A 143,132-nucleotide genomic window follows, 5' to 3' on the forward strand; every position below is an offset into this window, starting at 1 on the left:
CCTCTCTTGGCTCAGGGAAGCCCCATGGGTGCAATGCCATGTGCCCTGCAGAAGCAGGCTTGCTGTTTGGGTGCAGAAGGTCTGACTTCCTCCTGACTCATGTCCTTACATCACTCCCGGCTGAGTGCTTCTGCCTCTCTGCTCCACTCTGCTTTCTGTCTTCCGTGGAGCCCGGTTCCCAGTTCCCAGGGGAAGGGAGGTGTGGGGAACAGAGTGGGAGTTGGTGGGAGGCTGCTGAGAGCTCTGAGGCCTCCCACCTTGGGGGTGGCTGTCGGAGGGAGGACCAGAGCAGAGCGGCAGGAGGAGAGGTCCGGGTGTCACCTTCAGTTAGCAGAGGTCGCAGAGCTGGGAGGAAGGGACTGAGGAGCACGGCAGGCTGGGCTCTACCACCCCACCGGAATTTCTGCCTTCTCCTCTCCAGCCTGGCAGCCTCTCACCTGCATATCCCTGGACCTGAAGGACCTGCTTTTCAGGCGTGGGGAGGTGATGGCTGGATGTGGGTGGGCACTGAGTCTGGGGGGCTCCAGGGTCTGGCTCTATGGGCTCCCCTTCATACCTCATTGTGGGGGGCATATCAGTGCCAACGCTTATTATACTGTCTTCCCTGTCCTTATAACCATCCTTGGAGGGAGTTGCTGCTTAGAGAAGAGGAAACTGGGGCTCAGAGAGGGGAGGTGCTCAGTCAGGAGAGAACTGTGGGCTTGAAACCACTTCAGCGTGGCTCCAGAGCCTGTGCTCTTTGCATCCCTTGGTCACAGCAACCAGGGACCTCCTGTTGCAGACCCAGAGTTGAGAGTCAAAATGGAGAGACTCCAGGCCAGGAGCAACTAATATTATTATAATTATTGCTACTGTCATTATTATTAACACTCTAGTGGCATTTAACAATGTCAGGTACTTTACATGTATGAATTTTTGTCCAAAACAACCCTGCATTACCACCCCCACTTCACAGATGAAGGAAGTAAAGCCCAGCAAGGCCATGAACCTTGCTCAAGGTCACACAGCTACTTAAGGATTGTGTGTTCAGTCATGTTGGACTCTTCGTGACCCCATGGGCTGCAGCCCATCAGGCTCCTCTGTCCGCGGAATTCTCCAGGCAAGAATACTGGAGCAGTTTGCCATTTCCTCCTCCAGAGGATCTTCCCGACTCAGGGAGCAAACCTGTGTTTCCTGTGTCTCCTTCATTGACAGGCAGATTCTTGACCACTGAGCCACCTGGGAAGCCCCATACTTAAGGGCTAGTGCTGGGATTTGGAGCCCAAGTGGTCTGACTCTGGGGACCCTGTTGTCATCACCACGCCATACTACCTCCAGTTGAAGCAGAGGGAGGAGTCCTCAGTGGACGCCTGGAGCTTGAACACAGGACTCCCATATGAATGGGTGTCCATAGTAGTAGAGCTGTAAAGGTTAGAAGGAAAGTTCCAGGCGACTCTGTCCCTCAAGTTGAGAGGACAGAGGGAGCAGAGAGGGCCAGGGCATCCCAGAGGGCTTCCTGGAGGAGCGGAGCAGGCTGGGCTGGGAAGGATCTCGGGCTGGGGCTGCTAACACAGGGGACACATTGGCTCTGAGCTTCTGAGCTGACTCGCCTGCCCCACACTCCTTGTGGGGGCCTAGGGTTGGTGAGGATGCCATCTCTGCTTCCCACGCTGAGATGCCTTTTGATGCTTCTCCCTCCCGAGTGCAATCCCCCTGCCAAGGCTCGCTGAGATGGTTCCTCACCCGTGACTGCTGCAGTTAATGTAGCAGCACCTGTTCCAGCCCTGATATAATAACCTCCTCAATAGAAGAAGCATTAACTCCCTCACTGAATTGTTTGATGGCTCAGGATCTCAGGGCCGCTTATCCCAGATACCTGTGGGGTGCTCTGGGATGCAGAAGGCCCACACTCCCGCCTCACTTTGGACAGCTTGACCTTGCAGGACCTTGAGGGCTCACAGGCCTGAAACTCTTCACTACCCCTGCCCCATGCCCAGCTCCAAGTGCCCAGCCCCAGGGCCCTGCACACAGTGGCTTCTGCAGAAGGCAGTGGGGTGTGTGTGCCCCATTGTAAAGGTTCAGAGCCACACACACACAAAAAGAAAAGGTTCAGAGCCAGGGGAGCTGGGAGGATGAGGGTTAAAGGAGAGACCAGCCAGGGGTGCACTGCACAGCTGCCCTGCCAAAGCCCCCCTCCCACCAGAACCTCAGAAGAGGGTCAGGAGACAGGAGTCTATGCACTCAGCTACCTGCTGGGCCGCCCTGACCTGGCAAGGGACAGGAAGTCAGAAAAGGTGTTTCCCTCCACTTCTATCCCCACCCACAGCCTTTAGTGCCTTGGTCACCCGGGTAGGCAGGGCAGCAAAGGAGCAAGGCCTGGCATTCCCTAGGCCTGGGATGACATGAGTGTCTCTACCTGGGAGGGAGTGCTTCATGCTCTGTCCACCCTTTGCTCAGATTTATGGACAGTGGAGTCCGAGATGGGGAACAATAGGCAGGACCCCCTCCCTCTGACTCAGCCTGCTCCTCCTCTCCCCAGGAAAACCACATCTGAGGGGGAAAAGAACTGGAGTTCCAAGGCAGTCACATCTATGCCCTCAGAGCCCACAAAAGCCCCCATCTGGGGGGACACAGTCAAAGTGGAGATCCAAGCAGAGGATGTGGGCATGAAGGTGAGACGGGGCAGGTGGGGCTGGCGTGCTGGGGTGGAGTGTGAGGCAGAACCAGGCTCCCTCTCAACACAGCTGGAAACCACCTGAACATCTCCTTGGGCTCAGTTAAAAGCACTTTAGAGGAAAAAAAATCATAATGCTGTCATGCCTCATCTCCCCAGCCTGCTCGAAAAATGAGTTGTTCCACATAAATGAATTTTCCAGACAATGAAAGCTTATCTTTTTTACGACCGTTGTTATTATTTTCATGGTTGTTATTACCACCGTCTCCCACTGAAATGGCACATAACTGCTTCCTGGCACGTCCCCGCGCATTGCTCATTGGCTCACCCCTCCCCAGAGGAGGAGTGCTGCTCCTGTTGCTGAGATGAGAACATTGAGGTTGAGGGAACTTATGTCACAGACTCAAGCTCAAGTGGTCGGTAAGGGGGGAACCTCGGCCCAGGACTCCATGCTCTCAGCGTAGCTCCTGAGGTCCCCTGCTTCCCTGGAATGGCTGTGTTGTCCTGCCTCATCCTCCCCAGGCACTGCCCGTTGTCAGACAGTAGTATGTCTGTGCTCCTGAGGTTGGGAGTTGTGTTCATAGAAGCTACCTAATAGTTCTCACTCCTTCACCCCTGGAAGCCTTTCTAGGCCCTGTGTTTTGGCAGATTCTGACACTGCAGGCAATCTAAGGTACACACATATGGGCTTCCCGGGTGGCGCTAGTAGTAAAGAACCCACCTGCTAATGCAGGAGACAGAAGAGACATGGGTTCAATCCCTGGGTCGGGAAGATCCCCTGGAGAAGGGCATGGCAACCCACTCCAGTATTCTTGCCTGGAGAATCCCATGGAGAGAGGAGCCTGGGGGGCTATAGTCCATATGGTCCCAAAGAATCAGACATGAATGAAGCAACTTAGTATGCACACGCGCATGTATACACATATGTATGCACACTTGTGTTTTCCATACTGGGGACCCATCTGATTTCCATTCTGGGCACACAAGAGTATGGACTGGCTGATGCCAGGACAACTGTGGGTGCCGGCCTCAGGCTCTGTTAGCGCAGACTTTCAGGTGCCTGCCGTATCTGGTCAGTCTCAGGTTCCCATCTTGCAGGTGACCTACCTCAGATGACAGGCCTCACTCCTCCCCTTGAAAACCTTGCCAGGGACTTAGACAGAGCTCCTTGTCTACCTCACAAAGATGGGCCCCCAGCTGCTAAAGATGGGGGAAAGGGAGAGAGGGAAGGGATGAAGAGGAGCATCAGTAACAGGAGAAAGAAGCCCCAGGATTTTTTTTTCTGCCTATAGAGGGATACATGGAGCTGCTGAGAAAATGTGGAAAAGGAGGAGAAATTGACCAAGGATCTCACGCACGTACACTCGTATGCCTGTGCATGAACACCTACATGCTGGTTCACATGCATGTGTGAATACGTGCTTGTGCCTATTGACATACACATCTGTGTGTCTTGTATGTGTGTGTGCATTCACACGTCTGGCTGCAACAGTGTGTTATGTGTGCAGCTAGATTTATCTAGGAGCTGGTGTATGCCTGTTGGTACATAATGTATATAGTTTGTGTGTGTGTGTGTGTGTGTGTGTGTGTGTGTGTACATCTGTGTGGCTGACAGGCTGACAGGTTTGGATGAGTAGACCTGGGCTGTGATCCTGCCCTGGGCTCTCCACATCTGGGGCGATTACAGGAAAGGGCATGGTGAGTCAGTGACCTTGGGGCCCATCTGTGTAGCAGAGGGGGAAGCAGGGCTCCATGCAGGAGGGACAAGAGGGTGGGAGACCTTGTGGGCAGGCAGGGAGTATTCGCAGGAGCCTCTTTGCAGCCTGAAGGAGCTGGATGCTTGTTGGAACCCGGTTGGAACCGGTTGCTGTGGTGATATCTGCAGTGGGAGGTGGGGGAGATGGGGGCCAGGCCAAGAGGTGGGAGAAGGGTGGGAGGTAGCTCAAGGATGTGTTAATGAAAAGCAAAGGGGAGTTGCAGACCCCGTGTCAGGGCCAGAGCAGGCTGGCGGCAGAAATGGCTTGTCGGCCACACAAAGGGAGCGGTAGGAGGCCGGAGGGGCACAACGCCCAGAAAAGAAGCTGATGAGGCGTGTTTGTAGCAAGGAGACAGGAACAGGGAGGATGGCTGTCCATTTCCCCCAATTACAGCTCATCTGCTGGCTGCCCACACAGAGCTCCAGAGATTGGGGAGGGGGGTGGTGAGAAATGCAGGCACTCACCCCTTGTTTGGCCTCAGCAAATTCCAACTGGATTTGAGAACTCAGGGCCCACGGGTAATGGCCATGAGGGGCTGCAGGCTTCACAGCTACTCTTGTAACTTTGACTGGGAGCATTGGAATCCCCCAGCTGAGTGTTTTGAGTCTGCTCAGGGCTGGGTGAGCATATGGAGCACTACAGATGGTTAATGAGCAAGAAAAGGGTGACTGCTACAAGGAACATTTATTTGCTAAGAATTTTATAGGTTGAAAAACATATACCCCCTCCCTACAGCAGTTATTAGGAGAGGGACAGAGCTTTTCTTCTTTAAAGCATTAACATTTTGCAGAGCAGGAACATGAAGCTCAGACAGGTTAAGTAACTGGTTACAGGTCACAAAGCAAGTTAGTATGTTGGTACTAGAAACTAGGTCTACTGACTTCATCCCTTCCCTTACTCTACTTTCTTCCTTTTTTTTAATAAATCACTTAAAAAGTGAAAATATTCCTTGGTCGATCATGTCTGACTCTGCAACTCCCTGGTCAGTAGCCCACCAGGATCTTCTGTCCGTGGAATTCTCCAGGCAAGAATACTGGAGTGGGTGGCCATTCCTTTCTCTAGGGGATCTTCCTGACCCAGGAATTGAACCTTGTTCTCCTGGATTGCAGGTGGATTCTTTACTGTCTGGGCCACCAATGAAGCCCTATATTTCTGTTTTATTGCATTGTTATTTTTCGGCTGTGCAACATATGGAATCTTAGTTCTCCAACCAGAGATGGAACCTGCACCCCCTGCAGTGGAAGTGCAGAATCTTAACCACTATGCCACCAGAGAAGTCCCCTACTCTCCTTTCTTCGAGGCAGCTTCAGGTCCTTTCAGTGCCTATTTCCCCCCTTTCCTTTGAGCATGAATCCCAGATGGCTGGCTCTTGAGGGACTTTGGCAAGTGTCTTTCTTTTTCTGTGCATCCACGGTAGCTGTGGGGAGGAGGAAATAAGGAAGAGTAATCAGCAAAGCTCTCAGCTCCTCCTCCACCCCCTCATCCAAATGACCAGCTCAGCTCAAGTGACCCAGCAGCGCTGTGCTCCCAGTGAGCCTGCAGGGCCGGCAGCTGTCCCTGGTGCTGAAACGTCCTTGTCTCAAGAAGAGAGGCAGAGGGCAAGGGGCTATCCAGAAATCTCCCTCATCCATCCACCCCGATTCTCCCTTTCCCATTCTCCTCTAGATCTCTCTTTTATCTCCCTCCCTCCCTCCATCTACTTCTTTATTTCCTCCTTCCCCCCTTCTCTTCTTCCTCAAATCATAGTTCTCCAGACTGGGAAGATGACTCCAGGGTCACTAAATCTAGCCTTTCACATCAGCTATTTACCAGCTGTGTGATGTTGATCAAGTTATATCGCCTCTCTAAACTCCAGTGTCTGCACTTAAAAAACTGAAGTGGTGATTCCTCCTTGAGGGTCTGTGGTGGAAATTTGTTGGAATAGTGAATCAGGAGTGCCCATCCCCCTGCCTGGCAATCTGTAGGTGTTCACTAAGTAGGATCACCATGATTATTTCCAGGTCAGTGGTGTTCTCCTCAGAGTTCATCCCAAAGTTCATGCATTTGATGAAAATACCTAGTCTCTTTGGAAGGAGCTTCCTAAATAGTGCATCATTCTTAGTGTTTAGACCAGTTTTCCTTTATTTGGAATAGACTTTTATTGATATTTGCATTAAAAGAGTTCTTGATTAGAACATCTTTTTCTTACTGAGCCTCATTTTCCCCCCCTCTACAAAATATGGGAGATAAGCCCTCCCCCCTCCTGCCTAAGGAACTAGTGAGAATGTCCATGACCACAGGAAGGGGTCTTATTCCTGCAAAGGGGTACTACCCCTATTTACATGTATGCCTCTGTGTCTGTCCATGTGTCTCTTGCTAAGGGGACTGGGCTCAGTTCTGTGTGTTCATCTCTGGGCTGGGAATTTCTGGAGCAGGAGAGAATTGCATCTTTTGTTCCCAACAGCACCTAGCACAGATCCTTACCCTGTGAAGGGACTCAGCAGATGCACTCAGAAGTTGTGTGCATCAATGTGTTCCACACATGTGCATGCATGTTGATTCTTGAGTCCCTGCTCACCTCTCACTGTCTCACCTCACTCTGAGGGACAGTGATGCTTTGAGCCCTGCCATGAGCCTGTGTTCATTTTTTCTCTCTCTCCAGAAGTTATTCTCAAGGTGGTGGGCAATAAAGAGAAAGAGGAGCTGTTGTCCTTCCAAATCCCCATCAAGTACTTGCGTGTCTTCCACCCCTACCACTTTGAGTTGGTGAAAGTGAGGCAGAGCCCTGGGCTCTGGGCTCATATGGGCCTGGGACAAGTAGAGAGCAGGTGGGCTCCACATAGATGACCCCAGATATTCCTTCAGAGCAACTCTGGGCATCCCAGGCCCACCCAGAAGTATGACAAATCTGGGGCCATGTGGGACTCAAGAAACATAGCTCCCAGCAGATAGACAGGAAGGATTTCCGTAAGAACTTGGAATTCTTCAAGTTCATCTCCATAAAACAGCCCAATGAGCACAGAATATCTACCACATTAAATGAATACACCATTAAAAACAGGGAAGGTACCTAAAAATCAAAGAAATACAGTATTTACAGAGCACCTACTATATTCCAGGTCCTGAGCTAGACACCACACACACCATCTCCAATTCTCAAGGTGAATCATGTTTTGCATACATAGAACTGAGACCCAGAGGGGAGAATCCTCTCGTCTTTGGTGACAGAGTAAGTGAGGAGCAGAGTCAAGGGTGAGCCTAGGACACCCTGTCTCCTAGTTCATTCTGTGCTGTCTCCACGCTGCCTTGGCAGGAGGAAGGCTCAGGAGAATTGGGGTGTGTGGGAGATAGTGTTCCTTGGAATGCACCCCTCTAGTGGACAACAGGGCAAGAGCCTAGAGGGGTGCATTCCAAGGCAATAACCCCTCAGTCCAAGACCCAAACCTCCCTGCCCAGTGTCCCCTGCCCAACCCTTCTCCCCATTGCTCACTGATAGAAAGGAGAATTCATTCTTTCATTATTCAAGTACTTTATTAAGCACCTACTGTGTGCCAAGCACTGGCAAGAGATGGACAGAAGCATCACTTTTCCCTCTCAGTATGCATCACAGACCCGTATGATTGTTTAAAGAACAAAGTGAAGTTAGCCTGGGTTCCTAACTCAAGTTTGCTGCTTACCAACAGTATATCTATAACCCCCTAGGTCTCCATTCCTCCTCAGCAAAACTTAGATACTGTCACTCCTAGTGTGAACATTAGGAAGCTCAAGTGCCATGATGGGCATAAAGCACATAGCAAGGGACCTGGCACATAGTAGGTGCTCAGTTCAGATTAGTTCTCCTCCTCCCTCCCTCCCTCAGGCCCTGGCACTGGCTTCTTTCTAAGCAACTCCTCAACCACGGCTCCAGGAGTCAATACCTTCCCTGGGTTCTAAGAAGAACCGCATGCCCAGGGCCTCAGGATGAGGAAGCAAAGACCCAGAGAGATTAGTGACTCACCTGGGAGACTCAGCACTTCAGCCATAATTCTGGGAACATCACCCAGACCTTCTGGCTCTCTGTCCACTTACAACCCTTGTTATCACATCTTTACAAAGAGAGCAGGCAGGCAGTGGTCCTTGCTAGGGCGATGAAATATTCAAATAGAACAGGGAAGATTTATTATATTGATCTCCTTGGAAGGGCTCACAGGGACCATGAGCTTTAATTATCAGCTGGGAGCCCCAGTGGAGCAATGCCAAGTGATTGCGGAGGGCTGGATTTATGGCCAGGGTCGGCCCCTTAGTCACGCTTCTTCTTGTGTGTCTTCTTCCACCACCCTGTCCCTGACCCACTGAGTCTGGGAAACTCGATGAAGCCACTGCCAAGACCCAACTGTATGGAACAGATATTCAGAAGGGCAGCTTCATCCCCTGCTACATCGACCACAACCACACAGCTCTGGAGGTGTTGGCACCAGGACCCTCAGGCATAGGGTGGGGCCAAACTTTAAGCAGGCCCTGGGCTCTCTGCCCTTGGCCACTCTGGCTGGCCTGATGGTGTGAGGCAGGGGTGTCTGGGGAAGAAATTGAGAAAGAAAACAGCAACTGGGTCTTTCAAAAATAGCTGAAGTAATTTGTATAGAACCTGCCCTGGGATGGCAGGAATGATGGGAATAAAGAAGATAATGGTGATCCTTGATCTTTTCCAACACTTTCCAGGCATGCGACCCTGCCCTAACCTTGCTCTGCTCCTCACACACCATGTAGGCATGCTGTAGGGAGGACAGAAGTTTCCCAAGGCCTACGTCTCCCTGACCGTCATGTGGTGGGGCAGAGTGCCCCTACCTTGGCCCACATTCTCTGGTGTTCTCTCTCTTTTTCTGTCCCTTCAAGAGTAGTGATCCCTGAACTAGGGCTTACATATCCTAAGGGAAATTTTTAGGGACCTCCTTACCCTTCCTTGTTTCTGAAGAGGTTTGGCTGGTCTTCCACTTAGGTCATCATTCATTCATTCATTCATTCAACGACTATTTTTGGAGCCTCTTCCATTAGCCAGGTCAGGGTCAGGCCCAGCTTGGGCCTAGCTTCCATACATGCTCCCCTCCCCCCATTACTGTCTATCTTCAGAACTTTCAGTATCCCCAGGAGGACTAGCAATGCTCCAAGAAGATATGGTCTCGGGACCTAGCCCTTCTCCCTTGCCCTCAGCCTTCAAACAGCCCAGGATAACAGATTCAACTCCAGTCATGGCCAGAGTATGATCAGGGTGCGAGACAGGTGGCCTAAGCTCTGGGCTTCCCCGGCCCCAACAGGGCTGGTCTGATCTACCCCATAGCACTGTAAGCCCGGTAAGGCAAGATGTGTTCTTCAGCCCCATTTCACAGCTGGGAACACTGAGACCCAAGGGGAGTCTGGTACGGGAGCCCAGAGCTCCTGACCTATATCTCTGCTTCCCCTCGAATGCTAAGGGTGTCAGACCTGCAGACACCCTCTGCTCCCATCTACCGCTCTCCCCCTTTGATCCTGTCTTTCCTGAAGACAGAAAGCAGCTCACACACACACACACACACAATGAAGAGTGAAAACAGTTTGGCCTTGCTGTCCCCAGATCACACCCCACAGTGAGGGGGCTACACCTGTAATACCCAGGCTGAACCTTGGCCTGCCGGGTGCCCCCCACTGTGGATCTGCCCCACCCCCATCCCAGGCCTCTGACTTGTCCTGTAGCGTCTGGGCCCCTTTGCCCTCCAGCACCCTGCCCACTCCCCTGCCCCAGCACAGATGTCCTTCTTGTCTGCTCCTGATGGCAGAGCAGAGAGCACAGTGGGAGAAATTGCTTCAGGTTGGCATGAGCAGGTAGGTGCTCGTTCACACTCAACCATTCAGAACAGAACAGTTGGAAATTAACACCTCCCCCACCACACACACACACTGCTCAGACCCCCGTCTCAGCCCTTACACCCGTTGGAGTCCCCATGAGTAAAAGTCTAACAGGTCCCGGTGAAGTCCCTCAGACCCTGACCCCACTTCCATCCAGAATTTAAATTCCCACCATCAGAGATTCAGTCCTTTGATTTTAGTAACGGGATTCTGTCTCTTGTGAGAGCTGAATGGTCCTCATCACTGTTTTAAGCCCTTGTCAGCTCATACCTCTGTGGAGTGAGCAGGCAACCGCTGAGAGGAGTCTTCTCAGCTGGGAGGCTTAGGAGAGAGTGCTGGAGAGACAAAGGGAGGAGAAAAAAGAGAGAGAGATCCAGAACAAGCCCCTACTCCCAGGCACTCTCTTCCCACTGAAAGCAATGCTAGAAGGGCCAGAGAGAGTGTGGTCCAGCCTGGCAGGACCATCTCCTTCCTCCTCCTCCTGGCATCCTCCTTGGCCGCATCCCTGGCCCATCCTCCTCCTCCCCAGGCCCCTATTTGGGTTTGGTGGGTTCCCAGTCCTCAGGAGGGGACTCAGTGAGGCTGCCGTGAGTCCTGGGGAAAGGAAGCTGGGCACTGCAGCCCGTATCCTGAGCAGGGCTTTCTCAAAGCTAAGATCAGTGATCTGAAGGATCAGGGTCTATCATCTGTCTGGGGGTCTGGACCTGAACAACGCGGGCTGCCTCACTCTTTTCCTCTCTCACATCAATCCAGAGCCCACGTGGGAGTCTTCGGCCACCAGGTTGGGCACAGAGCCAGCAGTGCTGGACACCCATCGCACTCTTGTACTGAGGAGGGTCTCTTTTCCTCCCCAGGGACAGGTGACCCAGGACCCGGCCTCCCTGGGGCTTCCCACCGCCCCACTCTCTTTCCCCGTCCGGAATGAACTTTGACGTTCCTCGGGTCGGCCAGAATGGGTGCCCTCAGCTTCGGCGCTTTCCCTCATTCATCCTGTCTCTGGCTCATATCTCTAGTAGCTCACCCACTCATGTATTTGTTCACTCACTCAGTTCACTGAATCCTGGCCTGTACCCCAAGCCAGGCCTGTCTGTGCTGTGGAGAAGCTGCCCTCAGGGTGTTTTTGGTTTGGTGGAGACAGGAGTCACACATGTGAAAAGGTTAAATACACAAGATAATGTATAATAGCCACAAACCAGGAGGGACTGGCAGAGCTATAAAAACCAGAGAGGAGATAAATATTATATGATTCCACTTACATGCAGTTCCTAGAGTAGACAAATCATAGAGACAGACAGTAGAATGGTGGTTTCCAGGAACTGGGAGAGGAGAGAATGGGGAGTTATTATTATTTAATGGGTACAGAGTTTCTGTTTTGGATGATGAGAAAGTTCTGGAAATCAGTGGTGGTGATGGTTATGCCACATTGTGAATGTACTTAATGCCACTGAACTATACACTTAAAATGGTTAAAACAATAAATTTTATATTATGCCTGTTTTACTACAATAAATAAAAATTTCTAACCAAAGGTGAGAGGGGTGTGAAGGCTGGACAGGTGCCCAGACATTGGACTGTTGAGTTTTTAATAGAGAAGGGTTGGTGCAGAATGGTTGAGAACAAGAGCACAGGTATGATACACATCTGGGTTGGAGAGGAGTGTGGTGGGTGTGAGTACATCGGGGAGGGGTGGGCACATTCTGGCTGGGTCCAGGGCAACGGCCTCACTGATCTCTTCTCATAGTCTTCCCTTTGCCCCACACCATGGTCCCAATGTTCCTGGGGTCTTGAAGAAGATAGGAGTGCTTGGGAAGTCCTTCTTGTTGTCTGCCAACCAGAGTTCATGTCTGGCATGGCGAATATAGAATGAGGCACCCGCTTGGAGCTCCAGTCTCCATTTAAAGGCAAAGACACTGGAAGAAGGCTTAGACACGAACAAGAGTGATGGTGGTAAGGAGGGGTGGGACAGAGGGGGACTCTGGGGACAGAGGCTTCAAACCCAAACCAATCCTCGGCCTGATTTCCCCGGAGTCATCTCACTCATGGCCCTGCATTTGCCCAGAAAATTATGAACCAATCAGCAGGCAATCCCGAGGGACAGGAAGCGCTGACTGCTTTAATGAGTGAGCCCCCTCCCCACCCTGGGGGGCTCTGGCTGCCTTGGCTGCCTAACTAGTCTGGGTGGGGGCATTGTTCCCAGCGCCTCTTGCATGTGTGGGGGTGGGGGCCAGAGGCCCAGCGATGGTGGGACCCTTGCTGAAGGTCACGTGGCCATGGCAGTCAGGCCAGATTGGGAGCTCACTGGCAGCTGGCACAGCGGTGCCCAGGTCCCAGCAGTGAGAGGACGTGGGCAGGCTTCTGTGGCACAGTGGGGGAGATGAGGGGGATGAGCAGAGCCCAGCCTGGAAGGGGCACCACCAGCAGCTCACACAGATCCCTGTCCCGTCCTCTCTCGGAGTGCCAGTCCCCTCATCTTAGTTCAGGGGTGGGGGTTGGACTAGGTCACTTCTGGGACCTGCCCCTCGGACATCTTGGGGTGTAGTGATGTCCCACCAGTCACGCACCGTGACGCAGCACTATGGGTGCGGACGCAAGGGTCTAGAATACTGGGGTGTGACCCCTTTTCTGTGACTTGCTGGCTGTGTGAACTTTGGCAAGCTTCTTATTTTTTTTTTAATCTGTTGGGCTGTACGGAGTCTTGGTTGTAGCACATAGAGCCTTCTGTGTTCGTTGTGACAAGCAGGATTTTTTTTTTTTTTTTAGTTGCAGCATGCAGGTTCTAGTTACCTGACCAAGAGTTGAACCTGGGCCCCCTGCATTGGGAATGTGGAGTCTTAGCTGCTGGACCACCAGGGAAGTCCACTTGGCAAGCTTCTTGATTTCTCCAATTCCTAATTTCTACCTTACTGCACTGTTAGGAAAACTTACTGGACTAACCAGTGCAAAATGTCCTGGGTGGCAGTGAAATGGATTCAGACCCTTTCAGATCTGCTCTTCCTAGTGCAGTGCCCGCTCTGAAGCCAGCCTCGCCAATGCTCTTGTTACATTTGGCTACAAGTGGCATGAACACTAATTCCCACCGACTTAAACTCTTATGGCACCTTGGAAGAGATCCCCACGAAGATGCAGCCAGAATTGGTTGATGCGTGGGTTCAGCAGCATCCTCAGGGACTCAGGATCTTTTCAAGAGCCCTGGATTGCCATCTTCAGCCGGTTAACAGCTCATGGATATAGAACGTTCTCGCAACCCATCCAGAGGAAGAAGTGCCAAGACCAGGAGGACGAGAGAGTCTCTCCTCCCCACAAGTGTTTTTTTTTTTTTTAATTTATTGAAGTATAGTTGATTCTCTGCTAAAAAGCAAAGACTCAGTTTTACACATATAGACATACTTTTTATATATATTCTTTTCCATTATGGTTTATTACAGGATATTGAATATAAACCCCCATGCCGTACAGTGGGACCTTATTGTTACCCATTGTCCTACATATAATAGCTTACACTTGCTAATCCCAAACTCCCCTTTCCTCCCTCCTCCAACCCCCTCCCCCTTGGCAGCCACAAGTCTGCTCTCTGTGTCTGTGAGTCTCTTTCTATTTCGTAAAAAGGTTCATTTGTGTCATATTTTAGATTCTACATACAAGTGATGTCATGCGGCATCTGTCTTTCTCTTTCTGACTTACTGCACTTAGTAGGCCAATCTCTAGTTGCATCCACAGTGTTGTAACTGGCATTATTTCGTTCCTTTTTATGGCTGAGTCGTGTTCCATTGTGTATATGTACCACGTTTTCTTTATCCATTCATCTGTTGATGGACATTTCGGTTGCTTCCTTGACTTGGCTATTGTGAATAGTGCCGCTGTGAACACAGAAGTGCCCGTATATCTTTGAATCACAGTTTTGTCTGGGTGTATACCCAGGAGTGGGATTGTTGGATGATACGACAGCTCTTTTTTTTCTTTTTTTTTTAGCTTCCTGAGGAACCTCCATACTGTTTTCCATAGTGGCTGCACCAATTTACATTCCTGCCAACACCCACAAGTGGTTTTTGTGAGGACTTGGCAACCTCCTCCAGCTGCCCTTCAGAAGACTCCCCCCTCTCATCTTTTTGGCCAGAATTGGATCACATGCACTTCTCTCAGCCAATTCTGGAAGAAAGACATGGCATATCACCCTGCCAGCAGCAAGTGCAGACAGGTGTAGAGAAGGGGCACCTGGACCCAAGCCGGTTCTCGGCTAGGAGGAAAGAAGGGGAGTGGCTGAGGGGTAGGCAGCCCTCCGTGTCTGCTCCACCCCTCTCAGAGCCTGGTGATGACAGTGAAACCTGAACTCTGATAAGTTGACCTGGCACAGCCTGTGGGACCCAACATAGGGTGGAACTTAGGAGTCACTCCTACCCTGGCCTCCTACAGAACTGATAGAGCTCCTGGCTGATGGAATGCAAGCAGTGGAGTCTCGCATCACTCGCATCTCTTCCCTGAGTTCCCACAGCCAGTCTGCACTCGAGCTCTCATGAGGCCCCTTTCCTTTGCTGGCATCTCCTCTTAGCTGGACCATTGCGGCAGCCTCCAGCAGGGCCCCTCCCATCCATCCTGCCACCAGTGGCCACAGTGGCTCCCTGCCCAGGGTTAGGCCTTCCCCCTGGACTCCTTGTCCCTACCATGGACAGGGCAAAGCCCTCACTGTCAGCCAGATACACAAGGCCTTGTCCCCCCAAGCCTGCTGGGTCTCTGTCCCTGTTCACCCAGGCATTCTCTAGCTACACTGGATGACCGGCTGTTCATACCCATGCTGACCTCTGTCACCTCCCAGTCTTAGCTTCTCTGTACTCTCAGCCTGGAGTGGTCTTCCACCTTCTTATACCCACTGCACAATTCCTAAGGCCCTCCCCACTCCAGGTTGGAAGTCATAGCTTTTCTCTTAGACATGTGGCTTCCATGACCCACAACTTGCTTAGGCCTTTGCATGGATCATAAGTGTGTGTGTGTGTGTGTGTGTGTGTGTGTGTGTGTGTGAGTGTGTGTGTGAGCACCCTATCCCCGTGGCAGGCGATGAGCTCCTGGGGGGAGCACAGTCAGGCTCTAGTTCTCCCACAGGCCCTACTGCACCTCAGTATCTATGAGTATGGAGAAGCTTCCAATTAGTATTTGCTGAGTTCAACTGACCTGAGCTTTCACCTTCACAGCAAAACATCTGCTGTCTCCTTCAGCCTTCACAGCAGCCTGTCAGAGTGTGGCACCCAAGATGTTTTCTCACTGGAGCATGAAAACCAGGTCCTAGAGAGGGGAAGGGACTTGCTGAAGGTCACACACAAAGTTGAGGCAGACCTGGGCCCAGAGCCTAGGTGTCCCAGCCACCCAGCATTAGCTGCCCCCACGGCTGCTCTTGCCCTGGTGGCCACCTCTGCGTCTGGGCAGAGTAGGCAGCAGCATGTGTGGGTGTGGATGTGGGTGTGGTGGGCCCTGGGGAAATGCCAGGAGAGACCATAGGCCCATGTAATGAAGGCTCTGTCCCCAGGGAAGGCAGGTCTGCCTCAGTGGCTGGGAGTTAATGGCTTTGCTGAAGATCACAGCTGAAGGTTAATCACATTCCTTATTCCACAGCCTGCCAGAGCCTTTGCCATTAGCATCTGTGGCGAATGGCTTCCCCACTTATGGTGCCCCCACTCCATGCCACCAGCATATTCACCAGGTCCCTGGCATCAGCTTCGGGAGGTAGTTTAACCTTGATTCCTTGCCCCCACCCCATACACACAGGAGAGAGGCTGACCCTTCCTCCCCAGTTCTAGGTCTGAAAGGATCTTTCCTGGGGGAATCATCTGGGAAACCATTCAAGGAGGGAGCTGTCCTTCCTGGCCAGGCAGACACTGTTTCTTGCTGTGTAGACTCCATTTAGACACATTAATAGCCCCTAGAGAGGACAGCCAGCATCCATTAAACACCCCTCTTCCTGGGTGGGGCAGAGGGGTCTGTCACAGGTCCTCCTTGAGTGCCTTGGTATTTGGCAGATGGTCCAGGCTGTGTGGATGCCCCGCCGGGATTCGGGAGAATGGTCGCTCTGGGACGGGCATGGTTTGGGGATAAATCCTGAAAGGCCATTCCCGGGCACCACAGAACCCAGAGCAGCTTCTCTGACCTGACCTGGTGGCCAAGGCACTGTCCCTGAGCTGCCACCAGCGCCTGCTCTCAGGAACACACCCATCACCCCTGTATTCAGGCCCCAAAATGACTGCAGCTCATCTCCCCAGAGGCAGAGGCAGACACAGCTGAGCCTCCAGCCGGGTCTGGGAGGATGGGAGAGACACTTTAGTGTGACAGGCATCAAGGCCCTGCCATGGCGGGGGAGGGGACCCACACTGTATTTCGCAATCCTGCTGTCAATAACTCCTGGAGCCGGCAGTGCATTTGTGCTGACCTTTCCGAGTGATGACTGATTCCCGCAGAGGAGCCAGAGGTGGGAGAGCCGCCACTGTTGCTAAAAGCCCCGGGCTGGGGGCAGAGGCATGGCAGCTACTTGGAGAGTCTGTGCCAATGACCCCCAGGCACCACACAGGGCTGCCTGCTAGATGTTACAGGATGACGCATCCTCCCCCTGCCCCCAACACACATAACCCAATCCCATCACTCACTCATCACCTTCTGGCCTTTGCAGATGCTTGACCTTCTCTCCTTGGAGTCCGTCCTCATTCTAGGGGGTCCACACATGTCAGGCTTGATGCCACCTCCACACTTTGGCTCAGGAGGTTTTCCCACTCAGAATAACATCCTCCCTCCCTTCAGCCCTCTAGACCTTTCTCTCAGAGGCTTCCTCTAGTCCTGCTTCCTTCAAGCAGGCTTTTCTGATCATCTGTGGGAGCGTCTCAAATAATCCCTTGTTTGGGGGCTACCATTAATGCTGTCTCATTTTGTTGTTTAAATACTAGCCATATGTGTGCCCCGGATGCTGGCTTAGTCCCCCAGATGCCCTGTTGAAGACCTGCTGTGGCTACTGCGATGGGCTGGGACACCCATGCAGGGCAGAGAGGGGCTGGTGACAAGGACAGAGGTCACATCTAATTCGGCATCTAGAACACCACCAGCCATGGGTGGGAACACTGGTATAACTGTTGAGGAATAGTTTCCCCATGATGAATCAAGTGTCTTAAAATATGCATGTCCTTTAATTCAACAGTTCTATTTTGGGTACTTGTTCTAAGGAAATAATTTAAGATACAGAGCTATGTATCAAAGATTATTCGATGCAGTTTATTGGACAAATCAGAAGGGAGAAACCAGGATGCTTGGACATAACAGAATGTCCTGCAGCTACTACAAATGGGTAATTAATGTTACTTAGGACTCTGGATATGCTCAGGTCTTAATGGTAAATGTAAAAAAAAAGGCAAGATGTTAGGATGACAATTACATGGCAATTATATACAAAATAGGCATAGGGGGAAAAAAAAATCTATCAATAGAAAGAGGGAATTCCCTGGCAATCCAGTAGTTAGGACCACAGGGGGCATGAGTTTGATCCCTGGTTGGGGAACCAAGATCCTGCAAGATTCACAGTGCATCCAAAAAAAAAAAAAAAAAAAACCCTAGAAAGAAACATGCAATATTATGAACAGTTGTCTCTAATGTAGGAATTCAGGTTTTATTTCATCTTTCTGCTTTTCTGTATTTTTCCAAAACTGTGTGTTGCTTTCATAATCGGGACAAACTCTGTGATGGATACAGACAAGCACACAACATGATGCCTGAACATTCCTTGATTTGGGAGAAGCTGTGACCCCACCACCTACTCCCACCTTCTCCTTGCAGCTGTCCAAGCCTGGGGGACCCCCAGAGCTGCCCCTGTGGCATCAGTCCTTCCTCTTTCAAAACCAGGATGGGGCCAGCAGCTTCTCAGAGGACACAACCCTGGTCTGGAGTGCAGTTTCTCGTCTTCAAGTGAGTGACTGCCATCGCCACCTCAGGGAAGCCGCACACCGGGACACATGTCTGAAAGGGTGTTCAGACCATCCTGCCCCTGCCTCCCGTGGGGATGAGTGAAGGGGTCCCAAGAGAGCCTCCGGTGTATGCAGACAGATTGGGGAGCACACTGGGGCCTGGGGCAGGACACACGGGCCCTATTCCCATAGTAGATCCATGTGTTTATTGCACCACCACCTGCCTCCACTTGAGTCTATCAGTGACGGGAGAGGAGAGGAACCCTTAGAGCTCACAGCCTTGGAGGCAGGGAGACCGGATTCAGAGACCAGCTGATCCACAGTCAGTTCCACACCACCAGAGCAAAGACCCCAAAGCGCAGAGCCAAAGGAGAGCTATATAAACTCCCAGAGACATGGAATATGCTTAGCATTGGCCCTGAACTCAGGAAGCCCTGAAGGGCAGAGGAGATTTGTGCAGGGAAAGTTCAGGAGGCAGGAAACTGGAGGGTGGTGAGGGATGGGAGAATTAGATGTCAGGTGCCAAAGGAGGCTTCCCTGGTGGCTCAGTGGTAAAGAATCTGCCTGCAGTACAGGAGACACAGGCGACTCGGGTTGGATCCCTGGGTCAGGAAGATGCCCTGGAGAAGGAAATGGCAACCCACTCCAGTATTCTTGCCTGGAGAATCCCATGGAAGCAAGCTGGGCAGGCTACAGTCCATAGGATCACAAAGAGTCGGACACGACTGAAGTGACTTAGCACACAGCACTGACCAAAAGAGGGGCCCCAGTGGGGTCTCAGATGCTGAGATCCAAGAAGCCTGGGCTGGGGGCTTTGGTGGGAGCCCAGTTGATCTTCCCCTACAGTGAAAGGCAGTGAACCATGGACCCTTAACATACTTCTGGGCATCTCCGTGTTGCCCCTAAAGAGCCGTTTGTACCCCAAGATGCTGGTAGGGAAAGGCCTGAATGGACTGAGCATAGAGAAGCTCCCCATCACTGTGAGTGGCCCCCTGGACAGTCCATGGCTGGTCCCCCTGGCCCCACCCCTCCCCAACCTGCTCCACCTCGCCCCACCAACAGAGCAAATCTGCCTTCTCCAGCAACTTCCGGCAGGGCCTCCACCAGGGCATCTGACTACTGTCAGATGTGAGGAGTACCTCCAACACCAAAACTCAGCCTTGCCCCTGGGCAACTTGGGAGAAGCACAGGAGGCCCTGGGGGATAGCAGACTTTTAACCAGCCAGACCTGGGTTCAAATCTTGACTTGCCCTAGTCCTCACAGCAGAACCTGGGACAATTTACTTAACCTCTCTGAATCTATAGAGCACGCATCTCTGAAATGGAAACAACATGCTGGATATGATTTCTCTGTATACCATGAAAGTCTAGAGCCAGACTGTCTGGTTCTAGTATTTACCAGCTTACATGACCATGGAAAAATTACTTGGTCTCAGAGCCTTAGTTTCCCTGTCTATAAAATGGGTTCATAATAATAGTACTTTTCTCATGTGGTTGCTATGAGTTTTGTTTTGTTTTTGAGGAAACACCTGTATAACACATAGAATAGAATAAATACTCAATAACAATGAGTTATCATCATCACTGCCTATTTCTATGCCATGTTTTTCCCTAAAAGACTATGGTCAAGGGACTTCCCTTGTTAGTCCAGTGGTTAAGACTCTGAGCTTCCAGTGCAGGGGGCCTGGGTTCAATCCCCGGTCAGAAAATCCCATATGTGGCATGGCCAAAAAATTAAACTCATAAAAAACAAAAAGGCACAATTTGGCAACCAAAAGTAATTTTAAAAAGACATCTTGGCCACCCTGACATAACAGATAGTTAGTGTTAGGTGCTCAGTCATGTCTGACTCTGCAACCCCATGGACTGTAGTCAACCAGGCTCCCTGTCCGTGGAATCCTCCAGGCAAGAATACTGGAGTGGGTAGTCACGAACAGACCTCAACAAGTTAGAGCTTCCCCACTTTGCCAGGAGGCAAGCCTGAAGGAGCCAGTCAGCTCTCCTGCAGGCTTGGGCTCAGTGGGGGTATGGAAGTAGTTAGAGTGAGCAGAGGTGGGAGCTCAGAGGTGGGAGACCAGCTCCCGCCTCCCTTCCACCGCCTGGGCACAGCCTCCCCAGGCACCGTCCTAGGGAACCTGGGACAGTGGGCAACGGTGGCAGCAGCTGCTTGCCCTGGCCGGTGAGGCCGACGGTTCCCTTCACCTCCCCCAGGACACCAAGCTGAAAACCAGAAATAGTGAGGCCCCCACGGTGGATCTCTCCTTCCAGCTGCTTTCCTCCAACATAAGACCATGGTCAGGGAAAGCTCAGGGCCTGGCAGCCCATGTGCCAGCTCCTGTAGCCTCTCAGTGGGTTGCCGCCTCCTTCTCAATTGCTGACCTTGTTCTGGAGCTTTTGGAAGGAGGGGGCTGCTATTCCTGAGGGTGAGTTAAGGCTTGAAAAAAACAGATTAGGAAGAAAGAGTTGAGAACAGAGGGCCACTCAGACCTGGGTGTCAGCCTCTAACTCCTCCCATGCCAAGCCTGGCTCCCTGGGATCGAGATGCTACAAGAGTGAATGAACTAGGATATTTGCTTCTGTCGCTGTGTTAAAAACTACCACAAACTTAGTGGCTTAAAGCAACACTCATGTATGAGCTCACACTTCTGTAGGTAGGCAGTCCAGTACAGCAAGGCTGAAATCAGGATACAGGATACAGGCAGAGTTCTGTTCCCATCTGGAGGATCTGAGGAAGAGAACACTTCCAGGCTCACTGAGGTTGTCATCAGAATCCAGTTCCCTGCAGCTGCAGGACTAAGGTACCTGTTCCCTCCCGGCTGGGCTGTCAGCCGGGGGCCTCTCAGTTCCTGAAGGCCACCCACATTCCTTCTCACAATGCCTCCTCCGTCTTTACGCCAGCCAGTCGGCACGTCAAAACCCCCTCCCACAGCAAAGCGCTCTGACTTTCTCCTCTGTCATCAGCCAGGGAAAATGCTCTGCTTGTAAAGGGGCTCCTGTGATTCAATCAGGCTCCTGCTGATGTCCCATATTGAGGTCCATGGTGCCACATGACATAATATTAGGTGTGATAGCTCACCGTATTCACAGGTTTCAGGGCTTAGGGTGTGGAATCTTGGAGGCTCATTTTTGGAACCCTGACCACTGCAGCTGAGTCGGCCTGAGTAGAAAACCCCCAGGGGCTGAACCCTGTCTGATGGACAGGTTCTCTTCCTCCAGTAGCTGTACCTGAGCTCTGAGTCCAGCTTGGACCTGGGTCACTTGGCTCCAGGGCACCTGATGGGCTGGACTCTTCCCACTTTTCCCTCTGAGGTGCTGAGAGAGGCAGGAGGTTGCCATGTGGGCAGTTTAGGACCATGAACCCCAGAAATGCTTGCAGGGGGCTGATCAGCCCACTCCTGCTGGCTTTCTGGGCCAGGAGAAATAGCCACCTGTGACTTTATCTGTGAAGAACCCAGGGACTTCCTTGTGGGAGCGTCTGAGGGGGTATCTGGGAAGGTACCAGCCCCAAAGTGTCTCCCGCAAGCCCTCTGGTGAGTGCTGGAAACCTCCCATAGCACTCCCCACTGCGGAATGTTCCGCATCGCCCTCTGAGACTCCTCCGGTTCTTGGTCACAGAGGGTGCGTTAGATACCACCTGACGTCCACCCCATCACCACCACCACCATCACCACCAAACCAGGGATAGATGGAGAAGTTACCGAGAGGGGAGGACACAGAAGCAACAAAAGACCCCAAGGAAGGGGAAGCAGAGTCCTTGGAGAAAAATGTCCCAGATGGAGCTCAACCCTCCAGGGCTCTTCTCAGGGTCTGGAGTCAGCTCCAGGCCACCGCCAGCCCCTTCCTCACCGGCCCCCGCCCCGCCCCACCTGCTACCCATTTACTGGAGCACAAGTGTCCTGAGGACCGAAAGGAGCATCACGTGCTGCTGGTCAGGGCACTGGGGGACCCAGGCAGGCAACAGGCAGGTGGGCAGGATGTCTCCTTCATCGCCCAGGGGCTGGGCACAAAGGTCTCAGTGATGAATTATTCACTGGAGCTGTGCTAAGTGCAGAATTAATCCCTTTCCTTCCAGCTGGCGGCCTCACTAAATTATCCCTCCAAGTCATGCGGGAAAATGCTGCCGAATTCATTTAGCTGCTGAGTGTTTTGATCTGGGCCTTGTGATTTTAGCTTCCCCTTCTCCCAGCCCCCTCCCCCTGGAGGCGGGTTGAAAAAAAACCTTTCAGTAATGGATTTCCGAGAAGAAAGGAAAAGAAAGGGGATCAAGATTGGGTGTGGACCAGAAAAACAGCACTGAAGGAAATTCAGATTCTGCAGCCAAGTGTTCATACACACACAGTTCTACACACGCTCTCACACGATCGCATTTGAAAACCCACACACAGACTACCACATTTGCAGAAACACGCACACACAAACTTACACACCTCTCTGCAAGGGTATACACATTTAATGCATACAGATACATGCCCCCCACACACACATGCAAACTGACACACACAGATGTTTTCACACCAGCACTGAACTGGCACACACAGAAGTGCAATCTTTTTGTGGTTAAACTGTTTCTTGGCGAAACTATCTGAGAATTGGCCAATAACTGATTCGCTTTGATTCTAGAATCTTGAAGTCCAATGTGGGGGCCTGAATATGAAGAGCTAACATGGATGGTTTTGGCATAAGTTTCCTGCAGGCTTGGTAACCTGATCATTCATTCTTTTATCCCACATATATTTGATGAGGACTAGAATTTCAGAGGCCTTTGTGGACTGCAATGAGGAGAGGAGGAGCCAGCAGACATGGAGCCCGCCTGCCTTGAATTCACCCTCCTCAGGCGTGGACATGGCTCTTTGCTAGTGTCTGAGCCCTTTGGTGTCCTCCTCCCTAAGGGTGGTGGAGAATGTTGATGAAGAGATCAGAGGGTATAGCAGCTGCACCTAAAGGATGCGTCCCTGGCTCCGCTCTTCACCATTGTCTTTGCTGTAACACCACTACCGCTTTCCATCCAACTGCAAGTCTTTGCTGAGCACCTGCTGTGTAACCGATATTGTCCTGGGTTTATGAGTCTTACACTGAAAAGATGAGAAAAGGCCCTGTCTTCACAAAGCTTGTATTCTTAGAGAGCAGGGAGTGTGGACCAGACAAATGAGCAAATCAATTCATGAGCAGATATCAGCTCAGGATATGAGGCCTGATGAACCCAAATGAGGTGACATGATAGGAAGGGTTTGGATAGGCTCTTTGGATCTGATGGGTTCTCCAAGTAGGGCTACCAGCCTAGCTGCTATATCAAAGAAGACTGGGTTCCTTCCATCTTATTGGTCCACGTAAGGTGCTGTCCACCAATGTGTGGTGGGAGTCACGCAGTCTTCATCTCTGCATTCCAGCCTCTTTCCTGAGAACCTACATGTCCTGAAGGTTTGGGCACAGGCCATCCTGGTTACTTGACCTTCTGGTAAACAGTTTCCTCATAGTCACAGCTTTCATATCATCCATTTTAAGAGCTCCAGGAACAAGGACATTGTGGAACTTCCAACCAGGCAGAGACCACAGAAGTATCTCTCAGCAGCTCACCTGGACAGGAATCTCTGTGATGCTGTCCACCATGGTGGTCATCCCAGTCTCTTCTCTTTCTCTGCCAACTCTGGGAGCTCACTACCTCCAGAAGCAGCCAGTCCCATGGTTCAGTGGCTACAGCTGATAGAAGTGTTCACTCCACACTGAGCCCACCCTGCCTCCAGGGGCTCTCCCTCTGCCGAAGGCTGTTGACTCTGCCCTCTGGAGCCAGAGCGCAACCCCAGCAAGCCTCCTTCCGAGTCCTCCAGCACACTGGTGGGCAGACTAGCCAACAAAGCCTGCCATCGCAGTCAATGGCAAGAGGGAGCAGTTTCCTGGTCTGGGGTACTGTGCTTGAAGCTGGTTCTGCTGGTGACAAGTTAAACTTTTTCCCTCTGATGAAACTTCTCAATGGACATCTGATGCTTAGAGTGATTTGCCTTAAGCTGGAGTGTGTGTGTGTGTGTGTGTGTGTGTGTGTGTGTGTGTGTGTATGAGTACATACATGTATAACTACACATAGATACAAAAAACTAGGAAAACATGGACGCCTGCATATACATGGAAAACTTCTTTTCATGGCCTATTCAGTGGAAGTTCACCTTGGAGGTCTATTCGACTCTGAGAATCCAGGAACCAATGGCCATTCCACATATACATACATGAGTAAACCCATAGCCTCCTCCATTCCCTCTCTGATCTTGGCTTCTTCTCTTTGAAGAGTGCGATCTGGTCCCCCAGGAGTCTGGGCTTCTCTGGGTTAAGCAGTCTGCCTCTTTTAACGAACTGGTTTCTAGATCCCATAGCATCCTGGGTGCCCTCCAGCTTGCAGACAGCCTCTTTGAAGTGAGATCACTGACTGGGTTTCCTAGGCTAACTATGTGGATGGGAGCCTGGCCTGCACACAGTAGGTGCTCACTGTGTTAGCTCCTGACTCCTAGCCTGGAACTACGTCTCCCCACGAGGTGGGACAAGCCCTTGCTGTCATCTGGGTATTCTCTTGGGGCTGAGATTTGAGACCTTGACTCTTGTCCAAACAGGGTGCCAGGTTACCAGGCAAGTTAGGGACTCTGGGTGGGTAGCCACCCCTCATTAGCCCACAGCCCTGAGAGTCTCTGGAGGATTCAAAACCCACTGCTTCTTTGGGTTTGTCACAGATGGGGTGCATTGAAGGAGAGGAGGAGCTGGCCCCTGCTCTCCCCACTGAGGGTGGCTCCCACAGTCCCATCTGATCTGACCTTCCCCCTCCTTGTTCTCCTCAAGGTGGGGGGCAGGGCTTTGATGCCATGCAAAACGCTGCCCTGGTACTTTTATTCAACCCACTTACAAAGCTCTCTCTGGAGACCAGCCCAGAGCGTGGACAAGTGGCTGTTTTGCAAATGTGGAGCAGAGGGCGGGCGACAGGCGGACTTCTGATGAATTTTTATGGATTTTTGGAAACCACACATGACAACCCTGGGGCTGGTTCTCAGAGAAGCCCCAACACAAGCTCATCTCCATTTCCTCACCAAGCCCAGCGGCCCGGAAGACCCAGTGTCCAGGGTAGCACAGCAGCCTCCTCAGCCGCTTCTATCCTCTGGGAGCTTCAGTTCCACCCCAACGACTTCAGCTCTGAAAATGTTACTGAAAGGACAATGGCAAACCCAGAGAAAAAAAATACCCTTTCCCCTCTTCCAACCTCACAACATCCCTAACTGTCTTCCCTGCCCTCTCCCTGGCCCCGAGCTCACCCTGAGCCCCCTCCCTCCCTGTCCTCCCATTCTCCCAGGCCACATAGCAGGAGACAGAGGAATCGTCCATCTGTCTCCTGTTCCCAGGTACCCTTTTCCCACTTGCTCAGACTCGAGGCCCAATTCAGAGATCTTCCCATACAACCAAACGGAGCTGGGGACAGATACACGAGAGGGGAGAGCCTGTGCTTTTCCAGGACCCGCCTGGCCCTTGGCTCACAGGTGCTCAGCGTTGGGGCAGGGCTCACCATCCCACCGCAAGAGGCTCCTGCTTGCTTTTCACAATGTCTGAACCCCTCCCAGCAGTGCTCCATGCTCCCTCACAGTATCTTGGTTATGATGCACCCTTCCCACCCTGGTCCCAGCCTCAGAGAGGACGTTTGACACTCCCTCCAACACACAAGGTTTGACAGACTCTACTTGCTCACTTCTCATGACAGGGAGCTCATTGCCTCTCAGGAAGCCCTCTGCAGTCTCCATCAGCTCCCTTATAGACCTCTTTCTCCCTATCTCTCTCCAGTTGCCTCTCCCAGTCCTGCCTTTTCCCTTCTGAGACTGGCTCCGGAGAAGTCAGCTCCCATGCCCATGTCAGCCCTGTTGTTGTTTGCAAACTTGTGTCATCTCCAGCCGGACCAACTCTCCTTCCTCTGACTGTCCATTGTCACAGAGTGTTTTGCTTCTCATCCTCCTGGTCACCTCATCTTGCCAACACTCCTCTTAAAGTGTCCCCTGCAAACTGTGGAATTGGATCCGTATTGGTGGGTAGAATAAGACCAGCACCCTTTTTCTGCAAATACTTTTTCACCTTTGGTGCAACCAAAGCCTATCATTTGCTTTATTTGATTACTAACCAAGGCCATGGGGGTCCATTTAGAGCCAAGAAGTCCAGTTTGGTATGTGAGCCATTTTCAGGCAGCACATCTTCACCTTGACCCTCTGCTGCTCCATTTCAAACTTACGCAGGGCTTCTTTTCCCTGCGGTATTTCACCTTCTTTGTCTCGACATATTGTCTGGACTTGAGATCATCCTAGACTCTGATTTCATCATGGGTCACACATTCACAGCCCCACCTCCACCCCACCCCAAGCTCCGGGTCATCCGTCGACATGGTTAGGACACTTTGCTGCAATGTGCAGTAACAAAAGGTACATCCTTAGAACTGGGTTTGAGTTCTGAACCTTCCACTCAATCTTAGCCACCTTGAGCTTTACTTTTCTCATCTATAGAAAGGGGCTGCGATCCCTACCGGCCAGGAATGTAGTGAGCATTGAATGAGGGAGCGTGTGTAAGTGCCCAGCACAGGGTCTTGCAGACACTCAGTAAAGCGAGTACTTCCTATTGTTCACCCAAGTCGCTGACAAACACGCTGAACTCATCAGAGATGAGGACAGGGCTCCTGGGGGAAGGGAACCACAGAGCCCTGCTAATCCATCACTCGGCGCCCGCCCCTCATGACAGCTGCTCCACCAGATTCCCATCCATAAGGACATCAGGAGGCCTTGTCGAGTGCTGAAGATAAACGTCACCAGCACCACATTTGGTCTCACAGCAATTTTTCAGGGAATGAAGAAACGCAGAACAGACAGACAACCACGTCTCCGGAGGCCAGAGCCCTGAGCTGGGGGCTGGAGAGAAGATAGAGAGAATGAAGACCCGTGAGCTCCCAGGTGAGGGAAGCCAGGGCTGAACCCACAGCCACACTGCAGGCTCATCCTGAATGCCTCCCTGATCACTCTGTGCTGCCTTGAGTGTGAGCCTACAACTCCCAGCCACAGATGGAATGGATTGAGTCAGGATACAGACTTGGGAACTGGCCATTTGGGCCTTCCCCTGGCCTGCTCTGCTCTTCCCATGAGCCCAATGCATAGCTGATGGATTGAAGAAGGGGAGGTGGGGAAGTAAGACTGGGCAGAAACTTTCAGACCAAACTTCTTAGAAAGTGGAGGCTGCTCTTGGGTTTTTCCCTATCTCAAAGTTGGACTACGACAGCCTAGACCTCCTTTCAGCCAAATCATGTGCACCCTGGGTCCAGCCAAGGTCATTCAAACATGAATTCATCAACCATTTATTAGATCCCTAACCCGCAACAAGCAGTAAAGTGCTCCAAAAGATCATCAGCATCCATCTTGCTAAGGGTTCTAGTTAAGGTAGATGCATGGAGCACAGGGGAAGAGTCATAGAGAAGCATGGTTTACACTCTGCCTCAAAGAGGGGAACCACAAGTGCAAAGCCCCAGAAGCATGTCTGGAGTGCATGGGACATGAGGAAACTGTTGTGGGCAGCAAGACTGTAGAGTTAGATGAGGCCTAGATTGCGGAGTGTCTGGATGCCAGGATATAAGGTTTAGACTTTGTCATAGAGTAGTAGGAAGCCAGACTTCCCCGGTGGCACAGACAGGAGAGTATCTGCCTGCAATGCCGGAGACCCAGGTTTGATACCTGGTTCAGGAAGATCCCCTGGAAAAAGGAATGACAACCCGTTCCAATATTCTTGACTGGAGAATTGCATGGACAGAGGAGCTTGGCTGGCTACAGTCCACAGAGTCGGACATGACTGAGCGACTAACACACATACACACACAATGGGAAGCTGAGGAAGATGTTTGATCAGCAGTAAGATGTGATTTCATTAATACATTGGAAGGATCTATCTAGATACGAATAGAGGGAACCCAAGGGGAAAGATTCAGTGTAGAAAGACAAGGTTTCAGGCTAACAAGAGAAAGCCCACAGCTTATCCACTGAACCATAGGCAGGGCTCTATTTAACACTAAAATCCCTGCCAGAATTTTTTTTAAACCTTTATCACTGGCTCCCCTCCTCTGACCCCACAACTTGCTTTTAGATTAACCCTCTGATACCATTTTCTGGAAAATGAATCATGGCCCCAATGAGGATTAACACTTGGGCCCTTCTTGGCTGGTGGACAGACTCAGAACTTCAAACCCCACTGCAGCTGCCAGACCACATGGTCTGTCGTAAATGAGGCTTTCGATATTCAGGGGATGTGGCAAGCCCTCTTGGAGCAACCCATTGCCTGAGCCTCGCCTTCAGCTGAAGAGATAAGAACCTACAACTGCAGCCACAGGAAATGACAAAGCAGCGACTGATGGGGGATCCACAGCACAGGGCTCATTACAGCGCTTGCCAGCGGGCGAGACACCCTTATCAGGGAGAAAATTGCATCAGGCCTCCTGAATTACTAGCGATTGGAAGCAGATTTCTTGGGACGCACTTTGTTAGATACCTAATGAGCAGGATACAGGCGGGCAGAGCCCAAAGCCAGTAGGGCGGGGGACAAATGTCTTTGTTAAACAGAATTTGTCAGTTTCCGCTTCAGGCTCCCTGGGGAGGGTTCAGGGCCAGCTAATTGAATTAAGAGCCTGTGCGCTCCAGCAAGAAGGTTCTGGGCGGGGCGAGAGGCAGGCAGGCCTCCAGCCGGGCACTTTCAGAACCGAGGACAGCAGCTGCAACCTGGCTAGTCTGTAATTGCCAGGGCAGGTTGGAACTGTTGCATTTTGCATGACCAGGGATCTAGGGGATGAACTGAGTAGGAGGGAGGCAAAAGATGCTAGGAGTAGAGGAGTGGTGGGGGAAGTGACCCAAGAAGCCTTGAGCCTGTTAATGCTATTGGCCTGGCCTGTCTCAACAGACCCTCCTCTCCAGGCAACAGTGAGGGCTGAGAAGGATAAAGAAGGGGTGTGTTCTCCCCACCATGCCTCATGTGGTGTGGGGCAGCTGCAGCAAGACAAGGAGCAGTGGGCTGGGCGCTGAGTCTGAGCCAGTGCACGGCTGTGCATCACTTTGAGCTTTCAAAGTAAGTCTCCCAATTGCAGCCCTAATGAAGCAGGACATGCGGTAGCCATGGAGCCACAGAGCGAGGGGCCACTTGTCAGCTCCAAGCTTCCTCTGCAACCAGGGCCGAGCTCACCAATAGAAAAGCAAATAAGCAGGCTTGTGGTGTGAATCGGCAGCCTCCTCCCCCGCCTGGAAAAAGGGGGGAGAGCAAGGCAAGGCCGGACCCGAATATGGAAGAGCTAGTCCCCAAAGCCCCACTCTCTTTCCATCCCCATTTTAGCACTGCTCCACCCTGACTCACTGCTACCTGCAGCCTGGCTTCTCCCTGTAGTCTCAGACAAGTTCCATCCCATGAGGAGCAAGGAGAGGAGGGCATGACCCCCTCCCCAAAATGTGGGCAGGTAGTGTTGGCCCTAAAGACAGGGAATGACTGGGGAGAATTTAAGCACCATGGGAGGTTCTGTGGTGGTCCTGGGGCCCCTTACATCAACATGACTAGAACAACTGCCTCTGACCTTCCCTTTGGAGCCTGCGTTATGTGGAAGTGAAAAAGATTTTTCTAGAAAAGTCTCCCACCCGCCTTGCCTCAACCCCCAGGATGGGAGGAATCTTGGCAAAGCTGATGGGGGCAAGGACTGGAAATGTGGGCAGTGGACCTGCAGCAATGGGGGCTGAGGAGGTACTGGCATAAAGCAGCTGTGGAAACAGGTAGAGGCCAGGGCCTGCCACGGAGAGGACAGAGCAGGAACCAAGTCTGGCAGACGCTATAGAAGGAGCTGCTGGGAGTCCACAGGGGCTATGATGGGCAAGATAGGCTGAAGTCCATAAATACCCTGCCTTTCCTTTCCTCCTCCTTGGAACAACCCCTCTGCCCACCAGCAACTGATGGGGTGGTCTGGACTGAAGGGTCTGTTGCATGTTTATTTTATCTTTGTGATGAAATTAAATGAATTATACATAATACATTTCAGAATCCACATAAAAGTAGTACCTGGTGAGTGTCCAGCCTTGATCAGAGGTACAGTAAGTGTTGGCTCTGGGTCACCAGATTGACCCACCTGGTCCTGGGACCACACAGGGTGGATATCAGGCTGACAGGCTGTGGGGGAAGGGGCTCTCTCAGCAATGTGTCCCTGCTTTCAGAACTGGCGGAGGCATCTCTGGAGACCTCACCCTTGATTTCATTACTTCTACTTCCTCCCCTAACTGGATTAGATGGCAGTCTATGAAATCCAGGGCATCCAGATTGGCTTTCTGCCTGGAAATGAGGAGAAATGTCGTTATAGATCCTGAATCAGCATCTCACCCCAGTCCCAGGGGCCACTCAGTCAATGGGGAGTTGCTCTTTGCCCTGGCTAGCTATTCTTCCCTTCCCTCTCTCCTGCATCCACCCACCCATCCATCCAACCAGTATACATTCTGCTGCTTTTCTGCTACAGCCAGTCTGCTGTTCAGCTGTTCTGAACAGGAGACAGACATGGTGCTTTCTCCTATCTAAAACACACAGGCAACCAGAAAATCCCAAAGCATCTGACTCAGATGCTATACAGAGGGCATGTTCAGTGGGGAGTCTCTGAATGAGTGAAAGTTACTGAGAGGAGCCCATGAGAGAGACAGCCAGGCCTCAAATCCAGGGACAAAACAGCCCCAGAAATCTTGGTTATGAAGTGCAGTCAGCGCCAAAGTCAGCCCCGAGGTCACCCAGTGCTTCACTCTTCCCATCCCCAGAGTCTTCATACAGCACCTTTTTCCTGGTACCCATTTGATGGTGGAGGGAGCGGGGGTGAGGCCCAGACTGAACCAGAATACCTCTGTACTTGTATGAATGTCCCTTAATCTACTGATGCAAGCCTGAAAATGCTTCTTGTTAATGAAGCTATACACACCAAATTTATTTTTTAATATTTATTTATTTGCGTATTTATTTGGCTGCATCGTGTCTTAGTTGGGGGTACCAGATCTTCATTGTAGTGCACAGGCTTCTCTCTAGTTGTGACTCATGGATTCCATAGTGTAGGGACTCAGTAGTCGTGATGCTTGGGCTTAGTCACCCCTCAGTATGTGGGATCTTAGTTCCCAGAACAGGGATCAAACTCTTGTCCCTTGTATTGGAAGGTGGTCCTTCACCACTAGACCACCAGGGAAATCCCCACCAAATTTATTTTTAAAGGTAATGGGCTTCTCTGGTCGCTCAGTAGTAAAAGAATCTGCCTGCCAGTGCAGGAGATGCTGTTCTATCCCTGGATTGAGAAGATCCCCTGGAGAAAGACATGGCAACACACTCCAGTATTCTTTCCTGGAAAATCCCATGGACAGAAGAGCCTGGCGGGCTACATAGTTCATGGGGTCGCAGAGTCAGAACCAACTTAGCGACTGAGCATGCATGTATGCGTGCACAATTAATGGGAAGGGTCATTGTCCTAACTCATCTGGTCAATATGTGTGGATTTTCATATAGAGCATCCACTTAAAGAGAGGACCACCTGCATTCATTCTGTTTTGTTCAGGGTCAGACATTCGGGCATGTCTAACCCTGAGCACATTTATCCTGGTTGGCACTGTGCCCGTTGCTCAATTTGCTTCTAGCACAACACTCTAGACAGTGGAATAATTTGCCCACTGTGTGGCCAAGACAGGATTCCAACAGCTGAAGTAGGGTGGAAGCGGGTCACTGTTGAGGTCCCTACAAACTTCAGACTGACTACATGATTCTTTGAACAGTGGGCACATTTTGAAGGCTAACATGGATTTCCAACAGAGCTTTCAAGTAATCTCTCCCCAAAGAGAGTATGAGACATACCCCTAAGCCCAAGCAACTTAAAGTTTTGCCAGAAAAACAAAAGTGGCAAATAAACCTAGAATTGGAGGAAAGTGTGAGAGCAGAAAGCTTCCCAGGTGGCGCCAGTGGCAAAGAACCCACCTGCCAATGCAGGAGATGTAAGAGATGCAGGTTCCACCACCCCTGGGTTGGGAAGATCCCCTTGAGGAGGGCACGGCAACCCACTACAGTATTCTTACCCAGAGAATCCCATGAACTGAGGGGCTTGGTGGGCTATAGTCCATAGCATCGCAAAGAGTTGGACACAACTGAAGCAACTTAACATGCTTGTGAGAGCAGAAAAAGCCAGCTGCTGGACTGGGAGAATCCAGAAAAGCTTCAAGCAAGTGTGGGTGGAGGCCATCAAGGGTTGTTGCTGGTCGCTGCTGTTGTTCAGTCGCTAAGTCATGTCCAACTCTTATCAACCTCATGGACTGCAGCACACCAGGCTTCCCTGTCCTTCACTGTCTCCCTGAGTTTGCTCCAGACTCATGTCCATTGAGTCAGTCATTCCATCCAACCATCTCATCCTCTGTTACTCCCTTCTCCTCCTGCCCTCAATCTTTCCTAGCATCAGGGTCTTTTCCAATGAATCAGCTCTTTGCTTCAGGTGGCCAAAGTATTGGAGCTTCAGTTTCAGCACTTCCAATGAATATTCAGGTTTGATTTCCTTTAGGATTGACTACTTTGATCTCCTTGCTGTCCAAGGGACTCTCAAGGCTTCCTGGAGGGGTTGGTATTTGAGTGGGGTTAAATTCTGGATAAGCAGAGATGGGAGTAGTAGTCATGCCAAGGGAGGAAGAAGAGAAACAGGAAAAACAACATGGATGGAGAAAGAGGCCCATCAGAGTAGAGAAGATGAGAGGATGAGATGAGGAGATGGAAAGGAAAGCAAGTCAACACAGCAAAGGGTGTCAAAGGAGCAGAGAGATTTTCAAATCTGTTGTTATTGCACCAAGAGTTGGAGCCATAGATGGCACAATTTATTTATTCTTTCAACAAATATTTCTTAGACTTCCCTGGTGGTCCAGTGGCTAAGATTCTGTGCTCCCAATACAGGGGGCTGGGTGTGATCCCTGGTCAGAGAACTAGATCCCACATGCCACAGCTAAAGATCCCAGACTCTGCAGCAAAGATTGAAGATCCCTTGTGCTACGATTGAAGATCCCTTGTGCTCAAACTACCACACAATTGCACTCATCTCACACGCTAGTAAGGTAATGCTCAAAATTCTCCAAACCAGGCTTCAGCAATACATGAACCGAGAACTTCCAGATGCTCAAGCTGGTTTTAGAAAAGGCAGAGGAACCAGAGATCAAATTACCAATATCCGCTGGATCATCAAAAAGCAAGAGAGTTCCAGAAAAACATCTATTTCTGCTTTATTGACTATGCCAAAGCTTTCAACTGTGTGGATTACAATAAACTGTGGAAAATTCTTAAAGAGATGGGAATGCCAGACCACCTGACCTGCCTCTTGAGAAACCTGTATGCAGGCCAGGAAGCAACAGTTAGAACTGGACATGGAACAACAGACTGATTCCAAATAGGAAAAAGAGTACGTCAAGGCTGTATATTGTCACCCTGCTTATTTAACTTATATGCAGAGTACATCATTAGAAACATTGGGCTGGAAGAAGCACAAGCTGGAATCAAGATTGCCAGGAGAAATATCAATAACCTCAGATATGCAGATGACACCACCTTTACGGCAGAAAGTGAAGAGGAACTAAAAAGCCTCTTGATGAAAGTGAAAGAGGAGAGTGATAAAGTTGGCTTAAAGCTTAACATTCAGAAAACTAAGATCATGGAATCTGATCCCATCACCTCATGGGAAATAGATGGAGAGACAGTGGAAACAGTGTTAGAGTTTACTTTTCTGGACTCCAAAATCACTGCAGATGGTGACTGCAGCCATGAAATTAAAAGATGCTTACTTCTTGGTACATACCTCAACATGATAAAAGCTATATATGACAAACCCACAGCAAGCATTACCCTCAATGGGGAAAAAATGAAAGCATTTCCCCTAAAATCAGGAATAAGACAAGGGTGCCCACTCTAACCACTCCTATTCAACATAGTTTTGGAAGTGTTGGCCACAGCAGTCAGGGCAGAAAAGGAAGTAAAAGGAATCCAGATAGGAAAAGAAGAAGTGAAACTCTCGCTGTTTGCAGATGACATGATCCTCTACATAGAAAACCCTAAAGACTCTACCAGAAAATTACTAGAGCTAATCAACGAATATAGTAAAGTTGCAGGATATAAAATTAACACACAGAAATCTCTTGCATTCCTATACACTAACAATGAGAAAACAGAAAGAGAAATTAAGGAAACAATACCATTCACCATTGCAACAAAAAGAATAAAATACTTAGGAGTATATCTACCTAAAGAAACAAAAGACCTATACATAGAAAACTATAAATCGCTGATGAAAGAAGTCAAAGAGGACACAAACAGATGGAGAAATATACCGTGTTCATGGATTGGAAGAATCAATACTGTCAAAATGGCTATACTACCCAAAGCAATCTATAGATTCAATGCAATCCCTATCAAGCTACCAAAGATATTTTTCACAGAACTAGAACAAATAATTTCACAATTTGTATGGAAATACAAAAAACCTCGAATAGCCAAAGTAATCTTGAGAAAGAAGAATGGAACTGCAGGAATCAACCTGCCTGACTTCAGACTATACTACAAAGCCACAGTCATCAAGACAGTATGGTACTGGCACAAAGACAGAAATATAGATCAATGGAACAGAATAGAAAGCCCAGAGATAAATCCACGAACCTATGGTCACCTTATCTTCGACAAAGGAGGCAAGGATATACAATGGAAAAAAGACAACCTCATTAACAAGTGGTGCTGGGAAAACTGGTCAACCACTTGTAAAAGAATGAAACTAGAACACTTTCTAACACCATACACAAAAATAAACTCAAAATGGATTAAAGATCTAAATGTAAGACCAGAAACTATAAAACTCCTAGAGGAGAACATAGGCAAAACACTCTCTGACATAAATCACAGCAGGATCCTCTATGACCCACATCCCAGAATATTGGAAATAAAAGCAAAAATAAACAAATGGGACCTAATGAAACTTAAAAGCTTTTGCACAGCAAAGGAAACTATAAGCAAGGTGAAAAGACAGCCCTCAGATTGGGAGAAAATAATAGCAAATAAAGCAACAGACAAAGGATTAATCTCAAAAATACACAAGCAACTCCTCCAGCTCAACTCCAGAAAAATAAATGACCCAATCAAAAAATGGGCCAAAGAACTCAACAGACATTTCTCCAAGGAAGACATACAGATGGCTAAAAAACACATGAAAAGATGCTCAATATCACTTATTATCAGGGAAATGCAAATCAAAACCACAATGAGGTACCATTACACGCCAGTCAGGATGGCTGCTATCCAAAAGTCTACAAGCAATAAATGCTGGAGAGGGTGTGGAGAAAAGAGAACCCTCTTACACTGTTGGTGGGAATGCAAACTAGTACAGCTGCTATGGAAAACAGTGTGGAGATTTCTTAAAAAACTGGAAATAGAACTGCCATATGACCCAGCAATCCCACTTCTGGGCATACACACCAAGGAAACCAGATCTGAAAGAGACACATGCACCCCAATGTTCATCGCAGCACTGTTTATCATAGCCAGGACATGGAAGCAACCTAGATGCCCATCAGCAGATGAATGGATGAGGAAGCTGTGGTACATATACACCATGGAATATTACTCAGCCATTAAAAAGAATTCATTTGAATCAGTTCTAATGAGATGGATGAAACTGGAGCCCATTATACAGAGTGAAGTAAGCCAGAAAGATAAAGACCATTACAGTATGCTAACACATATATATGGAATTTAGAAAGATGGTAACGATAACCCTATATGCAAAACAGAAAAAGAGACACAGATGTATAGAACAGACTTGTGGACTCTGTGGGAGAAGGCGAGGGTGGGATGTTTCAAGAGAACAGCATCGAAACATGTATATTATCTAGGGTGAAACAGATCACGAGCCCAGGTTGGATGCATGAGACAAGTGCTTGGACCTGGTGCACTGGGAAGACCCAGAGGGATCGGGTGGAGAGGGAGGTGGGAGGAGGGATCGGGATGGGGAATACATGTATATCCATGGCTGATTCATTTCAATGTATTACAAAAGCCACTACAATATTGTAAAGTAATTAGCCTCCAACTAATAAAGAAAAAATAAAAAGAAAAAATAAAATAAAAGATGCTTACTCCTTGGAAGGAAAGTTATGACCAACCTAGATAGCATATTAAAAAGCAGAGACATTACTTTCCCAACAAAGGTCCATCTAGTCAAGGCTATGGTTTTTCCAGTGGTCATGTATGGATGTGAGAGTTGGACTGTGAAGAAAGCTGAGCACCGAAAAATTGATGCTTTTGACCTATGGTGTTGGAGAAGACTCTTGAGAGTCCCATGGACTGCAAGGAGATCCAATTAGCCCATCCTAAAGGAGATAAGTTCTGGGTGTTCATTGGAAGGACTGATGCTGAAGCTGAAACTCCAATACTTTGGCCAGCTCATGCAAAGAGTTGACTCGTTGGAAAAGACCCTGATGCTGGGAAGGATTGAGGGCAGGAGGAGAAGGGGACAACAGAGAATGAGATGACTGGATGGCATCACCGACTCGATGGGCATGAGTTTGAGTAAACTCTGGGAGTTTGTGATGGACAGGGAGGCCTGGCATGCTGCGATTCATGGGGTCTCAAAGAGTCAGACACGACTGAGCGACTGAACTGAACTGAAGTGAACTGTGCTACAATTAAGACCCAGCATACCAAATAAATAAAATAAATACTAAAAAACCACAAATACTTCTTGATCACCTACAATGAGGCAGACATTAGGGATAAATGGGGTCCCTATTCACTAGTAACTTGCGTTCTAGTGTGGGGAGTGGAGGAGGGAGGCAGACAGTCAACAAGTAAACACATTTTTTGAAAATGAATTTTCTGGTAAATACTGTGAAGACAGTAAAATGGGATAGTGTGAATAGAATGTTTTGGAGGAAGGGTTACTTTAGGTGGGATGGGCCTCTATCTCCAAGGCAGGAGCCTCTCTGAGAAGATCCCGTCTGGGCTGAGACCTGAATGATGAGAAGTGGATAGCCATGTAAAGACCTAAGGGACTCTCCAGGTAGAAAGAACAGCAGATGCAAAGGGCCTGAAGCAGGAAAGAGCTTGACTTGTTGGAGGAAAGGCTAGGACAGTGTGGTTAGGGGGAAGTGAGCAGGAGGCAGGTGGTAGGAGGTAGAGAGGGGCCAGGCATGCAGGCCTCCTGAGCCATGAAAAGGAGTGGCTTGGGGGTGTGGAATGGCATGTTTATGGTAGAAAAGTCACAGAGCCATGTCTCTGCACCTTCTCTCCACATAGGCAAGAAAACATCTTGACACCAAACAACAGCAAAGGCCTGCCCATCCTGGACCCCAAGATCTCAGATGAGAAGCTGGGTGCCATCCGAGGGTTCTGGTTCAAGGCCATGGTGAGCTCCAGGACTGTGCCCATCATATTCACTTGGCAGGAAACAGAGGCTGAGTCTCAGGTGCCCAAGGTGTCCTGAGAAATGGTGAATGTCTCCCCATCCCACCAGGGCTAGAAGGACCAGTGTGGGGATAGGGCCTGGGGAAGGGGCTTGCCTGCCGCCTGTGGGCTGTTCACTCCTCAGGTGGCCAGTAGCTTCCCTTTAAGCTCCTTCTGTATGTGAGTCACCCTAAATGGGTAAATTCTTCATGTTACCTAGTCTCTTTTCCTTCTGAATGGAGCTCCCATTTGCACTTCCCAGGCAGAGTGGTAAAGAATCTGCCTACAATGCAGGAGACCTGGGTTTGATCCCTGGGTCAGGGAGATTTCCCTGGAGGAGGAAATGACAACCCACTCCAGTATCCTTGCCTGGAAAATTCCATGAACAGAGGAGACTGACGGGCTACAGTCCATGGGGTTGCAAAGAGTCAGACACGACTGAGCACACACACCAGGGATTTCTTTCCAAACAAACTCCTGCAACACTTGTAAGACCGGGTTCCTTTCTCTGACTCAAGTTGCCATCAACTCAGAATTTCCTTGGGAGCTCGCCCTCTGAGTAATGGGAAGCCCCCAAGAGATCAGTTTGAATTTTTGAAAAAGGAAATCGGGGCTCAGGGAAAAGGAGACTTGGTCTTGGGTCACAGAGTCTCTGCCCTTAATCCCGGGAGTTGGTCTGGCTTCCTGTTGACCAGACACTGGGAGAGGGATGGTGGAGGTGACTGAAAGAAATGATGCCTTCCTTGGATAAGGGCTCAAGGCCCAGTCCCAGGCCCTTGAGGCAGAAAGCTCCAGACTGGCCGCCGGAAAGACAGCACAGTCCAGGGCCCCCACTAAAGTCCTGCCCCAGCCACCACGGGTGAATTCATACGTGGCTTTTTCCCTTCTCTGCCAGCGGATCCCAAGGGGAACACTGCTCCGGAAGACACTGAGAAAAGCCCCAAGCCAAGGCCAGCGGCCCCTAGGGGAGCCCTGAGCCTCTTCTTCCCAGGACTTATCCCTCTCCACCAACAGCCTCCTCATCTTCCCCTGGCACTTCTGCACCTTCCTGGAACACGTCCCACCAGACCAATAGGAAGAGAGCCATCCACTGGGTGTGCCAGGATGCCCCCACGTGGAGTGCCCCTGCCCACCCCAAACAGTGCCCTCCCTGAAGACCCAGAGCACTCAGGTCATCTTCTACATTCACTCTTATCACCTCTGCCCCTTGGGAAAGCTACTCGCAGGCCTGACCTGCCTGCCCACCCATCAGTTGGGTTGAAACTAAAGATTCAGGCCTGACTTTGGAGACTTTGGGTAGTGTGAATAATCCAATGCCTGCTGCCCCCACAGCCCGGCCTCGTGACACCCCTCTTGTACCTCTGAGCAGAGGATGTGCAGGGGAGAAAGGAGGAGGGGAAACAAACAGGGAAGAAAGGAAAAGGGAAGGTGCCGTGGGAGGGGAAAGGCAAATCGGGAGGAAGGAGAAAGGCAAAGGCGTTCCCTCCTTGGTCACAACCCTGCAGAGACCTCACCCCTCCAGGGCACTCTCCTCCCCTCACCTCTTCAGCTCTGGGGGTCTCCCCTGGGATGCTGAGCCAGCCAAGCCTCGGTCATCACCCAGTGAGGCCCCACTTACTGCTGGATGTGGACCTCACACATCCCCAGGAAGCAGAACGAGCCTCTCATCTCAGCCACTGGATGCTGGGCCAGTGGGACCAAGGAGGGAGCCGTATGGGCCCCACTCCAGGTACCGTGCATGGCAGCCCTCTCTGGTTTGGAGTCTGGTGAATATTTCTGCTTGGCAGAGGACCTGAGGTCTGAGTTGAAGTCAGTGGCTCTGGATTATTTGAGAAATTAGATAGAGATGGGGGCTTCCCAGGTGACACTAGTGGTAAAGAACTAGTGATGCAGGAGACATAAGAGACATATTCAATCCCCAGATGGGGAAAATCCCCTGGAGAAAGAAATGGCAACCCAATCCCATATTCTTGCCTGGGAAATCCCATGGACAGAGGAGCCTGGTGGTCTACGGTTCATAGGCTTGCAAAGAGTCGGAGATGATTGAAACACCTTAGCGCATGTGCACAAAGATAGAGATGACTTAGTATGGTCTTTGTGTTTGGTAGGGGAGGGTATGACATATTAATAGAAAGGATTGGAATGGGCTGAGCTGGACTTTTCATTCTGCATATAAAATGCAATGGTGATAATGGTGATGATAGGGGTAAAAAAGAGAAAAAAATCAGAGCTGAGGGGAAAGGGCCTTTACATGTAAGATGGATCCAATAGGTGAGAAATTTGAATATTATATATATATAATGGAAGGATATATATATACTTATATATATATTATATATATATATATTAAAGGATATATATATATATATATATTAAAGGATATATATATATATCCTTTAATACTTAAAGGATAATAACTTGTGTAGTGGGCCAGCTAGTCTTGATCTCTAAAGGATTAGGCTGTGGAGATGAGACCAGACTACACTTGAGAAGTCACAGTTAGCCACCAGGGGGAACCGTTTTTGAGCAAGGGGTTGAATAAATATCATGAGTGACAGAGGGTAGGAGGAGAAATAAGTGGCCTGAGGCACTAGGGCAGGATGTGAGGAGGCTCTGAGTATGAACAAGGGGGCTCAGGTCTGCCCTGTACCCTGTCAGAGGTGCTGTGAGCTGGGTCTATATGGAGAACTAATTCAAGCGTGCCCTCTCTGGGTATCACCACGGCACCCTCGTTGATGGATTGAGTCCTCGACCCTCCTCCTTGCCGGGTACTTGGCAAGGTCTCAAGCTCTGGCTGCTCTCCCCAGCTTCCTGTTGCATTAGGTACCCTCAAGCCAGCACCTTCCAGGACATGAACTAAGAGCCCTTTGGCTTCCTCATCTCTGAGCTCCAGGGCCCAGGGCAGGCCTGGTCCTACACAGATGTAGGTAAACACTTTGGGGGCTGGGTGAGAGAATTCCTAGCTGGACAAGGGCATCAGAAAGAACCTGAGAGAGAGTATCCAGGACAATCTCCTAGTTTTGCAAGATGTCAGTGAGGAAGCCCAGCCGTGGGATGGCCCTTGCCCGAGACTTCCTGACTCCACTACCCCAGGGTGTCTTGCACACAGCCGAGTGAACACCAGATGGCTGCAAAGGCCAACACACCCAGCCCTGGGCCCTGTGGCCACCCTGGCACACTCACAGAGTATTCCGGCCACAGGCCTGCCCGTCTCCCTTTCCCATTCATCCTGTCCCGAGCCCAGCTTCCAGCCTATTCTCTGCTGACTTTTGGCTCCATTCCCTTTACCCTCCAGCCCAGTCTCGGTCCTCCACTGCATCATTGTTCTGTTTCTCTCTGTCTCTTATCAGCACAGATTTACATGCCGATTATTACCACCTATGCCTTGGTTGAGTCCGAGACTCAGCCCCCAGCCAGTTCCAAGCCTTTAGCCAGAGCCTCGAAGGACCAGCGCAGGAGCCAGACAAGCATTCGTGGAGCCAGTAGGGCCCAGGAACAAGCCCCAGACCGTGGGTGGGTAGCAACCGCGCGCAGCTCCGTGACAGGGAGCATGTAGCAATGGGTCGCTGTTCCATAGCAACCAAACAAAATTACATAGCAATCAGGGAGCTCATGTGACCGAGAGACACAATGACAAGCTATAGGACACGGCCAGGGGGCTGTGGAGTGTCGTTGCATAGCAATAGACCCAAGCCTTGCAGTGATATCTCACAGCCCGGCGTCAGAAGAAGACATAGTCATGGAACACGGCAGTGGGCAAAGACCACAGTGTGTACACTGCGGACGGAGCCCCGGAATGTGGAATGATACCTGACTGCACTAGAACACCTCTGGGTAGCAGTGGCCCTGTCCCAAGGCGTGTGACTCCTGGATGTGCCGTCAGAGAGTGGCCAGCAGCAGTCTCGGAGGCTGGGGGGCAGCAGTGGGCCCCTGTGACCTAGCAGTGAGCACACAACTGACTGTGTCCCTTGGCTCTCAGCTGCTGTATCCAGACCGTGAGCCTCTCAGCACCACCTGATTCCAGGAGTCGTTAATCTGTGTCTGATCTTGAGCACACTCCCCAGAGCCCAGAAACGATTCGGCCACTGATTTCCTCTACAGCCTAATAGGAAATTGAACATTTTCTGGAGGAAGGATCACCCTGGGAACAGAGAAGGGAGTGGAGGAGACTAGGGTCTGTGCCCCCTCTTCCGGGAGGATTTCACCGATGCTCCCTGCTGCCCTGGGCCTGCCTGTCCCAACCCCACAACCCTCTTCCCTTACTGGCAGCCCTTACCCTAGTATGCCTTTGGATCTGCCTTCAGGGCGGTCAATACTTCCTCCCTTCATTCAAGACATCTGATTTTGACACAGGCTTTTCAAGTTCCATTCTGTCCAAGGGGTGCAAAGTTCCAGTCCTGAGTGGACTCACCCGGGTCAGGGCCTTGTGGGTGTGACCTTGGGCCCAGAGTTAGTCCTGAACAGAGCTAAGGAAAGCTTTCACTTCCCTTCTGAGCAGCCCATGGAGCCTTCTTTGGAAGAGGTGGGCTTTTGAGTGAGGGTGAAGAATGAGATATTAAGAGTCATCCCAGGGGACTTCCCTGCTGGTCCAGTGGCTAAGGCTCTGAGTTCCCAATACAGGGGGACTAGGTTCAATCCCTGGTCAGGGAACTAGATCTCACATGCTGCAACTAAGACCCAGCACAGCCCAATAAATAAATAACATTTTTTAAAAGCCATCCCAAACATGCTAACTCTTCAAACTCCAAACAACTTGTAAGCATTCCCTGCTCGCTCCCTAGACACCCTGAGCCCACCTCCTGCTGAGCCAGGCAGTAGATGAGGGGCCCCGGGCAGCCTCCAGACAGAGCAGCTCCATTCACTGGGGCCTGGAAAACCCTTGCCACTGACCAGATTTCTGTTCCCCAGCAGCTCCATCAGCGATTCCTCCAACCAGCCAGGAAAAAAGAAGTCGCCCCAGCACCAGATGCCCAGCCATGTGCCCAACTGTGCGGGAGTCTGGAAGGTGGTAGGGGGTGTGGGGTGGGAAGAGGCCCAGGCACCCAGCTCTGGAAGTTCCCAGCAGGTAGGAGGGGCAGAGTAGGTACACAGTAGCCAGTAAATATTTGCCCTTTTCTCTCTCGCTCCTCCAGCGCCACCCCCCCAGCCATGCCCCCTCTGTTTCCTTCCCTCCCTCCTTTCCTGCACTGCTCAGAGGAGATTTGTGGCAGACCAGAGGGCCCTCATACCAGCAGATGAATAATTGACGAGGGTTGTTTAAAGATTCAGTGGAGTTTTTCCAACCTCACCACACTGGAATAACTCATTTCTTTCATTCTCTGTTTGAAAGTCTAGCCCCCTCCCTTCATCTTTCCCCTTATTGGTCCCCACATACCTGCCCTGCTCTGAGCATTACACTTTTGTTTCTCTTCCTCTCTTGAGTCTGCTGAACCCCCAATGATCCCTTGATGTCCGCCCACCCCCTGTTTACTTTGTGTCCCCTTCGCCAGCTGTCCCCACCCCCATTTAACCTAGTAGGTTGACTTCAGCTCCTCTGGACGTCATTTCCCCAAGACAAAGGGCCCCATTTCAAGGATGAGGTAAGGAAGGAAGGCGGCAGGCGCTGTGGCTCCTCCCAGGTCACACAGCTGTGGAGGTGGGGGCTCGGGCGACCCGGGCGCAGACCTCCCAGCCCAGGGACAGCTTCCTTCCCAGCCAGGCAGAGAGGGGTTGGCTCTGCTGTGCCTTCCCAAGGTGACTTGGAGCCCTTTGTGTCCCTGGGCCTTGATTTCTCCATCTATAATTGAAGAGAACCACTTACCTGCCTTGCCTGCCTCTCAGGGTCAAATGGAACTGGTGAGGGGCCTTCAGGAAGGGCTGGCATGTGGCAGAGACACCTGTGAGCCTGGGCCTGCAAGTCTGCCTGGCATGGTCTTCATGGCCTCCAACCGCCCCTGTTTTCCCAAGATTGAGGGATCCCAGGACATAGGACTTGCAGTGCTAAACCTGAGCCCCAGGCAAATCAGGATGAGGTCATGGTGTGGGCGCTCCCCTGCCCCTGCCCCAGCCCTGCTCCTTTCACGGTAGTAGCCCCCTCAGCCCCCCTCAGCCCTCCACAGTCATAGGACATATACCCTCCCCCTGTCAGCCCAGCGCCACACTGTGCCCCACACTCACAGCACTCTCACCGCCTCCTTGAAGTGACCTTGAACTTCCTTCCCTCCTCTGGGCCCCAGTCGCTTCTTCTGTCTGCAGAGGAGGTTGGAGCAGATGTTCCCAAGCCCCCTGGGCCACTGGGCTGTGACTGGAACCTTGGTCCTGCCCCCCAGACTCTGGCCTGGGAAGAGGTATGCAGACTGATGAGGTGAGTTTCAGCACCAACCTCGGCTCCCCAAGCACCACGTAGTTAGCAGGTGATGGGTCTTGGGTAGGAGGCAGCTGCCAACAGTGGTCCCCAAGCATGGACGCCACGCACATCAGTGGCAGCCAGGAGCAGGAACATCAGCTCAGGTTGTGAACATCACAAGGCCAAGAGCCTGGGGTCAGCCCCCAAAAAACCAGGAGCCCACCCTGGGAGGAAGATCACCCGGGTCCTGAGAGTCTGAGCCCCACCCAGATCTTTGGTCCACAAGAGGGAGGAAAGATACAAGAGAGACAGATGGAGACAGAGTGAAAGCACAGCCCTCTGGTGCCCGCCTCAGCCTCCAGTCAGATGGCCCTGACTCGGTGCCCGCTATGGGCCACCAGCTGTGTTCCAGGAACAGCACTGTCACCCCATCCCTCCTGCTCCAACACCCCAGTCTCCGTAGTCCCCGACTCCGCAGCCCAGTGCCCGTGGTCTGACTTTCCAGGTCAGGCTTCTGTCCCTGTCACTCCACAAGCACCCCTGTTCTGGCCACCTGGCTTAAGGCTCATTTAAGGATACGTGTTCATCGCACACAGGCACCAGATCCACTCCCATCCCGAGCCCAGCTCCTGCAGATAGAAGGTCTTCTCGGGACTCCAGCCCGCCTCAGCTCCTCCCCTGCACTCCTGCAGCCCGAGTGGTAAGCCCTGCATGCTGGCACTCGGGGGCTGTCTAAAAATAAATCTTGTGAGGATGCAGCAGTCACAGCTCCCGGGCTTGGCTGAAAGCCGTCACCAGCTCCACTCGGCTTCTACTCTGTCCTTCTCTTCCTCCTCCAGTCCCTACAGAGCGAGAGAGGAAAAGGTGCTTACCAAGCATTTGAGAGAAACATGGATCTCATCCTACCCGCCTCTGTTATCTCCCTCTGCAGACCCCTCCTCCCCCCTCCTCTCAGCCATGCAGCTCTAGCCAGTCTGAGCTTGTCTCCACCTCTCAAGAGCTGTGTGACCTTGGATAAATCACTCCACCTCTCTGGGCCTGTCTCCTTGTTGTTAAAGTGCAAGAAATCCACCCCCTCCCCACCCACACACAACCTCTTGAGGCTGTAGGGAGGATTAACCAGAGAGTGGATGACAGTACAGTGCATTAGAAACTGTAAGAGCCTGTCCGTTTTGCAGGAAGCTTATATAGTCACTGTGTTGGTGGGGCTTTTGGAGACAGAGAATGAAAGGGGGGAAGCATGCATCTCACAGGCCTCCCCACCCTGACCCCTTCTGCAGAAGGGCTGTTCCCAGCCTCCTGACCCACTTCTCCCTCCTTCCCCCCATCCCCGTCATCTCCCCGGTGGGCCATTCTCCTCCTCCATCCATCACCTGGGACTAAAGAGATTAATAAACGAGACTCATAACTCAGCTGCTGGGATGCGGCAGATATTTACAGCTTCGTTTCAATTTGCAGAAAGATTAAGTGTTTGTCGATTTATTGTCTTGCTGTGTGTGTGTGTCTGTGTGTGTCTGTGTGTGTGTGTGTGTGTAGCTGAACGAGGCCCCCTGCAAGCTGGCTCCACCTCCCCCACTCCACATACTCTCTCACTTGTGGGCTCACTCCCTCCCACACCATCCCACACCCCTTCCAGGTCCCTGGAGCTGGTGGGGAGCCTAGGGTCAACCAGCAACCAGTCCAGGGAAAGCCACTGGCCACTGGAGTGGGTTTGTTTTTCTAACCAACTTGACCAGAGTGGCAAGTGGCTTAGCCACAGGAAAGGTCCCCAGGGCCCTTGGAACCAGGGTATTAGACAGGACGGGAGAGGGATACCATCCTTAGATGATTTATAAGGGTCCTTTCTGGGCTCCCCCCAGCCTCATCTCTCCCCAGAAAGCAAGGGGTCCACAGGGCCAGGTAAATGTACTCTGGAGCCCAAGCCCCACAGTCTAGACCAGTCTTTTGGTATCCGAGACCCCAGAATTCCCTGCCTGAGTAGACCTGAGCCTGCTTCTGAGGGCTGTGCAGGGCTCTTGCCAAAGTCTATCCTCCCAAGATCCAACACATTTGGGGCTGCACCCATAAGCCAAGGAGAGAGCTGTGCATCGGGGAGTGTGGGCACCTGCTGGTAGCCTCTGTTTGTGCCCTTATCCTGGGCCTCACAGATGTCAGGGGCAGATCTAGAGATGGGGAGGCATGATTCCATGGAGAAGGCCCCCTGCCTAACTGGGGTTAGTCTGCAGAGGCCAAGGGAAGTGGGCCAGCCTGGGGAGGGGAGTGAGAAAGCAGTGCTTCCCCCAGGGACTGCAAAGGAGAAACAGCTCTCCCCTGAGTCTGACAGGGGCTTGAGGAGCTAAGACAAGGGCATGTGGGCACAGGGAACAAAAATGTCAAACACTCCTCCACCCCCACATGCCCTGAGACAGTCCCCCTTCCCAGCAGACTTTGCAGTCAGGCATATGAACTCACTTGTTCATTCATTCACTCACTCATTCATTCAACCAGGTTTTTGAGCATCTACTCTCTTCCAAGCCCTGTTATCTCCCCCTGCAGACCTATCTACTCATCTGCGCAGCTATAACAGGTTTGAGTCCTGTCTCCACCACTCAGGAGCTGTGGGACCTTGGAAAAGTCATTCTACCTCTCTAGGCCACCTCATCTGTTAAAAGGAGGGAATCCTCTTCCCCTACCCAGCTTTTGAGGCTTTTGAGAGGATTTATAAGAGAGTGGATGGTGGTACATGGGAAACTGTAAAGGGCTGTCCACTTTGCAAGAACCTTATTAATAGTCACTGCATTCATGGGGTCCTTTCGGACGGAGAGAGAAAGAGGGAGGTAGCACAACTCACCCAGACCCTCCCTTTTGATCCCTTTCCAAAAGCTTGTCCCCAGGCTCAGTGACAGTAACATTACGATAACCCCCTACAAAGGTCCCTGTCCTCAGGAAGCCCAATTCAACAGAACAGTCGTTGTTCAATCACTCAGTCATGTCCGACCCTTTGCGACCCCATGGACTGCCCCATGCAAGGCTTCCCTGTCCTTCACCATTTCCCTGAGTTTGCTCAAACTCATGTCCATTGAGTTGGTGATGCCATCCAACCATCTCATCTTCTGTCGTCCTCTTCTCCCCACAACATCAGTGTCTTTTCTAATGAGTTGGTCTTTTCTGATGAGACAGAAGAGACACATCAGAATTCACGGGAGGAGAGTGTGTCCACGGCTGGGGAACAGTCTGCTCAGGGGATTGATTGTAGGAGCACAAAGGGGATATACGTAACCCTAACCCCACTGCCAGGCAGGGCACATTTCATAAAGAATGCCAAGTAGGGTCCACAGACAGCACTGCTGCCAGGGGTTGTTGGTATGAAAACCGTGGTAGATCATTGATTTGCCAGTAGAAGAGAGGTGTAGGTGAGTGAACTTGTTCCTGCAAGAGCAGTCTGTTGAGTGATTACGTGTGTGTGTGTGTGTGTGTGTGTGTGTGTGTGTGTCCATATCCCCCAAGAGGGACCCTGGCCTAGTATCTCACCAAGAGATACTGTGGAGCCTTTGGGATAGTCTCTTCCCTCTCTGGACTTCAATTTCTTTATCTATGAAATGGAAATTGGCCAAATCAGGGCTTAACCCCAAGCACTCAAAGACTGGGCTCAGAGGGGGAGAGGATGAGGGGGCCACCAGGAAGAAGGGAAATTAACAACTGAGAGAGCACTGGATGGGAAAGGCATCTGAAGGCCTGGGGCCCAGTTTCTGTTCTACTACTGACTTGGGGAGACAACCTGGCTGACTCCTTCCTTCTCTGGGCCTCCGCCTCCCTCCTCTGTGGAGTGAGAAGCCTGGTCTTCATGATGTTCTCCTTCATCCCAGCAAACAAGGCATGTGGAGGGCAGGATGGCCTTCGGGCTCGCTCCTTAGTGAGACGGCTCTTGCTGCCCTGTATCACTGTCCATCTCAGTTCCTTGATTAAATAGTGGGTGGGTGGGGCAGGAGTGGAGCTCTCTCTGTAAATAAAGCCAAGATGATGAGGCCATAAATTGCTGAGGGCTCCAGTCATCGATTGCGGAGGGTAGGAGGGGACTACAGAACCAGGGGAGACTGGGAGAGATTTGCTAAGCTGGAAAATGGGACCCATCCTTTTCCACAAACAACCAGCTTAGCCCTCCTTTTAATACTACTAATTATTCCATCAGTCTTTTACTGAGTCCTTACTCTGCTCCCAGATCTTTGTCATAATCTTATTTCATCCTTGAACCAATCTGATCAAGGATGTACAATGATCATCCCCATTTTCCGGTTGGAAAAACTGCTGGAAGCTCAATAACTGTCTCAGGGCCACAGGGTGAGACTGAAGGAGAGCATTCATTAGTCCAGCACAGGTCTGGGGTCTCAGCCCAGGGTCTGCTCCTGCAGCTGCCGTGGCCAAGCCTGGTGACTCAGAAGTCGAGGGCCTGACTCATCGTCTTCCCAGCCTGTCTGGGTGGGAGGACTGCCTTGGTCTCAATTTAACTCCAAAACAGAGCTCTGTGGCTGCAGGTCCCCTCCGAAAGCCCACCCCAAACTCTGGAGAATACATGTGGAGATCGATACATCACATTACCTACACCCCAAATAATAAGTTATAAATCAAGCCAGACCCCACTAACTCTTATATACATTCTATTCTTCTATCTTGACAAATATATAATATATATATTTATATATATATCTTATATATGTTAAAAACATATGTCTTACATATGAATATCTTAGAAATAACCTCAGGATTCTGATTCCACACTGGACCCTGGCGACATGGGGAGCACAGCTCCCGGCTCCCACCCCTAGCGCCCCCACATCACACAGGAGGCACCCCCTTTCCTTCTCATCCGGCTCGGTTTCAGCCCCACACCCTACTGACCCAGTGGCCGTGGGAGACCTTTCACCTGTGTAAGGGTGCACCGTCCCCTCTAGGAGGACAAGCACTAGAAGCAGGAGGGGACTCCAGGGTCCCCTGTTCCAGGGTGTGGTCTAGAGCGGTACTCAGACCCCTCCTGTGCACAGCCCCTCGGCCCCACCAACTCCTCCCACCCCAAGGGGAGGGTGCGGCCCTAAGAGAGCTGGGGTAGGACTCCATATAAGACACAGGGCCCAGAGCAGGGCCCCTTTTTGTCCAGGGCCAAGGGCAGAGCTGTTCCTCCTCCAGCTTAGTGACTCTATTAGGGTGGGCTTCTGAGCTCAGATTAAATGCTTTTCAGTACAATCCAATTTCCTCCCGACGTGGACTAGAAAAGCCCAGTTCATGCACGTGCGTGCGCACACACACACAGACACACACACACTACACTTGGTGTTAAATATCCAATCAGGTCCAAAGATAATAGAGAAGGGCCAGTTCGCTCCCAGTTTAATCAGATAAAATGCCCATTCATCGCTCCTCCAGCCGCAGCCCTCCCCTCCTCGGCGCTGCAGCCGGGACCAGGCTGACGGGGTGGGAGGGGCGCAAGGGGAGGGCTGCGAGGCCGGTGGGAACTGTGGGAGAGGAGAAGGGGTTGAGTAGGAGGGCTGTGCCTTTAAATCTTCAAGGAGGGGGGCAGCGTTGCCCACAGGGGACTAATTATCCTTCAGCCGGCTCTTACTCAAACAGACAAAAGGGGGCTCGAAGCCCTGGTGGCGCTAAGCTTTTGCGGCAGAATGTTTTTTTTTTCACCCTCAGATATGCAAATCCACCTTGCTGCGGTGGACACTGGGGATGGCCAGATAGCGGCTCAGGGATTTTGAAGGGCCAGCCAAGGCATGGGCCTGGCGGCTGGACTGCCTCAGAGGACTGGCGGCATCTCACGGTCCCTGAGTCCTGCTCGCAGCTGGGGGAGAGTCTCCTGACGGCCAAGATGAGGGCCCCTCCTCTGACCTTCTCCTTTCAGGGGTGGGGGCTCCTGTGGTATGCCGGAGGGGCTCCCTCGGGAAGCGAGCTCGGGGTCCAGGAGCCGACAGTCCAGATGGGACTCTCCTGTACACTTGACCCCCTCTGCCCTGGCACAGAGCCATCAGATGTGTTGCTCCCGGCTCTAAACCCTTCCACAGTTCCCTTACCTGCTGCATGAGCCCCTCGGCCTGATGACCCCTGTGACCTCTGAAGCCTGTGCCCCAGCCCAGAATATTCTACCCACACCCAACCCTACTCATGCTTGCTCACAGCTCAAGGCCTTTGCTCCTCTACTCTGCACACATTCTTGGGAGCCTGGATATATGCTCCATAAATGGGTCCACGGATGCGTAAAATGTCCCTCCTAAGCAACCACGTGACCTGGGGAGAAGACAGGTCTGGATCAGAGATAGGAAGTTTGCTTCCCACTCAGTACCCAGCCAGCACCTATAGGAACCTCAGTCTTTTCACCTGTGAAATGGAAATAATGATAATGCTTATGCTAATGCTACAGACTGGCTTTAAAAATTTCATGGTGCCTGGAAAGGGTTCTGTGAGCTGTGAAGGGGCTTAATATTCACAGCAGGAGGTGAGGAGGACAGTATGGGAGAGTTTGGGGAATGGGAGGAGGGGAGACCAGATTTCCTCTCTCAGCCCCTCCAAGATGCTCATATCAGACAACATAGCCACTCCCTTGGGGAATCCAGTCCCCCACTGTGTATGGATCTCTGCCTTACCCAACCCAGACCTTCCCAAATCCTCTGGAGCGTGTGATCTTACTGCTGTCTCATGAGGAGGGACTTGGGACCTGACATTAAAAGTGGGAGGGGAGCTGGCCCTGAGGCAGGACTTGTGCTTGGAGCAAGTCTGACTAGTCAGGATTTGAACCTGGGCCTTAGCTGGCCGGGGGCATGGGCACCCCGAGAGACTGGGTAGAGAGGGAGCCCTCAGCAGCAGCAGCACCACCTCCCTCCACCACCCCATGAAGCCCATCCCCTCATTGCTGCCTATCTGTGAGGACCAGGGCCCGGTGTGGGGTGGGTGGGCTTCCCAGGATGGGGAGGGGTCGAGTCATGAGGGCAAAGTGCCTAAAAGAGGCTGGGTCACCAGTCAGGTGAGAAGGAGCTTTGAAGGGACCCACTTGCCTTGTGGCTCAAGCTTCCGAAGGCAAAGCATAACATAGTTATCCAGAAGCACCGCCCAGGAGCCTGAAAACAGAAATACTCTGTGAAGCTAAGGGATGAGTCTGGAGCCTGGCAGAAATGGAGCCCAGTCTCTAGCACTGCCGGGCTGGAATGCAGACAGGAGGGGACAACCAGCCAGAAAGGGTCCAGCCACTGAGGGTGTGGGGCAGATGACATAAAGATTTCTTAAAAAGAAACTCAATGGGGCTAGAGAGGCAGAGACAAGGTCGGTAAGCTCCCAGGGGTGGGGAAATATACCTGCCCATCCCCAGGTACCCTGGGGCATTGCCTAGGCATGCCAGCCACCCCCAGAAAGCCCTGGGAGTCTTGGCCTTGGGTACATCAGGTCCAGGCCTTTGGAGTAGAGGACCCTGGCTTTCCAGAGGCTAAGGTGAGCCCCGGAAAGAAGGAAGAGAGACCCCACCTCCAACTCCTCTGTCACCCCAGCCCCTCCCCATTCACTGTCCCTCTCTCAGCTCCAGATTGTCTCAGCCCCCTTGAATCAGGCAGGAGGTCCAGACGTCTAGCCTGGGGCTCCTTCCTCCGCACCAGAGACCTAGCAGTTAGCCCAAAGACCTCTCGCTATTGCAGTCTGCTCCAGGGCATCTTTGCTTCTGGCCTAAGGAGGGGATACTGAATGAGAAGTGGTGGACACACACACCTTTACAGAAATGATGAACTGTGGAGGGGAAGGGTGCTGAAAATGAGTCTAGAATTCAGGCGTGGAGCACGCTAATCAAAACAAATGATGTTCTACAAATACTCTCAACTCCTCTAGCCGAAGATGACCGAGAAGGTGGGTAGGGACCTTAGGAAGTTGTGCTGGCAAAGGACAGGAAGGACTCAGGCTCCTGATGGGTGATTCAGGGCAGACTTCAAGGACAGAGGGCTTTTCTCTAGTCAGATGCTCTCAGGAGGGGGGATAGTTCTATAAGCGAGGATTTTAGTGATTCTCATCCAGAAGGTGGGAAAACAACGAGAACTACAACTGTTCCTGGTAAAGAAGCAGCAGGCACTTGTATTAGCCAGGAAAGGCTGCTGTCTTGTCACCCTTGTGGTTTGGGCAATGGTCACATTTCAGCTGTGTTCAGACACGATTACGGAGTGTCTTGCTGGTCAGAGAGTGGCCTTGTATGATGCTGTGAAATTACGTTCAATAGGAGAACACCAAGGTCCAGCTGGGTGTGCCAGGCCAGCTCCTGGCATGCAAGGGACCACTGCCTTCTTTCTTGGTGACTTCAAGCAGAGTGACCAAGAGGAGAGGGAAGGGCTGTGTTGCACATGCAAACAGTGCCAGGCACAGTGCTTGACTGTTACAGACACTGCCCGCTTAGTCTTCACCCCAGTCCTGTTCCCATTGTACAGATGAGGAAACTGAGGCTCAGAGTGGCCAAGTGCCTGGTAGAGCCAGGAGTAACTGGCAAAACTGGAAGGCGAACCCTGATCTCCCTGGCCTCAAAGTCCCTTCCACCCCGCTGCCTTTGGTCTGGAGGCCGAACCTCTGCCCACTCTTAGGGGCCTGGGACCCTAAGTCATATCCCCTTAGGCATCCCAGCTGAGCATCTCTTGTTGCAGCGGCTCAACCCGCTGTCACAGGCCAGCCGGAATGTCAGCAGCCGCCACGGCTCAGGTTGGTCCCCTGTGCCTAGAGGTGTGAGGGGTAATGAGGCCCCGTAATTAAGGTTTCTGGAGACACAGCCAGGAGATTTATAGACAGGCTTTGTCAATAACCGCGCTAGCGACTGCAGACCCAGGGAGACATCGATAAGTGCTCGTTACAGCTTCTCACCCATCCTCCCCCCACCCCCATCCCTCCCAGGCCTGTCAGCCTGCCTGTTCACGGCACCTATGTACACAGGCTTCGCTCAATTAATTTGCACTTGTTGGCACCATCTGTTCTTTTCATGTGTCCTTATCGGGAGTGTGTGGGTCCTGCCTCCCTGCCAGACGTGCTCCCGAGCAGGGCCACGGCTCCCCCCTCAAACTGGGGCTCCACAGGCTAGGGCACTGTCTCCTCCCTCAGTCTAGGACCACCCCCCTGAAGGTGGGGCCAAGTCTTCCTCTTCCTTCACCTCCCTCCCCACCTCTAGCCCCTCACCCCAGTGAGGGTGAGCCGATGAGCCGGGCCTGGCATGAGGTCCTTGCAGACCCCCTCTGAGCCCTCCCCCACCAGGCAAGGCCTTGGTCCTCCCATCCCAATCAAACCATCCCCCAGAAGGCTGGCTGCCCCCGAGGGAGCTGAGAGGCACAGACTGAGGTTTCCAGGTTCCTGCTCTAAGAAGAAGGACATTACAGAGCCACAGGGTGGGAGGGAGCTGAGAAATCCTGGCTAAGTCTGCTTCCTGTGAGGTGAGATCGGGCTGGCCTGGTGGCTCCAAGATGTCAAGATAGGTGGCCCACCCAGAGAAAGGGCAGTATTTTAAGTTTACCTGCCGGAGGCTGGCTCCCCATCATCCCCAGTTTCTCAGTGGCCAACGTCCCAGCCCTACCCCATCAGGGCCACTCTTTCCTCCAGAAGGTTTCCGTCCTTCCAACTCTGATAGACTGTGATTTCCAACACCACCCCACCCCTACCCCGCATGGATCCTGAGGCAGCCTGGCTTTCCCAACCCTGACAAGCTATGAATGCCAAGCTGGCTCTGCCACTGAGGTCTGTGGGAGGCAGGGCAACTCCCTGCCCTCTCTGGGCTCTGGTGCCCTCTGCAGCTCGCCGGGCATGGTTACAAGGCAACCAGGTCTTATCCTGGGAAAAGTGTGAAACTGTTAGTCGCTCAGTCGCGTCCGACTCTTTGCAACCCTATGGACGGTAGCCCTGTCCATGAGATTCTCTAGGCAAGAATACTGGAGTGGGTAGACATTCCCTCCTCCAGGGGATCTTCCTGACCCAGGGATCAAACTGGGGTCTCCTGCATTGCAGATTCTTTACTACCTGAGTCACCAGGGAAGCACCCGTGGTCTTGGGAAATTCATCCTCAGGCTTGATGCCAGCATCTAGCTCCGGCCCAGCCCACCTCTCTTGACTATGATAGGCTTAGACACCAGCCTGGCATTAAAGTCCCCATGACTGGGCCCTGCAGCCACACCAGCCTCATCTCTCGCCACCCCTCCTCAGCACGCATCCAGACTGTCTGCCCTTCACCCAGGGTGCCAGGCGCCTCTCGCCTTCCCGCCTTTGCTCCTGTGGCTCCCTCTGCAGGAACCCACCCCTTCCTCACTCCTTTCTCACCTGACACACTCCTACTCACCCTTCAAAACCCCTTCCAGCTCCGGGATACCCTCCATTTACTCCTCTGCCCGCATGCATCCTAGGGTGAGGAAGGGCTGGCTGAGGGGCTCCCCCACTTATGTGCCGACCATCCTGTGTATCACATCACACTCTGCTTGCTGCCACACCCACTACAGGCTCCCCGGGGACAGTGCAAGCCCCCAGCCTTGGTCACATCTGTGTCCCTGGTGCGCAGTCTGGGCCTGGTCGAATGGGGCTGCTGGGAGGTATGTGTTGAAAAGATGAACCCTGGTGTCCTTATCCCAGGTTGGAGAAGAGAAGTACTCAACCTTCCCCCCCAGCTGGGGGGCTATGCCTCACCTTCTCCCTGGGCTGCCTGCTGATAGAACCCTGGAGGTCTCAGAGGGGGCTGTGGATTCATTAGGGCCCAGTGCAGAGCACCACGAGGGAGGCACCAAAGGAGTGGGCACTACCCAGCTCCCTACCCACCTCCCCCGGCCCGACCCAGCTCCAGGCCCAGCACAAGAACCCCGTGTAGATGCTGGTGTTAGAGTCATAGTGAGTCCCCTGCCACAGCTCCAAGCTTGTCCTGCCTGGGCTCCTGGAGCGGGGATTTGCCTGGGTGGCAGAAGGGGAAGGACGTGTGATTCATGGCTTCCATGTGTATTTCAGACCCACTGGTGGCATTTCTGCCAGGAGAGGCTTTTAGAAATGGAGACCCACACCCCCTTGGCATATGCCGGGCCTCCAAATGCTGGTGTCTGAGGCTCCACACAGCCCATGTGCAGGGACACAGAGCGCGGGGTGCCCACAAGCCCCCTCCCAGGCTGAAGCAGAGGCCCATAGCCTGGCAGGGCCCGAAGAAATATGGTAGCATGCCAGAAGCAACGGGACAAACCACCTCAGTCCCAGTCTCCTCCTCTCCCATGTGTTGATGTGCTTTATTGCAGGGAAGGGCCGCATTCAGGACAGCCTCAGAATGTTGGAGCCAGACTTGGAGCCTGGAGGATGGGGGGAGTAGGGCAGGGTGGGTATTGTAAGACCTCCAGGCCCTGCTCTGAGTTCCCCTGAGCTGGGAGCGGGGAGCCCTAGGCCCTGCAATGACAAGATCCCAGCCCTAGTCAGTGAAGAAGTGGGGAGCATAAGCCCTGCCTCGGGGGACCCGAAGGCCAATTAAGGACAGGAGAGCCATCCCCAGAGTCTGGGCAGGTGGTTAAGAGAGTGGACTCTGGAGCCACCTCCTGCACTGGGACAGGTTCCTTGACCGCTTCCTGCTACACTGCCCCTTCGGTAGGATAGATGTAGTGGCAGCTGCCTCACTAGGTTCCTACAGGGATGAAATCAAATTCATCTCTACAACATACTTAGAACAGAGCCTGCCTATGGTGAGTGCTTCGGGTCTGGTTCAAGCTCTAGAAACTCAGCAAAGGAAGCTGCCATCCCTTCTCGCCAAGGAGAGTGGAAAGGCTTTGTCAGGAGGGAGACTCTTTAAGGACGGATCTGCAGAGATAGGGTGAAGGCGCCTCCATCTTGCCTGTGGAGGAACTGCAAAGGCTCAGAGGAGAACAGAACAGAGCCTCTGTTCTTCCCCCAGCCTTGATTCTGAGACCACAGAAGCGCTCGTGGAAAGGGAGCTGGGCTTTGAGGCTGGAGGGGGCAGGACCAGGATCACATTGGACTTTGACCACGGAGTTGGATGAATAACCCCTGCCTCAGTGCCACCAGGCTTCTCTCTTCTCCCCTCAGCTGCCTCCCCACCCCAGCCTGGTGCCTACCCTGCTTTCCTGGAACCCACAGAGGAAGGACATCCCGCAATCCCACAAAGAACCCTAGAATTCACCTAGCAACTCTCTGCCATGCCTCACGATGCTTTAAGGAGTAGGGGCTCCTCAGCACCCATTCTACGGATGAAGTGACTGAGACGAGGTTTCAAGGGAGCAGGCTCAAGTCTTTGAGTCCAGCTTCTTCCCACCTCCCAGCATCCCACATTTATGGGGTCCAGTGATGGACCCCCGAGGGCTTCACTCCCGCCTCCCACCAGAGCAGACTGGAAAACAGCCATGTCTGGGACCTGGCTGAGCTCAGCAATGCCTCTGCATGGTGCATTATTGATGGGGCTTCTAATTGTGCGTTTCCCAAAGTCTACAGGCCTTTGATGAAAAATTCATGGCACGCCCGAGGATGGGAGCAGATTCAATCGATAGGCAGTGCAGCAGGCGTGGGAGCCCAGGGCCCCTCTCAGTGAGGGGGCGGGTGGCTGAAGGCCAGGCTGGGAGGGGGTGTTACTCTGGCTTTGCCTGTATCCCAGGCTTCTGCCCCGGGATCTTGGGATGGAGGTCGGTGGAGATGGGAGACACAGCAGAAGGCAGCAGCCTGTTTCCCCTGCGGGGAGGCTGAGGGTCAGGATTAGGAAGGTCTAGGCCCGTATCTGGGATGCCATCTGAGAGGCTGGCACTGCCCAGAGAGGGTGGCCAAATCCCTCACAAGCCTCATTTCCTTAGCGAAGGGTTAGAACCCCCAGGGGTTCCACAGAGGAGATGATAACATTTCCAGAGCTGCTCACATGCCGGGCACACTGCTTAGAGATCTAGCCAGCCCCCTGCCCCAGCCTCAGTATCCCTGCCCTCCAGCGGCTCTGGGAGGTGGGTGTGGTCACACGCTCCATCTGACAGAGGAAGAAACTGAGGCCCAGGGTAGGACTCGAACACAGTGCTGGGCAAACACAAAACCCACTGCCTTCCCACGACTCCCAGCCAGCTCAAGTATGAGCCCCAGAGCTGTGAGGGCTTATCCTGTTCCACACCCCTACTCCTGTGATATCATATCCCTATGATAGAGAGGAAGAAACCCCATGAAGAACAAGTGAATTCTACAGGGTCTCAGAGTAAACTTAATGAGAAATGAGGCCTGCCAAGGAAAAGAGTAAGAGCCCACTCCCAATACTGACAGGGGCCCCCACCCACGCAGAACCCTGGGCTAGCACCCGGCAGTTGGGGGCTGGAGCTTTGGAACCAGGCCAAGCTGTCTGTCTTGGACTGTCTTCTTGAACCACCACTGAAACCCCAGAAACCCCCATCATTCCTCCATTCATTCATTAAACAGGTGAACAAATATATATGGAGTCCCAGCTTCACGTAGGCATCTTGCTAGGGGCAGATGGAGGGGTGGGGCTATCAGAGAAGGCTTTGGGACCAAGCTTGCCTGGGATAGACAGGCTGGACCCAGCTCAGCTGGGACAAAGCCAGACAGACAACTCCAAGCCCTAGGAGGGTGTCTCTGCAGCCCCAGGCCAAGGGCAGCTGTAGCAGATGGCTTTGCCTTGGAGACCAAGGCCGTTTCTAGGTGGTGGGCTGCCTTGTTTGGGTTTGTTTTCCCTTTGCTTCCCAGGGAGTTCCTTTTAAAGACATCCACCCATGTTGTCTCCACTGAACTAACAGGAAAGGAATTTGTCCAGACTATCAGGGCAGCAGAGATGGGAAGGACCAGGGGGCAGGCTTGGGGCCCTAGGCCTTGCTGTGCCGCTGCAGGAGAAAAGTGAGCCCAGCCTGGACCACTGCAGAAGGTGGACTGCTGAGGGTTCAAGGGCCAGAGAGAAGGGAGACTGAGGGATCGAAATAGGAGGAGGATAAGGGAAGAGGAGAGGGGAGCCTGAGGGTATGGGGTAACCAAAAGACAGAGACAGTGGGGATGGAGGGGCGAGACTAATGGGAGACTGAGGTCTACATAGAGGGCAGGTCAGGGGAGGGTGCTGAGACTGGGATTGGGGAGACGGAAGCTCATAGCCCTGCAGGGTCTTGCCTGTTTCCTGGTCTCCTGGCCCCACAGCCTTTCCAGATCCTGCCATCTCCTTGCAGCTCCCTGGCTAAGGAATGAGCCTTGCCTGATTCCAGCCACCCCACCCAGATGCCCTCACCCTGGAACAAACAGGGGGTGGTCCCCTGAGCCTGCCTGCTTCCAGCTCAGGGCAGGGCTCAGTCACCAGGCAGGCACTTGTTGTAGCAACGGTCCCCTGGGGCCCATCCTGGGGAACAGAACTGCTAGCAGGAAAGATGGGGGAGCCAGAGTCTCCAGCCCCTCCAGCCCCCCAGGCTGCCCCAGGCCTCCTGGACAGCCACTCTGTAAGTCTGCCCCCATACCGCTGGTTCTGGGAGGATGGGTTGGCTCACCTAGCAGCCAGGTGTGTTGGGGTGTGTTGCCTGGCAACCAATAAAGGTATTCCCAGAGCAAGGCAGAGGGAGGACTAGAAGATCAGGCCCAAAGCCACTGGCCATTAGATGCCCGTGGTCACTGGAACCTCTGTGGGGCTCCCAGGCCCAGCCCAGGCTACCCGAGCCCACACCTGCAGCAAGCCAGGCTCCCCTGTCCTTCACTACCTCCTGCAATTTGCCCAAATTAAAGCCCATTGACTCAGTGATGCCATCCAACCTTCTTGTCCTCTGCTTACCCCTTCTCCTTTTGCCTTCCATCTTACCCAGCATCAGAGGCAGATGGAGTCATCCAAAAGGAGGGGAATCAGCCTTAGGCCAAGGGGCCTGCCTTGCCTGGGATAGCGACACCTTTCTCCTTCAGGCCCCAGGAGCCAAAGCCTTTATTCTTTCTTTGTGGCAAGAACCCAGAGCAGGCCCATGAGGGAGCATATCTCCAGCCTGCAGATCAGGAGACCTGGAGTAGGTCAGGACCTTGCTTAGAGTCACACAGCTGATTTGAGCAGAGGCTAGATTAAAACCCAAAATTCTGGACTCCAACCAGGGCTCTCCTCACACCCCACATGGAGCACTCAGGGACAGCAAAGCTCTAACCAGGGAGGAGGCTTGCAGCAGGAGGTGAGCACAGGGGAAGGGGTCCTTTATGGGAGAGTAAGCAGAGCCTGTAAAGCCAGGGCAGGGATCTGTCTGCTCACCAATGCCATGAGTGCCGGGTCCTCGACTTCCCTGGGCTGAGGTCAAAGGCCAACCCCAAGCTGAGTCTAGGAGAGGCAGGTCTCTGATCTCCAGACCTGAGGAGGTGTGATGGAGGTGGCCCAGGAGGCCTTCCTGGAGGAAGAGGGTCCAGAGTGGAGCCTTGAAGGTCCACAGGGATGCCTGGAAAGGGAAATGGGAATGGGAGAGAGCATCCTCCAGGAAGCCCCTCCCCCAAGCCAGCCCCACCCCTCCATTGTCCAGGCCGTGCTCAATTAGCCAGCCTGGCTTGGCAGGGGCCACTTAGGCAGAGCCTGGGGTCAGTAGCCAAGGCCTTGCCACCTCCCCTCCAAGCTCCAGTGTGCTGAACACAAAAGCTTTCCAGGCCCCAGCTCTGCTGCAGCTGGAAGGAAAAGAAAGAACAGAAGAAAAGGAAATTTTGCTCCTTTTGTTTCATTGCTGTAATCTTGGGCTGAACAAAGAGGCAACTGCCTCCCCCTCAGGGAACCTGTTTTAAACTGCAATTTGCACAGATTTGCTTGTGTTTGAGAGGCTGACATCTGAGGTGTGGAGGTGTTGGGTGGAAGCACCAACTGGAAAAAAATATCGCACAACCTGAGATCTGTGAGTTCAGTTTTATTTGGGGTCTTAGGACGATAGCTCAGGAGACAGCCTCTCTCGTAGCTCTGATGGAACTCCTTCAGAGAGGTAGTGGGAGGTCAGCAAGCACATATGTGACGGTGGAGAAAGGGGTCCATGCCGTCAAGCACACTTCTCGGCAGAAGGCTGCTCTTAGCTACGAGGAACAGATATCTCAGTTAATGGTTTTAGTGCTTTTCTAAGTAGGGGAAGATGCAAGATTCTGGATTCATACAATTTTCTCCTGAAAATATACCTAACTATCTGAAGGCTTATTCTGGCATTCCTGATCTTTGCCCTGACTTTCTTTCAGGGTGTACTGTACACGGAACTGGATGAGGGAAAACATTCATAAATTCAACCAAGGTTTGGGAGGTGTTGCATGACCAATTTTTAGTAGAAATGCTCGTTGCTGAGTCGGGCAGGGATTCCATTGCTAGGTCCCTCAATGGACTATTACTGGACTAGACCCTGTTGAACGCAGCCAAAAGTCTCCGGACATGTCTAACTAATCTGTTATGGTCCACGAGAAGATTCCCTCTTGCTGTTTCTTCTCATATCTGCAATTACACTATTATAATCATTGATGCTATGTAGAACTATTTATCTGGTCGGTCATTTCAAGTCACCCAGTCATCATTTTTATCAGTAGCTGTCACACATTGGACAATACAAGAAATAATAATCTTGTAAAATAAGCAGAATATAATAATATGCGAGTGAGTCTTAGCTGCTCAGTTGTGTCTCTTTGAGACCTCATGGACTGTAGCCTACCAGGCTCCTCTGTCCATGGAATTCTTCAGGCAAGAATACTTGAGTAGGTTGCCATTTCCTCCTCCAATATAACTAGTAGGCTTTATAAGGTCATAAGTAAGAATTTAAGCCAAGAACTTCCATTAGATGCTGCCCAGTACATCTCTGGTCAGCTGACCCAATCTGTTTAGTATCCATCGCTATTTTTAAGGGCAATGATGTATTGGCCCTGTTTGTAAGGCACCCAGCCCCAATTTCCTAGTGTTATTAGGCTGATTATCCTTAGTATGACTTAACTGTCCCTGACATAAGGGGAGAGGGGTACCTTCCATTTAAGCCATAATAGCCTGATATAATCTGTATAAACCCATCCCATAACTGAGGGGGGTCCCTCCTAATAATCGAGAAGTTGTATTCTTTGATTGAAATTTAGGTCATTTCTCTAATTGAGCCTGAGTAAATTTAAAGATCTTGCTTAGAGTCAGTATGATTGATTAGCCAAGTGGGTTCCATCTAGTAAGATCAATAGTGACTCAGACAGAACTACAACTTCTTTCTTCTAGAATAAATTTCCTAAGGGCTATCCAATTAGAGCCTCAGAGAGGAGAAATCCACCAAGAAGTACTGGTCATATGTAATTGACCATAAACCCAACAATTGGATTAATTTTGAAGTTCTGCATAGGCTTATGCTTATGGTAGAAAAAACTTTTGATTCATGTGCAAAAGTTCAAGACCACAAAAACACTATAAATAATCACACAGGTCAGGTCCAGCATCTTGGAATTGCTGTTGACTGCTGTGGTCAGACACAACCTCTGTCCTCTCCCATGCCTCCCTGAGATAGCTCCCCTGAACTGAGCTCTTGCTCAGACTTCTGATCTCAGGATCTACAGAAATTTGTACAAACTGAGTGTTTCCATTTTAAAGAAATGTGGTTAATTCTCCTTAAAGCTACAGATTAGCCAAGAGTGACCTCTCAGACATCCTGAGGGGACCTATAGGAGCTCTGCCCATCAAATGAGGACAGATCTGGCAGGGTCCTTGGCCACCAGTCTGGGGTGTGTGTGTGTCGGCAGGGGGAGGGGGTTGGTCTTTCTGACCCTACATCCCCAACTCAGAATGGCAACCAGAGGTTGTGGAGAGGAGGAGAGGTCCTTCCATAAGTCAGGATCTTTCGCAAGCTAAGGGCTTCCTTGGTAGCTCAAACTGTAAAGAGTCTGCCTACAGTGCAGGAGACCCAGGTTCGATCCCTGGGTTGGGAAGATCCCCTGGAGAAGGGAATGGCAACTCACTCCAGTATTCTTGCCTGGGAAATCCCATGAACAGACTGTGGGGTCACAAAGAGTTGGACACAACCAAACAACTAACACTTTCAAGGAGCTAAGTGGAGACTGGTGGGATAAGGAGTGCCAAGCTAGAGTGGGGGTGGAGGTCAAGGATGGCTTCTAGATAGAAGCAGTAAGATTTCAGAGATAGGGAGGAGCCCAGGAAGACTGGCCCGTGAGCTTAGTGGCCAGGTGATATAGTTGTGCTGTGACAGACGGCCGTGAAATTGAGTTGCAAGTTTGTTATGCAGGCATGTGGAGCCATTGGAGAGCTCCAGAGGCCAGAGAGAAGGTTCCAGTTACCTGGTGCTGCATAATAAGCATCCCAAATTTAAAGCAGTAATGTCTTCTTTTATCATTCTCAGTTTTGTGGGTCAGGAGCTAGGCCGCGGCACAACAGGGAGGCCTGGTTTCAATCCATGATATGTGTGTTCCCAGCCGCCATGACTTCCCAGCCCAGGGAGGCTGGGGCCAGGCAGGCATCTCTCTCCCACACACTTAGTTTGGGCTTCCTCACAGCGTGGCCACCTCAGGGTAGTGGTCATTCTTCTCTGGGGGAACAGCAAGGCCTCCAGGAGGAAGGGTGGAAGCTATGAAGATTCTGATGACCTGGCCTGAGAAGTCCCAGAACCTTGCAATGTGGCATTCTGCAAAGTCTGTGAGGCTCATCCAGTTACACGGGGAAGGAGATTAGATTCGATAAGAGGAGGAGCACAGCCTTTTTAGCCCTCTTTCATTGATCAGAGAGGTAGGCTGTGTACTGAGGCAGCACAAAGAAAGACCAAATGTAAGAGAAGTGGAGAACCATGAGGCCTGCCTGCAGGAGGCTCCAGAGATCAGACCAGTCAGCCAGGAGCAGTGGAAGAGGCTGCCCCATTCTTGTGCCCTTCTGGGCAGATGGAATCCCTGAGGGGAGGTGGATATACCTACATTCTTAGCTGGTTTCTCAGGGGCCACAGGCTTCCCAAGTGGCCTACTGGTAAAAATCTGCCTGCCAATACAAGAGCTGCAAGAGACGTGGGTTTGATCCCTGGGTTGGGGAGGTCCACTGGAGGAGGAAATGGCAACCCACTCCAGTATTCTGACCTGGAGAATCCCATGGGCAGAGGAACCTGGCAAGCTACAGTCCATGGGGTCATGAAGAGTCAGACATGACTGAACACACACACACACACACACACAAAAGCAGAGGGATTATGAGGGAGTAGAAATGGGCCCTCCTTGCTTGTGTAGGAATCCAGGAACACCAAGGCCTGGCCAGACCAGGGTAAGGGGGTGTGTGGGCAGGAATCTTTCTGTCTCTGACTCAAAAAAGCAGCTTCTAAGGGCTCCAAAAACACCTTGCTTGAAATGAATGTTCACACACCCACCTCCAGGCAGACACATTGCCTAGGAGATAGCCCCAGTCTTTGGAGAATGGAGAAGGTCAAGGGCAGGGTGGCAACTTATCCTGTCCCCTTGGAGACAGCAGCTCAGTAACCCCACCCCAGGCTTGGCTTCCTGGGCTCCATAGCAGCCTCCCTCAACAATGCCCAGAGCGCCCCAGGTAGAACTGCCGCTCCTTCTCTGCGAGTGGGGCAACCGTGAACACATCAGTCAGCTCCTCCTGCTCTGGACCTCAGCTTCCTGCTCAGCAAATTGGGTCTGCAAATGCCTCCCTCACAGACTCATTGCTCAGGTCAGAGAAAAAGTATTTACGGGGCCTGGCCAGTGACAGATGTTCAACAAAGGGGAATTGCTGTCATGAGGCTCCGTGACCCTTACAGGTCAGCCTGGGCTTTGTGTATCTTCCTGGGTGGATAGAGGACTTGTAAAGATTTAGGCTTTGGGGTGTGTGCGTGAGGGGGTGGCGCACACTTTTTAACTGCATCCAAGTCCCTCTCAACTCTTGCTTTGGCACGATGGTCAGCTGTGTATGTGTCACTTCCGTCAGGGCCAGTTCAGTGCTTGGAAATGGCTCTTGTCCCAAGTCCCATCTCTCCCTACTTAACCCCATCATTTTCCCTGGGGCTGGCTCAGGACAGAAGTCCCAGCGGAGGATCAGGATTTGCCGTGTGACTTCAGGTAAATTACTGTACCTCTCTGGCCTTCATGGTTAGTTCTCAGCAGAATCTCCTAGATAAGAGTTCTGGGGCAGGAGGTGTGAGATGGTAGGCTGGACTACCTGGAGGAGGAACACGTGTGCCTGGGGCTGGACAGCAGGACAGCACCCCTAGACATGTTCCCCAAGAGCATGGGGCCCACTCAGGCCATCCTTGTTCCCACTGCAGGCTGAAGCCAAAGCATCTGTGGAAGGCGAGTGCCCTCTGCTGGCTTCAAAGGCAAACCACACTGCAGGTAGCCTGCCAGTCAGCCAGTCAGGGATCCCTGAGGCCTGGAGACCCAGATGTTGGGTGGTTCCCCAGGGAAGGGCAAAGTTGGAAGGGTGCATGCCCAGCCCTGCAAACCCACCCCCCTGGCTGGGCCTCCCCACCCACCCTCTGCACCCACTCCACCCCCTGCAGAGCCCTGTCACCCATGCCACCTTTGATCCAGACACCCCAGGATTTTTCCTTCCCCTTGGAGCGTGAAGCCCCCGCCAATGCCCTCAATCCTTCTGCTCTGATCCATGACCCCAAACACCTCTCCCTGCATGTCTCCTCATCCTCCAGAAAACCCCCTCTCCATCTCCAGGTCTCTCTCCCACCCTGTATCCCCAGCTACCTCTGTCCTTTCTCATCCTCTGTCCTCCTCCTGCACACCCTCCTCCCGGCACTCAGAGCGCTGGCCAAGGTCACCAGGGGCCATTTCCTTGAGGTCACGCCTAGAGGCTCCCTCTGCAGATTGGGAAGCTAGTGAACCTCACCTTTCATCAAAAGCCTTTTAAATTGTGAAATACAACCCCTATGGAGACAATTGTGCTGAACAGAAAAATTAAACACAACCAAATTATCTTAAAGTAAACATCCATGAAACCACCACTCAAGTCTAGAAATGAAACATCACGAGCACCCCAAGCCCCTGGTGCTGCTCATCTCCTAGACGTGACCCCTGGACCCACTCATGTCTTATATTCTGCTGCTGCTGCTTCTTTTTAAATATTTATTTGGCTGCGCTGGGTCTTAGTTGTGGCATGTGGCATCCTTAGCTAAGGATACAGGGTGGAAAAGAAACCTAGGGATGGAGAGGGGATTTTCTGGAGGATGAGAATTTTTAGTTGGCCGCACATGGGATCTAGTTCCCTAACCAGGGATCAAACCCAAGCCTCTGCACTGGGAGCTCAGTCAGCCACGGACCATCAGAGAAGTCCCATTTGCTTTATTTCTTTATACTATCAACACCTCCGTACACCTCCCTAATCACTATGGCCTAATAGTCCCTGTTTTTAACTTTCTATAAAGAGCATCATGCAATGTATGTTTTATTTTGGGTATGGTTCATTTGCTCAGCTTAATGTGTGACAGTCATCTGTATGGTTGCTGGGTGCTGTGGGTCCTTTTTTACATTGCTATATAGTATTCTACTGTATGGGTTCCTCCACCCCACCCCAGCCTCCTCTCTCACCTATGTCCGTTAATTCCTCACTGTCACAGCAGTCCTTTATATGTTTAAGAAGGTGATTTCTACTTTGTATCCAGCTTTGCAGCTTATCTACCAGGAAAGCTGGTCTGTGTTACTGCATCTGCCATTATCCAAAGCAGAAGGCTATCTCCCCTCCTTTTTTAAGCTCTGTGGCCTTGGCCAAGCCAGCCGGCACCCACCCCTTTTCCTCCCACCCAGCTGGCAATTTCCCTGAACTTGAAGGCTCCTGTCCCACCACCACCCTTTTCCTTTGTCCTTGAACCCCTCTCCCCCCCGGACACTTCCTCTGACTCTGGAAAATCTCCTTTCAAGGTTTCCATCACACTTTGGAGGCTGTCTTCCCACCCCTTTATCTCCAGCTGAGATTCTTTAGAAGCTTACCACCATCAGCTGCTTCTGACCACCTTCACCTGAAGGCCACACAGGTACCTCCCCCCCAGCCTCAGCCTCCGTACTCCATGCACACACCTCCTCCCCTGAAGACCCACTGCCTCCCCCTAATACAGGTCCCAACGAGTTCACCTGGCTCACTGTTCTCAGCCTTCATTCTCCTGATTTGTCTTCTGGGCTCAGCATCCTGAGAGGTCTTATCACAGGCACCCCCTGCCCCACAGCTTAGGCCCTTCCATGGCCTTCAGAACGGAGTCCTAGGCCCTGAGACTGGCCTTCAAGGCTGTCTTCTGTCTGCCCGGCTACCTCTCCAACTGAACCCCTATTTCTCCTCCCTGCACCCTGCTCTCATCTGCTTTGCTCCTAATCTCACTCTCTCTAACCTCCTTGTCTTTGCCACAGCATCTCCTCTGCCCAGGGGCTCCCCAGGTGGCTCAGTGGTAAAGAATCCACCAGCCAATGCAAAAGATGCAGGAGGCTCTGCATCTCCAGGGTCGGGAAGATCCCCTGGAAGAGGAAAGGGCAACCACTCCAGTATTCTTGCCTGGAGAATCCCATGGACAGAGAAGCCTGGCAGGCTACAGTCCATGGGGTTCCAAAGAGTCAGGCATGACTGATCCACAGAGCAGTGTACACTCCTTTGCCCAGAGAGCCCTCTCTCCACCTCCAGAGAGCTCATTCCCAAGAGTCAACTCAGATGATCCCTTCCTCCAGGAAGCCTTCCTGCCCCACCCTGCCCCGAGGCTGGGTTAAGAGCCTCCTCTGAGGTTCCCTCTGTCACAGGCAAGTCCTGCCAACCTCCTCAGTGTAGAGGGGAGCCCACCACAGCCTGGAACAGTCTGGGCTCCTCTGGGCTCTGAGGCCCCAGCATAGCTCACACATGGCACTCAGCAAGTGCTGGTTGACTGGGTGTTTACTGAGCTGCTCCCAGTCAAGGCTTTATAACTGAGTCTCTGTGACCTTGGGCACACTGCCGCCTTCTAGCCTCCGTTTCCCCATCTGAAAAAAGGCATACCTGGGCTTCCCTGATAGCTCAGTTGGTAAGGAATCTGCCTGTAATGTAGGAGACCCCAGTTTGATTCCTGGGTCAGGAAGACTCGCTGGAGAAGGGATAGGCTACCTACTCCAGTATTCTTGGGCTTCCCTTGTGGCTCAGCTGGTAAAGAATCCGCCTACAACGCAGGAGACCTGGGTTTGATCCCTGGGTTGGGAAGATCCCCTGCAGAAGGGAAAGGCTACCCACTCCAGTATCCTGGCCTGGAGAATTCCATGGACTATACAGTCCATGGGATCACAAAGATTCAGACACAACTGAGCGACTTTCACTTTCACTTTGGCCAACATAGTTGGTTGTGGCCACAAGGATATTTGAACATCCCCAAGTGGCGGAAGTGCCTCTGATTCCACCATAAGAAACTTCTTTGTGGGACAAAGGGGCAAGTATTGCCCTCTTCAGGCTTTTGTGAAAGATCACCACTGCCCCTCCTCCTTAATTAAAGAGAGTGAGGTGGACGCTGGGCCTCGGCTTCTATAAGAGGGGAGCAGTCAGATAATCATACCTTCTGGACTTGGTGCTCAGGGCTATCACACAGATACTTTTTTAAAATCTATGTCCAATAATTCCTCATTGTCTCACCTGCTCTTTATATGTGTAAGGTTATTCTACTTTGTATCCAGTTTGTAGGTTACCAAAAGTGGTACAAAGATGGGAGGTAGAGAGAGTTCCCTAGTGGCCTAGTGGTTAGGATCCCAGGCTTTCACTGCGGCGGCCCAGGTTCAATCCATGGTCAGGGAATTCAGATCCCACAAGCCAAGGTGTGGCCAAAAAACAAAGATGGGATGTGGCATCTCCAGGCAGCCTATACACCAGAGCCAGGCAGGCCCTCATCTCACTTCCTGCCTCCACAGCCGCCGCTTGAGATGAGACTATTTTCCCATTCCACAGATGAGGACACTGAGGCTCAGAGCATAGTTACCACCCTTCCAGAGCCAGAGAGGAGGGTCATGCAGCAAAGGCCACCAACACCCTGTAGCAGGGGAGTTATGAACCCAGGGCCACCTGGTGCTTCTCACCTCCGCTGCTCAGAGAGCCGGGGTCCCAGTGGGTGAGGGGGGTACAGTGGGCACTCGGGGTCACGCACAGGTAGAGTCCTTCTCCCTAGAGGGTGTGCAGACCCAGAGAGACTGGAGTGAGGCTGACGTCCTGCCCACAACCCGCACAGCAGAGCAGCCTGGGAGCTGGAGGGAGAGGGCGCAAGCGGAGGGGCCGCGCACCACAGGAATCTGGGTCGTGGTGTCCTGGGTTTTCTCAAGGCTGCACTGTGACGCAGAATGTGGCCCTGAGCCGGGAGCCCAGCCCAGTCTGTGGGGAGAGGTCAGGGCTGCCGTCTAGAAGCATGGCTCAGCTGGGGTGAGTGGAGTTGGAGAGGAAGGGAGGTTGCCTCCCCTCTGGGTCCCCTGGGACAGAGGGAGCCGGCAAGAGTAGAGCCTGAGGGTGGGTGATCCAGGGCCAGGTCCCTCTCCACCCCTCCAGAAGAGATTTAGCTGGGGGGTGGTGGCGGGGCCTGTGGAAGCTCAGTAGGGCTAACCTCCCAGGGATGGAGCCCCCAAGAACCCATCGGCCATGTGGCTGATGTAAGGACCCCCCCACCACGTCAGCAGGAGCCACACTGTCCTTCTCCATTTCTTTTTTTCCCTTCCTCTGGACCTCATCTTTCTTTCTTTGTCAAGGAGGAGGGGTGTTAAGAATAGAGCCTTGTTCACCCCCAGGACTCCTGAGTGAGCAGTAATAGGGCATTAGAAAGGGCGAGCCCTGAATAAGAAGAGGAGCTGATTAGACCGTGGGGTAGGCCAAGGCCACAGCCCCTTCCCCAGGACTCCCTCCACGCACACATGCGCAGGTGCACACACATGCACACTCAGGAGCACACACACTACCAGTCCTCATGCAACTACAAATTACTGCTGTTGTTGTTGTTCGTTTACTCATTCATGTCCAACTCCTTTCGACCCCGTGGACTGCAGCATGCCAGGCTTCCCTGTCCTTCACCATCTCCCGGACTTGCTCAAACCCATGTCCATCGAGTCGGTGATGCCATCCAACCATCTCATCCTCTGTCGTCCCCTTCTCCTGCCGTCAATCTTTCCCAGCATCAGGGTCTTTTCCAATGTGTCAGCTCTTCACATTAGGTGGCCAAAGTATTAGAGCTTCAGCTTCAGCATCAGTCCTTCCAATGAATATGCAGGATTGATTTTCTTTAGGACTGACTGGTTTGCTCTCTCTGCAGTCCTTTAGACTACAAATTACTGAGTGGACGATAAAAGATCAAAGATTGGGTAGTGGAAATGGGGAAGAGGTTCTCTGCAGATATTAATAGTTCAGCCTGAGTAGAGATGTGAAGCGGGAGATAAGAGTGCTGGAGGGGAAGGGCGGGGTTGATGGGCATAAGAGGGTGGCTTGTAAGAGGCCTTGAATGCCAAGCCTTAGACTTTGCCTTTAAGTTGAAGCAGGGCAGGAAGAAAGCTGCTGCAAACCTCAGGAGCTCATTCTGAAGCACAGCCGTGATGTTCTCAGCCCTCCCCACCCACACACACATAGACTAAGGTGCCCGGACCCCAGCATCCAGAAGGGTTCTTCCCTGCCCAGGGCCTCTCTCCCTCCACCCCTACCTTGGGCAGGACCCACTGAAGGAAAAGCTGGTGAAGCAGCAATGGGTTCAGGCCAGCAGTTTTCTCACTGTGCTAGGCAGGTTGCATGCCCACCTGTCCCAACACAGGGAGACCCGGGCACTTCCAGCTCCCTGAGAAGCAGGCTGGGGATGCCCTTCTTCCATCTCCACCCCAGGCAGCCTTGGCATCAGGGACAGAGGGTACCCTGGGACCTTGGGACATCATATGGACACTGGTGCCTGTTCTGGCCACCTCCCCCATCAGTGCCCCTCAATTTCTGTAGACAGATTCAGCTACTGTCAGGGCAGGATCTCAATCTTCTTCCCTCTGGGAGAAGCCCCAACCTTCCTCAATCCAGTAGGTGCAAAGAGCACAGGTTTTAGCAGGGTCTGGGTACAAAGGCTTGCTTCACATCTGCAGGCAATGGGAGACCTGAACTAATCTGAGTCTCATAGGATGTTCTGAGGCATCCTTTAGGCCCTCAACAAGGGTCAGTGTGTGGCCTGCTTGCTCTCAGAGGGCCCTGCCAGGGAGGTAGAACAGATCTGGCCATTTCTCCCAGACAGGACTGGGTAAGCCTCACAGGGTGGAGAGGCTGCAATCAGGGCCCAGAATCAGTGCCCACAGGGAGCATCCAAAGCTCAGGGCTAGAAAGGAACCCACTATTGCTGAGAACCAGGATGATCTCCAAAGGGGTGGCAATGTGGAGGCTTCCTGTACTTAAGCAAAGTTGAACCAGGATTTCATTTCTTTTTTAATTAATTCAGCTCAGTTCAGTTGCTCAATCGTGTCCGACTCTTTGCAACCCCATGAACCACAGCATGCCAGGCCTCCCTGTCCATCACCAACTCCTGGAGTCCACCCAAACCCATGTCCATTGAGTCAGTGATGCCATCCATCCATCTCATCCTCTGTCATCCCCTTCCCCTCCTGCTCTCAATCTTTCCCAGCATCAGAGTCTTTTCCAATGAGTCAGTTCTTCACATCAGGTGGCCAAAGTATTGGAGTTTCAGCTTCAAAATCAGTCCTACCAATGAACACCCAGGACTGATCTCCTTTAGGATGGACTAGTTGGATCTCCTTGCAGTCCAAGGGACTCTCAAGAGTCTTCTCCAATATCACAGTTCAAAAGCATCAATTCTTTGGCACTCGGCTTTCTTTATTGTCCAACTCTCACATCCATACATGACCACTGGAAAAACCATAGCCTTGACTAGACGGACCTTTGTTGATAAAGTAATGTCTCTGCTTTTTAATATACTGTCTAGGTTGGTCATAACTTTCCTTCCAAGGAGTAAGCGTCTTTTAATGTCATGGCTGCAATCACCAAGTGCAGTGATTTTGGAACCCAGAAAAATAAAGTCAGCCACTGTTGCCACTTTTTCCCCATCCATTTGCCATGAAGTGATGGGACCAGATGCCATGATCTTAGTTTTCTGAATGTTGAGCTTTAAGCCAACTTTTTCACTCTCCTCTTTCACTTTCATCAAGAGGCTCTTTAGTTCTTCATTTTCTGCCATAAGGGTGGTGTCATCTGCATATCTGAGGTTATTGATAATTCTCCCAGCAATCTTGATTCCAGCTTGTGCTTCCTCCAGCCCAGTAAAAGTTTTAAACTTTTTAATGTAAAGTACAACACCCATTCAAACAAACACGCAAAACATAAATGTATTCAAGGGATGAATCATTGCAAGCTGAACACACACATGTAACCCCCTACAGGTCCTACAGGTCAAGAAGAGCACTGCCAGCACTCCAGAAGCTCCCTCATGCCCTCGTCATCTCTCTACCTTCCCAAGAGGGGATCTAATACCCGGATTTCTAACCTGTTAAAGTTTACTTGCTTTTAGAGAAAATCTATATGGAACTGTAGAGTAGGTACTTTGTGTCTGACTTCTTTTGCTCACAATTAGTTTGAGAGATTCCTCCATGTGGTTTTCCGTGACCATCACTGATACCTTTGTATTGCTGTGTAGCATCTTATCATATGACTCTCCCACCATTCTACTGTGATGGGTACTTGTGTTATTTCCGGTTTAAGATTATCACAAATAATACTGCTAGTTATGTTCTTACACCAGCTTCTTGATGCATTTGCATGTGCATTTTGGGGGGGTGGGTACATACTCAGCAGTATAATTGCCAGATCATAGGCTATGCAGGTGTTCAACATGAATAGGATCCAGTTTCCGAACATATCTGTGAAAAGATGGTAGCACTTCACGTTCCCCCAGCAGGGACTAAGAATTCTACTTGTTCTACATAATCACCAACATGTGATATGGTCAGGATTGTTTTGTTTTTGTTTTAGTCAATGTGGCAGTGTATAGCAGAATCTTTTTGGTTTTAAAGGACTAATGAGAGTGGCCACCAATTCAGATGCTTATTGGCTTATTTTGTTGAGGGTCAGTTCAAATCTCTTGTCCATTATTCTATTACATAGTCTGACTTCCTCTTATGGATTTGTGAGAGTTGTTTTTTATAATTTTATTTATTTATGTTTTATGTATTCATTGGCTATGCTGGGACCTCGTGGCTGTGCAGTTTTCTCTAGTTGCTTTGAGCAGGGATGACTCTCTAGTTGTGGTTCGTGGGTTTCTCACTGTGATGGTTTCTCTTGTTGTGGAGCGTAGGCTCCAGGGAGCGTGGGTTTCAGTAGTTGTGGTTCCCAGGATCTATGGCACAGGCTCAATAGTTGAGGCCCTTGGGCTTAGTTGCTCTGCAGCATGTGGGATCTTCCTGGACCAGGGATCAAACCTGTGTCTCCTGCATTGGCAGGTGGATTCTTTACCACCGAACCACAGAGAAGCCTGGGAATCGTTTTTATATCTGAATATCAGTTCATCTTTGGTTGTGTTTGTTGCAAGTATCTTCTCCCACTTTTCTTGCCCATTTCACCCTGTTAATGATGTCTTTACACGAATAAAATTTCTTAATTTAAATGTACCAGTTTATCAGTCTTTTCTATCCTGATTTGTGCTTTGGGGGCATATTTTGGTTTGGGCATTTTTTGTTTTGGGTTTGGTTTTGTTTTTTGCCATTCTGCGTGACTTGTAGGATCTTAGTTTCCCAACCAGGGATTGAACCTGAGTCCATAGTGGTGAAGGCTTGCATCTCAACCACTGGACCACCAAGGAAGTCTCCCCTTTTTTTGAGATTTCCTGTTTTGAAAAACCTTTCCCTACCCCAAGTTCATAAAGATATTCTTAGCCTTGTCTCCTGGAGGCTTTATTGATTTACCTTTTACACTTAGATCTACAGTCCATCTGGATTTATTTTTAATTATGGTATGTAATAGGAGTCAAGTTTCCCTTTTCTCCAGATAGATGTCAAATTGATACAGCACCTTTTATTAAAATTACTATCCTTTCCCTACCACCCTGTAACACCATCATATGTTGAGTCCGTATATGTGTGGATCTGTATTAGGGCTCTCTCATGTTTCGGCCTGCTTATCAAACTTTGCAGTTATATTACCCTGTCTTAATTACTGTAGCTTTATCATAAATCTTGACAGCTGATAGAGCAAGTCTTCCCCACCTGTTCCTCTTCAAAAGTATTTTGGCTATACTTGTTCTTTTTATTTCTCATAGAACCAGTTCATCTATTTCTCCACATATACAAGAGGGTTATGATCTTAATTGAAAATACATTGAATCTATGAATCAGTTTAAGGAAGAACTAACTCTTTAAACATTTCATCTTTCAATCTGTGAGCATGGTATAGCCCTCAATGTATTTTGGTTTAAATTATTTTTAATTAGATGAATAACATGAATAAATTCTTAGAAAAATGCAGAGATTAAGCAAGTTTTCCTTTTCCTTCCCAAACTGATCAGTTCCTACTGTTACTATACATCTGTATGTATGCACTCATGCACACAAGTGCACACATGCATTCACACATACACATACCAGTTGTGGATGTAATCATATTAATTTGCCACGTTGGTTTTTTGTTTTGTTTTGTTTTGTTTTTTTACTTAAAAATACAGTATGGACATCTCTGCCTTAGAACAATTGAATCTAGGTCATTCCTTGTAAGTACTGCCTATATCCAGAGACTGAGCATTTCCCAGAATAAAATCACGAATTGCAGTGTGTGGGGCATCCTTGAACTTGTTTTCTTGGATGAGTTGGGTTTTCTCTAAAAGATAATTCTAAATCAAGGAAACCCACTTGGATACTGCTGTAATTGTTCAGAGAAGACATGAGAAGAGCCTGAACTAGGCTAGGGAGGGAAAGGAGAGATGAATTTCCTTTTTCAAAAATATCATGTGGTTCCTCTTGACAGTCTACTGAGCCTCCCAAACCCCTGTCCATCAGGGGCCTGCTATACATTGAAGATGTAGAACACAGCAGAGGAGGGAGCAAGGGAACCCAGGCTGAGGGTAGCAAGGATGAAGAGGAAGGGGTCTGACCTGTTAACTAAAGCTGGCACTAGAACAGAGATGGGGTGGGGTGGGAACTGCTGCCTCTAAGGCCTGCATGCCTGAGGCAGGGCCCCTGAACTCAGAGCTTGCAGCAACTCCACGCTCCTCCTGCCAGAGGAATCTGAGGCTCAGTAAGGGGCTCGTCCCCTTGCTGAAGGGGCTCGTCCAAGCTCACTCAGTGAGTCAGTAGCCAAGCTGGGCTTCTGCCTGGGGCCTGACCACAAAGCCCTGTGGGGGTGCAGTCTCTGGGCTGAGTGTCCTAATTAATGTAGCTGTCTGAGGGCACCAGATGGGCAGATCTACAGGAGCCAAGACCTGAAACTTGACTGGGGCAAGTGCTGGGGAGATGGGCCCAGCACTGGCACCACTCAGAGGCAGTCTAGCCAGAAGGCTAGACAGTAGCAGGTGACAAGTGGTATCTGATGAGCCCCTGCTGTCTGGAAACCCCACTCCGGGAAGCCAGCAGCCCACCATGCAACAGGTTGGAGGCAGTGACTGGGAGCCAGGCCACATCCCCACTCAGCATGGGGCCCAGGTGGGAGTTGGGGACCAAGCTCTGCTTCCTGAGGACTTGGGAGCCCCTTCCTGGCTGGAGCCCCCACCCCCTGCCTGCAAGGCCTGCACAGTCTCAGGAAAGCCACAGGCCACCAGGGCTTAGCAAGCTCCCCATGGCCTTGCTTCCCTCCTCCTGCTCCACCCTCAACCTAGCTCCTACCTCCTCCCCCTCCGCGGATCTTTCTGGCTTCACATTTTGAGTCTCTCTTTTCTATTTTGTTGTACTGTTTATATTTAAGAAACTATCTTCACAAAAGTGTTTGTAAATAACAGTAGGGAATTTCTGATTATAAAGCAAATAGTGTAAATATAACCTATGAATTCTCCTATGTACACATAAGGGCAAACATCCATTTTTTTCCCCAAGTTGAGATCATAATTCTTTGTAGTAACCTGTTTTCATCACTTCTGAAAATATTGTGAAGTTTCCCTATATGGGGACATCATGACAGGATTGCACAGAGCTTAAGAACAAGGATTCAAGGGCCAGCAGGCATGGATTTCAGGCCCTGACCCTGCCACTCATTAGTTTTGTGACTGAGCAGGCTACTTGCCTCTCTGGCCCTTGTCTTCATCGTCAGTAAAATGAGGATGATAATAGAACCCATCCTCACAGGCTAAATGAAGGAGGTGGGCCTGACCTAGAACATGGTAAATGCTCAGTGAACACCAGATATTAGTATTGCTGTTACTCCTAACCTAATGACAGAGCCTGGCATCCTGGCCCCACCTCATACCCTGGATCCTATACCTGGATCCTAGCGCTGACCCTGAGTCCTTATCTGGGTCCCCCAGGCTTACCTTGGGTCCCTTCAAGACCCCTGGGCTGGTTGGGAGGCTGGTGCCCAGGGGCAGCTCCCAAGGGGCATTCAGGGAGATTTCAGAGTAGATTCTTCCCTAGGTTCTCAGTGACACGAGGAAGAAGAGGGATTAGAGAAGGAAGAAAGGAGAAGGGAAAAGGTGAAAATGGCCCTGATTTGGCCAGGCCCTGGAGAGCTGGCCCAGAGCTTTTCAAATCTCCATCACGCAGGGGCTTCCTCACTGGTGTCTGACGCCTGGGTCCCCGCTAGAAGGCATCTCAGGAACAGACATAAGCCCCCAGAAGAGCACATTTACACAGCTCTTCTCACTGACCAGGAGGGGTGAAGACCCTGTCATGACCACCCCTCCAAAGAGTTGCTAAGACTTGAGGGCACAGCTTGCGATTCTTTCTGTTCTTTGGCCTCGGGAGTGACCCGCTGATTTCCAAGTGTGAATGTCGATGTTGGGTGGCGGCCACAGTGGGGCTGGGGGTTCAGCTCTGAGCTCTGGAGTCCACAGGAGATGAACAACTACCGGCGGGCCATGCAGAAGATGGCAGAAGACATCCTGTCACTGCGGAAACAGACCAGCATCCTGGAGGCAGAGAATCGCCTGCTGAGGAGCCAGCTGGCCCAGAAGGAGGTAGAAGAGGAGTCAGCCAGCCCCGGCAAGGCCCAGAACCTGGGTGAGGGTGTGCAGGCCACCGAGGGAACAGGGTGGTGGGGGCCTCGCCCAGGGGCGCTGCGTGCTGCGGGACACAGGCTAATCAATAGGATCCTGGGGTCTCTCCGGGGTGGGAAATTGAGAGTCCAGTCCTGTCTCAAGCCCCAGGACTGAGAGACACCTGCCCTCCCCACCTGCCCCCCCACCAAGTATTCCAATTTGAATTGGGAGGGGCCTCCACCCTGAGCCAGCTCCTCCACCACCACCAGCATCCGTGAAGCAGAAACTGCTGCTGAGCGAGCTGGACATAAAGGAGCTGAGGGACAAGCATTTGCAGAACGAACTGATTCAAGTAAGCCAGGGCTAGGAGGGCAGAGGGGAAGGGCGCTCGGGAGGGAGTGTCTGAAAGTAGAAGGAAGAGGGACATAGGGCCCAGGGGCCAGGGCAGAGGAGGACTGAGCAGAGAGGGCTGGGGTGGACCCTCGGGGCCAAGGGCACCCCTGTTCCCCCTCCTCTCCCCTCTCCCCCCCGCCCCCCCCGCACCATCAGAAGAATGATCGAGAAAAGGAGCTGCTCCTCCTACACCAGGCTCAGCAGCCACAGGCTGCACTGCTGAAGCGCTACCAGGACAAGCTGCAGAAGATAAAGGCGCTGGAGGAGACCGTGAGGCACCAGGAGAAGGCAGGTGGCAGAAGGGCCAGGCTGCCCAGACCCAGCCACTGAGGGGAAGGTGTGGTGCCCCTGGGCAAGCCCAGCCCCTGTGCTCCGCCCTCCAGGTGATCGAGAAGATGGAGCAAGTGCTGGAGGACAAGCTGCGAAAGAGGAGCAAGCCTCTGCAGGACAAGCCGCAGGGAAAGCCCAGCATGCGTGAGTCTGCTCCCCGGCTGTCGTTCCGCCCCTGGAGGCCCTGCCTTCTTGGAGCCTCACAGTTTCAGAAGCACCTTCAACCTGCCCAGAGGGTGCTAGTTCCCCATTCATTCAGACACTCAGCACTTCCAGAGGCCCCCTGAACTCCCTTCTCCTGCCAGGGAGCCCCTCAGAACACAAGGGAGGGGACACAGCGTGTGAACCATGCTAGAAAGAGGCTCTGACCTTCCAGAAGCAGCTCTGAGACTCAAGTGAACAGAGATGGGCTGCCTGCAAAGAGGGGCTTTCCCAGGCAGCAGTTCCCAACTTCTTAACTCCAGGACCCTTCAAATTATATACTCATCTCCCTATATCTTCAAAGAGTCTGTTTCTACAAAATAAACATAAAAAAAAATTTTGGTTAAGTCTATGATTTGCTTTCTCCATCGATGTTAAACCAAAGCCATCTAGAACTGCCCATCCAAGGCAGCTCTGATAAGCAGAAAAGAACCAGGTCGCATAGGATCATGTCAGCCCAAGCAGAGGATTTCTGTGCCACCTCACCGGGGACCCCTGTAAGCCCAGCCCTGTGACAGCCTTCACTGCATGGGGTGTCAGTGAGGGGGCATTTTTGAAGGCCTGTAAGAAACAATGAAAGTTGGGCCCACCTTTCAGGAACCCTGAGGTTAGCATGAGAGATGAGAAGGCAATCTTGGGAGAGGAAAGAGCCAGGCCCTGGCCCAGGGAGTAAGGATGACAGAAGCAGAAAAAGGAGGAAAGATAGAGATGAGGAACTGAAACAGACCCAGGACAAAGGGCAGGGCAGTGATTAGGGAGATCACCCAGGTCAGATTCTAAAGAGCCTAGAACAATGGCCTCAGGAGGCATGTGGACCTGATCTCACTGGCAGTAGGGAGCCATAGCAGGCTGGGGAGCAGAGGATGAGCAGAAAGAAGGAAAACACTGAGGCAGATTGGGTCAGGCACATGGAGGCAGGAAAGCCTATCTCATGCACGTCTATGGCCACATTCACAGCCTTCCCCATGCTCTCGGCCTCTGGCCTTCCCCTGGATCCTACGGGCGAGAATCTGCCTGTTGACGTCTACTCAGTGCTGCTCACGGAAAACTTGAGACTGCAGGCAGAGCTGGATAAGAACTGCCACCAGTCAGCCCCCGTCATTCTGCAGCCAGAGGCCCTGCCGGTAAGAGCCACCAGCACAACTGTGGTCCTGGGCCTGCCCACCCAGGTCACCGGGTGCCCAGAAACCACCCACCGCACAATCCGAGGCGAAGCCCCAGGCCAGGAGCTAGGTTTCCCAGGGTCTCCAGTGTGCCTGGAATCTCTGGAGAGTCTCTAGCTCTCGGGCCTTGGCTCTTCCCCTGGGGAACACACACGAGTCTGAAAGCTGCACCTTTACCCTCATCTAGTATCCTGGGAGAGCAAGCAAGCCCCTAGCTGACCCCTGACCCCATATGCCACCTGGCTGGCCTGCAGTGGGGCCCCACACAGGGCTCTCAGAACTCCATCCAGGAGCATTTCCTGGGATTGGGACAGCCTTAGAGAGCCCTTTCCCTGAGCCCAGGTGGTCCCTGGGGAGTTGGGAGCAAGAGGAGACCTGGCAGAGAGACTGCAAGAGACAGAAGCCCCGGGCCACTCCAGGGGCACCCTGACCACATAGGTGGGTGTCCCTGGCCCCTCTCTCCTTCTGAGGCTGTTACAGGTGTCCCTGCTTTATGCAAACCCAGAGACCGAACATTTGGAATTACAAAAGCCAGGTGGGCTGGGCACAGCAGAGTTTTTCTCTTCATCCCAGGATTCGCAGGAGGTGAGTTCTGTTTGAAAGCACCCTCGATGCGTGGACATCCAGGTAAAGTGCGGAAGATGGGGAACCCTCACTTTACAAGCAGATCCTTTACTTTACAGAAAGACCACCCCCCTCGCCAGCTCAAGGTTCCCTTCTGTGCACTAACCTAGTGCTCCCTAGTATTAATACTTTTTTTTAAAGATATATTCATTTACTTATGGCTGTGCTGGGTCTTCGTTGCTGTGTGTGGGGTTTCTCCAACTGCAGTGAGCAGGGGCTACTCTTCATTGTGGTGCATGGGCTTCTCATCGCAGTGGTTTCTCTAGCTGCAGAGCACGGGCTCTAGGCACGTGGGCTCAGTAGTTGCGGCTCCCAAGCTCTAGAGCAGAGGCTCAGGAGTTGTGGCACATGGGCCTAGTTGCTTCCGCAGCATGTGGGGGCTTTCCAGATCAGGGGTCAAAGTCGTGTACCTTGCACTGGCAGGGGGTTCTTCACCCCTGAGCCACCAGAGAAGCCCTCCCTCATATATTTTTAAAATTTTAATTGATGTACAAAAATTTCATACACTCAAAACTATGTGGAGAGAACAGCTGTGAAAATGGCACATGCCAAGTGTGAAACCCTGGGCAGGGGCTTTGGCCCTGAGTCTGAGGTTCTGCAAAGAGTCAGACATGACTGAGCGACTAAATGCCAGCTGAGGCTCTGCACTGGGAGCTGAACTTGGAGCTTGGACCTGGCTGATTTCTCCCTCAGTGTCACCTGGCCTCCCGAGCTCCAGCCCCCTACGGGGACCATGTACGAATTTCTGCTTTGCCCACAGGATCTCCTTGCCAATAATTCAGACAAGTTTAACCTCCTGGCCAAGCTGGAACTAGCTCAGAGCCGGATCCTGTCCCTGGAAAGCCAGGTAGGTGAGGTGAAGGCATCACACAGGCCAGGGAGTCTCCACTCAGTTCAGAGACCTGGCTCCACCTCTATATTTCAGGAGGGTTGGAGGCTCCGTGTGTGAGGAGCACCAAGGCTCCAAGTTTGAGGAGGGTTTGGGTCCATTTGTGACCAGAATCGGGGCTCTGTGTTTGAAAAGGATCAGGGCTGTATGTGTGAGGAGGGTCAGGATTTAATTCATGACTAGGATTGGGGCTCCCCAATTTAGAGTATCAGGACTTCCTATTTAATACATTTGGGCTCAATGTGTATGTGTAGGGTCAGGACTCAGTCTGCATCCAGGGTCAGGGGCCCATTTGTGACCAGGATTGGGGGGTCAGTTTTGGGACTAGTGCCTGGTGTGTGACTAGCGTCGGGGCTCCCTGTGTGACCAGGGTTGGGGTCCAGTGTGTGAGGGGGATTGGGTCTCTGAGGGTGACCAGGGTGGGAATTTCCTCTGTGAGGAGGGTCGTGGTTCACTGTGTGACTGGGTCAGTGCTCTGTATGAGAGGAGGAGGGTCAAGGCTTTGTGTGTGATCAGAGTGGGGGCTCTGTGTGTGTTGAGGGTTGGTGATGGTGGTTTTATTTTTAATATTTATTTATTATTCGGCTGCATCGGGCCTTAGTTGCAGCACACAGGGTCCTCGTAGTGTCATGCGGGATCTTTCCTTGCAGTGCACAGACTCTAGCTGTGGAGAGCGCAGGCTCAGTAGTTGTGGCACACGAGCCTTGTTGCCCCGAGGCATGTGGGAGCTTAGCTTGCCTGTGTCCCCTGCGTTGCAAAGCAGATTCTCAACTGCTGGATGACAGGGAAGTCTCAGTAATCAGTTTTGGTCTAGGGTTTGGACTTCCTGTATGAGGAATGTCAGAGCTCAGTGTGTGAAGAAAGTCAGGGTTCACTTTGTGACCAGGGTCAAGGCTGCATGTTACAGTAGGTTGGGCTCAGGTCAATCTCCATGCATGACCAGGGTGGGAATTCCCTGTATGACCAGGGTCAGAGCTCTGTGTGTGTCCGGCACTGGTGATGGGTGTTTGCTATGGTCGGGACTCCCTGTATGAGGAGGTTAGGACTCCAAGTGTGAAGAGGGTGAAGGCTTGCTTTGTGACCAGGATCAGGGATTTGTGTTTCAGGATGGTTAGGGCTCTGTGAGAAGAATTGGGGCTCCACTGGTGACCAGGGTCAGGCCTGCATGTTAGAAGAGGGTTGGGGCTCAGGGTGTGAGGAGGGTTGAGACTCCCTGTGTAGTCTCGAGAGTGGGGGCTCTGTGTGTTTGGAGGGTCAGGTCTCTGTATATGACCAGTGTCGGGGCTCCATATGTGACCAGGATCTGGGCTCAGTGTTTGTCCAGGGATGGAGCTCCCTGTTTGACCATGTCTTGGCTCAGTGAGGAAGGTCAGGGTTCAGTCTGCATCCAGGGTCAGAGCTCCATTTGTGACCTGGGTTGGGGCTCCTTGTATGAAGGGTCAGGTCTCCATGTGTTTGGAGGGTTGGGGCTCAGTGTGTGAGTTATGGCTCCATGTGTGACCAAGGTCAGGACTCAATGTTTGTCCAGGGTCAGGGCTCCCTGTGTGACCACATCTGGGCTCAGTGAGGAGGATCAGGGTTCGGTCTGCATCCAGTGTCAGGCCTCCATTTGAACCAGGGTCTGAGTTTGGTGTGTGACTGGGTCCATGCTTCACGTGTGATCAGGGTGGTGGCTCAGTTTGTGAGGAGGGTCTGGGATCTGTGTGTCAGGAAAGTTGGGGCTCCATTTGTGATCAGGGGGGCTTCCTTAATGGTGAGACCTGGGTTTGATCCCTGGGTCAGGAAGATCCCCTGGAGAAGGGAACAGCTACCCACTCCAGTATTCTTGCCTGGAGAATTCCATGGACAGAGGAGCCTGGTGGGCTACAGTCCATGGAGCCGCAAAGAGTTGGACACAACTGAGCGACTTTCACTTTCATTTTGTGATCAGGATCAGGGCTCCCTGTGTGACAGAGGTTTGGGGCTCAGTGCATGAGGAGTTTGGGGGCTCAACTCGTGACAAGTGTTGAGGTGATACAGGGCTTCCCATACATATAAGGAGGGCTGGAGCCCCGTGGTGGAGGGTTGGTTGGACTCATTGTAATAGTGTCTGGGCTCAGTATGCAGTGGAACTAACAGAAGATCCATCAGTCATAGTCAAGCGGTCACTGAGTCCCTCTTCACCCACTCTTGTCACCCTGAGGTCTCTTGGGAGGGTAGCTAGCCCACATGAACTCGGGTTTTGCTTTTACCCCAAAGAGCAGGCTCAGGTAGGCTGTCCTAGCTCTCAGGGAGGGGGCCTGCTGCCTAGTGGTTCTCTATCTGTGCCTCTTCATAACTACAGTTAGAGGACTCAGCTCGGCGCTGGGGACGAGAGAAGCAGGACTTGGCCACACGGCTGCAGGAACAAGAATATGGCTTGCGGCACCCTTCCAACATGGCCACCACAGACGTGCCCGTGAGTGATCCCCATGAGGGAGCTCCTTGGGGCTCGGGTGGTGGATCTGGCAGCCACCCCACCTCCAGAGTCACTGGACCTTGAGAAAAACTGTCCAGGGGGTCTTGCTTCCTGGCTGGTAGTCAGAGGACCCAGGCTCAGCTTCTGCTCAGTTACCAGCCAAAGCTCTTGCCCCATTGCAATGCCTCCTGGTCTAAGGGGAATAGTGAATCCTGCCAAGACATGCCCTCCCCTTCAGGTGGTGATGAGCATCACCAACGAGATGACTGTGGTTGACAGGTTGCCCACGAGGGCATTTCTCAAATGCCCTGGCACTGGCTATACCTTAGGACTGGATTTGCTCATGGGCAGAGTAGCTGTGGCTCCCACCCCACCCCACAGTGCCTAAGATTCTCCCATGAACATGTCCTTCTTGGGCAAGTGCAGTGCCGCACACTGCCAGAGATGGGATCGTGCTGCCAGAGAGAAAACTTGCCAGCTTCCCGAGAACAAATAGGCCCCTCAAACTCAGCCCTGGACCACCCAGCCCCACAAAGCAAACCCCCTGATTGCTCCTGCTCTTGAATCATCAGTATTCTGCTTCTTTCCTGGCTCCTGGACAGACCCGAAAAGGATGGGGGCACTGGGTATGGGAGGAATACCAGGCTACCTTAGTAGACTTACCCACTGAGCCCTGGAGACTCTGGGAGAAATTAGGTATGACCTACTGTGGTTAAATGGGTTTGCAAACCTTTGAGAAGTCATGACCCACTGGATTTCAGATTGTCTGAGGCATGACTTTCCAGGAAAGATGCATTTTATTGGATCACCCCTCTGGGGGCAGAGGCATACTCATTTCATCTCACTTTGCCACCATAGAACCCCTCCAAGGACCAAACGCAACCCTCCAAGTTGGACCCCTTGATGCCCAGCTCAGAGACTAAGCTCAACAAGCTCTCGAAATCTCAACAGACTGACTCCTAGCAGGCCTGAGTCCTAGAGCAGACCTCCCCTTCTGCGTGCTGGAGTCTCAGCCCCACCCCCTTAAAATGACTTTATTAAATGCTGTATGTCAGTGAGCATTCACCCCTTTCCCAGAGCAGGGCAGCCTGGGGTACCTAAGCTTCCTCCTTCCAGACCCCACTCTGGGTCTGGGCCCTCTGCTGTAGCCCTATAGCCTCCTGCCTGTTCCAGGAGCTACCCTCTTTAGAGAGTCAAATGCCATAGTGGACCCAGGACAGGAGTGGGCAGGGAGAGTGAAGAGGCCTTTCAAAGCAGGAACCAGGAAGACAAGCCCCATTCAGACCTCCAAAAGAATTGAGACCACCAGAGGTCAGCTGGTAAGAGAGGCTGGGATTTTCTACCTGCCCCTCAACATGTATCATATCTGAAATCCTTTGTTTCAAGTTTGGTTTCTCTGTTTCTTGGGAAGGAAAAGACTTGAAGCCTGCCTGTGACAATCAGTTACATGTTAGTATGAAATACTCCATTCACAAGGGATAGGCTGAGCTGGGAGTGTTGTGTCTAAACACATCCGGGGACAGAAAAGCAGATGGGGCTAGAAGGAGGAGCCCTCCACTGAAAGTTAGGAGGCCTGGCTTCGAGCTACAAGCATGCTGTGTGATCTTGAGTGACTCAAGCAACCTCTCTGGGCTAACATCTGTGACCGTAAGGCCCTCCAACTCTAACATTTCCAAGCAAAAACGACTCAAGTCTGGAGAAAGGAAAGGAAGCAGGAAGGAGAGAGAAAGACAATAAGGAAGCAGACTGTGATGAGGAAAAGCAGAAAGGCTCCAAGAGTGAACTCAGAACCTGCAGATCCTGGTAGAAGAGGCCAAGCCATTCAGGCTGCTATCTGAGCAGCACTAGCCTCCCATGTCTGCCTAACTTGGACTTGAGTAGCCAAGGGCCAGGGAGACTCAGGTACCTGGTCAAGTCAGGAGTCACAGAACTCAGAGGGGGTCAAGGGGGTTAAAATTGAGACCATTGTCAGGCAGTCCAAGTAATGCACCAGAGACTCTGCCCCAGTCTCCCTGCCTAATGCCCAGAGCTTGGACCTGTGGGCCTGTCCCACTGGTGCAGGAAGTTGAGGCCTGGGGAAGCCCAGAGAAGGGTGGGCAGGTGGGGTAGAGGAAGCATGCCGGCCTCTTCTTCCCAGAGTCAGTCACCTCACACCAGCCCCTCACCCACAGCCTCTTCACCACATCATCCCCAGACATCATGCTCGAGACTCTCACTGGCCCTTGGCAGGAAGTCCTTGTGGCCCCACAGGGAATTCCCACCCAAGGCTCAGCCAAGCAGAGCACTGCAGGAGGCTCACCCCTGATAGGTGGGCCTGCCCGGGGAGCCAGGATTGGCCCACACCTCTCAGGCGGCCCTGTTCTCTCAGCAGAACTCAGCCAAGTTTTTGTCCCTCTGCCAGCTGCTCCAGTGGTGCAGTGGCAATAGCCATCCATCTGCTCTGCCTCATAAGCAACAGGACAACAGAGCGGTGGAGCCTGTTGCCTCCTGAGCTGCTGTTGGTGGGTGGGTCCCAGCAGAAATGGCTGCAAGGGTAGCAGTTCTCCATTCATGCTCAGATCTATCTGCTGACCTGGGTCAGAGAGCATTGCTCCAGGAGTGATGACTACCTTAGGGGGTCAGATGGAAAATGAAAGCACTTTGCAGCATTCACCTGTTTATTGCCTTCATGGGGTGGGTGAAGAGGGGGAAGAGGTAGGGTGAGACAGGGGTGCCTCAGCTGAGCTGAAGCAGCTGGCCCCTGAGCGCCAGCTCCATCTGGTCAGAGCTGGCCAGAAATGTGCAAGGGGTGTGGACTGAGCCAGCGATGGAGGTGCGGGTAGCTCCATGGCCCCACACCCTCTGGCCGTCCTCCCACACCCCGGCTAGCTGGATTGGTGGAAAGGGCAGTGCCCGCCCTCTCCGGTCACACCTGGGGCGGGTCCTGGTTGAAGGGCCGGAAGACAAGGAAGATGGGCTTGTCCGGCATCAGGATGAGGTTGAAAATGGTGTTCACATCACCGATATGCTGCATTTCAACCTTAAAGTTCTCCAGGATCTGAGAAAGAGGGGTAGTGGGCTTAGGGGAGAGACGGGGCTGGTCTGTCTCCCCCAGCTCAGGCTCATTCACCTAGGAGCAGTTGTGTGTGATGTGAGATGCTCCAAGGGGGTCTACTTCCAGCTCCTACTGAACCCTGTGCAGAGCCTGAAAATACCACTAGCACTCTGTCCCCCTGGTTCAGGCTTTCACTTTGGTTTCTACAAAACCTTTTCCACCCCCACCCCCTCCCATCATAAGTTCTGTGGGAACTTATGGCCAGGGAGCCCCCATGGATGGTGAGTGGATTTGCCCCAAAAGGAGACCTCAGGGGGTTGTGGGGGAGGGGAGACCAAGTCCCGGGAGACAGATGTCCCCAGGGCAGACTCACGTGGATGAGGAAGAGGGTCATCTCCAGCTCGGCGATCCGCCGGCCCACGCACTGCCGCACTCCCCAGCCGAAGCCCAGGTTCCGGAAGTGGATGAGGTCCTTGTCTTTACCCAGCCACCTGGTTGGGTCAAACTTGTCCGGATTGGAGAAGAAGGCAGGGTCTCGGCCCATGGCATAGATGGCCACTTGCACCAGTGTCTGAGGACAAGGTGAGCCGAGGTCTGAGTAGGCCTTACCTCTTCACAGCCCGGAAGAATACCAGCACAGCATAATACCCACTGTGATCTTGAATAAGGCCCCACCTCTCCATGAGCCTCACCCATCCAATGGGCACACCAAAACACTAGGCTGGGGATGGCCCAAGGGATTGTCCTGCTGCTTTCCTCAGTCCCAGAGGACCCTCAGAAACCAAGGCAGCCCGTGGAATCTCCCTCCTAACCTAGGAGTCCAGCAACATCCCAAACACCACCGTCTCCTCTGCCCTTCATTCACCCTTGGACCACTGCTGCCAAGGACCCCACCAGCCAGCCCCAGGAAGAAAGGCAGGACAGAAGCCCCCTCGCCACTACCTTATGCAATTGCAGTCTGCCCCTGGCCTCCCCTGTCTGATTAACAGAACCGGCAGCCTTCTTGCCACACCTACCTTGGCAGGAATCAGGTAATCTTGAAGAACCAAGTCATTTTCAGGGTATCTCTGCAGGGTCACGGAGATAGGGTGGAGTCTGCCAGTGAAAAGCATTCAGAGGCTGATGCCCCAAGGCCTGGACAAAGGCCTGGCCCCCAGCATGGCAGCTCGGCTCCAGCTGCAGCACCCTGGTGGGGGTGCTCTGGAGGCAGGACCCCTCCTCCCCATTCCCAGCTGTCTTCCCCAGACTCCTCACTTCCTGCTACCCATCTTCTCCACCGGCCCATCCTTGTAAACCTGTGCTCAGGCAGCACCCTGTCCCTGCCCAGGGATTTGAGGGGGTGGGGTGGGTGGGGCAGGCATAGGTGGGAGTGGGCTTGCCTCAGCGTCTCCTTGATGCTAGCTTTGAGGAGTGGGACCATTTGCAGCATCTTGCTTATGTCTCCCTCTGCCTGGCGTCGGGCATTCAGAACCTCCTCCCGCAGCATCTCCTGCACATTCAGGCTGCGTGCCATCTCGTACAAGTGCCATTGTAACGTCATGGATGTCTGGTGGAGAGTGTGGGGATGCAGAAAACCCAGAGGGCTGGTTACTCATGGTGCATCTAGAAACATGCTAAATTTTCATTGCCGAACACTTCCCCTCACGCTCGTCCAGGGATCCAGAAACCACTATCCACATAAAGCAAAACACAATTCAGAAGGCAAATGTCAGGACTTCCCTGGTGGTCCACTGGCTAAGACTCTGCATTCTCAATGCAGGGGTGGTCCAGGTTCAACCCCTGGTCAGGGAACTAGATCCTGCATGCTGCAACAAAGACCTGGTGCAGCCAAATAAGTAAATTTTTAAATTATTATTATTATTTTTTAAGGCAAATGTCCAAGAAGCTTTTCTTGTGGTCCAAGAAGGAATGTTTGGGGCACTACTTATCCCTGCCCTCCCCACTCACATCACCAGAGCCGTCCCATCTTCCCAGCCAGTAGACGGTCATCCACGTAACTAATGCCTTCTTCCAAAGGACTCCAGAGGCCTTAAGAGGCCAAATCCTACTTCTGTAATGGTTGTACTCCTGATGACTGCCATTCCTCTTGAAATGCCTGTTAAATGAGCAGCCCTCTCCCCAGTAGAACTTCCACCTAAATGCAGCATCTGCCTATAGTAGTATAGCATAAAGTGAGGCTCAAAAATGCTGAAACCAGAACAACCAGACCTGTTTTATATCAGAGTTGCAATTAGCATGTGGTCTATACTGAGACTGACCAGCTAATCTCAGGGCTAATGTAGTGAGTGTTAACTTTGACTGGAGGTATGAGTGATCCTCCTCAGGCCCCACAGTTTAGATTCCTCAGTAATGGAACTGGAATATGTCCTAGGGCTAGACACATGGTGTTGGCATATTAACTTGCCAAGGATCATATTTTGGTCCAAGAGTTTTGGACATGCTTCTTCTTCCTCCCAGTGGAAGCAATTGTGAAAAAAAAAAAAATGCCAACCAGTCACTTTCCAGCTTGAAATTCTTGCCTGGATCCCTGGAGTCCCCAGATCAAGTCCAGAGGCTGTGACCAGACCCATGGACCCCCTCCAACACCTGCTGGTTGCTCCCAGCCCACTGCCACCTCTCTCCAACATGGTCCAGCCACCCTGAGCTACATGCAGCTCCTGAAGCCCAGAAATCTTCCTCATGCTGTTCCCTTTTCCTACAGTTCCCTTCCCCAGCCTAGGGAGCCTACTCCTCCCTCAAGGCTCAGATCAAATGCATGTAATTGTCTCACTCCTTCCAAGGCCTGACACAGCATGGGTACTCAGGAGATACTTGTTTAATAGGTAAGAGGGCTGGATGACGAGGCATCAGGTACTGACAGCACTGAGAAAAGAGGAGAGACCAACATGGCTTTTGCAGGATGAGAGAGACTACTGGCTGTATTCAGCTAAGTTAGGGCTTCCCTGGTGGCTCAGATGGTAAAAGAATCTGCCTGCAATGTTCGATCCCTGGAGAAGGGAATGGCTACCCACTCCAGTATTATTGCCTGGAGAATTCCGTGGACAGAGGAGCCTGGTGAGCTATAGTCCATGGGGTGGAAAAGAGTCAGACAGGACTGAGCGACTAACACTTTCACTTTTCACTTTCACCCGAATTACTGGTTGTGTGACCTTAATGAAGTTCCTTAACCTCTCTATGCCCCAGTTTCCTCATCTCAACAAAGGGGAGCAGTAACATACTGCAAAGTGTTGTTTGTGAATACTAAATGAGTTAAAAGAGTTCATGTGAAAAGCTTAGGATCCTGCTTGCTGTATAGTGCTTGCTTAATAAATGTTACCCAAGAATAACAGCTGCTCTAGTGCAGGTGAGCTTTTAAAGGGGAATCCCTTTTACATGACTGACAATGAACTGTTTAATATATGCTCAAAGTCTCCATCTGCAGCCCAGGAATGGAAACTCCTGCATTAGAGATTAGAGCACAATGTAAATAGAATACCTAGGAAATGAAGTTATTCACCCAGGGGCTTTGACACCTGCTTCTCCCCAGTCCTGAAATGCTATTTCCTCTCTCTCCTCCTGGCACAAGAGGGAAGACAAGTTGACTTTATTCTGTGGAGGCTCTCGCTGTCCTGCAAGGCCATGTTGGTCTCTCCCCTCTTCTTAGCATTGTCAGTACCCAGTACCTCATCATCCAGCCCTATAAGGTGAAGATGTGGTCGTCTGGGCCCATGCTGCCTCCTTGTCTGGGGCTGAATTGTGTCCCTCCCAAATTCATATGTTGAAGTCATAACCCCCAGCACCTCACAGTGTGACTGTATTTGGAGATAGGGCCTTTAAAAAGGAAGATCCGCTGGAGGAGGAAATGGCAACCCACTCCAGTATTCTTGCCTGAGAAATCCCATGGACAGAGGAGCCTGGCAGGCTGCAGTCAATGGGGTTGCAAAAGAAGCGAACACAACTTAGCTACTAAACAAGGTAAAATGAGGTCATATGGGGGCGCCCTAATCAAATAGGTGTCCATGTAAGAAGAAAAGGGAGTGTTAGTTACAGCACAGGAACTCTTAGTTGAGGTATATGGGATCTTGTTTCCCAACCAAGGATTGAAGACAGGCGCCCTACATTGAGAGCGTGGAATCAAGAGTTCAAACGCTGCAACTAAAGATCCTGCATGCTGCCACTAAGACCTGGCTCAACCAAATAAATAATTTTTTTTTTTAAAGAAAAAGAAGGAAGTAAGGAAAATTATGTGAAGATGTAGGAAGAAGACAGCCATCAACAAGCCAGGCAGAGGGGCTTCAGAAGAAAGCAACCTTGCTGATACCTTGATCCAGAACTATGAGACCCTACATTTCTGTGGTTTAAGTCACCCAGTCTGTACTACTTTGTCATGGCACCTCTCACAAACTTATACATGCTTCCCATCTGAGCCATTTAGGATATTTGAGGTCTGCTGCATTCATCTTTATAGTTTTGGGGCCTGAATCATAACTAGCAATCAAGAAACACTAATGAATTAACCCTCACCATCACATTCGCTTGAGGAAAAAGGGAAGGCATACAGGACAGAGAAATTTTGACATTCAAGAACAGAAGCTTCTGGGACTTCCATGAAGGTCTAATCATTAAGACTCCACGTTCTCAGTGCAGAGGGTCTGGATTCAATCCCAAGACAGGGAACTAGATACTACAGGCCACAACTAAAGATCCCACGTGCCACAACGAAGTCCTGACATAGCCAAATTAATACAATAAAATAAATACTAAAAAAGAAGTTTCTTGGATATTATTCTGCCTGTGGACCTCTGGGAGACACCATGCATGATGCCTTCAGACATTGGGGGCATCAAGGGGGACTGAGGTCTGGAAGAGGGAGCTTGGAAGGCAACAAAAAGATTTGGAGGGCAAGCCAAGGGCAAATTCCACCGGTTGGCGCCCAGCTTCTCTGAGATCCCGCTGCCTTCCTGATACCAAGTAAGCTGTGTCACCCACCTGTACCTAGTCACCCCCTCTTTATTGGCAAACAAAAAATGGTGGATCAGCCTCAAGGCACGTTCAGTGGATGACTGACTTGACCTCGCCCTCCTAGAAGATTAGCATCTAGGAAGTAGGGTCAGGAGGGGGAGATGGAGCCCTCATGGACAGGGGTTTCAGACAGTGAGGAAGGCTGTGGGGAAAGGGGCACAAGAAGGGACAGAATGTACCCCTACGGCCACCTCACTGTGTCCTCACCGTGTCCACGCCCCCTGCCAGCATCTCCGTAATATTGGCCTTGACATCCTCCAAGAGCATCTTCTCACTTATCAGGAGGCGGTAGAGGATGCCTGGGTAATTCCTAAACTCTGTTTTCCGTCTCAGGTCCTGGTAGAAGATCTCAGTGTATCTTTCAGCTGTGGGGTGGGAAGAAAGAAAACAGAGTGAGGCCAGGAATTTCCCTGGCTGTCCAGGGGTTAAAAATCCATGCTTCTACTGCAGGGGGGCGGGCACAGATTCAACCCTGGTCAGGGAAATAAGATCCTACATGCTTCCAGGTGGCCAAAAAAAAGAAACAGAAACAGCAACAAGGCTCTCTACAAAGTGGCGAGAAGGAGCACAAGGGCTTGAGGATTCTGGAGCCCTGCACTTTCTTGGCTGCTGTTTCTCTGAGGAGCATGCTCTATAAAGTTCCTCATACCTGGTTTTTTTTTTTTTTTAATTATTAATTATTTAGGGTAAGTGCTATCATCCCCATTTTACAGATAAGGAAACAGAAGTCCATCTAAGATAATAACTTGCACAAGGTCACAAGGGTGTCAAGGGCAGAGGCAGGATTTAACTCCAGACCTGGCATCATCACCACATCCCAGTCAGCCTTCTTCACCCTTTACAAATCCCTGTCACCAAAGCCCTGCTCTGTCACCAAGCACAGCCATGTCTGAAATGCTGGTCTTTAACCCATGTTGGGAATCCTGGCTCCTTGGAAGAATATGACAGACCTCTTTAATCCTCTTTCTCCAGAAAAATCTGATCATCCCCAGGAGCCAGCTTTTTGCCTACCATATTCAGGGGTTCCTGGGCCTTCCTGATGGCCATCCATCGGTTTTCTATACCGCAATCATAACTTGGGACAAAACGTCAGGCCAAGGTCTGAGGCTTCCAACTGACTTTCTCTTCACCTCTGTCTTTCTCCCCACTCACCCAACCCTCAGCCCTCCAACCCAGGCCTGGATTTCCCATCTCCAGAGGCAGATAGGGCTCTCCTGGCTCCCATCTATGACTGCCCAGGGTACAGCCCTCACCTTTATGGAAAATTGTGTCCCATGCAGCTACATGGTCCCTCCAAGTCTTGGTTCTGAACAGACGATACAGTTCTGGAGGGAGGTTGAGCAGAGGGACACTGGTGTGGAACATCTGGTAGACGGCATCAATGAACTTCTGGGCCTCAGGGTTCACTGCCTCCTCCAGCATCCCCAGGCGCTCCCCAAATATGACACTGGTGATGGCTGTGGTAAAGGCAAAGTTGAAGAATTTCATCCAACCTGACCATCTGAGAGCCTCAGCTCCCAGGAAACCATCGCCCCCCCTCCCCGACACATGGGAGCCCTTGCATCCAACTTCAGCCTCCTTCAGTAAAGTAACTAAGCTGAGTCCCAAAGGGCTGAAATTGCAGGAGTAAGGAAAACTGCCTTTGTGGCAGCCAGTCAGGCCCTTCAGAGGGTCATGGGACAGAACCTAAAAAGGGATCCCTCGAGTGGGAGGCAGAGCCTCCAGCACAGCTGAAAAAAGGCTCAGGCTGGGAGGAAACTGCGCTGTCCCCCTTCCACCAGCACCCCCCAGCAGCCTCTCAGCTTTCCTCCTGGGAAGAGAGACTTCTCATCTATAATTGACCAGAGTGGCTAAATACTTCCTGGAACAGGTCAGATGGGTGCCTGGAGGGACATCAATCCCCAGTAACTGGCCATCCAGGGCCCACTCTGGCTGGTCATAAGAAGTCACAACAACCCCCAAGGGTTTCCCGCCTCCTGGGTCAGGAATTTTATGCCAAACCCTGGGCACTCCAAATCTCCTGCAGTGACTACATGATCCCCATCAAGCCACAGGGCCTTTGCATGTGCTGTTCCCTCTGCCTACAATGTCCAACTTCTTTATTCCACCTGGAAAATTCCTACACATCCCCCAGTACCCTGTTTCAGTTACCCACCCAACCCTCCCCTCCCCTCCCAGACTTCGAAGGGAAGGTCTCTGTCCCGGGAGAGAGATTTGCTGAATGAAAGGCCAAGTCAAACCCTGGCTTTTGGAGGAAAGGGGCAATAGGGACCCACATTTTAGAAATTCTTGCCCCCATATCATGAATCAGATGAGAGCGTGCGGCTCTCCCCCGGCTAGCTGGTGACAGAGAATGTGTTCAGTGGTTCCTCCCAGAAACCAATCCTGACACTTCTTCAGAGTCTATGCTGGGTCTCAAGGTGAGATGCTGGGTTCTCCTATCCCCAGGACTGTGGCCAGGTAGGTTCAAGTTCCTTACACTCAAAGGCGAAGTGAAACAGGTCTTCCTTGATGTCCCCTACAAACTTTCCGGAGCCCTGCTGCTTGATGCGCTTGTGCAGGAGGCTGATGAAGTCCTGAGACACTGGATTCAGCAGGGGGATGAAGTTCTTTATTGCCTCTGGAGCCATCACCTCCGTGTTCAGGACCACCCGGTCTTTCTTCCAGGTTCCTGACTTCCTGAGAAAACATGGGCCCTCAGGCCCTCATGGTCACAAACCCCAGGCCTGGCAAACACAGAGGGCGCTGACTAGGCTCTCCCAGGAGGCTGAGCCACAGCTCAAAGTCCAGCGCTCACATCCATAGCCCTCCCTGCCCTCCCCTCCTCCCAGCTTCTGCTGGCCTGGGCGGGACAGAGGGGAGGGAACAGGGAGGCTTGTGTGACAGAAAAATAAAAGGCTGAAGTTCAAACCCCCAACCGTGCTCTTCTCCCTCTGCGGCGGCTGCTACTCTAACAAAATGGCAATCCTATGCTTAGAGCCTTTAAGTAACTGTCAAGCCCTTTAGTCTTGGCCTCTGCTATAGGCCTGCCCTCCCCACCACTTCCGCTTCCTCCTGGCCAATCTCACCTCCTACCACTCAAGGGTCCCTCTACATCACCTTTTCTGGCCCCTTTACAGACACAACTGACCAACCTCTGCACCCCCAACACGTCCCATTACTTTAATTGGTGGGGAATCTCAGGTGTCCAAAATTGGTTAATACCCATTCCTAGTCTCAACTTACAGCCCATTCTTGAAAAAAGATCTGTGCAAAGCCCTCTTTGTTATTTGGGGGCTTTTTTGTTTGTTTGTTTGTTTACAAGAATGTTATTATAAACTCAAAATCCAACATGAATACTAGAAACTTCATGATAACTTTCAGATGCCTACCCGGTCCTCCCACATCCTGCCTCCCTGCCTCTCAACCTGAATCTCTTATTTGCTTTTGTAAATAGTTTTATCTGATTGACATATATTTCTAAAATGTGCTTTTTAAAAATGCATGCTTGTTTTCAACTTCTTCTGAAAGCTGTCATGATTTGCTTTTTTCACTCAATTTATATCTCTAAGTATCATCTGTGTTGTGAGACGCTGAGGCTGTTCTTGCTGACTGGGGTCTGCCACTGTCTCTCTTCATGCTCCTGTTGGGCATTTAGGTGGTTATATGGTTTTTGCTATCATGAACAACTGCATTGTAAACATTTTAGTACATATCCGTCTCGGTGGGTGGGGTGGGGGTATTCTTTGGAGTATATTCCTGAGAGCAGAATGACTGCATTATAAGCATGGGTTTATAATGGCTGCATTATAAGCATTCAACTGCAGGAAGTAATGTTCAACCATTTTCCCAAGTGGTAGCATCGGCTTTCAGTCCCACTAGCAAGCTAGGAGCACTCTAGTTGCTCCATATCCTCATCAACACTTATTATGGTCACATTCTCATTTTTTGATGAGCAATGTGGTGGAAAATGTTATCTATTGCATTTAGATACACTGATTTATTCATGCTTCTTACTGCTCCTTTAGACTATAAGGGACTCTCCTAGGGGCAGGGCTCTGCCCTACTTGTTGCTCAGAGTCTAGCACCAGGACTGGCACAGAGTAGGTGCTCAATCAAATGGGTCTTACTGGATGAACCAATGAATGAGAACTTTTCAAGGTCTTTAATTACTCAGTAAGATCTTCTTCCTGACCATGTTCCTGAAGGTTGGCAGGGCAGTTCACCCTCCCCATCATCTGTTTGATGGAGGCAGGAAGATGACAGGGGTTTGTCTAGAGGCCCAGCTGTTAACAGAAAGGGCAGGGCAAGCACGGCCCCAGCTTCTCACCCCCAGCCTCTTCCCTTGCCCCAGCCACCCAGCATCTCCCTCCAGCCCCTGGGAGAGGGCCCAGGACTCACTTAAACAGGACTCCGATGGGTTTCTGATAATAGTGGTGATAGGCCAGCCAGGGCGGGATGTCATATCTCTCCGGGTAGGATCCCTCGAACTTAAAGAGATGGGCCACGTCTTCAGGGTGAATGATATAAACTGACTCCAAATTGCCGAGCTTCTCCCTGGAGGGCCAGAAGAGGGGTGATGTGAGGTAAAGATCTGAGGAGAGTCCTGCAGACCCTGAGCAATCAGGGCACAGGGCTCAGCTCCTCTGTAACCACTTTGCGGCTGACAGCACAGAGCAGACAGGCCTGGGAGTGGATCCTGGCCCGTGGTTTCCACACTGTATGACCTTAGTCTCAGTTTCTTCACTGGAGATAAATATAGTACCTGCCTGACAGGATTGCTGAAGGATAAGATGATATGAAATCTATGGGTGTGACTCCTATTGTGTGTGTCTGTGCTCAGTCTGATTCTTTGTGACCTTATGGACTGTAACCCTCCAGGCTCCTCTGTCCATGGAATTCTCCAGGGAAGAATACTGGAGTGGGTTGCCATGCCCTCCTCCAAGGGATCTTCCTGACCTCGTCTCTCACGTCTCCTGCACTGGCAGGCGGATTCTTTACCACTGTGCCACCTGGGAAGACATTCTCTCTAAGTAACAGCTTCGTGCTCATCTTATCATCACAGTGGCTCCTACCCATCCTCAGGACCAGGCCCACCCCTACCCAGAGCCTCCCCTGGATCATCAGGTCCTCCAATGTTCATTCTTCCTGTGTGTCTAGCACCCTCCACCCTCTCACCTATGCAGAGCTCAGAAACATGGCACTTTCATGGCAGCTGGGAGTAACCCTGGACTAGAGTGACTCTGTGTAGCTTGCTAGGCAGGTCACACACCAGGCCAGGCAGTCCCTTCTAAGCTCTAATATTGAAGTTCTGGGACTGGTCACCCTCCCCCGGGAATTAGATGCCTAACAAAGTACTCTGTCACTATTAAAATAAAACTGAGGTAAAACATCAAGCCCCAGGTATAAATATACCTTAAGGCCCTTTGCATAGTATTAATATACAACTGTCATGAAACAACAGAAAATTCTGCTTCTCACTTGTATCTGCCTTTTGCATAAGAAAGTTAATTCAAGATACACTTCAAGGTAAAATATAAAAGCATACAAGTATAAGCCAAATTCTCATTCTCTCCCTCTCTCTACCCTCCTTCCCCCCTCTTCCTCCCTCTCCCTTGAGAATGGAGAGGAAGGGGGAGGGGAGGGGAGGATGGGGAGAGGGAGAGAGCATGGCTTTAGCCACTAACACACAGAGCCCAGGCCTATCTTCCCCAAGTCTCCTTGGCCGACCATGGCCTCCCAGAAAATCCCCTCAGTGTTTTTCCAGCTGCCACACATCCTCAAACCACTGACTCCATTAAAAACAGCTAAGCAAAGTCCTTGAACTGCTATTGTTATTATCAATTCTACCTCTGGGAATCTAGCCCAAGGCAGCTATCTGACATCAGTGATGCCTGATGGATGAAAATGTTCATAGGAAAAAAAATGGATAAGGATGTCTAATAGTTAAAAAAAAAAACCTAGAGTGGTCTAAATATCCACTTTAAACAGCTAGCTTAAAAAAAAATATGCCTTATCCATACTATGGGCTACTATGCTGCCTTTTAAAATTATATTAAAGAGAGAAAAGAGAAAAGAAGTCCTTGGTACATGGTTATAGGACAATGCAAAATAGCATATAAATACATTCACATTCTGAATGGTACATAAATATTATCAAAACTGAGATTGTATTTGATATCAATTTTTCTAAACTATTGAATAAAGAATAGGAATAACCTTGTATTAAGGAAAAGTCCATGAAACTTGTAAATTCCTCATGTTCATTTAGAAGTTTGTTATTTCAAGGCTATAGTTAGAATACTGACACCCTGAATAATATAAGAATGTGCATGCTCACTCCTGTCTGACTCTTTTCGACCCCATGGACTCTAGCCCACCAGGCTCCTCTGTCCATGGGATTTCCAGGCAAGAATACTGGAGTGGGTTGCCATGTACTCCTCCAGGGGATTTTCCTAACCCAGGGATCAAACCCTCATCTCTTGAAGGCATTGGCTGGTGGATTCTTCACCACTAGCGCCCCCTGGGAAGCCTGACACCCTGAACTGGAAGCTAAACAATCAGGGTTCCAGCCCTGGCTTTGCCCTGATGAACTGTGTGACCTTGGCAAGACCCTTCTCTCTGGGTCTCAGTTTTCCCATCTGTGAATTGGAAATAATGCCAAATTTAAGGACAGGTTGCAAGATTCAGATAAAAGTGACTCAGAAAATAGGGGCTTTATAAAATAAAGGATTCCTACAAAGGGCTAGGAACAGAAAGGAGGAGGAGAGGAGGATGCAGGGAATAATGAAAGATCCATGAAGTGAGACTGGGGAGAGAGGCTTAGAAGGGAGAGAAAGAGACAGAAAGACAAAGAAGAGAGACTCAGGAGCAAACTTCTTCCAAACCTAACATTCAGCCTGGGGCTAAGGGGCTGCCCTGTCTCCAACCAGTTCTAAAAAAGCAATTATAACTTTAAAAGGGGGAATTCCCTGTCAGTCCAGTGGTTATGGCTCAGTGCTCCCACTGCAGGGGACACAGGTTCGATCCCTGGGCAGAGAACTAAGATCTCACAGGCCACGTGGTGCATCACCCCCACCAAAAGAAATAAAGTAAAAGTAAAGCATTATCCTTTCTGGTATCCCCTCCCTGTCCTCAGCCATCACCTTTGCCACCTCTAATCCCCCTCACTTATGCTCTCAGAAAGGAACCCAAATGTCTCTTGAAGCCCACCTACCTTAGAAACTGCTAAACTAGAACAAGTGAGGCCTCCCTCCCAAGGGCAGCCCCCAGGCCTCACCCCCACCCCAGGGCAAGAAGGTGGGGTACACCGAGGCCAAAAGACCAAAGGCCCTCCCTCCTGGCTGGATGCAAGGCAGATGTCTGGGGAAGAGGGGCGGCAGCCAGGCCTAGCGGAAGGGACCAATCAGCCACTCAGAGCCCCACAGGCCAAGGGGTGCCAAGGCCAGCACCCCAGCAGGATGGGCTTCTAGCTGAGTGATCAGGGCTAGAGTCCTAACCTCTCTGAACTTCCTTCTCCTCTGATAATGGGGATGACAACCACACGTTGCAAAGTGTCCTGCAGATAATGGAGGTACCGAGGATTATTCTCTTGGCCTCCCCACCGCCCCAAAGTCTCAAAGGATGTAGAGCCCGGGGACTGTTGATGCCTCAGGGCTGGGAAGTGAACCCACTGTCTGGGAAGCATTAACTCTACTCCTGCCACCCCCAGGCAGGAAGAAATAAAGTCAGAGGGGAACCAGAGCCTGGAAGGGGAGGGCAGACCTTTCGGGGAGGGGGCCACCACAGGCTTCTCTATCCTGCCAGTCCCCATCCTCTGCCAGGCTTACCTGTAAATGGGGCCATACTTCTGGAAGTTCTCGATGTGGCGAAAGTGGATTCTCTGTGAGCCCTTCTCCCTCCAGAAATGGTACAGGTTAAGCCAGCCATTGTCACCCGGGGAGGGGATCTCACTGTAGGGGCGAGGGGTCTTAGTGGAGATGCCAGCTCCCTCTCCAGTGCCCACCCTGTGCGGCCCCCAGCCCTCCCTCCCCGTGCTCAGGATGGGTGGGCAGCCTTTGACCAGGACTGAGCGGAGGGGAAGCCCCCTAGCCAGCATGCTGCGCCCACAGCTGCCGCTGTCCCTGCTCCTACTGCAGCAGGTGACTCTGGCCCTGGGGCCCTGGGGCCCAGCTTATAATCACCAGCTCAAGGCTAAGTGAGAAGCTGACAGGGAGGTCAGCCTCCTCCGGCTGACTCCAGCCCACATAGCTCCTCCCAGACTGGGTACTGGAAAGAAAAGAATGTAGCCAATCATTCCAGTTCTGTTAGGGGAAGCACACTGATTGAAACTGCCCACCCTGGCCAGGCACCATAATAACCATTTTCATGAGTTGTTTTATGACAGGAGATATTGATAAGGAATATGGAACCACCAGCCGGAAGAATTCAGGAAAGGTCGAGAGAAGACACTGCCTGTCCGTCCACTTCCCAGAATCCCTCTTGCTAGCATCCATCTTGGCTGAGCGATGCGTGCGCCACCAGGAAAGACTCTGAATTAGAATGATTGGCCAAAGACCACCCGGAAACTAATCCCATCACCATAAAACCCAAGACTGTGAACCACTGGCAGAGCAGTTCTCCTGGGTTCCCGTACCCTCCTGCTCCCCACCTGGGTGTCCTTCCCAATAAAATCTCTTGCTTTGTCAGCACATGTGTCTCCTCGGACAATTCATTTCCGAGTGTTAGACAAGAGCCCAGTTTCGGGCCCTGGAAGGGGTCCCCCATCCTGCAACAGTTCTACAAACATCAAGCATCAGCCACTATGGTCACCCACCTGAGGGGACCCCCTCAGTGCACCCTGAGGAGACTTCAGGTTGAAGAAAAACAGGAAGCATTTGCATTGTACTGGTCCCTAGATAAGATGTATATCTAAAGGTACAGATTCTTGCACACATAATTTCCCTCGTGGCTCAGTTGGTAAAAAATCCACCCGCATTGCAGGAGACAAGAGTTCAGTCCTTGGGTTAGGAAGAGTCCAGGGAGAAGGAAATGGCAACCCACTCCAGTATTCTTGCCTAGAAAATCCCATGGACAGAGGAGCCTGGTGGGCTACAGTCTATGGGGTCGCAAAAAAGTCGGACAGGTCTTGGTGACTAAACAGCAACGTATATAGAAAAACACCAAAATCATTCACTTGAGATGTCTGTTGTTTGGGATTAGCAGTAATCTTTTCATGTTTGACTACATGTTCATCCCCCTTCTCAAAGCAAAAATAAAAATAAAAGATTGATATAAACCCTAGCTTTTCCCTTAATTCTTTGGAACAGGTCGTCGGGGCTGGCTGAGAGCAATTTCCTAAGCCAAAGTCCTGTAGGGGACAAAAATCTGCCACCCCAAAATATCTCTTTAGAATGCAGATTATTTAAAAATGAAAACAATCAAAGCCCATAAGACTTGGGAAAAAATTGACCTTCCCTCTGTTAGGTAGTTAGAATAGGGAAAAGGAGTCCAGAATGAAGGTGGCTAAATGACCTGGAAGGGGAAAGCCCACGAAAAAAGAACAAAGGAAGATCTGAGGACCGGAGTGAGAACCTCAGGTAAAACAAACAACACTCCTGGCTGGCCCAATTTACATAAGACAGGCCAAGGGACAGAGAAACATATAAAAAGAAGAGCCAAAACCCTCTTCTCTCTCTCTCTCTCCCGCGCGATGGGGCACTCTTCTCTTCGCGTCTTTAGATCAACGTGCCTTCACGCCTCGAAGATGGATTTTCCTGCTATTATCTAAATAAAATAGAGCTGTAACACTGAGCTGTAAAACTAATTTATTTAAGAGCTATAACATGGTCCATTTGAGACCGGAGAGCTATAACACGGTCTGTCCAAGACCCGAGGGCTGTGACCCGCCGACGGGGGCTTTAATGTCCATCACTCCAAATTCTTGTTGTGACGAGACAAAGAACCGAGGAGCATACACTCGCCTGACATCTGTGGTGCCGTGACTCGGATTTAACCTGGCTGAAACAACCTCCGTGTGGAAGGGGCCAAGCGCAGCACGAGCCCAACTCGGCGAAGCTCCTGCAGTAAAAGCAGAACGTGAAGAAAGGAAGGCCTGTCGTGATGGAAACCGGAGCAGCGGAAAACGAGCTCAGCAGAAAGCCCACGCAGCTCAGCCTCAGATTCCAGAAGACCTCTGGTTAAGGAAGAAGGTCCTCGCTCCTATGGCTGGAGGGACACATGTCTAACAAAATCTTAACTCCTTTACAATCTCTCATTTCTGGTTTCCTCAAAGCCCCCGTGAACAGGCGGGCGGCAGTGGGTACAATTGAGGGACTCTGGAGAGGCTACTCTTCGGTATGTCCCAAAGGCACTACCTGCTGGGCCCCAGTAGCTGTTACCCAAGCCGGTTGGGGGTTCTTCTATCCCTTCTCTTCTCGGTGCTACGAATCAGGCCAATGGAAAACGTGAGCACTGGTCAGATATCTAGCAAATTTTGCAGCAGGCTATGAAGGGGATTCCTTGGCACGTTTTTCTCACTGCTTTTTCCTCCTGTCCTTCAGCTCTTTCTCCCGGGACTCGAGCCCAACCAAAACCCAGGATGTCCAGCTCAGGCTCTGAGGTCTTATTGCAAAAATTCAGTGAGAGACAAAGTGATAAGCGGGAGGTGGATTTGCTAGGATTCAGAAAAAAGCACCCATTCTACAGGGTAAGGGCCATGGAATGTGTCCTGGCTAGGTTTTGCGAGCAGGGTGAATTCATGTGCTACTGAGCGGGAGGATCATCCCAGCCATTGGGGAACCACCCACTCCTCTGTCTTTTGACAGTGCCTTGGAGCTATTCTGCCACTTCTAGGTCTGTCTTCTGGCTTATAGATTGGGGGTTAAGGTTAACTTGAATTTGACTTGTCATGTTGGACCCAATCAATTTTAGTCGGTATACGTTATGCCCTTGTGCTATGTCATTCTTTCAAAGGTTGTGCTCTGCTCCCCTTTCCCTCCTGTTTCATGCTCCTTTCCTCAGCCCCATCCAGGCCCACACTGTTGCCTCTACAACCTTCTAGAGGGATAACCAGAAAATAGCTGGCCTTGGGAGGGAAGTACTGTATAATATCCAACCCCTTAATCCTACCTGGCACTGGTCATGCTGGAGACCTTGAGGATGCCCACACTCCAGCCCGGGGGTCCCAAGAGGTCGTCACGCCTCGACCTGCCCAGTGACCCAATTCTCTGGAGGCTGTCACCCCTCGACCTGCCGGGGGATTCGATCTCTAGGAGGCTGTCACGCCTCAGTCTGCCTGGGGATCTGCACCCTGACCCGGGGACGCCTGGCTCTCACGTTGCGACAGTACTGGGTAGGATAAGCTTCAAAAAGCCTATTAATTTTTTTCTTTTCCTTTTCCTCCCTGTCATGACTGTTTTTCAAATGGGAAATAACCAATCTACTTCCCAGCAGACGCCCTTGAGATGCATCCTTGATAACTGGAAGCTGTTCGATCCTCTAACTCTGAGGAGGAATCATTTAAAATTCTCTTGTGCCACTGCGTGGCCACGGTATCCACTGGGGGACGAGGGACACTGGCCTGAGGATGGGACTTTAAATTACAATACCATCCTACAATTAGAATTATTCTGCAAAAGACAAGGGAAATGGACAGAGATCCCCTATGTCCAAATTTTCTTCAGACTGAGAGATATGAAGGAACTCTGTCTTAAGTATGGGATTGTTGTACGCCCTAAACGTGAGCCCACTAGGAAAATGGTGTTAGGCACAGGCAACCAAGAGAAGGAACCCCACCCCGTGAAGGCTCACCTCCCACAGCTCCCGAGTTGCCTGGTGCTTCTTCCTTGTATCCAAGCATGCCCCCATATCCGGGAGCACCCCCTCCACAAAAGCCAGCTTGAGTATGTCCCTTAGTTGAAACTGGAGGAAAATTCGGACCAATCCAAGTCCATAAACCTTTCTCCCTCTTAGAACTAAGACAGATCAAACAAGACCTAGGAAGCTATACAGATGACCCAGGCAAATATATAGATACGTTCCAACATATTACTTTGGCCTTTGACTTGCTGTGGAAGGACATCATGGTCATATTTAGTCAAACTTTATCTGACCCTGAACATACTAGAGTCTTAAAGGAAGCCCGGAGGTATGCAACAGGGCTTCACATGTCAAATGATAGATACCCAGTAGGGGAAACTGCCGTCGCCTCCTCCGATCCTAACTGGAATTATAATGACCCTGAGCACATCTGGGAAAGGGATCATTTTCTAAACTGTGTGAAGGCAGGACTGAAAGCAGCCCAGCAAAAAGTAATCAGCTATGCCTGGGTCTCAGCAATAACTCAGGAGTCTAATGAGAACCCCATTGCCTTTCTGGAAAGGCTAAAAGAGGCCCTCCAAAAGTTTACCAATTTGGACTGAGACTCTTACGAGGGACAGGTGATTTTAAAGGACAAATTCCTGCCCCAATGTGCATCAGATATCAGAATTAAGTTACAACAGCTACAGCAGCAGGACTCTGCTGCCTCTCTAGATGAGATGATCCAGACAGCCACCAATACCTTTTAAAACAGAGAACAGGAGAAGGAGGCCAAGGCCCAGGAGAGGGGGAGAAGGAAAGAGACAAGGCATGCCCAGATGCTGGCCGCCCTCCAGGGAAGCCCTCGAGCCCTTGAATGACAAGGCATGAGGCAAATGCCTAATCTGTAGACAGGCGGGGCATCGGGCCAAAGAGTGTCCTAACCATGACAAGTCTCCTAGAACAGCTTGCCACAAATGCCATCAACTGGGACATTGGGCAGCACTCTGCCCTCGGGACCCAAGGGCCTCAAGGTCAAGCGCCAAGCCTTCCCTCACGATGGTTCAAGAGGACTGAAGTAGCCCGCTCCAGCCAGCCCACCTGTCACAGATAACCACCACGGGGCTGGAGCCAAGGGTGCAACTGGATGTGGCAGGTAGGTCCGAGAATTTCTTGGTCGACACGGGGGCTACCTACTCTGTCTTGATCTCCTATTCCGGAGCCTTCTCCTCCCAAACCTGTACCATTTTGAGTGCTACAGGAAAAGCAACTACTAAAAGACTCACCCAAGCATTTCTTTGTTGCTGGGATGGACAGATATTCTCCCACCAGTTTCTGGTGTTCCCTGAGTGTCCTACTCCCTTAATGGGAAGAGACATACTCACTAAACTCGGGACCACCCTTGTGATGGGGAGCTTTTCAGCCCCTAGGGCTCTACAGCTCCTGGTTACTACTGAGGAACCCATTACACCTCCAATAGAGAGAGAGCAAAGACTATGGGAGGACAAAATTAACCCCCAGGTGTGGGACCAGGGGACTCCCGGACGAGCCCACCAAGCTGAACCGGTCATCATTGTCCTCCGAGATCCCACTCGGTTTCCTAACCGGAAACAGTATCCTCTCAAAAGAGAGGCTCGGGAGGGACTACAGGCTTTAATAAATAAATTCCTTGCTTGTGGGCTACTGGTCTCCACCAGTTCGCCATGTAACACCCCAATCCTCTCAGTAAAGAAAAAGGATGGAGTCTGGCGAATGGTTCAAGATCTCCGGATCACAAATGAATCTGTAATCCCCCTCCATCCCACAGTACCCAATCCCTATGTAATCTTGGGAGACATCCCACCCAGTGCCAAGTGGTTTACAGTCTTGGATCTCAAAGATGCATTTTTTTGCATACCACTGGCTAAAGAATCCCAATATCTTTTTGCCTTTGAGAGAGGGGCCCCAGGAGAAAAATACCAACAGATGACTTGGACAATATTAGCTCAGGGGTTCAGAGACAGCCCCCACTTGTTTGGACAGGCCCTTAGCCAGGATCTCCTAGATTTGGACCTGGGACCTAATGGAAACTATTACAATATGTAGATGACCTACTAATCTGCTCTCCAGATGAGAAAAGTGCCCAACAACATGCAATTCAGGTTCTAAACTTTTTGGCAGAAAGGGGATATAAAGTCTCCCATGCTAAGGCACAGATGGTCGAGACAAAGGTCACTTACCTGGGAGTTCAGATTACACATGGGTCCAGGAGGCTGTCCTCTGTCAGGTACAAGAAATCCTCCAGTTGCCCTCCCCCAGGACTCAAAAACAATTATGAGATTTCCTGGGGCTAACTGGGTATCGTAGAATCTGGATATGGTCTAATTGCCAAGCCCTTATATAAAAGCTTAAAGGGACGAGCTGATGCAATCCCACTGATGTGGGGAACTCCTCAAAAGAAGGCAGAGGCTACACTAAAACAGGCCTTAACTCAGGCACCTACCTTGAGGCTGCCAGATCCAAAAGAAAGCATTCCAACTTTATGTCCATGAAAGAGAGGGAATAGCCTTGGGAGTGTTAACTCAAAGGTTGGGATCTGAGCCCCAGCCTGTAGCTTACTTATCCAAGGGACTTGATCCAACCACCCAAGGCACCTGCCTTCGAAATCTTGCAGCTATTGCAATCATGATAGAAGATGCTTTAAAACTCTCCTTTAGGGGCAAACTAACTATTTTTATCAGCCACCAAGTAAAACAACTCCTAAATGGGAGAGGCCATTTATGGATGTCTGATCAGAGAATCCTCAGATATCAAGTTTAATACTGGTGGAAAATCCAGGCCTCACTATATCCCCTTGTGAGGTTCTTAACCCAGCCACCCTCCTGCCTACCCCCGAGGGCTCTCTCCCCTTTCACTCCTGTCTAGAAACCTTGGACCACTGGACAAAACCCCGAGAGGGGTTGTCAGAAGATCCTCTGACCAATCCTGAGGAAATCTGGTACACTGACGGAAGCAGCTTTGTCTTGGATGGAAAAAGAAGAGCCGGATGTGCAGTAGTCTCCAATTTTGAGACCATAGAGGCTAAGCCTCTGCCACCAGGTACTTCAGCCCAATTAGCTGAGCTCATAGCCCTGACTCGAGCTTTAGAGCTGGGAAAAGGAAAAAGAATAGCCATTTGTACTGACTCCAAGTATGCCTTTCTGGTGCTACATGCACACGCAGCTATTTGGAAAGAAAGAGGCCACTTGACCACCCGAGTGTCCTCAATCAAATATGGTGATCAAATCCTTAGACTCTTAGAGGCAGTCCATCTGCCCACTGAGGTTTCAGTCTCCCACTGTAAAGGACACCAAAAAGGGAGCACTGAAGTGGCACGAGGGAACCAAGCAGCTGATCAGGCAGCTAAGAGAGCAGCGTTACAGAACCATGACCTAATAGGGGCTGCCACCTTAGTTCCACAGACTAACTTGCCAGAAACTCCTTCATATACTGAAGGTGAAACTCTTAAAGCTAAGAGTGAGGGCTTTCAAGAAGATCATAGGGGGTGGTTTCCAAAAGGAGGGGCTCCTTTTTCTGCCTGGGAACCTCCAATGGAAGTTGGTTAACTCCTTACATGCCACCACTCATTTAGGAGAAAAGGCCCTCCAAAGATTACTAGAAGGGTCTTTCAGAGGAGCAGGCTTCCAAACAACTATAAGACAAGTGGTCTCCTCTTGTCCCACTTGCCAATTAAACAACACCCAAGGAGCTCAAAGACCCCAGATGGCCCAGCCCATCCAACGATGTGGGGCCTATCCAGGAGAGGACTAGCAGATGGACTTCACCCAGATGCCAGTTTCTCAAGGGTACAAATACCTATTAGTCATGATAGATACATTCACAGGATGGATTGAAGGCTTTCCCACCCAGACTGAGAAGGCTGAGGAGGCGGTAAAAAAACTACTCCATGAAATCATTCCAAGATTTGGTCTGCCCAGGTCATTACAAAGTGACAATGGGACATCATTTACTTCTAAGATCATCCAAGGAGTCTCCAAAGCACTGGGCATTACTTATTATCTCCATTGTGCCTAGAGGTCTCAGTCTTCAGAAAAAGTAGAAAGAGCTAACCAATTCTTAAGATCAGCAATAAAAAAGATAACCCAAGAGACCTCCCTGGGATGGAAGGAGGCTTTACCAATAGCTCTCCTCCATACCCATATTGCCCCTAAGGAACAGGTTGGTTTTAGTCCTTATGAGATGCTATATGGGAGACCTTTTGTTTATGTCAGTGACCTCTCCCTAGATCCAGAGGTTCAGACCCTCCAGTCTTATACCATGGCCACTGGGCAATTCCAACAGGATATACCCTTGTGGGGTATGAATCAGGACCCAAAAGACTCTAAGGAGTCTCCACTATATGCTCCAGGGACTCAAGTCCTAATTAAAGTCTGGAAAGATGGGTCCCCAAAGGCTCAACTCCAGCCTACATGGAAGGGCCCCTACCCTGTAATACTTTCTACTCCCACAGCGGTCAAGGTGCCAGGACATGACTCCTGGATTCACTACTCATGAGCCAAACCGTGGAAGAAAACAGAATAGGACACTCAGTACACCTGTGAGCCCCTGGGAGATCTCAGATACCTATTCAGAACTACAAATGAGTGCCCTTCTAATAAACAACCCCAAAATCTGGTCTCTGGGGATAAGATTTCTCAAGACAGCTCTAAAGAGCCAACACAGCTTGACAGAGATAATACTCCAAAACAGACCGGAGAAAAATCTGATCTCTGAACAAGGAGAGACTTGAGCCATCCTGGCTATGTCAATTTGAACCTGGCTAATGCCCCTACTAGTCCTTGTTATGCCATACTGATGCTGCTTATGATTTTTCCATGTACTGTCAATTGTCTAACGTGTCTTGTCTCTGCCCAGGTCAAGCTGCAACATGTAGTGCCAGTTCAACAAAGATATAAAACTACAGCCAACCATGGAAAATAGTCACCCTTAGATGGACACCACTATAAGGACTCTGAGGCTTGAGACTAGCAAGAGGGGGAGGCCCAATGCCCCTCGCCATCCCAACTCAGCAGGAAGTAGCCAGAAAGACCTCAACGCCCCTATTCCCAAAGAATTGGGCCTCCCATCTCTTGAGGGGGGAATGTTAGGTAGTTAGAATAGGGAAAAGGAGTCTAGAATGGCAGTGGCTAAAAGACCTGGAAGGGGAAAGCCTGTGAAAATAGAACAAAGGAAGGTCTGAGGACCGGAGTGAGAACCTCAGGTAAAACAAACACTCCTGGCTGGCCCAATTTACATAAGATAGGCCAAGGGACAGAGAAACATATAAAAAGAGGAGCCAAAACCCTCTTCTCTCTCTCTCTCCCTGGTGATGGGGCGCTCTTCTCTTTGCGTCTTTAGATAGCCGTGCCCTCACGCCTCGAAGATGGATTTTCCTGCTATTATCTAAATAAAGTAGAGCTGTAAAACTGATTTGTTTAAGAGCTATAACATAGTCCATTTGAGACCTGAGAGCTATAACATGGTCTGTCCAAGACCCGAGAGCTGTGACCCGACGAGGGGGCTTTAATGTCCATCACTCTAAATTTTTGTTGTGACGAGACAAAGAACCGAGGAGCATACACTCACCTGACACCTCTAACTGCCTGAAGAATTTATATAGAGGGCCTGTTTCAGGAATCACCAGGGATATCTGCAGAGAATATGGGCTTAGAGACAGAGATGAGACCCCTCTGTATCCCATTGTCTCTGCATGGGCCAGCAAACATCTATTTATCAAATATTTACTATTCCATCTCCATGCCCCTTCAAAGCCCTTAAGCCCCTACCTCCCGCATCTTCTTTTATGGGAAAAACACAGGATACTGGCCCCAGATAGTGAGATACAAATGAAAAAAATTATTTCAGTGAGCCCAGACTCTTGTAGTCGTTGTTTAGCCGTTCAGTTGTGTCCAACTCTCTGCGAGCCCTTTGATGGAATCACGCCAGGCTTCCCTGTCCTTTACCATCTCCCAGAGCTTGCTCAAACTCATGTCCATTGAGTCGGTGATGCCATCCAACCATCTCATCCTCTGTCATCCCCTTCTCCTCCTGCCTTCAACCTTTCCCAGCATCAGGGTCTGTTCTAAAGAGTTGGCTTTTCATATCAGGTGGCCACAGTATTGGAGCTTCAGCATCAGTCTTTCCAATGAATATTCAGGGTTGATTTCCTTTAGAATTGACTTGTTTGATTTCCTTGCAGTCCAAGGGACTCTCAAGAGTCTTCTGCAACATCAGAGTTCAAAAGCATGAGTTCTTCAGCGCTCAGCCTTCTTATTGTCCAACCCTCACATCCACACATGACTACCGGAAAAACCATAGCTTTGACAATATGGACCTTTGTCGGCAATGTCTCTGGTTTTAATATGCTGTCTAGGTTTGTCATAGCTTTTCTTCCAAAGAGCAAGTGTCTTTTATTTTCATGGCTGCAGTCACCTTCTTCAGTGATTTTGGAGCCCAAGAAAATTAAGTTATTCACTGTTTCCATTATTTCCACATCTATTTGCCATGAAGTGATGGGACTGGATGCCATGATCTTCATCTTTTGAATATTGAGTTTAAGCCAGCATTTCACTCTCCTCTTTCACCTTCATCAAGAGGCTCTTTAGTTTCTCTTCACTTTCTGCCATAAGGGTGATGTCATTTGCATATATGAAATTATTGATATTTCTCCCAGCAAACTTGATTCCGGGAATCAGGCTTGTGCTTCATCCAGCCCGGCATTTCACATGATGTACTCTGCATATAAGATAAATAAGCAAGACTATATACAGCCTTGACGTACCAAGGCCCCTTGAGAACAACGGGCCAAGTCTAGAGGAATACCAAGTTCAGCAGAGCAACTCTGTTTCCCAATTTTGAACCAGCCCATTGTTCCAGGTACGGTTATAACTGTTGCTTCTCGACCTGCTTACAGGTTTCTCAGGAGGCAGGTAAGGTGGCCTGATATTCCCATCTCTTGAAGAATTTTCCAAAGATTGTTGTGATCCACAGAGTTGAAGGCTTTAGCATAGTCAATGAAGCAGAAGTAGACTCTAACATCTTCCCATGTATAGAAAAGTGCTAAATTCACTAACTTAGGATATCTGTTTTTCTTTAATTGTAATATTTTTATGTTCAGGCTACGTGCCCTTTGTTACAAAACTTCTATATAACCTGGCTCCTCACCTCACCTCCTCAGAACAGTTCTCTCAGGGTCATTTGAGATGCTGTCTCCCAGGCTTAAAGTCCTAAAAATTCCCACCAAATAAAACATATTTCTCAACTCTTAGGTTGTGACTATTTTTTAATTAGACAGTTTTTAAGGTGAAAGTTTCAAGATTTCAGCATGTTAGTTTTTCTGGATCTCTCCCATTTATGTGTATTATTAAATTTCATTTTATTTTCTTCTGATGAGACATCAGTCTCATGTTAATTTCATTCTTAGACCAGCCAGAGGAACCTAGAAGGGCAGAGGAAAATTTCTTCTTCCCCAAGAGCTGGCAACGAGGGTGGGATGCAGCTTTACTGGCTGGACACTACTCACTTCAAAGCTGCTACAGTTAAGAGACCCTAGGATGGCTGACAAAATTTAAGAATTCTTACTATGCCTGTCTCTTGAATCTCTATCTTCAGGATCTGTTGGAAACAAGAGTGGCAAGTTTTTCTCTTTCCTAAAATAGATTATCTGGAGAAAACAGATATAGGGCTAGATGGACTTGGTGACTCATGGCTTGAAATTTGGCAGAGTACTCTCGATTTGTTGATTGTTTTCCTCTCAGAAATTGTCACTGTTTTTCCTTGTCTGCTTTTTGTGTCCTCTATCATAAGGAAGAAAATCATTCATCTGATTAGGTTTTCCTTTCATTTTGTTCTGTGTCTTGAGAGCTTGACTTGTAAACCAGTTAGAATATTCTCTGTTTTCTCTACCATCTGGTAGAGAAAAGGTGCACTTTTGTTGCTCAGTCACTAAGTCTAGTCTGTCTCTTTGTGGCCCCGTGGGTTACAGCATGCCTGGCTCCTCTGTCTTCTACTATCTCATGGAGTTTGCTCCAATTCATGTTTATTGAGTTGGTGATGCTATCCAATGATCTCATCCTCTATTGCCCCCTTCTCTTCCTGCCCTCAATCTTTCCCAGCATCAGGGTCTTTCCCAATGAGTAGACACATCCCATCAGGTGATCAAAGTTTGGAGCTTTAGCTTCAGCTTCAGTCCTTCCAATGAATATTCAGGATTTATTTCCTTTAGGGTTGACTGGTTTGGTCTTGCAGTCCAAGGGGCTCTCAAGGGTCCTCTCTAGCACCTCATTTTGAAAACATCAATGCTTTGGTGCTCAGCTTTCCTTATGGTCCAACTCTCACAAGGTGCACCTACCAGCGTGCATTTGGGAGCCAATTGAATAGACTGGGATTCCTAGCAGTCTCTTAGTCCAGCCATGCCAGTTCTCAGGGGAGTTTGTCATATGGAGTCTCAGTCCATATGGGGCCTTTGTCATCTCAACCCTCATTGTTTTATTAGTGATGCAACAAAGGTCTTTAATTCTTAGGCTATATTTGAGACTGAACTTTCTGAATCTTGTGAAGGCTGAATTCTTTACACTCTCTTGTGGGGATGTCTCCTGCGTTTTGTTGGTTTGAGTCACTATTAAGATCCTTGTCAATGGCCGTACTATGGATCCTTTAAATTGGGAAAGCTTCTAAAGTGATAAAATATTTTATAGAGCTCTCATCATAAGTACCTCCTTTATTGCTACCTATGAAAAAGAATAAATTAAGAGGGTAGATACAAATAATATAGCAACTAATTTTAAGAAATCCCTGATGAGAAAAAAAAAGGAAGAAAAAAAAAAAAAACAGTTTGGAAAGCCTTAAGGAGTTTGGTGTCTCAGTTTTCCCTCATGGGGAACAAGATGGAAATTTTAAGGGGTTATTTAAAAATAAGGTAAATAAAACAAATATTGTAAGTAGTAGAATAAAGAGAAATCAAAAGGGAAGAGTCACTGGATCCCTCAGGCAGAATGAAAATCTTTAGATATTTATTAACTAATAGGATAAATAAAACAGACACTGATGGGATTAAAACAAAGGGTTTAATACAACTTTATCTATTACTGGGTGGGTCAATGAGATCTCCCCTCCACTGTTCTCTCCAAACTTTCAGTTCAGTCAGTCACTCAGTTGTATCCAACTCTGCGACCCCATGGACCACAGCATGCCAGGCCTCCCTGTCCATCACCAATTCCCGGAGTTTACCCAAACTCATGTCCATTGAGTTGGTGATGCCATCCAACCATCTTATCCTCTGTCGTCCCCTTTTCCTCCTGCCTTCAATCTTTCCCAACATCAGGGTCTTTTCAAATAAGTCAGTTCTTCACATCAGGTGGCCAAAGTATTGGAGTTTCAGCTTCAACATCAGTCCTTCCAATGAACACTCAGGACTGATCTCCTTTAAGATGCACTGGTTGGATCTCCTTGGTGTCCTTGAGTCCCCCCTAAAACTGAGTTCCCCTGCCAAGTTTGTGATTAACTTCTCTGCCCAAAACTCTATTCTCTTACTTGTCCCATTCCTGTTCCCCTCACAACTGAGGAATATCAAAGAAAAGGGGAGATTAAAACTGAGCAGGATCCTGTTGGACCTCCCCAGTGACAAGACCCCTCTGTGTCCCCCACTTCTTGTTTGTAGAAAAAGCTTTCATCTCCTAAGTTCCTGAGTTTGGAACTCCCTGAGTTCCAAAGAGCAGGTTCAAGAAGTTAGCAATTAGAGAAGTGAGGGAATGCAAAATCAAATGAAAAGCTGTCCATCAAGAAAAAGAATGGTAACTTAAACAATAGTTCAGTAATAAAAGAGTCTTGGTTCTTCCTCAAGGGCTCTAGATAACCATCTGATTCAGAACTTTGAGTTGTTCTGCAGAAATTAAAACCCTACCCTGGCAAAGGATGGAGACTCACTGACCAGAAGGACATGGACCCCAGACTGGCTGAAATCAGAAGGTTGATGATAAAGATTCCTGAAATAGCACCCTGTTACCTCACAACCAGCCAGTTAGAAGAAACTCTACAAGCTGCACCCATCACCCCTAATGTTGCCTTTAAAAACACTTTCCTGAAAGCCCCTGGGGAGTTGAGGTCTTTTGACCATAAGCTACCCACTTTCGTTGCCTGGGGCTCTGCAATAAACACCGTACTTTCTTTTACCACAACCCAATGTCAGTAAATTGGCTTTGCTGTGGAGTCGGGCAAAGGAACCCAAATTTGGTTCAGTAGCAGCTGTAAGACCAGGACTTGCTGATGGGGTCCTAATGGAGGCTATGGTTAAAAGTGTAAGAGTTAACAAAATGGAGATGAAAGTTTCTAGGGAAACTGAAATATCTAAATGGGCTATTTGTAAGATGCTGGCGTCTCTTTTGCCTGATTTGAACAGAGGAGCCTGGCGGGCTACAGGCCATGGGGTCACAAAGAATGAAACTGAGCAACTGCGCAACAATAACAATCGTGGGGACAACATTGTGTCTCACTGGGGAATGTTTGCCCCACCTGTAACACAAGGCATAGAAATCCAGCCTCAGGCAATGTTAATGAAACATGCTAAAGAAGCTAGTAGGGATGACGGGACCCATACAATGTGAGGTAAAAACTGGGGACTCACATTGTGTGGGTTCAGTTGCCCCTACTAATATTAAGGGACTAAAATGAGCAATAGTGGAAGCTTTTTGCCCCTAGGGTGAATCGATCTGGGGTTGACTCGTGCGCTTGGAAAGGGGGTCTTTGTTGAGTGCCTTGTGCAAACTTTTGAAGGCATAGTACACTGAATTCTGAAGTTTTAGAACATAAAAATCTTTTGATTTCCCATTTAGTTGAAAATCTCAGTGATATAAAGAAGGAAATTGAGAAAAAATGTAGTTGGGCAAATCAATCTTTTGATATCGTTTAGACAGCAGTCCACTTCTTTGGGGAATTGAAAGTAACTGTCTTTGTCTTGAAAACTCTACAAAATCAGAAATAAAAATACAGCACACAATAGCCTGAGACTGAGCCTAGTTAACTCGATCAGGTAAAACTTGAAACCAAAGAAGAAAAGAGACCTTTTAAAAAATATAAATTGCTGGAGTTCTCCCTTACCCAAAAACTAGTTCACAGGGCTTCTCTTGTGGCTCAGTGTTAAAGAATTCACCTGCCAATGCATGAGATGTGGATTTGATCCTTGGTCTGGGAATATCCCACTTGCTGCGGAGCAACCTAAGCCCATGAGCCACAACTACTGAAGACTGGGCCACCTAAAGGCCCTGCAGCAAGAGAAGCAGAAGACACTGCAAAGAAAAGCATTCGCACCACAACTAGAGAGTAGACACTAATCGCCGCAACTAGAGAAAAGCCCACACGCAGCAATGAAGACCCAGCACAGCCAAAAATAAATAAATAAAATTATTTTTAAAAAACGAGTTCACAGCCTACGTAAGGATTTCTTAAGGACAAATACAAATCGTAAAACTCTTTTCCACAAATAGTAAAAAGCCTTAGCCATCAGAGCAAATAAATTTAACTTATTCCAATTGTTATTTATAAACTAATGAGTTTTATACTGTTATGTCTGATTCACGAGTAAAATTTTTAAATGAAAGCTATAGGGTCTCTGGTTGTGTCTGTCTTTAAGTCTAAATGTGTACATTATAGATGTGGTAGTTTTCTACCTCTGGATGTATTGCCAAAATTACTTTGTAAAAGACCTCCATTTAATGGGCTTAAAAGTAAACACTTACAAATCAAATATCTCTAAATCTCAAAAATGTAATAGAAACTAATCCAAATATTTTTCAAGTTCACGTGTTCTGGACATGCGTGCGGGCTCAGTCATGTCTTACTCCTTGCAGTCCCATGAACTGTGGCTCCTCTGTCTATGAAATTGTCCAGGCAAAAACACTGGAGTGAGTTGCCATTTCCTACTCCAAGGGTTCTAGGACTAATCTTTAGTAAATAAAAGCATATTTTAAATTATTCATTTAATTAAGCATTTTTTACTGTTATCAGCATTAAATGTAAAACTTTTATTGTATCTAGGCTTACCAAAAGCCAAATAAGTTTATGCTATCCCTGTTACACAATCTATCAGCAAGAAAAATAGCTTGGGATGATGGGTGATTTTACAGAGAGAAAAAACGTGTTTCGGTAGAAACTAGAACACAGCAGTTGTGGATGTTAGATCCCGGTTCTGTTTATCATCTTTGAGGTTTTTGTTTTTCCATCAACTGCACTGGATCCTGAATTCTTAGGGTTTCCTCAAATATTTGACTACAGCTCTCCACACTCCCAATTTTTTTCCTACTTTGACTTGGAATCATTGAGAACTAAAACTGCCCTTTTTCCTGAAGCCCTGCAATCTAAAGCTGGATGATTTGACAGAAACTTCAGAGAAATCACAACAACAGCTCATGTTTAAACTGCTTTCACTTCTGTTGCTGTTGGGGACACTCAGAAATTTTACCTAAATACCTGAGAGCATCATCACAGACATTTCAAACTTCAACAGCTTGTTCGACCCTCACACCTAGAAACCTTGACTGGTAGCTTTCAAGACTCAGACACTGGGTTTATATTAATAATTTACTCCAATTACTAACCTTTGTTTTCCTCCATAGAAATATCTCTTATTAAATACCTGATTCCTTGCACCTTATAGACCTAACTTTGAGAATCCCCCTGTATCAGCATATCCTAAAATGAATTTGATTAGACTGTTGTCTAATCAAATGAGTCCTGTTATCAGGACTAAGAGAGATGGAACAATCCACCAACTCAGCTTCTGGAATGTGACACTTCTTAAAAATTTCAAAGGCAGGACTGCAAGGAAGCAAAACATGCCACCCCAAAATATTTCTGAAATGCATGTTGTTTCAAGATGAAAACAAAAGACTCAGGTAGAAACTTTTCATTTTCTCCCAAATTCCCTGAAGACTTTAGATAGAGGGTCTGTTTCAGAAACAGACTTATTACCAGAAACATCTACAGAGAATACAGGCTAAGTGCCACGAGGTCACAGAGTCCAACACCACTGAACAGCTGAGCAGGCACGCACACAGGCAGGAGCATGTGCCTGGGGGCGGGGGCGATGCTTGGAGATAGGAGACCACTCCATCCCATTGTCTCTGCATGGCCCACCAAACATTCATTTACCAAGCATTTGCTTTTCTATCTCCCTGCCCCTTCAAAGTCTTAAACTCCTTCCTCCAGCATCCTCTTTTGTCTTCAGTTGAAGATGGTATCTGTAGTGATGTTTTCAGCCATTTTGGCAACTTACTCAGTTTTTCTGGGTCTTTCCCATGCATTCATGTTACTAACTTTGTTTTATTTTCTCCTGTTAATCTGTCTCATGTCAATTTCACTCTTAGACCAGCTAGAAGAACTTAAAAGGGTAAAGGAAAATTTCTTCCTCCCAACAGTCTTCAGGTAAGTCCCAAAATAAAACTGAAATCCACTGTTCTCACCTTGTGTGTGTGCTTTTTTTTTTCAGTTGATAGTACAAAGGCTTGACCTGGAATTCCTGCAGTCAGAGAGGCTCCCCAAAGCACAGGAGACCCCTATGTCTCTAAACTCAGTGCCAGCCCCAATGGGCCCTTGAAATGATACAGAAATGGTACAGATTTATGCCTGTCTTCTGATGGGGCCCTTTGCTAACCACCTCTGTTGTGGGACCTATTATAACTTAATCCCCCTAAAACTGAGTTCCCTTACTGAGTTTATGATTAATCTTCTTTTTTTAAATGTGTTTGGCCGAGTCAGGTCTTAGCTGTGGCACAGAGGATCTCCGTTTTAGTGCACGGGCTTGTTTCTAGCTGTGTTGTGCCGGTTTAGTTGCCCCACAGCATGTGGGATCTTAGCTCCTCCACCAAGGATCAAATCTGAGTCCCATGCATTGAAACGTGGATTCTTAATCACTGGACCACCAGGGAAGTCCCTGATTAATCTTTATGCCTAAAACTTTATTCCCTTTCTTTATCCCCTCTGACCTCAATCATATGCTAATCAGAGTTAAATGAATAAAAGTATTATTTCAGTAACATCATTAATGTACTAAAATTGCTGTTCTAGATATCATCATCAATGTAAAAACTCAAGTTGTTTCTTCAGGACAGGATAAGCTAACAGATCCCCAAGCCATAGAGAATTATAAACCAGGGACATCTTGACTCCCAAAACTACATTTAAGAGATGCCACATAGTATTTGGGCCGCCTTTCTTGCTTCTACTTGAGCTTAGTCTCTGGCATTGCCATGCAGGCTGACTCATGTAGAAGCAAGAAAGGAAACCTTACAAAAGAAAAAAAAAAAAAGAGAGAGATGCCACATAAGTGTCACAAGACCAAGCTTCATTCCAGCCTCTCTGCTCTTCCCCATTTAAAAAACCTCTAACTTGGACTTCCCTGGTGGTACAGTGAATATGAATCCACCTGCCAATGCAGGGGACACAGGCTTGATCCCTGGTCCAGGAAAATCCCACATGTTGAGGAGCAGTTAAGCCCAAGCGTCACAACTATTGAGCCCGTGCACCTAGAGTCAATGCTTTGGAACAAGAGAAGCCACTGCACTGAGAAGCTGATGCACCACAACTAGAGAAAGCCCATGAACAGCAACAAAGTCCTATGGCAACCTAATTAATTAACAAAATAAATAACCTCTAACTCAAAGACCAAGCAGAGTGGCTCTGAGGCTGGTCTCTCACTCCCTTGCTTGGCACGCTGCAATAAACACTGTACTTTCTTTCACCACAACCTGGTGTCTGCAGGTTGGCTTTGGTGCAAGTCAGGCAGGAGGACCCAAATTTGGTTCAGTAATGCTAGCTGCTGCAGGAATCTATAAGGTTGTGCAGACAGCCTGGTGTTGGAGTTAATGATGAGGGGCCCAGGAGGAGATTGGAGCCACCTTGCAACTTTGGGACAACATACATCTTAGTTGCCACCTCATTATTCCTATGCATATGATTATAAATTGTTTTTGTACAGTTCAATGATTTTTCAAATTCTACTTTTTCTGCTCACAAAAAAAACCTATACTTTCTGAAAATGTTGTAATTGACAGGTATTGCAATTATTTTTAAAGATATTACTATCTGTAAAAAAAAAACTGAATTGCAGTAATGCTTGCTTACTGTAGAACACTAAGGAAAAAGACAAACAAGAAAAATTGAAATATCCTGAGTCTTTCATGTGGCGTGAAAGAAATCAGACGTGAAAGGTATATACTGTCGCATCCCATTTTGACAAAATTCAAGAATTGGCAAAATGAATTTGTGCCGTTTAGAAGTGGTTCTCTCATGGGATAGTAACTAGGAGAGGGAATGTAAGAACTTCCTGAGGTCTAAGGATGTTATCTGTCTTAATCTGTGTGTTTACATTTGTAAAAATTCACCTGAGCCATCAACTTGCAACATTTGTATTTTATGAAATGTACACAATTAAAAATATAAAGAAAAAGAATGGGCCTTTGCAAAGAGGAAACCGCCTCACCGAGCAGGAGTTAAATCCAAATCAAACCGATTCCGGATCCTTAGGTGCAGTGGGAAGAAGGAAGTCCCTGGCTGAGGGTGAGCACTTCCGACAGCACAGACAACCAGAACGGGGAAGGTACTGGAAGCCCGGGTCCTGAGAAGCTGTGCACAGCACAGTCCTTCTGGTAAGGAAGGGGCAGCAGTTCCCCCAGTGGGTTCCAGCAAGGATGACAGCGTTGCCCCACCCAAACATCTGTCCTGCTGGCCCAGAAAGTGGCCATCAGACTCCCTGTTTATGGGGCCAATGAATCAAGAAATGCCTTTTGTCCAAAAAATGCTGGGGGACTTCCCTGGTGGCCCAGTGACTAAGACTCTGTATTCCCAATGGAGGAGGCCCAGGTTTGATCCCTGGTCAGGGAACTAGATTCCACTTACAGCAACTAAGAGCTTACAGGACACAACTAAAAATAAAGAGATCCCACAGGCCCCAACAAAGATGGAAGATCCCATTTGCCACAACTAAGACTCAGCACAGCCAAAAAAACAAAATAACTGCTGGGCATCCAGGGCTGTGCTGTCCCAGGGACAAATGCCCACACATTGCTTTGTTTTCAGAGATTCGCCATTTAAGATCTCCACACCCCGTTTGGAGGCAAAAGCCAGAAGCTCCCTTCCCCAGCATCCCTTGTACCTGGTGGCAGGCCAATGACTTGGGCTCCACCAATCAAATGCCCCTGTCGTGAAATGTTAGTTGAGAAGCTAGTGACATGGAGAGGCAGCACCATGTGGAAGGTATCTGGCACCTGTTGTGGCAGAGACCCCCAGGTTGGGCAGCTGCAGTGTGTGAGCCCGGCGGGGAGGTAGGACATGGGCAGTGATCAGTGGGTGGCCACCAAGGCAGCCCTGGGATATGATTCAACTGACATTTCTGACACTGTGGCATCCAAGCCTGATTAACTTCCCTCTGAGAGATTTTGTGAATGACACAGTAATCCTTGATAAGTTCCTTCCCCGAGAAATGCTAGCTGGAATGAATTCTATTCTTGACAACTAAGCACTCTCAATGAATCAATAGTAAACAAAGTTGGCTTAAAGCTCAATATTCAGAAAACTAAGATCATGGCATCCGGTCCCATCACTTCATGGCAAATACATAGGGAAACAGTGGCTGACTTTATTTTGGGGGGCTCCAAGATCACTGTAGATGGTGACTGCAGCAATGAAATTAAAAGACGTTTGCTCCTTGGAAGAAAAGCTATGACCAGCATAGACAGCATATTAAAAAGCAGAGACATTACTTTGCCAACAAAGTTCTGTCTAGTCAAGGCTTTGGTTTTTCCAGTAGTCATGTATGGATGTGAGAGTTGGACTATAAAGAAAGCAGAGCACTGAAGAATTGATGCTTTTGAACTGTGGTGTTGGAGAAGACTCTTGAGAGTCCCTTGAACTGCAAGGAGCTCCAACCAGTCCATCCTAAAGGAGATCAGTCCTGAGTGTTCATTGGAAGGACTGATGTTGAAGCTGAAATTCCAATACTTTGGCCACCTGATGCGAAGATCTGACTCATTGGAAAAGACCCTGATGCTGGGAAAGATTGAAGACAGGAGAAGGGGACGACAGAGGATGAGATGGTTGGATGGCATCACCGACTCAATGGACATGCATTTGGGTAAACTGCGGAAGTTCATGATGGACAGGGAGGCCTGGTGTGCTGCAGTCCATGGGGTCCCAAAGAGTTGGACATGACTGAGCAACTGAACTAAACTGAACTATATTGCTAAAAGTCCATCACACTCCTACATGTCAATCGTCATTTACACCTAAATTAATGAAGCTAAGTTGGATCATTTTGTATCATCTTACTTTTAATTTATGCCCTCTAGATTTGTTATGGGGACATTTCGGGAACCAAAGAGAGAAAGTCTCATAACAAAGTGCTTTTGAGGGACCTCCCTGGTGGCCCAGTGGTTAAGATTCTTCACTTCCAATGCAGGAGACAAAGATCTCACATGTTGTGGGACAAGGCCAAAAAAAATTTAAAAAGCCAAGAAGCAAAACAAAGTGGTGTTAGATGGAAACAGGGGGCCATGGGTTTGTTGTGGGGACCACCACTGTAATACCTGTTGTTCTATCACACTAACTAAGATAAACATAAACCAAATGTCAACTGAAGGAAAAAAAATGCACAACATGAGAGTTGTGAGTTTCAGTTTTATTGGGAGACTTGTTGAGGACTATAGCCCAGGACACAGCCTCTCAGACAGCTCTGAAGAACTGTGCCAAAGAGGTAAGGAGAGAAGTCAGTGTATACGTGATTTTGGAGAAGAGGTATGTGTAATCAAACACACATTTCGCTAGAAGGCTACTGTTAGTCATGAGGAATGGTATCTCAGTAAATTATTTTAGTTCTTTTGTAAGTACGCAAGGTGGAAGAATTCATGTTCAGACAATTGTCTCCTCAAAATATCTAACCTCTGGAGGCCTCCTCTACTTGTTTTCCCGGAGCACAGACTACCTCATTCTTGATCTTTGCCCTGAATTCCTCCCAGAGTGAACTGTAGGTAGAACTTGATGCTGGGCAAACATTTTGATGCATTTCCTTTAGTCCTTGTTTCCTAGCTCCCCATCTTATTTTCAGGACCTTCCTTAGAAGGAGTGCACGGAAGGTCAAATGTTGAGATCTTGCTATTCTGACAATGTCTTTATTCTACTCTCAACCTTGATGGAGAGTTTAGCTGGATATAGAATCTTGAAACTGTTGTTGAGAAGTCCAAAGCCATTCTGATTCCTGAAACTTCACATTTGCCTTCTTTCCCCCGCCCCCTCCAATTGTTCATAGAACATTCTCTTTATTTTGGTTGCTTCAAATTTCACAATGCATTTTGTCACATTAGTTCTGGGGCTGAATCCTTGGTAAGCCCTTTTAATCTGCAAACACATCCTCAAATTCCTGGACATTTTCTTGTATAATTTATTTCATAATTTCTCTCTTTCAATTTCTCTTTTCTCTATTTCTAGATCTCCTAGTTGTTACATGTGAACTTCCTGGATTTATCTCTTTTTTTTTTTTCTTTTCTCTCCCATACTACATTTCTCTGTCTCTTCATTCTATCTAATGAGAGACTCTTTCCTTCAATTTCCAGTCTCATGGTGACTACAGCCATGAAATTAAAAGATGCTTGCTCCTTGGAAGAAAAGCAATGGTAAACCTAGACAGCATATTAAAAATCACTTTGCTGACAAAGGTCCGTCTAGTCAGAGCTATGGTTTTTCCAGTAATCATGTACAGATGGGAGTGTTGGACCATAAAGAAGGCTGAGCTTCAAAGAATTGATGCTTTTGAACTGTGGTGCTAGAGAAGACCCTTGAGAGTCCCTTGGACAGCAAGGAGATCAAACCAGTCAATCATAGAGGAAATCAACCCTGAATATTCTTTGGAAGGACTGATGCTAAAGCTGAAGCTTCTATACTTTGACTACCTGATGAGAAGCGTCAACTCATTGGAAAAGATTCCGATGCTGGGAAAGACCAAGGGCAAGAGGAGAAGGGGACAACAGAGGACGAGATGATTGGATGGCATGACTGACTCAAAGGACATGAGTTTGAGCAAACTCAGGGAGATAGTGAAAGTCAGGGAAACCTGGCGTGCTGCAGTTCATGGGGTGGCAAAGAGTCAGACATGAATTAGTGACTGAACAACAACAATCCATTGTTCAGCTCCCTCAGGCCCCTTCCTGTGTCTGAATGTCAACACAATATGGACATGACAGCTTCTCAAACCTCTGAAGATATTAACCATAGGGTTGTTTTATAAGTTTTTTGTTTTCAATTTTCTTTTGTTCTCTTACTATCTCTGTTTCCTCTGAGTTCCTTTTTCTATTTGTTTCAGTCTGTACTTTTCATGTCAGAAGTTTCCTCAAATGTCTACTGATTTTTGGCAGTTCCCTAGGAGTCCTGCCTGGACTCCAAATTTAACATTCAAGACCCAAAAAGCTAGGGCTTCCCTCGTGGCCCAGAGGGTAAGAATCTGCCTACAAGGTAGGAGACCTGGGTTCGATCCCTGGGTTGGGAAGATCCCCCAGAGTAGAAAATGGCAACCCACTCTAGTATTCTTGCTTGGAGAATTCCATGGACTGAGGAGCCTGACCAAGCTACAGTCCATGGGGTCACAAAGAGTCAGTCACAGCTGAATGACTGAGCACACACACACACTCACACACACACACACACACACACACACAAGGCTATCCAGTTTGGAGCAGATGAACAAGGCTTGCCCAGCTGTGGCTTCAGGGCAAGGTCATAAGAGAGGACTCTGACAGATCCCCAGTGTCAGCAGTTATATGACTTTTCACTTAGGCTGATCATTTTCCCTAAGGAAGAATCTTGTATATTTTCAGTACAAGACATCTCACTCACTTCATTGCAGGTGGTATCCCCAGGCCCATAGCCTTCTTGGTTCAATGACTCCAAGGAGCAAACTTCAACACATTGACTCAGAAACCCTCCAGACATCCTGTGCACTCAGCTATGATCATTATTTTTATACAATTTTCTGTGATGCCACATGGTCATCAACATCTTCATAAGCATTTCTCATTTGTTATTAAATGCCCCTGAACTGTCTCTCGGAAAAGTTGCATCACATTCTGTGAATGAGTCTATCTGTGCCTTGTTCTTCTAAGTTCAAAAGTCCGAAATTCAGAGGTCTAGTGGGCCAGATTTTGCCAGGTCACAACCAAGAGGTGGGGAGGGAGGCTGGTCCTTTTACTAATTTCCCCACCTGCAGCATTTGACATCTCTACTCTAGACACTGGGCCAGGTAATGGTTTGGAGGGTGGGGGGGAGCCGGTCCAAAGGCCATGCGGGCCCTGACCCCTTGGAGGGCACAATTAGGGGAGGCAGTGAGAAAGCCTTGAGGCAGGGAAGGACTAGATGGACTCTGGGCTCCAAAGAGAAGGATGAAGTAGGATTCGTGGGCTGAGGCTTGGTGGCCCCCATGGGCTCCTAGATGAGAATCTGCAAAGAGGACAAAGGAGAAGCATATAGAGGAGGCAGGAGAAAGCCAAGGGGACCAGGTTTCATGAGGAGAGCGGATAAGGTGGTCAAGCCTCCCCAAGGGAGGGGCTGTGTGTCTGGGTCTGTCAGTATTGGCATTTTTCTTTTTATCTTGTTTTATTTTTTTTCCAGCTTGCATTTATTTTATTTTTGGCTGTGTTGGATCTTAATTGTTGCATGCAGTCTCTTCATTGCAGCACATGAACTTCTCTCTAATTGTGGCGCATGTATGCCAGACCATGGGCTCCATAGTTGCAGTATGGAGGCTCAGTTGCTCCTCAACATGTAGGAATCTTAGTTCCTGGACCAGTGATGGAGCCCACATTCCCTGCATTGGAAGGTGGATTCTTCACCACTGGACCACCAGGGAAGTCCCAGTATTGGCATTTTTCATTCCTCAAGGGTCTGTGCCTTTGGTTTCCTGACACTGGACTGTCTCATGGAGGGCTGGATCAGCGAGGTGTTTGCCTAAGTGAAGGGCCATCCACCACCTGCTGATTTCATGCCAATTTCCTCCTCTCCAAGGCAACAGATGAAGGATCAGTTCCAGAGAACAAATGAGAAGGGAATGGGAGAGATGAAACAGGGAGAAGTAAGATCACAGCTTGGAATCAAGCTGACCAGGTTGACTATGGCTCTACATTTTACCAGCTGGTGACCCAAGCTGGTCACCTCGGCATCTTCGCCGAGAGTGACTATCCACCTTGTCAAATGAGCCGTCTGACAGGGTCATTGGAAGTCAGAGAACACGGTCCTCAGAGCCCTCTGCGGAAGCCTTGTACTCCAGAACCGTGGGCATGGACCTTCCCTTGGAGCAGTGAGGTAATGGACAGAAGGAAACCGGACAGGACCCGGATGGGGCAGACAGGTCCAGTTTTTTTTTCTTTTTCTGTTTTCCTTCTTTGGGCCAAAACAAGGGAAACCTATGGGGCTTTCCAGGTAGTGCTGAAGTCACCACCCAGGGAGCGGTAAAGAACCCACCTGCCAGTGCAGGAGACACAGGAGACATGGGTTCAATCCCTGGGTCAGGGAGATCCCCTGGAGGAGGGCAAAGCAACTCACTCCAGTATTCTTGCCTGGAGAACCCCATGGACAGAGGAGCCTGGAGAGCTACAGTTTAGAGGTTTGCTAAGAGTCAGACATGACTTAAGCAACTTAGCACAGCGTAAGGGAAACCTGTGTAGGCAGAGAGGAGCAGAGGGAAAAGGAGAGGCCGAGGGAAGCAGGGCCCTGAGTCCAGGTGCCAGGGCATTGAGGGAGTAGGGACAAGGCCAGTGAGGAAGGAAGGTGATAAGCTCCAGAGAATATTCTTTTTGAGTCACACCATGTCCAGCAGTGAAAGGTATCAGGGTGTCAGGGTGAGGGAGGGGAAAAACCAATTGCAAGAAGAAAATGATTCCATGGGCACTGGGGCCCTGCCTTCCCCACACGGCACCCCAACTAGAGGGAAAGACTCAGTCCCCGGCAAGCAGCACACAGCCTTGTTTACTGCCTGACACTCACCCCACAGGCCACCCACATCTCTGTGTCATCCTGACCTCCCGGACCACAGCTCCAGAATTCTCCACAGCCGCCTCTAACATACTGCTGATGGGGGTCAAGCAGACAGCCCCGATAGAAGTAGAGAGGTATGCCCCCAGGCAGCCTGCCACCCAAGCAAAATCAGTAAGAGTCTGGTTTTCCATTTCTGCACCTGGAAAAGCCCTGTAAGTTTCCCTGTCTGTATGTTTTTTTTTTATTCTGGTGGTACGGTGGTGGTGGTGGTACACACATAAGCTTTACTTATTTATTTTTACTGGAGTATAGTTGCTTTACAAATTTGGGTTAGTGTCTGCTGTACAGAATAGTCAATGAGCCATTTGTACACATACATCCTCTCTTCCTTGGACTTGCTTTCCATTTAGATCACCACAGAGCTCTGAGCAGAGTTTCCAGTGCTATGGAGTTGGTTCTCATTAGTTAACTATTTTCTATGTGTGTGTGTATGTGTGTGTGTGTGAGAGACACTCAGTCGTGTCCAACTCTTTGCGACCCCATGGACTGTAACTCACCAGGCTCCTCTGTTTAAGGACTTCTCCAGGCAAGAATAGTGGGGTGGGTAGCTATTGCCTTCTCCAGGAAATCTTCCCAACCCAGGGACTGAACCCCGGTCTTTCGCATTGCAGGCAGATCCCTTACCATCTGAGCCACCAGGGAAGCCTCCTGTACATAGTAGCGTATTTACGTCAATCCCAATCTCCTATCTGTATTGATATGATATAGTGAATGTCCAGTATGTGCGGAGCATATTACATGCATTAATCCACTTAATCATCACACCTCCCTTATGAGGTAGGCTTTAATACTTGCCCTGTTTTACAGATGAGGAAACCAAGGCATAGACAGAATGGGTATTTGCTCAAAGACACTGCACTAACCAGAAGCAGAGTCGAGATTCAAGCCCAGGTTATCCCTCTCCCAGGGCTGGGCTCTCAGCAAGCTGTTGAGAAGTGGGCCTGAGGACACCAAAGAAAGCATAATAATGTGACAAAACCCCGCAAACTATAGCGCGATGACCACATTACTCTAACTGATTTAGGCTGAAAGACCTAGAGAAGCCCTTGGGAGTCATTTCTTTGGTCTCCTGTTGTACAGATAGGAAGACTGAGGTCCAGAGAGTGCAGAGCCCTACCCTGGGTTACCAGAGCAGGGCAGGAGCAGAAGCAGGCCTGAAACTAGGCCTTGAGCCCCCTGAAGAGCCTGAAGGGCCCGATCAGGAGCGGCCATTCTGGAAAGGAAGGGCTGGCCCCTCCCCTGAGCCTGCCCTGTGAAAGGCCAGCTGAGAACCCACTGCAGACTTCCGTAGGTGTCTGACTGAGGACAGGGGGGAAGGTCAGAGCAAGAGGAGGAGGTGACGAGAAAGTCTTTATTTCCCCAGGCCTTGGAAGAACTTGAACAAAGGAATTTCACCTTGAACTCCAATCTGTGTCATCCCTCCCCAGTTGACCCTGATCTGGGGCTATGATTCAATATGGCTGACTCAGATGGAGCCCTGGATCCCTTGAGCTGAGGTCTGCGGTCAGGCCACTTTGAACTCACTCCAAAATCTTGGGAAATCAGGTCACCACTGAAGCCAGGATGTCAACTCCTGTCCACGCACTGGCTCTGTTGTTTTGCTCACTGATCTGCCCCCACAACCCTCCCCATCACACCACACCCCAGACCCATCCCAGCACCCCACACACACTTAGCCCTGCATCCACCACTTCCCCAGACATCAAGGATTAATCATACAACATCAGTCAACAAAACTACAACCCGGGCTTCCTTAGTGGTCCAGGGGTTCAGCATCCACCTTGCAATGCAAGGGACACTGGTTCGATCCCTGGTACTGGATGATCCCTTGTGCCGAGGAACAGCTAAGCCCATGTGTCACAACTACTGAACCCACGCGCTGCAACTACTGAAGCCCACATGCCTAGAGCCCATGCTCGGCAATAAGAGAAGCCACTGCAATGAGAAGCCTGTGCACCACAATAAAGAGTAACCCCAGCTCACCACAGCTAGATAAAGCCAGCATTCAGCAACGAAGACCCCGCACGGCCAAAATAATTAAAAATAAAAATAAATAAATCTTTTTCTAGAAAAATGAAAGCCCACTTGATAAAAGCATATTTTTTAGGAAGCACACACACCACGCATTGCACTTGATGACTATAATCTACTCTATACCTTATGTTTTACAGTGAACAATATGATATTTCTTCTTTTTCTCCCCCCAAATCTTATCTGCTGGCAAAGCATATATTTAAAGCACACATGAAAGAGACTGAAAGAGTGGCAGTTGCTTCCAGCTGAGAGGATGATATCTACAGGGAATGGAGTTTCTTTGGCAGGTGATGAACAGGAGAATGTTCTAAAATCGATGTATGTAATGGCTGCACCACTCTCTGAACATATGAAAAACCATTGAACTGTACACTTTAAATGGGTGAATTGTGTAGTATGTGAGTGACATCTCAACAAAGCTGTTACCACACACACTCATACACTCACAAGCTGACATCCTCCAAACCCTTCTGTTGTGTTTATCAGCCCATAGATCACCTGGGACAGTGAAAGCTATACTCACACAGTCACTTGACCCAGGATTCCAATAGTGTTGGACCACTTCCAAAAAATTTGTAGCAGCAGTCTTTTTTTTTAGAAAAAAATATATTTAAAAAAATTATATTTATATTATACTTCTATATTTTCTGTTTTTTTCTCTTTGTACTTATCAAGAGTGGTTGTTGTTCTCCTAGGGGGGTAACCATTGCCCCATCCAGGCATGACTTTCTGATAAAGAGAGTCTGGAGGGAACCTGTTTTGCCTCACTGATGGCCTTGAGCCTGGAATGATGACATCAGCCCAGGAAGGTCAAGTCTTATAGGCAGCACTGGAGCAACGAACTCTCACGAAGAAAAGCAGTCAACTTGTTTCCCTTCATAGACTCTCAGAACCAAGGTGAAATTCGTGGATGTCTGCCTTGAAGCCAATCTCTTTGAGTGGCCCCACAGGCCTTTGTGGAAGGAGCATGAATGGCCACTTCTTGGCAGCACCTCAACTCTGGTCAGGCCTCACCCCTCCCCCTCAGCCCATATTCTTGGGGCACTGACCCCGGGAGTGGCCCAGGCCCGAGGCTCTTGGCCTCGTCTGAGCCCCTGGCCAGTCATTGGTTGAAGAATAGGCCTGTGATCAGTCTGGGCCAATAAGACGTGAGGAAGGGTTTGCTGGTGGCTTCTGGGGCAAAGGCTTCTTCACTTTCCTGAAAGAATTTCTAGAAGCTTATTTTCTCCTTGGGCAAGGATAACTATGTTAGTTATCTATTCCTGTTTAACAAACTATCTCAAAACCTAGTGGCTTTACACAACAGATATTTATTACCTCACAGTTTCTGAGGGCCAGGAATCCAGGAATAATTCTGCTGGATGGCTCTGGCTCAGAGGTTCTTTTGAGGGGTTACTGTCCCCTGAGGTTTGGCCAGAGCCAAGGATCGGCCTCCAAGCTCGCTAGATTAAACTGGCCCTTCCTCAAGCCCTCTCAGTGGCTGTTGGCGGGGCGGCTCAAGTTCTCCCTGGCTATTGGTCGGAGGTCTCAGTTTTCACTTCAGGGGCCTCTTCCAGGGTCACTTGAGTGTCTTCACCATATTGGCAGCTTTCCCCAGAGCCAGTGATCTCAGTGACATCAGCACAAAGCTGTGTTCTCTCACCACCTCCTCTCTGAACTTACATAGTGTCACTTCTGCTTTTTCCTATTTGTTAGATGCAAGTCCCTAAGTCTAGCCCCATCCAAAGAGACAGGGGTTGGCTTTGCACCTTTTAAATTTGTAGACATATTTTAAATCTCACTGAGGAAGCCTGTGCCTCCCAAAATTCTGGGCAGCTATCGTCGCAATTACAAAGGGGATCCAGTTTTTAGAAAGATGTAAAGAAATCAGGCCCTTGATGCCACGGTAGGAATGTTGAATTAAACCAGCTCTAAACCAAGTTTACTTGGAGACTTTCCAGTTATATGAGCCGACAAGTCCTCTTTATAGCTTCAGCTAGCTTAGAAACTTTCTATAAAACTATAGTTTCTAAAAAAAAAAAAAAAAGCACTATAGTTTCTACTGTCTGAAACTGAATGTTTCCTAATCCAGGCAGTGAGGGTGTGGAATTCCCTGGACCACTAAGGAATTCCAAACTCGTGGTATAGTTCAAGGACAATCCACCGCTCCAGTACCTGAGCAGGAATTCAGGACACTTCCCAGCCACTCCTGGGCTGCCTTGCACACCAGGGTCAGTGAACTCTTTCCTAAGTACCAGTCAGCCTAGGAGCGTCCACCACCTGATGAAGAGACTTGATTAAGAAGAAACTCCAGGAAGATCACACATCTGGCATGTTCTCACTTTGTTTCCCAGGCAAAATGCTCAAATACTAGATTTTTAAGATCAAAAACCAAACCCTGGGAGCCCTCTTAATTGAGTCCCAGCAATGAGATCAGTTTCATGCACTCAGGCCTTGATGGGTCCTACATCCTTCAAATTCCAGAAGGTTATTCTAGATGTGACTTCAACTACCAGCTCAGTTCTACACCTGCATGGAGTGGGAAATCAGAAACAATTTTAAGAACTGACAAGTATGTAGTTGAATTCCTATCTACCCAATCAGGGATGGGGCCCTGAGCAAATGCTTAGCTGCTTCATCTGTTCATGGAAAAATTAGCACCCAGCTCACCAACTATTGCAGGAAATAATGAAATCCTATATATATTATGTATACATATAGCTATTGTATCATTTTTTCCCTCCCTTTCTGTTTCTGCCAGTGCTCAAACTGAAAGTGACAGGAAGTTAAGGTCCACCCTCACCAAGTCCTTCACAAGATGTATGTTAATTATCTGAGGGGTGCAGCTGGACTCATGGGCAGGCAAGTTCAAACCCCTCTTGGGTCTCTCAGGAAAGCCAGCCAGGGCTCGCCAAACTCTTTTGTTCTCCTTTCCCATCACCTCTGACATTCTGGAACTACCTTGCAGTTCTCAGAGTGGACGTAGTACACATTTAGATCCATCTAAAATTCTGCCTGGGCATCCCAAGTAGCTCAATGGTGAAGAATCCACCTGCCAATGAAGGAGAGGTGGGTTCAATCCCTGAGTCGAGAAGACCCCCTGGAGTAGGAAATGGCAACACATTCCAGTATTCTTGCCTGGAAAATTCCATGGACCAAGGAAACTGGTGGGCTACACAGTCCATAGGATGGCAAAGAGTCAGACATGACTAAGTAACTGGACATGCATGCAAAATTCTGTCTATGACAGAGAAGGTGAATATATTGACTGGGATCAGATTTGGATAGATAAACAGAAAATACAAACCACAGGCTTACACAAAATAGGAATGAATTTCCTCTCACATATAGGGCAGTCCAGGGCTAATTTGTCAGTCCTGTGGAAAACCCAAGCTCTGTCTCCATGCATGCCAGCAATGGCTTTGTAGCCTCATGGCCACACGTCATGGTCTACTCAGGCTTCTAGCCAGAAAAGGAGGAAGAACTAAAGAAGACAAAAAGAGCCCTTCCCTCCCCACTGAACCAGCTCCATCTAAGAAGGCTTCCTGGAGGTCCCACACAAGTCCAGCTATGTCTAATTTTCCAGAACTTACCTGCATGATTGCACCCAGCTACAAGGAGACTGGGAAATGTAATTTTTATCTTGGTGGTAACATACCAAGTCTTGGCTGCAGTAAATTAGGCCAACTGGGGGAAGAATGGGAAGGAAGCCTGGTTCTTTCAATGAAAAAGAAAGCTGAAACTCTGACCCTGTCTAACATCTGGGTCTATTACTTAATCACTGCAGAACTTGTTGGGGGGGGGGGGGGCGGCGAGCAAGAATGTGCCTGGAAATGCAGAAATCCCCGGCTCTAGTACAATGCCTGGCACAGAATTGATGACCAGTATTTTCATTTCTCATACCTCAGATATGCAGATGACATCACCCTTATGGCAGAAAGCAAAGAGGAATTAAAAGGCCTCTGATGAAGGTGAAAGAGGAGAGTGGAAAAGCTAGTTTAAAACTCAACATTCAAAAATTGAAGGTCAAGGCATCCGGTCCCATCACTTCATGGCACAGAGATGGGGAAACAATAGAAACAGTGATATATACTTTATTTTCTCGGGCTCCAAAATCACTGTGGACAGTGACTGCAGCCATGAAATTAAAAGATGCTTGCTCCTTGGAAGAAAAGCAATGACAAATATTTAGACAGCATATTAAAAAGCAGAGAAATTACTTTTCTGACAAAGGTCTGTATAGTCAAAGCTATGGTTTTTCCAGTGGTCATGTACATGTAAGAGCTGGACAATAAAAAAGGCTGAGCATCAAAGAATTGATGCCTTCAAACTATGGTGCTGGAGAAGACTCTTATGAGTCCCTTGAACTGCAAGGAGATCCAACCAGTCAATCCTAAAGGAAATCAACCCTGAGTATTCATTGAAAGGGCTGATGCTGAAGCTGAAGCTCCAATACTTTGGCCACCTGATGCGCAGATCTGACTCATTGGAAAAGACCCTGATGCTGGGAAAGACTGAGGGCAGGAGGAAAAGGGGACAACAGAGGATGAGATGATTGGATGACATCACCAACTCAATGGACATGAACTTGAGCAAACTCTGGGAGATGGTGAAGGATAGTGAAGCCTGGTGTGCTGCAGTCCATGGGGTCACAAAGAGTCAGATATGACTGAGCAACTGAACAATGATGTTTTCATTTCTGTGGTAGACACTATATGGTAATTCCCTGTCTCATGAGAACAACTTCTTCTCTGGGAAAGACCCCAAAAACACACAGATGAGTCCTGAGTAACCCTCCCTTCTGGCCACAGAGGACAGTTCCACTTGAGTATCGACTCACCCAGACTGAGCCATTCATGGTCCCTTCCAGAACTTTCTGAAGCCCATGTGAGGAAAGAGCAACAATCCTTCCCTGGTGGCCAACCAGTGAGGAGTAAGGCAGGGAGTGAAGAAGTCAGCGAAAAGAATGAAAGAGTCAGAGAAACTCAGAGAAGAACTCTGAACACACAGGTTATGGCCAAGACCTTGTCTCTGTTCCCAGAGCCCCAGAGGCCCAGATACACCTCTTTTCTTCTGGTAAACCCCTGTCTGTACCATCCAACTCAAGCTGGGTTTCTGTCACTTGCCATCAATAACTCTGACTACCTTTCCCTTTCTAGCAGGGAAGAGCTTCTGTATTTATCACACATTTAATTATAGAATGGTATTTGCTAGAATTCTTTCAGTAACTAGTGGCAGAAATCTAGCTCAAATCGGCTAAAACAAAAATAAACACATAAATAAATAAAAATTCCCTGACATAAATTTAAAAAGTCAGGACAGAAGCTGCTGATCCAATGGTTGTTACAGGGCTCACATGCTCTCTCTGCAGCTCTCTCCCTGACTCTTGATTCTCCTTTCTTCCATGCTGTTTGTGCCCTCCCGTGGCCACCTTCATAGGGCAAGAAGAAGCCGAGGCAACTCCAGACTCCATGATCCTCAGAGCTCACCCACCTACAGGTAGAGGGACCCCCCTGGCCCCTTCAACAACCACACATCCTACAGTAGAGGTCTGATGGGCCAACCAGGGTCACATGTCCATCTCTCGGTCAATCATAGTGGACAGGGCCACTATACCCAGCCTGACAGGCAGGGGTCAGCAGCCTCTACGGCTGACGGGGCCTCAGGATGGGGATCAGACAGTCTCCAATGCAAGGAGGCACTGGGCAGTCACAGTAAAACTATTTTGCACTGTGGAACAAGCAAAAGTTTGGGGACCAGATGGATGTGGGTTTAAATCCTAGGTTAACCACCGAGTGAACATGTGGCCTTGGACAAGCTACTTCAGCCTTAATTTTTTCATCTTTAAAATGAGGATAATCAAGAGTTGCCAGGTGGTCCAGTGGCTGGGACTCAGCACTTTCACTGTCATGGCCCAGGTTTAATCCCTGGTCAGGGAACTAAGATCCCACAAGTCATACAGTGTGGCCAAAAAATAATAAATAAAAACTTTAAATTTCTTTTAAAAAAAATGGGAATAATCATTTCTGCTCTTCAGTGTTGTTGCAAGAATTAAGTAAGATAACAAAGCTTCAAATATCATGGGTTCTCAAAGTAGCCCACCAAACTTCTTTGCATTTGATAGCACTCTACTACCTGATGTGACTTAGCTTGGGGTGTGGATGTCATTCATGAGGATGATGTGTTTCTTTTCACATGCACAGATCGAGGCTGTCTCAAATTGTCACCAAGTCAAACCATATCCCACCTCTACTTCATTCCCTCCTCAGAGAAATCTTCTATATTCTAACCCCACCCTGACTCTAATAGTTTAAAGAGTCTGAATTAGAGGGTGGGAAGGACCTAGAGATGTTTGGAGAGAAATCAGCCATGGAGACAAGTCTCAAGTTTATGGCCTTTCTAATCTTGAGGAACAGAAAGTAACTTGAATATTTTTTTATTATTACTAAACTAGCATTAAATTCATTTTGCTCTTCCTCTCTCCCCTGCATCTTTCCTTCCCTTTTTTCACCTTAGGAGGGGTCATATGATCTTCTGAAGGTCAGGAGACCTTCCCAGTAAGGAACGACATCTGACCTCCCCACCCAGGCTGGCCATGAAGGTTGACAAAGACTGAATTTTCACGCCCTGGAGGAAAGGGACCCCATTTGGAAAACGGTTTCTATTAATGGATCCTGGGCTATTCCTTTTGACTGGAGAGAATGAAATGAAGGAAAATATGGAACAGAGTTGATGGAAATTTGAGAGTAAGAGTAAAACAGGGTGGAGGAGGGAAGAAGATGAGACCTGGAAGCCAGGGGCCCAGAGCCCTCAACAGAGGAAGGTTTCCAGTTTGGAGATCCCTACCAAGTGCATCTCTGAGGACTGATTCTCCCCAGTGCCACCCATCACAGCCCTCCTATGAGAACATACTCCCCAAGGGCTGAGCACTCCAGGGACTTCCCATGCAGTGAGCGCAAGCTTGATCCCTACTCTTCCGTCATCCACCCTGTGGGCCCCTTCTGGCACCCCTGAGACTCCTGTAAATAGAGGAGCCCTGTACCATAACTCTGGAGCTGAATAAGTAGCCCAGGGTATTCCCTGCCAGGTTCCCCATCACCACCACTGTCCTCCCCCCAACTCTCCAGCCCCCACACACCCCTCCATCCCCCCACTCCACCCTCTGCATCCCCAGGCCTTCCTGTGCCCCACCCCCACCCCAGCAGCCTCACTGCCTCCTGCAAGACAAAGCACAGTTTTTGGACCTTTATAAGACCAGGCATTTTTTATTTTTGATGGCTTCACCCCACATCAGTGCAAACATATTAAAATATTAAAAATTCTCTGTAAAATTGTTGAAAGGATATTTATAATTTTGCTCTTGAAACCATTTGGCTAGGAGTAACTGATTTAAATTACAATTGGGGAATTCTTGTAAAGTGAGAAAAACCCAACCCACACATTCCTTCAAATGAAATCTATGAAAAGTATGAAATCTATGAAATATATGAAATCTATGAAAATCCATGAAATCTATGAAATCTATGAAAAATATGAAATCTATGAGATCTATAAAAAATATGAAATATATGAAATCTATGAAAATATATGAAATATATGAAATCTATGAAAATATATGAAATCTATGAAATCTATGAAAATATATGAAATATATTAAATCTATGAAATCTATGAAAATACATGAAAATATATGAAATCTATGAAAATATATGAAATATATGAAATCTATGAAAAATATGAAATCTATGAAATCTATGAAATCTATGAAATATATGAAATCTATGAAAATATATGAAATATATTAAATTTATGAAATCTATGAAAATACATGAAATCTATGAAAAATATGAAATCTATGAAAATATATGAAATCTATGAAAATACATGAAATCTATGAAAAGTATGAAATCTATGAAATATATGAAATCTATGAAAATACATGAAATCTATGAAAAATATGAAATCTATGAAAATATATAAAATCTATGAGATCTATGAAAAATATGAAATATATGAAATCTATGAAATCTATGAAAATACATGAAATCTATGAAAAATATGAAATCTATGAAAATATATGAAATCTATGAATCTATGAAAAATATGAAATATATGAAATCTATGAAAATATATGAAATCTATGAAAAATATGAAATATATGAAATCTATGAAAATATATGAAATCTATGAAATCTATGAAAATACATGAAATCTATGAAATATATGAAATCTATGAAAATCCATGAAATCTATGAAAATCCATGAAATCTATGAAAATATATGAAATATATGAAATCTATGAAATCTATGAAAATCCATGAAATCTATGAAAATCCATGAAATCTATGAAAATATATGAAATCTATGAAATATATGAAATCTATGAAATCTATGAAAATATATGAAATATATGAAATCTATGAAATCTATGAAAATATATGAAATATATGAAATCTATGAAAATATATGAGATCTATTAGATCTATGAAAATACATGAAATCTATGAAAAATATGAAATCTATAAAAATATATGAAATCTATGAAAATACATGAGATCTATTAGATCTATGAAAATACATGAAATCTATGAAAAATATGAAATCTATGAAAATATATGAAATCTATGAAATCTATGAAAATACATGAAATCTATGAAAAATATGAAATCTATGAAATATATGAAATCTATGAAAATATGAAATCTATGAAAATATATGAAATATATGAAATCTATGAAATCTATGAAAATATATGAAATCTATGAAATCTATGAAAATATATGAAATATATTAAATCTATGAAATCTATGAAAATACATGAAATCTATGAAAAATATGAAATCTATGAAATCTATGAAATCCATGAAATCTATGAAATCTATGAAAAATATGAAATATATTAAATCTATGAAAATATATGAAATATATTAAATCTATGAAATCTATGAAAATACATGAAATCTATGAAATCTATGAAAATATATGAAATATATTAAATCTATGAAATCTATGAAAAATATGAAATCTATGAAAATATATGAAATCTATGAAATCTATGAAAAATATGAAATCTATGAGATCTATGAAATGAAATATGAAATATATGAAATCTATGAAAATATATGAAATATATTAAATCTATGAAATCTATGAAAATACATGAAATCTATGAAAAATATGAAATCTATGAAAATACATGAAATCTATGAAATCTATGAAAATACATGAAATCTATGAAAAGTGTGAAATTGATGAAATATATGAAATCTATGAAAATCCATGAAATCTATGAAATCTATGAAAAATATGAAATCTATGAGATCTATAAAAAATATGAAATATATGAAATCTATGAAAATATATGAAATATATTAAATCTATGAAAATACATGAAATCTATGAGATCTATGAAAAATATGAAATATATGAAATCTATGAAAATATATGAGATCTATTAGATCTATGAAAATACATGAAACTATGAAAAATATGAAATCTATGAAAATATATGAAATCTATGAAATCTATGAAAATACATGAAATCTATGAAAAATATGAAATCTATTAAATATATGAAATCTATGAAAATCCATGAAATCTATGAAAATATATGAAATATATGAAATCTATGAAATCTATGAAAATACATGAAATCTATGAAAAATATGAAATCTATGAAAATACATGAAATCTATGAAATCTATGAAAATAAATGAAATCTATGAAAAGTATGAAATCTATGAAAAGTGTGAAATCGATGAAATATATGAAATCTATGAAAATCCATGAAATCTATTGCCCCTGTGGAGGCTCTTGTGGGCAATATATGAGCAACCTGGGCCAATACGTCTTGCCTATCCTCCACCTGAAGCATACATCCCTTTATACACACACACACACACACACACACACACAAAGACAAACATGACCTTGGTTAGACTGTAAAGTCAGAGTCTAGCTCCCAATGAAGAAGACAATGGGCCAGTTAAGGGCAGAGATGGAAGCAGGGTCACATCATGTCACGTCATGCATCATAAAAGAAAGAACTTCCTTACTACAACCAGTGGCTGGACCTGCTAAGGGCACAGAGGTTGAGACAAGCCAGCCTTGGAAGTTGGCACAGGTGCTTCCTCCATCCCAAGGAAGGGTGAGTAGAGGGGGCAGAAGGGAGGGGACCAGTTGCCCTGGTTTTCACAGCCAGTCATAGATCAGCTGCCTGAATGTATCTGGGGACTATGGCCTCCGTGTTCCAGGAAGGCAACATCAGGACTAGTGGTCTGTGAGGTTTCTCCCTGACACAAAGGCCGTGCCCTACAGGGAGGACGTGGAAAGGTTGACGGACAGAAGGGTGGCGGGGTTGATGCAGAGAGGAGAGGAGGGGGAAGCTGGGGGGAGAAAAACATTGAGAAGGAGCTGGAATGAGGGCAGGAAGAAAGGTGGGAAGAGAGCTGGACTGTGCCAGTACTCAGGGACGGGAAGGAGGATCTCCCAGGACTGGGGTGGCCCTGGAACAGCAGCAGCAGCTAGGTGTCACCCAGCGATGGAGGCGGGGGTGGCAGCGATGTGGCCAGGAAATGCAGGGGCACTAGTTCTCTGAACACCCGCGTGGTGTTACCCAAGCTTTCTCCACACAGAGGCAGAGGGGTCTGCAGGGGCATCTGGGGTTGGTAAGAATCTCTCCCAGTACCCCAGCCTCCCCTCGGAACAGAAGGGAGGGCCTGGGCTGAGGCAGCCCTCAGCCAGGTCTGCAGCAAGGGCTGAGGCAGAGAATGTCACTCTGTCCTCCCCCCCGCCCCCCATCTCTTTAACGTACCCAGTGTACCAGCCGCCTCCCTCGCCCGTGTCAGCACCTCTGAAGTTAAACATTGTGCCACTAGGTGGAGCCAAAGCCCACGGCAACAGCATGGGATTGGGACGTTCAGCGGCCAGGGTTTGAGAACGGTGGGCTCGGGAGGCAGAGGACAGAAGAGAGGCTGAGTCTACGCAGAGCCGGGGTGAGGGGGCACAGGACAGCGGGTCCCAGCCTGTTTGGCTGATGAAGTCTTCTCTAGCAGTAAAGCCTATATGGTCCCGGAGCGGACCCCGGGAGCCAAAACCCCCCATTTATCAGACGAGGCTGAGGCCCGTCAAAGGAATCCAGGAATCAGCTACAGCCCGCGCCACAGCTCCTTTCCCTGCCCTGCTCCTGAAATGTGTGCCCTGCCGGTGGAGAGGGTACCGCCTCCAGAAAGGGCAATCCCGGGCAGCTCCCGCTGGGCCCCGGGCCCTACGACTGGCATAGGCACAAGGCTGCTGAGCCCTCCGCCCCGCTAGGGTGGGACGGGGTGGCGCAAGCGAAGGCCCGAGCTTCTGCGAAAGACCGCAGCTGACCCAGCATCGGAACAATCCGCACGCCTCGCCGGCAGGTGGAGGCGGTGGGGCGGGGCTTCAGTCGAGAAGCTCCGCATTGGGCGTGGGGGTTGCTGGGGTTCTCGCATTGGCTGGGGGTGAGGGGGTGGGATCAAGGGCGTGGCTGAGAGATATGAAAACCAGGAGAAAACCGCTTGGGGACAATGCACGGACCTCTGGTGTTGCGCTGAGGCCAGGGCGGGAGATACAGAGTTGATCCGCACCTGGGGTGAGCTTCGGCCACGTTGTCTCCAAGCACAGGTGTGCTGCGGAAGACCAAGCTCCAGACTCCCTCTGGTAGCTTCGTCACGTCCAGAGCTAGGGAGCTCCCGCGAGTCTCTTGCCTGCCCTTCTCCTTGATCTCACTGACCTACCACCAGCCGAACCAGACAGGTGTCCAGACCTTCTCCAACCTGCCCTCCACCTCTCACAGCAGCCATGCCCTCCCTTAACCTTCATCATTTCCTTTTAGAAGAATCTTTCCCCAGGGTTCACGGATACATCATACTTAGTTTCGCACAGCCAGCGCTCAGCACAGGACCCCTATTCAGTGGTGTCCTTTCACTTTTCACAGTGTCTGTAGAGGGGCAGGATGGAGCCGGGGGGGAAGCATGGCCACCTGGTTGTTGTGAGTGCATTACTCATTCCACACACATGTACTGAGCACCGACTATGTGCTACACCCTGTGGTGGGTGGACACCAGAGATAGAGCTTCGAGCAAAACAGACACTATCTCTACTATTTTACACAGCTTTCACATCAAACTGTAGGACGGGGAGAGAGAGAGACAATTTAAGGATACTGACAGGTGAGCCCCACCACTTGGGGGTGTGGGTGGGCAATGTTAGCCTTAGCCAGTGGATAAGGACGTTTGCAGAAATGTGTTGGGGTCAAAGCTTAACACACCTGTAAAAGCAGAAAATGATCAGTTATCTTAACTATCAAGAAGATATACACTGTCCTCTTGTAGCAGGGTACTGCTTCAAGCAAACTAATATGCAAATGCCAATCCACAGATGAGTTTCTCATCTGTGGGAGGAAGGGGAAGAAATCAGTTGTTTGACTCTATCCAAGAATCAATCATTAATCAATCAAAAGCCGATTTCCTTTGACATCCAAAGGAAGACATTGTCTTTGTGGACACAGCAAATTAACCGCCTTGCCTTCCTTCAGAACAGTGCAGTCAGTAGCCACTAGAGGGAAGCAGAGAGATGGAGATGCCAGAGAGAAGCGCCATCAGTTTCCACCTGCACCAGAGGGCATGAGGAGCCCAATGAAAACAATATAGTGATAGTTCACGTTCATTGAGTGCTTACTCTAGGCCAAGCATCCTTCTAAGTGCTTTGGAAAAAAAAAAAAAAAAAACTGCCTCATTTGATCCTCCCACCAACCCTATGAGACAGATTGTTGTTTAGTCACTAAGTCGTGTCTGACTCTTTGCAACACCGTGGACTGTTTCCTGCCAGGCTCCTCTGTCCATGGGATTTCCCAGGTGAGAGTACTGGAATGGGCTGCCATTTCCTTCTCCAGTGAGACAGATACAGTTGTGTTAGCCCCATTCTATGAGTGAGGAAACAGGTTGAGTGACTTGCCTGAGGTCACACAGCCAATAGAGAGTAAATCCCAGATATAATCCCTGGAGCAGAGCTGTGGAGCCTGCCTGCCTCACACTGTGCGGTTCTTTCTGTGAAGAGGACGGAGAATGGAGGAGGCAGCTGAGGTCCTTACACCTATAACCCCAGTGTGTTTTCCAAGGCCCATTCCGGATGCAGGCATCAGACAAGGCTTCTAGCTAATTAATAAGGACTTTGGGGCACCTGTCAGGTAAAGTCAGAAAATCTGAGCTTCCCTCTACAGGGCTGTGTGGAGGCAACACCTGTTCTCATCAACACCTGCAACAAGACCCAGCCCTCTTTTACCCCTGGGTGCCCACCTCCATGGTGTACCGCTACACCGCGTGGCCTCTTGGGTTCAACTATGTGATGTTGACTTCGACCCACCCTTCTGCTCATCCTCAGACAGCCCTGCCTGCCCCCATCAGCCTGGCTCAGTCCTCACCGCAGTCAGAAGGGGCTGGTCAAGAGTGGTGATGGCTGCTGAGAGGTTGGGGTCCAATGAGAATCAAGTGCATGTTGCTGGGGGTCCTGTCCAGGACCACCTAGAGAGGAGTTTCAGGCCAGAGTCCAATCCTTTCTTGGCTTTCTTCCCAATTTAGCAACCATTCATTGAGCTGCTGCTGTGTGCTGTTTCTATGCTGACTGCATGGGTCATAAGGAAAACTTGCTGGGTGACCTTGAACAAGCTGTTTACCTGAAGAGGCCTCTGACATTATGCCTATGTGTGCCCAGGTACATTTTTCCAGGTCAGGGTTCCTCAGCCTCGGCATGATTGGTATTTTGGCCTGGATCATTCTTTCCTGTGAGGACCTTTCCTGTGCATTGTGGGATATTTAACAACATCCATGGCCTTTACCCAATAGATGCCAGCAACACCACTTTCCCAGTTGTGACAATAAAAAAAAAAATATTTCCAGATATTGCCAGATATGCCCTGGGGGTGGGAGGTGGGGCAAGGTTGCCCCTGCTTGAGAATCACTATATGACAGAGCTGCAGAAAATTCCTGGGCTGCGTGAACCGCAAATTCATCTGTACTATCCTGTGGGTAGAACCGGGCTGCGGTTTGTGAGTCAATGGGTGGACAGTGCTCAGCTTCCCCCACCTTCCTCATCCCTGACCTGGGATTCTCAAGGGTCTGCTCCCTAAAGAGAGGAGTACCTCTTTTAAAAAATATTTATTTATTTCATTTTTGGCTGCACTGGGGTCTCCGTTGCTTTTCTGTGGGCTTTCTCTAGCTGTGGCGCACAGGCTCGAGGCACACAGGCTTCAGTAGTTGAGATACTCGGACTCAGTAGTTGAAACTCGCATTCTCTAGAGCACGAACTCAGTGGTCATGGTGCACGGGCTTCATTGCTCCGCAGCACGGGGGATCTTCCCGGACCAGGGATCGAACCCATGTCCTCTGCATTGGCAGACAGACTCTTATCCACTGCCCCACCAAGGAAGTCCAGGAGTGCCACTTTAAAGAAAGAACCTGAAAGGACCAACTCTTACCCAAAGTTCTACTGGAGGGGGGACTTCAGATACCCTCTCTGAAGCCAGCTCACTGCGCAGGCTGGAAGGCGTGCAGGAAGGTGGCACATTGCCATAGACCGTTTGGGAGAGGAAATAGCAGGATCTCCTCCGGGCCCAGTTCTCCATGAGCCCTGCCAAGGCCGCCCACACCTGCCGACTCTCTGGAGCCCCTCAACCCTGTCTTGAGAACTATGGCAGCCCTCTGCCCCCATGCCCAAAGATGCAGGCCCCAGCCCTAGGCCTTGCCTCAGCCTTCCTCCCTGAGAGCCCTGAGAGGAAAACAGGGCAGCAGCCAGAGTCAGCAATGTGGCAGGTGTTGGAAGCAGATAATTCTTTCTTGCCTCTTGTTGGGCAGCCCTCCACTGACCCCTGCTGTGTGCCAAGGCAGGAGGTCACAGATGAATTCAATGGGGAGCTGGAAAATGTTTAACAGCCAGCTCTCTGAGATGTGTGGAATTTACCCATTTCTGTGGTGTCAAAATTCCTACCATGGCCGGGGTCAGGTCACCAATGTGATGATGTTGAAGGCTGGGTTGGTTCACACCATAGTAGAGGGTGTCCCCACCACCCTATCACCGTATGAGCAGAGTAGACAGTAAAATAAATAGAAAGTGATAAGGTTTTATGTGTATTTCCCCTTTTAATGAAATTAATTGTAGGTTTATATAATTTACTCTCTAACAATGGCTACATTTAACACCAAGTTCACAAAATTCCTGAAAATTTAACCACCAGTTCTCAAAAGCCAGTCCAAGCCATCTCCGGTCCCTTACTGGGAATTGAATGGGATCCATGACCTCAAGACCGTCATTTCTAAGGAAGACAGGTCCACAGGGTGGGATTGTCATTGGAGGACAGAGGGAAACACTGGGGCCATGGAGACCTGAGGAGGCATTGACCCTGCCCAGAGGCTCAGGGAAGGCTTCCTGGAGGAGGTGCCATCACACAGCAACCTGATGTAGCCCAGAGAGAAGAGAGGGAACTGTGTGAGGCTGAAGCAGATAGAGGGGAAACACTAGGAGAGAAGGAAGTGCTTGGCATGGACCAAAACCCCCAGTGAGAGGCTCAGTCTGCCAGAGGGAAGACTAGGATCCAGGGCAGGTTCTTCGGTTGACGCCTCTCTCATTTTGGGCGAGTCTCCTCCTTTGTAGCTCAATCGGTAAAGAATCTGCCTGCAATGCAGGAGTCCTCCAGCAATGCAGGAGACCCAGGTTCGATTCCTGGGTTGAAGATCCTCTGGAGAAGGAAATGGCAACCCACTCCAGTATTCTTGCTTGAGAAATCCCATGGACAGAGTATCCTGGTGGATGACAGTCCATAGGGTCACAAGAGAGTCAGACACAACTCAGCAACTAAACCACCACATTCTTCTCCAGGCTTCTCCCTTCTGTCTAAATGGGGCCTTGAACTACATGGTCTCCAGGCCAGTCAGCTATCTAGAGCCCCCAGGGGTCTCTGGAAGGGACCTTGTGAGTGTAGTCAACTGGAGTGTAGTCAACACGACCAACTATTCACTTCTCCTGCCCTCCCCCTTTCACCTGGTTCCCCCAGGTGATCCCCGAAACTCCTGGTTTGGCTGCAGAAAGTAACTATAATTACAGTCATTTATAGAGCGGTGTGCCGCTTCTCCTAATTACCAAGCAGTGCAATTTCAATTATACATCTAAGGAAACATCTCGGGAGCCCCCTCCCCAGGGCCAGCCTGTCAACTGCAGCCCTCAGGCCGATGGTGGGGGCGGGGGGCAGGGAATGGGATGAGGGGTTGGCTGCGACTGCTGCTGGATCTCCGAGGTAATTCTCTTCATGTGATGCCAGGCAGGAAACTCTGGCTCAGAGACCTGCCCTGAAGCAAGCATGGGGTGAAAGGAGGCAGGGGAAGCACCCCCAAGAAGAGGGCCTGAGACCTGCAGAGGGCCAGGGGCCTATCACACACAAGTCAGAGCTTGCAGCCAAGGAAGGGGTCTGTTCACTGTGGAGGAAGCAATGCCCCCCGACCAGATGCAGACTCTCTGGCCTCACCTCGCTCACCAACCACTGCAAAAATTCCCCACAGAAACAGTTCCCCTCTATGGAGGGGCCATCAGGCCTGCCTCACACCCCTCCTATGACAGGGAGCCCAGGACCCCAAGAAGAAGCCTGTGTTATCTTCAGGGGTTCCATTGATGCGAAAGTTCTTCCTCAAATCAAGAGAATCCCCCACTGTGCCATTCCTGCCCACAAGTCCCATCTCACACCCTCCCCACTGGGGCTGCTCTTCCCTCTGTCCTGGGGTCACTAACCGGCCCTGCTGCCCACTGATCCTCTCCCGGACAGGGATCTGGCCCCCAGACCTTGTCTGCTTTCTCCCTGCACCCCCCCCCCCACCAGTTTCTGGGAGGACCCTGATTCGAGGCTCTCGGGGCTTCTCTCTGTCCATGCTCCTAGGTGCCCGCATCCAGTCTCACAGCTCTGGACAGATAATTCTCACGTGGCTCTGCTCCCAAACCCCAGGCCCGTGTCCCTCCCCCAACCTGTACCCATGCCCCCCCTAACCTGACCGCCACCAGCTCTCTTGGCCCAGTCTCCTGCTTTCCCAGTCTTCAAAGCCTCGAATTCCAGCACTTCCTTCTCTTTCTCCCAAGTATACCCAAATCTATCTATCTCTTCCAAAACCTCCGGCCCTGCCCCACTCAGACCTCCATCCTGTCACCCAGAACACTGCCAAGCCCCCTCACTGGCCCCCCC

At 49.6% G+C, this 143,132-nt stretch overlaps 2 protein-coding genes and 1 long non-coding RNA gene across 6 annotated transcripts; 1 reads left to right on the forward strand and 2 right to left on the reverse strand.

Annotated features, from left to right (window-relative positions):
• Nucleotides 1-5,075: 5,075 nt before the first annotated feature.
• On the reverse strand, nucleotides 5,076-59,346 carry LOC110139844 (uncharacterized). 4 transcript variants are annotated; one of them, XR_011491657.1, is made up of 6 exons: nucleotides 59,174-59,346; nucleotides 43,815-44,825; nucleotides 15,412-15,522; nucleotides 11,505-11,564; nucleotides 10,519-10,583; nucleotides 5,076-5,827 (listed from the first exon to the last, which is right to left on the reverse strand). It is a non-coding gene; the product is annotated as an uncharacterized lncRNA (long non-coding RNA). The 4 variants fall into 4 exon arrangements; XR_011491660.1 differs by lacking the exons at nucleotides 5,076-5,827; nucleotides 10,519-10,583; nucleotides 11,505-11,564; nucleotides 15,412-15,522 and adding exons at nucleotides 20,603-20,901; nucleotides 30,252-30,518; XR_011491658.1 differs by lacking the exons at nucleotides 5,076-5,827; nucleotides 10,519-10,583; nucleotides 11,505-11,564; nucleotides 15,412-15,522 and adding exons at nucleotides 26,492-27,088; nucleotides 30,252-30,518.
• On the forward strand, nucleotides 58,279-82,836 carry CCDC33 (coiled-coil domain containing 33). The gene is given in 9 exon segments (XM_070477550.1): nucleotides 58,279-58,391; nucleotides 75,819-75,984; nucleotides 76,232-76,314; nucleotides 76,512-76,643; nucleotides 76,739-76,829; nucleotides 77,844-78,010; nucleotides 78,392-78,493; nucleotides 79,434-79,520; nucleotides 81,886-82,836. Coding segments are annotated over 9 exon segments (1,095 nt in total). The 5' UTR covers nucleotides 58,279-58,322; the 3' UTR covers nucleotides 82,084-82,836.
• Nucleotides 82,837-84,638: 1,802 nt separating this feature from the next.
• On the reverse strand, nucleotides 84,639-98,212 carry CYP11A1 (cytochrome P450 family 11 subfamily A member 1). Its single transcript, XM_020871069.2, has 9 exons — nucleotides 97,843-98,212; nucleotides 94,415-94,570; nucleotides 92,514-92,713; nucleotides 91,288-91,491; nucleotides 90,242-90,399; nucleotides 86,413-86,579; nucleotides 86,050-86,128; nucleotides 85,407-85,604; nucleotides 84,639-85,036 (listed from the first exon to the last, which is right to left on the reverse strand). Exons 1-9 carry the CDS (start codon nucleotides 98,109-98,111, stop codon nucleotides 84,905-84,907), a joined length of 1,563 nt encoding a protein of 520 aa, XP_020726728.2. The 5' UTR covers nucleotides 98,112-98,212; the 3' UTR covers nucleotides 84,639-84,904.
• Between the last annotated feature and the right edge of the window lie 44,920 nt (nucleotides 98,213-143,132).

This window comes from Odocoileus virginianus, chromosome 16, assembly GCF_023699985.2.
Source record: "Odocoileus virginianus isolate 20LAN1187 ecotype Illinois chromosome 16, Ovbor_1.2, whole genome shotgun sequence".
Taxonomy (NCBI): Eukaryota; Metazoa; Chordata; class Mammalia; order Artiodactyla; family Cervidae; genus Odocoileus; species Odocoileus virginianus.

Bases quoted from the DNA above. Each gene is read 5' to 3' on its own strand.
- CYP11A1 (XM_020871069.2), bottom strand. From the start codon at position 98,111: ATGCTGGCTAGGGGGCTTCCCCTCCGCTCAGTCCTGGTCAAAGGCTGC. The intron at 86,580-90,241 runs GTGAGGACACAG...ACTCTCCACCAG, and splicing joins TGGCAGGGGGCGTGGACACG to ACATCCATGACGTTACAATG. The intron at 85,605-86,049 runs GTAGGTGTGGCA...CCTTGTCCTCAG, and splicing joins ATTACCTGATTCCTGCCAAG to ACACTGGTGCAAGTGGCCAT.